Source organism: Cricetulus griseus, chromosome 7 (genome assembly GCF_003668045.3).
Source record: "Cricetulus griseus strain 17A/GY chromosome 7, alternate assembly CriGri-PICRH-1.0, whole genome shotgun sequence".
Classification (NCBI taxonomy): Eukaryota; Metazoa; Chordata; class Mammalia; order Rodentia; family Cricetidae; genus Cricetulus; species Cricetulus griseus.
Genome location: NC_048600.1, coordinates 26708926 through 26852311, shown reverse-complemented (window position 1 = coordinate 26852311; position 143386 = coordinate 26708926). Strand labels below are relative to the sequence as shown.

The 143386-nt window shown below is 48.7% G+C and overlaps 1 protein-coding gene across 2 annotated transcripts; it reads left to right on the top strand.

Moving 5' to 3' along the window:
- Positions 1–25552: 25552 nt before the first annotated feature.
- Hpcal1 (hippocalcin like 1) lies at positions 25553–130402 on the top strand. Of its 2 annotated transcripts, XM_027424682.2 has the most exons (5): positions 25553–25685; positions 106722–106811; positions 124872–125273; positions 126988–127093; positions 129558–130402. In XM_027424682.2, the coding sequence occupies exons 3-5, from the start codon at positions 124896–124898 to the stop codon at positions 129653–129655; spliced, it is 582 nt and encodes a 193-aa protein (XP_027280483.1). In that variant the 5' UTR covers positions 25553–25685; positions 106722–106811; positions 124872–124895; the 3' UTR covers positions 129656–130402. The 2 variants fall into 2 exon arrangements, with proteins under 2 accessions (XP_027280483.1, XP_035303379.1); XM_035447488.1 differs by lacking the exon at positions 106722–106811 and having other exon boundaries at positions 25567–25685.
- Positions 130403–143386: the final 12984 nt, after the last annotated feature.

Below are 143386 nucleotides of genomic sequence, written 5' to 3'. Positions count from 1 at the left end.
TACAACACCACCCTGGATACCAGGAGCCCAAAGGGAACCAAATAGTAGATGTTTTCTCCTGCTTCCCACTGCCTGAACCTTGCCCCATCCCCAGCACCTGTATCTATCTCCAACCCCATACCTGAGCAGGTGAGGGGCTTCCTAAGTTGGATGAGCAAAGGGCACTGCCTTGATGCAGTGACATGCTGGAAACAGTCACATGTTCCCCGGGCTCCCAATGTCCCTGGGCACTCAGGTGGGCACACAGGCACTGAGGGTGAATTCAGACAGGAGGATCTATGTAAGGAACACCAGGCTTGGAGCATGGGCCTGGTGCAGGAGCTGGCAAAAGACTTGGGTGCCAGGTGGGTAGCAGCCACAGGCAAGCCTTTGCTTTTTCCTTTGCCTCCATCTGCCCAGACCCAGGATTCAGGCTTCCTGGGATACCTCACCTGGGTTCCCAAGGCTTCTGTCAGGAGGCTGTCCACAGACTGAGCCCAGGATGTTGTTTAGCTCCACCTGGAAAATAGGACAAGGGTGTTAGCCAAGGCCCCTGAGCTGTGCCAACTGGCACCGTGAAGCACCACCCCTCCTCACAAGGCCAACACAGGAACCTTATCTGGCTAGTCCTGCCCGGATCTTACAAACCTGGCAGGTCAGGGTACAAGCGTGAGTGTTCGGCACGCATGTTGGTACACACGCACGCCCTGCTTCTGCTTACATCAGAACTCCTTACCAACTTCAGAAATGAGGAAGAGCTGAAGACCTACAGGTGGCTGGTTGGCTCCTGCCTCTGTGGAGAGCCTGTCTCTAAGAATGGGCTGGAAAGGGGCAGGAGGGACAGGCTTCCAGGCCTCAGAGATGGGGAGGCTCTCTAGAGCCTCAAGTGCCAGCCCTACATTGTGGTTGTGTTCTGGGGCCTGTGGTCTCCGAAGGCTGTGGTTAGACTCTGTACTGGGTGAGAGGCCTGGACTGTTCACCTCAGTGGGTACATGCTATTCAGGCACATATCCTAAGCAAGCATGCAAGTATTTGATATGTTGTTCCCCAACTAAATTTCCATAAGGGTGAGATCAAATTATAAAACGTAGCTAGGATATTTCCTTCCAGTGGATCACACCTCACCCCCCACTCCCACCCTGCCTCCATTTTCCTTGTATTACCTGGATACAAATACCATCAGTAGGAGGAGGACCCTGAGTCCAATTGACTTTCATGAACTCATGCTTCCCCTACCCTGGGTGTCCTCTGGGGCCTGCATTCTGTCCAGGACCTCTCCAGGTGAAGAGCCCTGGGGTGGAGCTTAGAAGGGCACAGAGGGATCAGCCTGATGGCCATATGGTACTCCGACTTCCGAAGCAGGAGACAGAGACATGGCAAGAATATGAACAGGTGAGGCCTGGCCAGCTTCTTCAGGGCTCTGGTGATCAGTCCCTGGTTGCCACCTGTATCTCTGTGAGGGTGCATGTGCCTACTGTGGGCTGTGAGTGCCTCTAGGGATGGCTCAGACAGGCACAGGATACCCAGCCTTTGTCTTCCCACCATGGAGTCCTACAGCACGAAAGCTAACACAAGGACTGTGATGATGATGGTAGCAGAACTTTTTACAACAGCTCAGGTGAAGCCAGCAGATAACTCCCAGTGAGTGCTGGTCGAGCAAGCATGAGTCCCTAACTTCGATCCCTGGCACCCCCATAAAAAGTGGGGTGTGACTGAGCTGTGATCTTAATGTGACAGAGATGGAGAACAGTGGCTCTTTAGAACTCACTGCAATACCTCTGGTCCCAGAGAGAAACCTCATCTCAAAACAAAACCTGAGATGAGGCCAACAAAGTGGTTCAATGGGTAAGAGCACTTGCTGCCAAGTCTGATGACATGAGTTCAGTCCCTGGGGTCCACACGTTAGAAGGAGAGAACCAATTCCCACATTGTCCTCTGACTTCCACATGTACATTGTGGCACACGTACACACACACACACACACACACACACACACACACACACACACACGAAGGGGGATAAGTAAGTATATAAATAAATAAATAAATAAATAAATAAATAAATAAATAAATAAATGTGATAATTTTCCTCTGAGACTGGACAGCTGTGGATGGGCACCCAAGGTTGACCTTTAGCTCCTCATGCATCCTCATAGCCCCACCCCCAACACGCCTCCCCTCTGCACCCTCCCCTGCTGGTGCACAGCAGAGAACACCACCACCGGCTCTGCCTTCTCTCCTTCCTTCACTATTTCCCCAAGACTCAGTTTTTCCAAACGCCCTTGTGGCCTCACCATCCTTTTGTCACTCCTGTAGTGGTGGTTGGGTTAAATTTTTTTTTTTTCTAACTTCCTTCTACTCTTTCCAGTTGATTCAACTTTCCATGCTCCAGGCCAAATTACACACAAGCCACTCCCCCTCAATCACCAGGCTTCTACTGCTGACTTTTTTTTTCTTTGTGGAGGTGGCACCTGCAGGCGACCCTGGGAAGGAGAGGAAAGCTGGGAGGAGGGGCCTGGAACAGCATCTAGCCAGGCAGGGTTTCTCCTGCCTGCCCCATGCAGTAGGACACTGAGGGCTGTGACTGTCTCTCCTACACACACACACACACACACACACACACACACACACACACACACACAGCCCCTGGCCCCACCTATCCCTTGCTTTGCAGAGAAGCCCACAGTTGGAGTGGGTGCCTCCATTCCACTGGCATGGGTGAATTATGTGCCCTCAAATCCACAGGTTTAAGTCTAGTTCTCAAATTCTTAGGGTATGACTGAATTGAAGACAGTCTCTGAAGGTCATATGGGTGGGTCCCAACCATGGGACCCAAGTCTTTATCAGTAGACTAGGGGACAGACACACCAAGCAAGGAGATACAGCAATGAGGCAGCCGCCTGCAAGACAAGGAGAGAGGGCTCAGCAAACATCAATCCTGATTTCACCTTGACCTCAAATATGCCTCCAGGACTTGGAGACAATAAGCTTGCATTGTTTAAGCCACCTGGTCTGGGGCCCCTTGTCACAGCAACCGGCCTAGACCCAGCTACTCTTTTGGGCTCACCCCCTGTCTATGGTGACTTGTCAACTCCCTAGAGGATTCCAGAGCCACCTGAGGGTTCACTGGGCTGCATGAGGCCCCACAGACTCTGACAAGACCCTTGTGTTTGCTTCTCTAAGCTGGCCCTTCCCATCATGCCTGTGTAATTGGGCTGCCACGGTCAACTGTGTCTTTTCTCTCTCTCTTTTAATTTTATGTGCTTTGGTGTTTTGCCATGGGTGTTGGATCCTCTGGAACTGGAGTTATAGACAGCTGTGAGCTGCCATGTGGGTGCTGGGAGCTGGGAATTGAACCTGGGTCCTCTAGAAAAGCAGTCAGTGTTCTTAACCCCTGAGTCATCTCTCCAACCCCTGTGCCTCTCTTCTTGTCGGTTGATTCTGCTCCTAAATTGCTGATGTGAATTGTGATTGTTAGTGTGCTATGCACTAAATGTGAATCTGTTCCACAAATGTAAAAGCAGTCACCTCTATGGATGCTAAACTAACTGCTTTGAAAGTCAGTCCTGAATTGTGAATTTTTCCTCGTGTTTGTTGAGTTCCACATGGTGTGAAGCTAGTCCCCAGGGTCCTGCCCAGTTAGTCTCTCCCTCTTGGAATCCATACTGTGCTGTAGATCTCCCCCAGGCTGAATCAAGACTGTCAGAATAGGGCTTGGGGGTGGGTGTGTGGCTCAGTTGATAAAGTGCTTGTGGTGTGAGCGTAGGACCTGAGTTCAAATCCCCAGTACTCATATAAAAGGCAATTGCAGCAGTGTGTGCCTGTAATCATAGCTCCGGGGAGGCAGAAGCAGAAGGATCCCTGGGGCTTGCTGGCAAATTTGCCCAGTTGAGTCAGTGATCGCCAGGCTCACTGAGAGTCCGACCCTGTCTCAAAAAATTAGGTGGGGTATGAGTGATGAAGACACATAGCATTGACTTCTGGTTATGTACACACATGTACACACAAGTGTGCATACATATATACATGCAGGCAAACACACACAAACACACACACACAGACTAGTAGAATATGATATGAAACTGGGTCTTCCAAGGCTAGGACATAATGGGTTGATGGCTGCTGCCTGGTCCTTTTGGGCTGTTTACTCTGGAGTTCAGCTCTTTGTAGAGGCCTTATAAGGAAGAGCTACGGTGTTCTTGAGCCATTTCCCTGTGGATCCCTCAGCTCCAGCAATTACCCCCCCCCACCATCATCTGAGCGGTCTCACCTGAGCAGACTGGTGTGGTCCGGTTGCTCCCAAGTTCCTGACCACAGCTGCTGGGAGAGAATAAATGATGACTGTTGTAGAAAAGCACTAAGCAGCGATGCGATCCACGGAGTTGGGGGAGAGTGGCTCTCTCAGTAGAAGCAATAGTCAGCTTGTTTCATAGATGCTTTCCAGCTCTCACTGCCCCCTGAAGAAATGGAAATCAGAAGATGTGAGTGCCACCCCAGCCAGAGTTCACACCCACCAGCATCTGAACTAAACAAACAGTCACAGCTACATCAAAACCGGAGTGATGAATGGGCTTAATGTATGTCTTATTTAAATGAGATTCTGGCTGGGCATGGTGGTGTGGCTGCAGGTACAGAGCCAGGTGGGCAGATGTGCACCAGACCAGCTGGTGTACATGGTGAGTTACAGGCCAGCCTGGTGTACATGGTGAGTTATAGGCCAGCCTGGTGGGCACGGTGAGTTACAGGTCAGTTAGGGCTACATCGGGAGACCCTGTCTCAAAAAAAGAAATCTTTAAAATCATTTTGTTAAACAACCTAGCATCAGTCCAGAAATCTTGGGGAAAGAGTGTTTCTCTGGGATTCTAAAACTACAAGTAGATGTTCTTTTGTCCAGAAACCTGAAAGGTTGCCGTATCAAACAAACTTCACAACATGTAAATGGTGTCCCATCGAGTGGTTTTACCCAGAAAGGCTATCATAGAGGCCTACTTTAGGCACAAAACAAAAAGGCGTTGAAGTGTAAGTCCAGCAAAGTAGACAAGGTAAGAAAGTCCCTGGCTGGAGAGGTTTTCTGCCTTGGCCGTGCTCCCACCTGCCTCTTGGGTGCTGCCCAGTGCTGGAGAAGATCTGTGGGTTTCTGTTCTGTGTTTGTATGAATGGCTGGTAGCTCCTCCCCCAAGCCTGCTTCCTTTCTGCTCTCCTGAGAGACTAGAGGCTGATCCTTATGGATACTGGCTAAGCCAGGCCCCTTGACATTGTCTGTACTTGAGGAAGTTGTATGAACCTGGCCAGTGAGATAATCACACACCTGATCTTGCCCAGTGGATGGAAGTTCCCAGCCAACCAACTAACCAAGGTACCTTAATTGGGACCTGAAGAAGAGGCAGGGGCAGGGTAGGAGGAGAGCTGGGACCAGGCATTTCAATCAGAAAGAGTCCTGAAGCTGGGGGACTCTTGGAGGCAAGGGCAGTCCATGTGGACCCTTTGTTGGAGTAGCTGGTGGAGATGGGCTTCAGGCAAAGGCACGAAAACCATTGATTGGTGGCTGTACATGCCTTTAATCCCAGCACTTGGGAGGCAGAGGCAGGCAGATCTCTGAGTTCCAGGCTAGCCTGGTCTACAGCAAATTCCAGAATAGGTTCCAAAGCAATACAGAAAAACCCTATCTCCAAAAAACCAAAAAACAAACAAACAAAAACCCCCAAAAATTATTGAGTTTTGGACGGGGCAAGTGGTTCAAGAGCACACTGAAATGGGTTACTGAGGGCTAACAAGTTTATTTGAAGAATTATTAACACATGGGCAAATAGAGAGGCAAAAACATGGCTTGGGTTCTGAAGAGAGTTTAGGTCCTTGTATAGAAGCATAGCAGGACAGGCAGCATGGTGGTGTCTCTGAGAGAACCAGAGACCAAGCTGCAGAAGGAGAGGTCTCTGCTCATCCCTCTGAGGATGAGGTCTAATTCAGGAACCTGCAGCCAGGCTCTCTGAGTTCCAGATAGGAGACAAAGAAGGTGGCTAGCAGGATGTGTGGCGCCAATACCCACTTTGATGTAGACTGGCTTCCCAGGTGAGAAATCCTGTCTGTGTTAGCTAGGAACTCACAGACAATCTCTTAATAGGGTGCCTGTCAGTACCTGAGAGAAGAGACCCAAGCAGAGGCTGGATTGTTAAACAGGTCACATCTCTACAAACAGAAGGTTGGAGGGGCTTAGGCAACAGGCAGCATGATGCCCAGTGACCTGAGAGTTGGCCTAGATGGTTTCCAGGGCTAGGAGTAGCCCTGCCTGCTGCTGTGTCCAAGAGGCTGGCAGTGGCCATGCAAGCAGATAGAGGCAGGGGGTCTGGGGCTGGATGTGGGTAGGTACTATGGGAGGATGGAAAAAGACATCATGAACTAGGAACCAGCTGAGTCCCGACTCTGGGCTTTCAGACTCAGGTGGTGCTCACTGTCAACCCAGGAACCACAAGAAGGAATCCAGAAAGGACAACTGGGGGCTGTGGCGATATGAATGAGAAGTGATCCCCACAGGCTCATGCATTTGAAAACTCGGTCCCTGGTTGCTGTTTAGGAGACAATGGATGTTTTATAACATGGAGGCTTACTGGAAGATCAGGTCACTGGGGAGTGGGCTTTGAGAGGTCATAGCCAAGTATAGTTCCAGTTCTCTCTCTCTCTCTCTCTCTCTCTCTCTCTCTCTCTCTCTCTCTCCCTCCCCCCTCTCTCTCTCTCTCTCTCCCTGTCTGTCTGCCTGTCTGTCTCTGTCTCTGTGTCTCTCTGCTTTCTACATATACTTGAAGGCATACTCTCTCAGCTTCCTGTGCTGGCCTTCCCTGCCATTATATACTCTCCCATTGGAACCATAAACCCAAATAAACTCTTTATTCCCTAAGTTGCTTTTGGTTGAACTGCAAGTGACTGGGGGACCTGAGAGGTGATTTATTGGAGCAACAGAAAAGCAAATAACACAGAAGAATATGTAGCTGAGAAATACCTGCTGGGTGTTGAGATGAAAGTTTGAGCCCTTCATGAGGAGCTGGGTGCAGACCACAGCTATACTGAGGAAGCTGAGGCCCGTGAGAGATCACAGCAACTATAGGCTGTAGGCAGCACCTCAACAGATCTGGGGCATCTTCCTTCTGCCCGCCATCTTAGCAACCACTGACTGCTCCCCACTGCCCAGACCTCCATCAGCCCTTACCCGATGCCCCACATCTGCTGCCAAAGAGGATGACAACAGACACGGTGGACCCCTGGCTGCCTCTGCCGCATCACACTGAAATATTAATGAGAAATGCTAGCATTGCTGAGGAAGGAAGATGATTTAGGTTTCAGATTCCTGAGAATCAGGAAGAGGGTGAGGGAACTGCCCAAGGCCCAGGCTTTAGCAGAAACACAGTCCATGCTCCTGCGGGGAGACCAGGTTGTGGGAAGTGAAACAATTTTTTCTTTTGTTTCTACATCACAAAGAGACTCCTCTGACCAGAACGAGGTGTGCAAAGGAGACCAGAGGATTTCAGAGTCAGGAAGACATTAAATTCACATTAAAGAAGATGAGAAAGCAGGTGGACGGGAGGAGGGCGTGGAGTCATAGGGCAGCCCCAGACAGACTGTGTGAGCATCACATGCCGAGTCTGGCGTGCTAGGAAGTGGGCTGCATGGTGAGGTCATGAGGACAGCCTTAGAGAAGAGTTCCAGTGAGACCAATGGACTGGTGGGTGTGACAGATGAGCCACTGGCTGGGTGAAGAGAAGGAGAGTGGGTCGGTGTGATGGCTCAGTGGGTCAAGGCAGTTGCCACCAAGCCTGATGATCTGAGTTTAATCGCCAGGACCTACATGGTGTAAGGTGACCTGTGATTCCACAAGTTGTTCTCTGAGCTCCATATGGGCACCATGGTACATGTGCATGTGCACACAAAGATATACGTGCATACCCATGAAAGAAATAAATATAAAAAGCTTAAATTTTGTTTATAAGAAGAAGAGAGCTTAATCTTGGGCAGGGAGTTCTGAGTTGAGACACGGGAGGACCTGGTGCCCAGGTTGGGTGGTTGGCCCATGGCGGAAGAGCTAGTTAGTTGCTAATGGATGGAGGTTACGTGGACAAGAAGAGGAGGTGGGAGGCCGGAGAAACCACAGCACTGGCTGGGCATCCACATAGATATTTACCACAGGATGGGGTAGGATGTGGGTGGGAGAAGAGTATGAGAAAGGAAGCAAATCACATCTTCACAGATGTGCCCATCTGGGGGGTCTTACAAGGTTGAAATGAGAGATTAGTCAGCAATTAGTTGCTTAGCAACAAAGACCCTCCACTCCATGGTATCCCAGCAAGTTGCCTGACCCCAGCTTTTCTCCCCTGATCCAGCAAGCCCAGGGCTCCTAGGACTGCCTGCTTCCATCACTGCTCCTACTCAGAACCTCCAGCATGTAGAAGCACACCAATATCCTAGCCCAGCATTTGGGGTACAGGGACAGAGGGATACAGGGACAGTGGGGAATAGGGATAGTGGGGTACAGGGACAGTGGAATATAGGGACAGTGGGGTACAGGGACAGTGGGGTACAGAGATAATAGGGTACAGGGACAGTGGGGTACAGGGACAGTGGAATACAAGAACAGTAGAATACAGGGACAGTGGGGTACAAGCTCGAGAGCATCTGAATCCAGCTCAATGTTAGTAAACATGTGGCCTTGTGCCATCTCCTCTTGCAGTGGAGATAGGCACAGGACTCTTGGCAGGGCTGGAGCAGCACATGCATGTACCTGTGCAGTGTTTGCATGTTACCTGTTATAATTTCTGCAGTCCTCAGACTTCCCCACATACTAGTTCCCTCCTTCCCTCCCAGTTGCCTGGCCTTTCTCTCAGAAAGTCCTTTTGGTACCTCTTCTCCCTTCAGTAGCCACTGCCATTGCTTAACCATCTCTGTTAGGCTGGTGGCAGGAAGACTGTCCTTTCCTGCATACTCCCATCAGGCCAGCTGTGCCTTGCTCTTGGACTCACACTGGATAAGCTGTGTCCCTCCACCCCAACCCAGTTTAACACACCATACCCTCTAAAAGAACAGCCATGACCCATGGCCCTCTGGGATGGGGGACTTTCTATTTCCTTCTGGAAGACTCATCTTCCAAAACACCCCAAAACCTCCCTAATTGTCCAATCCCTGTCACAATGGTTTAGGAATTTTGAGACAGGGTCTTGCTATATAGCTTTGGCTGGCCTGGAATTCACTCTGTAGACCAGGCTGGCCTCAAACTCCTAGAGATCTCCCTATGTCTGCCCCACCCCATAGTGCTGAGATCAAAGGCATGTGCCACCACACCCAGCCACTGATCTACAATTCTTTTTCTTCCCATTAACTAGAATTCTTGATGAGCAACCCTGTGAGGCGTTCCAGGTGGGCCACTGTCTTAGTTTTTTTTTTTTTTTTTTTTTTTTGAGAAAGGGCTCTTTTGGCTCATAGTTAAAGAAACAGTTCATCATGGACGTCATAGCAGCATGAAGTTGAGGCAGCTGGTCACATGGCATCCACAATCAGGAAGTAAAAGGGATGAATTTGTCCTACTGCCCAGCTTCCTGTCTCCAAGTTACACAGTCCAGGACCGTAGTTAGGGCGTGGGGGAAGAGAGAGAGAGGGAGGGAGGGAGGGAGGCAGGGAGGGAGGAAGGGAGGGAAGGAGGGAAGGAGGGAAGGAGGGAAGGAGGGAAGGAGGAAGAGGAAATACCCTTTTATGAAACCAAGCTGTATCAGAATTTCCTACGCCATGTCACAGCTCAGGCATTTGTTGTCTGGGCCTCACAGTGAGTGTAGATGAGGGGGGAAGAAAAACCTTAAAGGCTCTCAGCTTCCATCTGGTGGGATCTGAGTCAAGGCAGGGATCTCTGAGCAGAAGAGAATGCCAGTCAGCCAGCCAGCCAGCCAGTCAGTCAGAAGATTGCTCAGGGTTCAAGTGATTCTGCCTGGCCTGGTGTGGAAGTGGCAAGGCTGGCCTTTCTAAGAACTAAGCCCTGAGATACAGAATTGGGGAACTGTCATCACCGCAGGGAGGAAAAGACTTGGTGACATGCACAGTGCCATCAAAGACTGACCATAGGAAGGCCACATGTCCTGTACTCACCTCTGGTTCAAACCATGGGCCCTTTCCTGTTCCCAGTCTCCTCTCTATCTGGGTGAGGCGACTGACACTCCCGTGGCGTGCCTGCTTTGTCACAAGTGGGCGAGGATGCTAGGTTGAACACAAAGCAGCACTGTGTCCCCTGGCAGGCACTGATGGACCCATGCAGCCAGCTGAAAACCAGTTCAGTTCTATGGGAGCCTGTATCCAGAAGATACGTTGGAAGGTTCTATAAGGAGCTATGTGGCCCTGTCACCTGAGCTCCCTACCAGCCACCACAGAGATGACAGAGTCACTTGGATGACCTGGATAAGCCCAAATTTAAAAATTCCCTCCCCAGGTCAAATAGCATCCTGATTTGGGGTTTGAGAAATAAGGTCCAATGACATTGCTTCTTAAGTGTCCACTATTCTGCCTGAGACACATCAACACAGGCATTTGTTCCCTCTCCACCAGGTCCATGAGAATGAAGTCCACACAATTGCACCTGCTGCAGGAAGTCCCATGAACTAGACAGGTCCTGCAGCTAGGGGAGGAAGCATTCTCCATGGCTTGGTCTATCCAGCAGAGGGGCAGCAGGCACAGTCCTTCAGAATGTGAGAGAGCATGGAGCCTGCAGACATAGTCAGAAGGGCTCGCACTGACTGACTGCTTTTAGATGTCGAAACCCAGGGCTGGATCAGAATCAGGTAGATCTCTGTGAGTCTGAGGCCAGCCTGGTCTACATAGTGAGTGACGGCAAGGCTAGCTGGGCCACATAGTGAGACTGTCTCAAAATAACAAAAACAGATATAAATCCGAGACTCAGAGAGACTGTGCAATGTGCCTGAAGCTCCACAGCACTGAGCAGGTCCCTGGGAGATCAAGGCTGAGGGGTATGGCTATGATTGAGGGATGACATCTTAGAAACATCAGGAGCCAAACCTGGAGAAGGCACTTGGGCCTGGGGTGCTGTGGTTGTGAAACGGAAAGTCAGAAGGAAACTGTCTCCGCTGAGTCGCCCTGGCCCATGGCTGACACGGGGCAAGAGAAAGGTGGCCACCCAGGCTTCAGAAGCCACTCAGCCCTCTGTTCTCCTCACCCCAGCAACCTGTGGATCCAACCATCAAGAGATGCTGCCTTGACATTTCTCAACTCTAACTCAGTGTAAAAGCCCATGCTGAGGAAAGTCTTGAGATATAAGCAGAAACTGGTCAACAGTTTATTCAGTGACCCTGTGTCTTGTATACTGGGACTTAGTATCTCCAGGTGGCCTCATGTGGACATGAAATCCCCTGGACAGGTTTAGTGTGGCTGTGGATTGACAATAGCATCTGAACAGAACTGGGGATTAAGGGCTTTCTATGGAGTGGTGGCCTTTGGCATGGGGGCTTCTGTTTCTTGTTCATAGTGAAAGGTGTTTTTTGAATAATCTACTGAGCACACATTTTTTTGCAGCCTCAGGCTCTGTCCAGTGGGTCTGGGCATGATGCTGGCTGTGGGAGAACTAAAGGGGTTTCATGGGAGGAGGGGAGAATGGAAGGGGGGCTCATCGAAGAGGATGCAGTGTGCAAAAGGCCAGAAGGCAGACACAGCAGGCATCTGACCTGCAGGAAGGTGTGGGAGAATGAGAGAAAGCATCCCATGATGCCTTGACTGAGAGAAATCATTCAGTTCGTTCACTAAAAGCACGTTTCCATGGTTTTCAGTATCTTCCCGGTTACACAATTATCACCTCAACAAATTTTAGGACATTTCATCAACCCCAAAAGAAACTCTACATTTTGGAGCTACTCTGGTTCCCTCTAAACCCAGCAACTCCTGCCCCAGCTTTAGAAAACCAGGGCTCTGTTACAACAGTGAAGAAATTAGAGGTTGGTTCTTTGCAGATTCTAACCCTGTCTCAACAATGTTGACCCAGATAGTACCAAGGCTTGGACCTCATTGAAAAAGCCTACCTAGTGCCATCTTCCTTTCTTGTCCTCCCTCCCTCCCTCCCTCCCTCCCTGCCTCCCTGCCTCCCTGCCTCCCTGCCTCCCTCCTCCTCCCTCCCTCCCCTCCCTCCCTCCCTTTTTCCTTCCTTCCCCTAGCTCTTTCTTTAAGACAGGTTCTTGGCCCTGGCTGGCCTCAGACTTACTATGTAGATCAGGCTGGCCTCAAACTGCCTGCCATCCTCCTTCCTCAGCCCTGCAAAGTGCTAGGATTACAGGTGGAAGTCATCATGACTATCTCCTGATGCTGTACAGGCGGAAGTCACCATACTCATCATCGTGGCTGCCTCCTGACCCTCTCTTTTAAGCACACACACTACCCCAGTTGAACATCCCTGATTCAAATGTTTGGGACCAGAACTGTTCTGGGTTTGGGAACATTTTCTCAGATTAGGGGAAAATCTGAAAAATTTGTATAATAATATATGAATTAATTAATTTGGAATATAGCTTGGATTTGGAACATGTTTTTAATCCCAACACTTGAGAGGCAGAGGCAGAGGCAGGTGGACCTTTGAGTTCAAGGCCAGCCTGCTTCCAAGTGAGTTCCAAGACATCCAGGGTTACATAGAGAAACCCTATCTTGAAAACCAAACAACAGAAAATTAGAGAGAGAGAGAGAGAGAGAGAGAGAGAGAGAGAGAGAGAGAGAGAGAGAGCGTTCATTTTTTTTTACACCTGATATATGTAGCCTGAAGGTAATTTTACCCAGTATTGTTAGTGAGCTGTGTTTTGACTTCATTTGCCCTGCATACAGCAGGCATCAGTGTGGAATCTTCCAGTGTGGCATTGTATTGGTAAACCAAGCTTTTGAATTTTGGAGCATTTGACCTTTTTTACTTTTGGATTAAGGATAGTCAACCTATATTTTATTTTACTTTTTGCATTTTATTTCTTTCTGGAATTATTTTTATTATTTTACATCTTATGTGTATAGGTGTTTTGCCTGTATGTCTGTCTTTTCAACAGATGCATGCAATGGCCTCAGAGGCCAGAAGAGGGTGTGAGATCCCCTGGGACTTAGAGTTACAGATGATTGCGAGTCCCTATGTAGTTTCTGTCTGAGTATTGAACCCAGGTCCTCTGGAAGAGTAGCCGGTGCTCTTAACCTCTGAGCTGTCTCTCAAGCCCATCATTTTACTATCATTTACTTATTTGTTTTTGTATTTTTATATTTATTTATTTTGTATGTATGAATGTGTACCATCTGAGTGCCTGAGAGTTACAGATAGCTGTGAGCTACTGTGTGGATGCTGGGAACTGAACCCAAGTACCCTGTAAGAGCAACAAGTGATCTTAATCACTGAGCCATCTCTCCAACTCTGTGTGTGTGTGTGTGTGTGTATCTGTGTGTCTATGTATGGGTATCCATGTGAGAGCAGGTGCCCTCAAAGGCCAGAAGAGGGCATCATATCTTCTAAGGTGGAGTTCCAGGCTCCTTGGAGCTGCCCACCATGGGTGCTGGGAATGAAACTCTAGTCCTCTGCAAGTGCATCAGTGCTCTTAAGTGGTGATCATCTCTGCAGCCCTTCAATCTGTATTGTATTTCACCACACTCACACTGGACTGTGTCTGAGATACTTAGTTCCTACTACTTGGGACAGGATCCTGTGTTTATTTTGAGCTGCAAAGATTCTAGTTAAAGGGTCATTCATTTTTCATCCTTTTTTTGCAGGAAGACCTAGCCATTCTCTCCCCAACCCTCCTCCTCCTCCTCTCTCTCTCTCTCTCTCTCTCTCTCTCTCTCTCTCTCTCTCTCTCTGTTTCTGTCTTTGTCTCTCTCTCTCTCCCTGGCTGGCCTGAAACTGGCTATGTAGGCCACACTTATAGAGATCTACCTGCTTCAGCCTGGGATTAAAGTATGTGGTCCATGCCCTGCACTTACTATCTCTTCAGGAGGAAGGTAAAGCCCTTTCTCTTTTTTCTTCTTCTAGTTGGTTATTCCTTATTGGATATAAATGCCAGAGATTTTATAGCCCTTCTGAGTCATGGCATGACTTTGTAAATAAAACCACACCTTTCAGAGAAACAAGAGACAAAAGACTGGGTTCCTGCCATCTAGAGGTAACATTTTAATCTTGGGTTTCCTACTTGTTGTTGTTGTTGTTGTTGTTGTTGTTGTTATTCAAATCAACTTCCTTGTAGTATAACAGACAGAAAATGAAATATAATCCATTTGGGTGTGTTTTTCTGCATGTATGTGCATGCGTACATGTGCCTGTGCACATGTATGTGTAAAGGCCAAAGGTCAACTACAGTGTTGCTCCTCAGGAGCCATCCATCTTGTTGAGAACAGATCTGTTACTGACCTGGAGCTCACCAATTACTTTAGACTGGCTGGCTGTCCAGCAAACCCTGGAGATGTACCTGTGTTTGCCTCCCTAGCCATGGGATTACAGGCACATATCACTGTGCCTGGCTTTTTATGTGGGGTCTGGAGATCAAACTCAGGTCTATATGTGTGTGCTATGTGCTGGCTAGTTTTATGTCAACTTGACACCAGCTAGACTATTTTGAGAAGAAGGAACTTCAATTGAGAAAATGTCCCCAGAAGATTGGCCTGTGGGCAAGCCTGTGGGTGGTGCTATTCTCTAGGCTGGTGGTCCTGGAAACTACAAGAAAGCAGGCTAAGCAAGCCACGAGGAGCAAGCCAGTAAGGAGCACTCTTCCATGGCTTCTTCTCCAGTTCCTGTTGCTGGAGTTTCTCGCAGATGTTTTGCCCCAAATAAGCACTCAAAGACTAATATTAATTATTAAACTATTGGCTGATGGCTAGGGCTTCTTATTGGCTAGCTCTGTCTTAATTATTAACCCATAACTACTAATCTATGTGTTTGTACATGACCTTATCTTACTGGAGAACACCTGGCACATCCTATCCTCCCGGTCCCTACATGGCATCCCTTTTCCACACCTCTCTGCCTACCTTTCCCAGAATTCTCCTTGTCTCCTAGTCCTTCCTATCTTCCTGCCTCTATTGGCCCAACAGGGTTTTATTCATCAACCAATAAGAGAAACATATATACAGAAGGACACCTCTTATCAAGTTCCTATTTCAAGGTTCCTGCCCAATTGAGTTCATGCCCTGATTTCCCTCAGGGATGGACTGTGATGTGGAAGTGAAACCAAAGCAAACCCCTTCCCCCTCAAGTTGCTGTTGGTTATGACATTTCACCACAGGAGTCAAAACCATGACTGCCACACACTGCAAGAGACTTACCCGTTGAACCATCTCTCCAACTCTGAAAAGCACCCATTTCAAGTGTTCAGTTTAATGAAGCTTGTCAGATGCTCATTTCCATTTAGCCAGTGTCTCAAGACACAGAATGTCTCCAACACGCCCCAAAGTTCCTAGAATCCTTTGCCATCAGTCACTACTCCCATGCAGCCAAACAGCCATCAGTCTACTTTCTGTCTTAGATTCATTCCAACATGAACTACTTGTAAAAGATTGTATAATATTTTATGAAGTATGTATTCATACACACACACACACACACATACACAATGTGTGTGTGTGTGTGTGTGTGTGTGTGTGTGTGTGTGTGTGTGTGTGTGTGTGTGCATGTATGTACACATATATGAGTACAGATGCCTGCAGAGTCCAAAAGAGAACATCAGATCCCTGGGAGCCTGAGTTATAGGCAGTTGTGAAATGCCCACTGTGGGTGGTACTGGGAGCTGAACTCGGGTCCTCTGCAAGAACAGTATATACTTTTAACTGTGGAATCATCTTTCCCAGCCCTATTTCTGAGCTACCTGAGGAAGAACTAGATGGCTACCTTGCTGAAGTCAACATCTTTCAGATTCATTATTTGCAGCTGACTATTAAAGAGCTGAATGGAGACATTGTCTACACAATTTGGCTTCTAAGCATATGTGGCATTTTCTTAAATCCCCACGTTTTCTTGGAACATCTTTGATTCTCCAACCCCCACCTCCTCATCCCCCATGCTTTAAGTCAGTTCCCCGAGAAGCAGATCTGGAGTGACATTCCCAGACAGGAAGGTGTGTTAGAGACACTAGTGTGTTAGGAGACACAGACTGGACAGCTACAACAGACTCTGCCCACCCCACAGGGGGTCTCATGCTGGAGTGACCTTCAGAGTTGCTCTGGGAAGGAATCGGGACCTTAGTATTCCCAAATTAACCTGTCTCCGGATATAGGCTATCCTGGACATAGGTGGACTTTAGGCTAGGTAGCCTTTTCCACTAGAAGACAGTTCCCAAGGAAGAGCCAAGAGCTGTCAGTCACCAAAGTACACAGCAGCTGAGAAAGAGAGTGTTGTGGCTGTGGTAGGAATCCAAGGGTTCATCATAGCAGCCGTGACACAGTATGTGCTGTCAAGTGTCCTCAGGGATCATTTAGATGTGTGGGAGCCATGTGCACCCATCAGCCATCATTCCCCACTGTGCTCCACACCTGCCCCTGGCAACCAGGCATCTGCCATGAGTGAGTCTGGATTTGTGAGTCATACCCCTTTGCTGTGTACCTTGGGGAGAAAGCCCAATGGGGGAGATGCATGGCTTTCCATGGGTCAGAGGTCTGTTCTGGGGAACAGGGTCTTGTCATCAAAGCCTTCCTCTGTGCCTTCTGTGTGCTCTTTCACCCACACCAGACAGGCTAGGGGTTCTGATTATTTCTTTTTCCCTCATTTGTCTAATAAGCCGGTATCAGTCAGGTCTAAGTGTCTCTAGCTGTCATTTCGGACATGTTTCCCATGTCTTGGTTCTTTCTTATTTGAAGCATCATGTATGGTGCCTTCCCTGGCCCTAATTAAAACCTGTGACATTTCACTTCCTTCTGAGTCACATTCCTCCATCCACTGTGTCTAAGATTCTGCCTGGCTTTCCCTACTCTGCCAGAGGTTCAGTGTTGCCCAGTGGGGTGGTTTGAAAGAAAATGACCCCCAAAGGGAGTGGCGCTATTAGGAGGTGTGGCCTTGTTGGGGTAGGTGTGGACTTGTTGGAGGAAATGTGTCACTGCAGAGATGGACTTTGAGGTCTCGAATATGCTCAAGATACTGCCCAGTGTCTCAGTCCACTTCCTGTTGCCTTCTGACCATGTCTGCCTGCCCACCACCAAGCTCCCGCAATGATGATAATGAACTAAACCCCTGAACTGTAAGCCACCCAAGTGAAATGTTTTCTTTTACCAGAGTTGCCTTGGTCATGGTGTCTCTTCATAGAACTAGAAACCCTAACTAAGATACTCAGCATGTAGCCTTACAGGGGTGCCTCCAACCAATGGTGTCACCTCTGCCTAGTTAGAGGGATGGCTCCCCAGTAATTACTGACCCTGGAACACTGACATTCATATGACCTGAGTATGGCCCCACACCCAAATCCAGACTTAAAAATAAAGGAATGCTCAAGGGAAAGTATTCACTTTAAGGATTATTTATTTTATGCATAAGTATGTGTGCCTGAGTGTATATATGCATACCACACGCATGTGGGATCCCATTGTGGCGGGCAGGCATGGTGGCAGAAACAAGAAGTCAGCAGATCACATTTTCATCCAGGAGCAGGAAGTGGGGGAAGGGGGAGAGAACAGAGAGAGTGGTGAAGCTATCAACTCTGAAATCTGCCTCAATGATGTGCTTCCTCCAGCAAGTCTTCTCCTCCCACAGGTTCCATAGCCTCCCCAAAGGTTGCTACCAATTGGGGATCAGAGCCTAGAGGGGGCAGTTCTTATTCAGACAACCACAGGTACTTTCACTACATTTGTAGAGAAGTGAAGATACTTTATATCATGATGTACAAAGATAAATAGGACCAAATTTCAGGTTTGTGTACAAAGATAAATAGGACCAAGTTTCAGGTTTGCCGAGGCTCCTTCACATTCCTCTGACTGATCTGAACTGCCAGCTCTAGGAGTCTGTGGTTTCCGTGTCACTGTCTTCATTTCAACACTAGTTCCTTGGGGGTTGCAGTGACATTCTGGCCCTGGGCCATGGGGCTTCTGCAATTTTGACAGGTTCTCTAACTAGAAGCACAAATGCTGGGCTGGGCTCTAAATCTCTCTTGGATTTGACCAAATGACTCTTCCAATTCATAACTCTTATTACAGCACAGGGCATATATACCCTTGCCCAGGGGCCATCCCATGCCTGTACCGGCAGGGGGAAATCCCACCATACTATTGCTTGCTTTGCCTTTTCTGGCCACAGATGAAGCTGAGAATCGTGTGTTTATTGGCCATTTGTAGTTTTGTTTTCTTCTGTGAAATCCATCTTTTGTTCATAAGAGCCTTTCAAGTCATGTCCTGTGACTCTTGTGACAGTGGAACCCCACGGACCAAGTGAGGCAGGGGAAAATCCACTTAGATGTCTACCTCCCACTTACCATTTATTATTTATGATTTGAAGTAAATGTCTTCCTCTTTAATGTTTCCAGTTTATTCATTCACATAGCACACAGTTCAGTAGGTTTTTGTGGATGTACAATGTATGAATCACCACCTGATTTCAAGAAGAAACACTGTATCCACCAGCTGCCACTCTCCTCTCCCCTTTCCAATCCTGCAAGAAGGAACCTCTGTCAGTCTCTGTGGGTTGTCTTTTCTGGGAACTATGTAGAGATGGACTGTACAGGTCATGGCTTTTCAAATCTGGCTCCTTTCACTTGGCCAGACGGCTTCAAGGTTCAGAATCCCACAGCAAGCAGCAGCAGCCCATCACTCCTTTTCTTTGGTCAATTGATCCTTTCTTTGTAGACAACACTTGGTTAACACTTTCATTAGCAGATTGATTTGGTTGTTTCTAGTGAGTCCTCTTCTGGATTGTACACATTCCCTTATTTCTGGTCCTGTAGAGCAGCAGTTCTCAATCTGTCTTCAAAAATATTTACATTACGATTCATAACAATAACAAAATTACAATCATCAAGTAGCAATGGAAATAATTTTAGGTTTGGGGTAACTGTATTAAGGGCTCTCAGCATTAGGAACATTGAGAACCCCTGATCTACAAAACCCTATCCCCCAATGGACATGATGGGTCATATTGTGACCTGTATGCTTAATTTTTTCAACTGTCAAACTGTTCTCCACAACCAACATTGATTGGATTCTTGTTGGCAATGGCTTCCAGTCTCTAGTGCCCAGGCCCTCATCTTTATGGTCCAAGCTATACCAGGAGGTGTAGAGAATTTGCCTTTATATTCTCTGACATTTTAAAATTTTAAATTCTATTATTATTATTATTATTATTATTATTATTATTATTATTATTAGTTTGTGTTTTGGTTTTCTTTTGAGAGAAGTCTCCTATAGTCCAGGCTGGCCTCAAACTCCTTATGTAGCCAATGATGACATTGAACTCCTGATTCCTGCCTCCACCTCCTGGGTGTGGGACCACAGTTTGTGATACTGAGTGTTGTGGAATATTAGTTGAAGATGTGTTACATTCATTTATGCTGTGGAACATTTGTTTAATGATGCAAAGATGTGTTGCATCCTTTTATGTTGCATTTGTTTAACTCTGTGAAGCTGTGTTAGTTTGCCTGTCTGAAACACCTGATTGATCTAATGAAGACCCTATGGTCAATAACTAGGCAGGAGAGGGATAGGTGGAGCTTCCGGGCAGGGAGAATAAATAATAGGAGAAATCTAGGCTAGAGGACCAAGAGAAGGAGAGGGGGGAAAAGAGTGCGAGGGGCCAGCCACCCAGCCACACAGCCAGCCAGAGTAAGAAAGGAAAGAAAGGTATATAGAATAGAAAAAGGTAAAAGCCCGGAAGTAAAACACAGGATAAGAAAAGCTGGCTAGAAACAAGCCAAGCTAAGGCTGGGCATTCATAAGTAAGAATGCATCTCTGTGTATTTATTTGGGGGCTGAGTGGTAGGCCCCCATAGAGCAAAGAGAAAAAAAAAACTGAGTCCAGCTTCTCCTTGAGCCTCTGATTTATGTTTCCCAGATGTGCCATGGTGGCAACACTTTTCATTTGCTTATTGGTCATTTATATAAAAAGAAATCATTCTTCAAACCAAAGTCATGAACACTTTACTTAAAGTTTTCTAAGAGTTTTATCGGTCATTGATCCAGTTTGAGTTACTTTTTGTATAGGATATGAGGTAGGGGCCTGAATTTATTCTTTATCTGTTTGTTTGCTAGATTTATTTTTGAGACAGGTCTCATGTAGCCCAGGCTTGCCTTGAACTTGCTGTGTAACTGAGGATGACCTTGAACTTCTGGTCTACCTGCTTCTCTCGAGTGCAGGAATTACAGGGATATGCCACCATATATATATATTATATATATATATATATATATATATATATAGAGAGAGAGAGAGAGAGAGAGAGAGAGAGAGAGAGAGAGACTTCCAGGTGCCCCAGCAGCATTTGTTGAAAACACTATTCTTTCTCCCACTGAATTATCTTTATATTCTTGACAAAAACCACGGGACAATCTGTGAGGGTTTGTTTATTTCTGGACTCTCAGTTTTATTCTGTCCATCCAGATGGTGGTTTTGACCCCAGGACCATACCGTCTTGATTACTGTAGCTTTGTAGTGATGATGTTGCTCTTCCATATGGAAACTAGAAAGCACATTCACCGCTTGCCTGGGAGGAATACATGAGAAGCCGTTCTTAAAATGCAGTCTCTGGACCCGCAGCACCAGCATCAACTAGAGCAGTGCTTCTCAACTTGTGGGCTGCCACCCCACGAGGGTCTCATATCAGATACCCTGCTTATCAGATACTTACATTATGACTCATAACAGTAGCAAAATTACAGTTATGAAGTAGCAAGGAAAGTCATTATATGATTGGGGAGGGGTCACCCCAACATGAGGAACTGTATTAAAGGGTTGCAGTTAGGAAGGGTGAGAACCACTGCTCTAGACACTTGTCAGAAATTCACTTTCTCAGGCAGCGCCCCAGGCTTGCTTCATTAAAAACTCTGGGCCCAAGGCCCAGCAGTCGACTTCCTAACAGATGCCATTCTATCAGGCTCTCAAGGGATTCTGCTGGGTGCTAAGGCCTGGAATTCACTGCATTGTATCTGCACTGTCTTGATGTCTACTGGGACAAACACAAACACATACGGTTATTGACTGAACACCGGGGTTGCAGTCAATGCAAACACACTCAATTTCAAAGTTAATGCGGAAAGAGAATTAAGAAACCTCATTCATGATTTCACATTGATTTTCACGTACATACCAGATTAAGTAAAATGCACCATTAAAATTGATTTCAGGTTCTGGGGAGATTGGCTCAGTGTGTAATGCAATTACCAGACAAGCTTTGTGTCCTGAATTCACATCCCTAGAACCCACGTGCCTGAGTTTGCTTTCTCTGTTGCTGTGATAAAATATTCTGACCAAAGGCAACGTGTTACAGTCCATCACGAGGGAAGCCAGGGAAGGAACTCAAACAGGAGCTTGAAGTAGAAACTGTGCCTTCCATAGAGACACAGTGCTTGCTGGATCAATCTCTGGCTCACTGGTATGTGGTAGTGAACACCTATAATCCCAGTGCTCAGGAAGCAAAGGCAGGCAGATCTCTGTGAGTTCAAGGCCAGCCTGTCCCACAAAAAGAATTCCAAACCAGCTAGGATTCCACAGTGAGCTCTTCTCTCAAAAACCAAACAAAAAAAACAGGGGGAGGTCTCTCAAAAAACAAAAAAACAACAACAAAAAAACCAAAACCAAACAAACAAACAAAAAACGGGGTGTGAGTGCTTGCTGGGAAGATGGCTCAGTGGTTAAGAGCACTGGCTACTCCTGCAGAAGACCAAGGTTTCATTCCCAATACCTATATAGTGGCTCACACCTGTCTATCCTACGTAGAGGCTCACACCTGTCTATGACTCCAGTTCCTAAGGATCTGATGACACCTTCTTCTGACCTCCAAGGAGCACCTGGCATGCACATGGTGCACAGACGGAGATGCAGTCAAAACACCCACACACATAAAATAATTTTTAAAAAAGAAAAAAAGAAACCAAAAAACAAAAACCCCTGATCCCTGTGTGAGGTGAGCACCAAGGTCTCAGGGCACCAGTAGCTCAGTTTCCCAGAATACAGACTACACTGAGAACAAAGCTGGAATGGCAGACAGTCGTTCCTAGTTTACACTGGTTTGGAACAGTGGTCAGAGCCATTGTTTGTATTTGACTTTGGAGTTTAACTTCTCTAGGAGGGATCTACAGTCTCACAGAACCTGGGCTAGCTCTCATTCTTTTTCAGACAAGGGAAAGACATTCATGTACTGCACAGAGCTCAGGCTGGGGCTTCTGATTTCTGTGGGTGGAACCTGACAGGCTGTGGACCCTCCCTCTGTTCAGCTGTGCAAATCCTTCTGTAACAGACCTGTAACCCAGCTTGGTGACTGTGGAGTGAGTCCTCCAGGATCAACATTTACTGTGACTCAAGTACACTTCACAGTTCATAAACTCATTTCCCACTCCTTAGTGTGTTTGAACCTACCTGCCTCCCATGGAACCTACTTGATGGCAGAGTACTCTACAAGAGAAGCTCAGAGCAGTCAGTCTTGTCCTGTGTAGCCAGGACCAGCCTCAGGCCTCCTGAGTGACGCGTTGCTTTTCTATATACGTGCTACATTGTCCAGTTCTGATGGAGAAGGGAGGGGATGAAGGAGGAGGACATAGGGACTGGAGGAAGAGAACAATAAAGATGAGAGGAGTGGACATGTCGTTTCCTGCACACCTACCATGCGGTAGGCCCTGTGTATACATCAACTGTTTAAAAATCATTAATATCCACATTTAGGAATTAAGAAATGGAGGGGGGCAGGATGCCACAGTGGGTAAAGGAGGTTTCTGCTAAACTTGATGATTTGAGTTGAAACCCTGGAACCCACATGGCGAGATGAAAGAACTGACTCCAGCAAGCTGTCCTCTGACCTCCACACACGTCATGGCACATGTATACGCACATAGACATACACAAATAAGTAAGTGTAAAAAACAAACAAACAAAAAACCCCAAGAAACAAAAGGATGCCAGAAACCTGGATTCTGGATCAGTTGGAGTGAATGTTCCAGGCCTGTCAAAGTGGGGGTGGGGAGATGGTGGATAAGAAGATGTAAGGGAGGGTATCAATTATGTCAGCTTGAAGTCCTGGAAGTCCCACTCTCTCTATCCTGGTACCTCAGCATTCAGGTAGGTCAGAGGAGTCTCAAAGATGCAGGGGTGAGACTTCCTTAACGCCATGATCAGGGTTCTGGGACCCTAGTCTCAAGACCAAGGAGGGATGGCAGGTGTAGACCAAACTGGACAAGTGCTGGGATTAAAGGTGGGCACCACTATGCATAGCTACACTCAAATTTCTTCTTCTTTTCTTTCTTTCTTTCTTTCTCTCTCTCTCTCTCTCTCTCTCTCTCTCTCTCTCTCTCTCTCTCTTTCTTTTTTGAGACAGGGTTTCTCTGTATAATAGCCCTGGCTGTCCTGCACCTTGCTTTGTAGACCAGGCTGGCCTCGAACTCACAGAGATCCGCCTGCCTCTGCCTCCTGAGTGCTGGGATCAAAGGCATAGGTCACCACCACCCAGCTACACTCATGACCCTTAAAGTACTATATATGTTAGTTTTATTTAATTTTAAAATTAAATTTATTCTCTCTCTCTCTCTCTCTCTCTCTCTCTCTCTCTCTCTCTGTGTGTGTGTGTGTGTGTGTGTGTGTGTGTGTGTGTGTGTCTGGGCATCCAAGAAAGCAGTAACTCCCAGAGCCTCTCACAGCCAAGTAGGTCCATATGACTAATTCTGGACCATGAGTGTGGGCAGAGATGACTCGGCCAGACTATTTCCAGGCTTGGCCCCTGAAAGGCCTCCCTGAAGTACCACTGCTGCTCTCTTGGCTTTCTCTTAATGGATGCTGAGAGCCTGTGGTAGCCTGAGGGTCTGCTGACCTCACTGGATAGAAGCTAACAGGTTTTTGGATGCCTGAACTCCCCCCCCCCCTTCCAGGCTGAACTGCAACCTGGGAGTGGATAAAGGATCACAGTACAAAGCAACGTGCCTTAGCCGACTGGATCTCTGAAGTCCTCTGTCTCAGTCACCTACTCCCTAGGGCGGCTGCTGAGGGCCTCTTACCTGTAACCCTACACACCTGTGTAGTAGTGTGCTACGGAAAGAGACAGAATGGCCTTGGATAGGGTCTTTACTGAGAAGGAAGTCATCATGGCCCGAGAGACCAGGACTAGCCCCCTAACATCGATTGGACAGGTGTCCTGTAGCCCTCATAGCCATCATTCCCTGGGCTCTTCTGGGTTTAGTTTTGCCATTCTGCACCAGAGGAAGGGAGGAATGGAGGAGGCCCTGGGGCTGCCCTCCACCCTCGGAGCTGCTCTACTACCGGCTCCCCTGGCAGCCTCCTGTGTAGTAGGAGTTCACTCACATGTTTTTGTGGAGGAGGATTTGAAGGAGGGATTTGAGTTTTTCCCTAGAGACGCCAGAGAGACAGTTTCGTCTCTGCACAACAGGCTCGCCCAGCTCCTCATATAAGCTGTTTCTGTGGTTACCTGTCTTCTGGGATGTTTGCAGTGGGTGGGCATGGCAGGTGCGATCTGCCAGGGTATGCTGGGAGTTGAAGGAAGAGCTACTGTGTTTCTCCCTGGCACCTAGGCCAGCTGTCCCTGGTATGGGAGATGTCAACCAAGCCCCCCTCCTCACCAGGAAACTGAAAACACACTGAATGTGAGGGAGGAGGGAAAGACCCAAGGAGGTCCTGGCCCTCCTCGTTGTCCGTTTTATAGGTGGGGAAACCGAGGCTGAGGGAATCTAAGGGTTTTCTTGGCATGATGGCTGGATGAGTTGGGAAAAGTAACTACAACGGTCCGGTCTTCCTGCCTTCAGGTCAGGCTTTTCCCTTTAACGAGGCGCGGGAAGATGGGTGATAGGTGCACAAGAGACTGGCGTGGAGAGGGAGGGAGGAGGGCCTGGCAAGAGGCCCAGAAGGTGCTGGGGTGCCTAGGGCGACTCAGGCCTCTTTTCTACTTCCCTGGCCACCAGGGCCGCACTTCCTGCCAAGAACTGCGGGGGCGGGGGGCGCTGGAGTAAAGCCGGCCCCTCCGGGCGCCGCCTCTCGGTCTCTCCCACACCCGCAGGCCAGAGGCCAAGGGTGAGGGAGGTGGGACCAGTGCTCGGTCCCTCCCCCGCCCCAGAGTCCCGTGGGACTTGACATCCAGCGGGGAATCTGCGAGTAGTCTGGGTGATAAGAGCCTGGGGTCGCGCACAGAGGGTCCAGCAGTGGGTGTGGCACAGGATGGGGGCGTGGTCGGTCTGCAGCCGGGGCGGGGCTAAGACTGGGGGCGTGGTTGCGGCGGGGCGGGTCCTTAGGAAACTTGAGTGTCCGCCCCCCCCCCCCGCGTGCGCCCCCGCCCAGCCTCCGCCTCCGGGTCCCGCCTTCCAGTCCCTTCCTTCCCGGGCTGGCGGCGACTGCGGGTGGTGGACCTGCGGAGCGGCGGTCGCCCACACCTCGCTCCCTCCTCAGCCGGCGGATCCTTTTGTCTCTCCGAGCGGCGAAGGTCGCAGGGCCGGCGCGGCGGCTGCGGGCGCACGGACGCCCGCGCTCCTAATCACTTCCTCGGCCTCAGCCGCCGCTGAACTTGGGCTCGAGAAGCCGGCGGACCGCGTCCAGTGCCGGAGCCGGTAGGAAAGGGGCGACTGAGGGGCTGTGTGGAGGGAGAGTGTGCACACCGGCTCGCTGCCACCCGGCTGTGTGAGTGCGCCGGTGTGTGCGCACAGGTGCTGATGGTGCCTGTTTCTCTACGTGGTGGACTTGCTGCTGGCCGCGAATGGTGGCGTGGCTCTAGAATGGCGTGTCCTCGTGGGGATCTGTGTGCTTGGTGGGATGTGCACTTTTCAGACTGCGTTTGTGGAATTGTGTGTAGAGGTGCATTTGTCGGTGGGGACTAGTGCCGAGAGAGTGTGGAGGGGGAGCTTCTGTGCGCAGCGTGGGGGTGGCGGGGTGGGCGTGGGCGGTCTGGCCCCGCAAACTGAGCCCCCGGTTGGTGTCGCTCGCCCGGCGCAGTGCGTAGCTCAGGAACATGATTGGTAAGGCTAGGACCCGACGGGCGCAGTGCCTGCCTCGTGGGCAGCGGGCATTGATTCCCCCCTCCTCCAGCCCCGGGCAGGTCCACAGGGTCCACGTGGGACACTAGTGAGCTTCTAAGAGGGGTGGGGACCCGCGCAGTGGTGATCAGCTCTGGGACAGTGGGAAAGACCAACCCAGCCCTGGCCTCGCCGTTACTCACCCTCAGACCTCAGCCAGACACTCCACCTTCTTGGGTCCATGGGTCGCAGTTTGCGTCTCTATCTTATGGGGACGGTCCCTCTGGAGCTGTCTTGATGGAGCGGGAACGCATTCTGTGCAGTTCTTGACCCAGAGCCTTGCACACAGTAGGTGCCCTTCACTGGATTCTCATCTCTTTAACAAGAAATCTGTTTTGCCTATATTGTGGATGGCGCGCTCATTTCCTCCTTCCTGGCTCTAACTTCACAGCGAAAGCTTGGAGATTCGAGAAAGTTTAGGCGACTGGGTGCGTTGTTTCCTCTCCGCACCTCGCAGGACTGCGTTGTGTGGCGCGGCCTTCGCCTTCGGGGGTGTGGGAGCCTGCGGTGCGCAGTGCCAGCCCGGAAAGCTTCCGAATCTGCAAAGGGTTCTGAAAGGCTGCGACAGCCCTTTTGTTCAACAAGTGCTTGGTGGAATTCCAGTCGCTGTCCAGACACGAAGTCTGGGGTTCCTGGAGCCTTCCTCCCGGCCTGGTCATTCAGGAGGCCACCCTCTGTTCTCCTAGCCACTAGAGTCCACTCAGAGGAGGGTGTTTGCCAGGACTACAAACCCTATTAGACACCGCTCCCTACCCCCCAAGCCCTACCTGACTCTGCTCCCATGCAGTCAGCCTGATGCAGGAGACCGAGGTCTGCTTGGAGCCCTTCTTTCCAGTTCCACCCATATATATATATATATATATATATATATATATTTTTTTTTTTTTTTTTTTTTTTTTTTTTTTTTTTTAGAAAAAAATATGTATGAGAAATAGTACTGAAACCTCTGGGCTGTTCACTCAGCCTATGGCATGTCAGCATTTGCTGTGCACCAGCCAGAGGGGTGTGTGGGGCTGCTGCTGGCTCTGCCAAGTTCCTTGATGGCTTCCCTTTTCTGCCTTGTTCTTCCCAGGACCCTTCCCCGTTTAAAAACAACCGTTAGGCATGGGAGGAACAGAGCCTTTTCGTGCCAGGGACTCTCAGAATGGAGGTCTGGTGGGGACTGGGCTGGGGATGCATGCCACCTGCCTGCCTTTGTATGGGATGTGTTCCAGAGTCTGGCATGCTCTTTGGTGCTCTCGACTTGTGCTCTGTCAGATGCTGGAAGATCTTGCAGGTGTTGAGACGCAGGAGCAGAAACCTCTGATTTGGCTCTAGAGCCCTGAGGTTTTTGGGATGATGGCCATCTTGGGATGTCATAAGATGATTTGTCATCCTGATTCGATGTCAGGGACTCACTTTAGAAAGCCACTTGTTTTGAGTCTATCAAATGATTTTATATCCTAAAGAGAAAAAGGCTTTTGATTGGAACCTGACCTCCCCCAGATCAGATTTAATAATCATTTTTAAAAAAATCAGTTTGGCTTTCGCAGCTCAAAAGACAGACCCAAAAGCTGTCTTGTTTTGTTTTGCTTTCCTAGTTAAAGCCAGCCTTTTGTCTCAAGCAAACCAGTATTTTGGCCTTCGATCTATTTCTGTTTCACTTTTGAAAGCGCCTGTAATTATGGAGCTCTTGAGGTTTTATTGGATAATGTGCCAATGGGAAGGCCCAGGGGCTGTGCCTCTCCCTGTCTCGGGATGTAGTGGCACTGCCTAGCCTCAGCCACTCCTTTGAGCCCTACTTTTACATTGTTTCCTAGGTGGAACACAGCTGTCAATGTGTCATGACAGGGCCAGGAGCCATGACTTTGAGAATGGAAGTCTGGCAGGATGTTGTTGGCTTGTGGAGAGTTCAGAGCAGGTGGACAGCCCAGATGAACAGGGGTTTGCCCAAACTCTGGCCATATAGTTACTCAACCAACAGTGTGCAGAGAGAGAGAGAGAGAGACAGAGAGAGAGAGAGAGTGCTTCAGGGAATTGTTTTAGACTTTAGCTCAGTCCTTCTCTCTGACCACAAGGCTGTGCAGAATTAGAAATTCCCACAGAAGGAAAAGGAATGGGCCTGGGACCCCTTGCTAGGCTAGCTCCATCCTTACCTACAGAGATGGTTTCTTCTGTTAGGTGGTGGGCCTGCAGCTCTTTGCCTTTGGAGCTCAGAACTCAGGGTCGTGAGGGCTGCCTTCCACATCCAGTTCCACACAGGGTAGGCAGCAGGGTGCATTCCGTGTCTTCCTCTCAAACTTCTGAGACTTTGTATTGTCCTTTATAAATGGCAAGACTCTGAGTTTACCTACAACCCAGCGATAATCCCAGGCCCTCCCTGGGAGCCCCAGTGTTTACTTGGGATTGAAGGTTAAATTATTTGACAACTGGGTTCTTTATCTAGGTTAGGATCCAGTTTGTATTAGGTCCTCTTGCATTCCACCAAGTCCCAAACCATGCTTGTTTGGTCTGGGAGAATGCTTTCAATTTATGAGTTGCTGGCCCAGGCTTGATGGGGGATTATGTATGCTTTTTGAGTGTTTGTCAGGATCTGATGTCACTGTGCTGGGAAGGGAGGGCCAGGTTGGAGGTAGGATGAGCCGACACTTGCAGATTTTAATTGTGTTCCGCTTTGGGGCTCCCCACTCAAATCTACAGCCTTTTGGGGCTTCTTTGGGAGTGTTCGTGTATCTGTAAATCTCACAATTCTTGTGGCTAGCTCTTTTTGGGTTGGGTTCTTAATCTGTGGAGGATGTAATTACATATGGAGATACCAGGATGGGTTGAGGGGCTAATTCCTTAGTGCCCCTTGCTGTATGTAGGAGAAGAATGACATTCATTTCAAAACCACTTTCTAGTGGGGCAGGTTGTAATATATAACTTCAGGTAATCAATATAGTTTGACAGGTGGGCATTTCTTTGGTGTTAATGAGCAATGTATGAGTCTAAAGAAACACACACACACACACACACACACACACACACACACACACACACACACACACGAGAGCCTTACCTTGACCATGTTGGTTCAAATAAAAAATGAATTTCCAAGTCAAAGCTTTACACCTCAGCATTTATGAACCATGACTAACTGGACACTCCCTTCTCCCAGGCTCTCCAGGCTCACCCTCTCCTGCCAGCCTGAGGACAGGAGACTGTGCTTCTTAAAGATCTCTTCCTTTACCTTAATGACCCTAGTGCACCCCCGACACTTCTAACCTAGTTGCTCTGCTTACCTGGTACTGTGTTTGTTTCTTTGTGGTGTTTTAGGTACAGCCTAAGTTGGCAAGCAGCCAGGAGCCTGGGGGTGGAGGTACGGGTTCAGCTCTACCTGTCCTCATTCCACAGTCTTCTCCAGGAACCAGCAATGGGTCTCTGACTAGGAAAACTCAAGACTGGTAACCACACCATGGTGAAGATTCCCATGATCCCAAAGAAAGGAAGAAAGGGAGTGAGATTGTAGCTTTATGGTAGATCACTTGCCCTACATGCATAAGGGTCTAGGCTCAACTCCCTGTACTGGCCATTAAATTTAAAATGAAAGCAGGCCTGGGTTGAGGGGTGGAGGGTGACTCAACTTGTATAGCCTCTATGGATTTTACTTCGATATCCTTGGGTCTTCTTTGAAATAGTTCCTTGCACTAAGCCTGCCTCAGCCAAGGAAGAGTCCTTCAGTAAGAGTAGTATAGGCTGTGCATCTGCTGGATCCCCCAAATTGGTAGGTGACACATACTTATGTCACCCTCTTGGCTTCCAGGGGAAATGCCCTCTAAGTGGGAGAGGAGTAGAGAGTAGAGGGGCTTGGTGATTCCTAACTTCTCTCTCTCTCCTCTAGAATTCCTCCAAAATTCTGTAACTACAAGATTCCTACCTTTGTAATAATATACTGCAACTCAGATAAAGTTATGCCCATTTTAAGTATACAGTTCAATGGTTTTTCTATCGATCTACAGTTACATAACCATTACCATCATCTGGTAGAGTCTCCCTGCATCTTTTCTGAACGATGCTTCACCCTCATGTGCTGTCACTCCCTGGCCCAAGCTGCATCCCAGGCAGCCACTTGAGATCAGATTCTCATGAGTTACCTTTTCTCCCTCCTTCTTCTTCCTAGGTTTGACTCAAGGGGTCTCTTCCCTGGAGTCATTTTGGAATCTTCCAGGTAGAACTGATTTTTTTGCCTCCATGTTGAGACGGAGGGAACTGGGCACTTGTCCATCTCACTCCCACATGGTGAGCTCTCTTATTGGTTTTCCCTGGCCTATACCTGGCATAGCACTGGTACCCAAGGTATTCTCAGGATATGATCTGAACTGATTAGAGTTGTTTTCATCATAGTTCTTTTATCTAAGTATCCATTGTCTAGTAGAGCAAGGACCCAGCAGAGCACTGGAATTTGGGGGACAGGGTATGTGTGCTTCAGATGATATGGGGGCCTTGCTACTGTTATCTTATTTCATGAAGAACCTGAGAAGCAAATGACATCAAACTTGTCTTTTAGAGATAAAAGCTGAGGAGCCTAAGACTATCTATATACTGAAAGCCAAAGACCCAAACTAAGCCAGGCCTTTTGCCCTGCTTTGGTTGTTACTATGTGCTTGGTATGACCTTACCTGGACAGATGTTTAATTTTTCTTGTACAAGACTTGTCATCACTTCCTGAGCCAGGGTAGCACCTTTCAGGGCAAGAGTGGTACATGATATGTCTCCATTTGCTTCCATGTCTGGTCCAGCTGGCAGAAGTAGCTAGATTATGGAAATAAGTGGTGAGGGTGGGCATCCTTGGGGAGGGAGTGGTTGAGTGTTGAGGTGTGCTATGAAGCTTTGACATTTCAGCAGGAATGCTGTCCTTGCACTATGGGTACAAAGGACCCTAGTGGAGGAAGGTATCCTGCTTGACTGCATGTGTCAGCAGAGGCAGGAAGTGGCACACACACCCTATGCAGGCAGTAGTCAGACCTCAGGCCCCCAGACATACCATCAGGTCCCAGGTTGCTTGTCTCCCAGTGATATAGTTAGTTTTCCTGGTAGACAATGAGGATGGCTTGTTTTCTTCCATTTGCAAAATAGCTTGGGAGAAGCCAGGGACCTGTGGCCTGGCCATGGTGTGTGCTCTCTGATGTATTGTCTGGGAGAGTTCTTCAGAGGGAAGGTGGCAAGTCTGTGGCCACTGTCGCTGGTTAAGCCTCCTTGGATGGCAGCACCCCTGTGCCATTCATTAGATATTCCTTTCCAAATTCAGACTGACCTGGGTGCGTGTGAAGGCTGCTGGAAGGGACCCGGGAAGGGTCTGGCTTTGGATTTTGGAAGACTACCATTTTGGGTCTTCTTGGTCTCATGACTTCTGAGAACCCCTTGTCGGGTTTCCCATTGCATCAACAGGGACCCTAGTATTGGGGGCTTCCAAGATTACTCAGCAGGTTGTTTTCCCACACTCAGTGAGGCTGGGCTCCCTGCTCCCTTGCCCTGGAATGCTTGGAAAGCAAGAGTGTGCTGCATTTGGGTGCTGGTGTGTTTTCAGGCTGACAGGATTGCTGGGAGTGTTCACAGTCAGCCCCAGAGCAATGCTCGCTCGCTCCAGAATGGTAGCATGCTCATCCTCCAAAGGGGGAATGCCCAGTGCTCTGTTTTCTCTCTGCAAAGGGATCTTCCTGGACACAGTCCTCTCCCCGTCACTCCCACCCTCTCCATTTGCTACCCTGTAATCCACTTTCAGAGGGAACTGAGAACCTCTTTAAAATCAATCATTTTTAGCACCATGTAGTTTTTTTTTTTTTTCCTGTTTATAATGGTGGTGGTGGGGGTGTTAATAGATGCTGTTTAGGGGCTGGAGAGATGGCTCAGCAGTTGGGACCACTGACTACTCATCCGGAGGATCCAGTTCAACTAGCTCCTACATGGCAGCTAACAACTGTCTGACACCCTCACACATACATGCAGGCAAAACACCAATGAACATAAAATAAATAAATAAAAATAGATGCTGTCCAGTCTGGAGTCCAAGCAGGGTTTCCCACACAACCCTTGCCCAAGTATAGCTGGGCAGGATATACTTAAAAACCCTTCCACAGGGCCTGCCTGGGTACTGTGCTTGGTGGCACAGCCTGGACAGTGGCAGAGCTATGGCTTCCAGGCATGGTATGTGATCTGTGGCTGCTGCCTTGGCCTCTTCAGTTAGTGAAGTTAGAAACAAGCCTGTCTGGGAGACACCCATGTCAGAACTCTGGCCTCTCTGGAGGATGCCACTGCCTTCATCCTGGAGGCGTGGATGAAGGATTGCTACTCTTGCTATCATCTGTTCCTGATGCCGTTCTATCGATGAATATAAAATAGTGTGACCTGATGAGCCCCTTACCCCACTGACAGGTGAGAACTCGTAGTTTGGGGATGTTAGTGAGAATGGGCCAGATGAAATAAAGCATAAGAAAGGAAGAAATTCAGGGCCTCTCAGCCAGGGCACCCTGCAATATAAGGGACTCCCTGTAGCCAGTAGCTCCCTCTCATACATAGTTTGTCTTGGGGAAGTTACTAGCTCTCTAGGAAAACCATGTCACCGGGGTCACCATCATCACTATCATCACCACCAGTCCTCACTATCACTGCTGATAGTCGTTACCACCACCTGTTGTCATCATCGAAACCACCATTATCATCATTACCATCACACAGTCATCACCATTATTATCTTTGCTGTCATCACCACTGCCATTATCCTCATTGTGGTCACCATCATTAACACCACCACTATCACCGCCATCACCTAGTCTCAGCACTGATTCAGTCTTTGGTCCATATTCATGCTTTGTGACATAATGGCCCATAGTGATTAGTTTTAGTTATGAGGGACCTTGCACAGGATGACTCTAGACATAGATAACTCGAATGGAAGAGGTGTGGTAGAGTGTGATACTGAAAGTGGCTCCAGGAGAATTACTGATCTGGAAGCTTCTGGAAAAAACTCATTCATTCTTTCAGGCCGGTGTTCTTATCTGGGCTGTGGTGTTCTGCCCCTCCAGAGAGATGAGCTGTACTGTTTGGGCATTGTTTGCCCACCCTTCCCAAGGCAGTGGGCGCCTCTGAAGCTAGAACCCTGTAAGTTTCTACTGGTTGACACTCCCTTACTGGCATAGAGCCAGGAGCACAATGGATGCCCAGATGTGTGCTGGAACAGCCCCCACTCGCTCATCTATAGGATGGTGATTGCATTGAATTATTTAAAATCTTCACAGTTTGCCGGAGGGGTTTGGTCTGCAGGCTTGTGTGGCCAGGCCAGTGCACTAGTGGCATTTCCTATGCATGTCGCTGATTGGGCATTTGTTAAAACTGTGACACAGTGGTCTGGGAGCCACGGAGACTTTATGGGTTGCTGGGATGACCCCTGTCCTGCTGATGTCTGGCTTTGACTTGGCATAGGAAGGCTTACTCTCTAGATTTCATCCTCCTCGTTTGTCAAATGGGTTTTATGGCTGGATAACTTCCAAATCCTCTGTCAACTCCACAGTTCAGAAAAGAAAAAAAAGGTTTAAAAAACATAAACTTGTGTGGTAAGACATATCCAATGAAGAACATACTGAGAAATTTTTGTTGTTTTGTTTTTGTTTTTCGAGACAGGGTTTCTCTTTGTAGCTTTTGGAGCCTGTCCTGGAACTCACTCTGTAGACCAGGCTGGCCTTGAACTCAGAGAGATCCGCCTGCCTCTGCCTCCTGAGTGCTGGGATTAAAGGTCTGCACCATCACTGCCAGGAGAGAACATTTATGTAGCTAGACTGACTGCAAAAAGAAAGAAAGGAAGGAAGGAAGGAAGGAAGGAAGGAAGGAAGGACTTCTTAGAAAACGCAGCCACCTTGGCAACTGCTGTGTTGAGAGGCGAGGAGGCTCTGCAGAAAGTGATACTAGGAGGGGACCCAAGAGTTGGGGCATAGACAAAACAGAAGCACAAGTAGGGGGTGTTGAAGCCCCGTAGCTGAGCTCTGGGGCTTTCACCTGCCAGTGCTGCCATTTAGCCTTTGTTCTTAACTCCCTGTCAGGTGGGATAACAAGGCAGGGCTCCTGGGAAGGAGACAGCCTTGCCCACAGTGGGAGGCCTGCAGAAGTTTGCAGCTACGCTCAGCCTTGGGCTCTGGACTCAGGGCCTTATTTAGAAGCTGTGTACTGTTCCCACTGGGTGCTCTAACAAGGAGAGCCATTGGCAAGGATGCAGTCTTCCTCATTTTAATGACGGTTTCGTACTTGGGAGGTTCTATGCTGATTATCTAGAGTCTGGGAGCTGGTGGTTCTTATTTCGATTAATTGTAAATTAGGGAGATGTCAGCTTTATGAAATATTGCACAGGACAAGTAATCATACTATTTTTCAGACCAAAGTTTATTTAGTGAAGCAAAACTCTGACCAGATTTTGCTTCAAATTGGTCTTGTGAGACAACCCCTAAGAATTCTTTTAAAATTAGTGCATAGTCGGATAGTGGGAGTTAGTTCCTGGGGTTGAACATTGGGAGTTTAAGCATTTCCTAAGTATGGGGTTGGGAACCAAAATATGCAATTATACAGACAACTTCATTTTACTTACGTTTGAGAGGGAAAAGTCAGAGGAGGCTCATGGGAAGGGAGAGACTCAACTGAGAACAGGCATCGAGTATGGCTGAGTGATTTCTTCTCCCTGCTCTGTTGAGTCTCTGCGCATTTTAAGTTTTCCAATGGGCATCTAAGACTTTTGTAATTAGAAAGAAGAACAGGCTGGAGAGATGCTCAGTGGTTAAGAACACCAATTTGAATTCTGTACCCAGCACCCACGTGGTGCCTCCCAACCATTTGTAACTTCAGTTCCAGGAGATCCAATGCCCTCTTTCGACCTCCACAGGCACAGACAAACATGCAGGTAAACATTCACTCACATAAAATAAATAAATCTAGAAAAAGAAGGAAGGGAAGGGAATGGAGGGGAGATGAGGGGAAGGAAGGAAGGGAAGGGAATGAAGGAAAGGTGCCAGGTGTTGTGGTCCATGCTTGTAATTCCATCTCTTAGGTGGAGGCAGGAGGGTCAGTGGTTCAAGACCAGCTTCAGAGACAGTGCGTTTGAGGACAAACTGAGCCTTATCTAAAATCAAAAAACAAAAACATCACCACCACCACCAATGGAGGGGGGGGAGAAAGAGGAAGGAAGGAAGGAAGGAAGGAATGAAGGAAGGAAGGAAGGAAAGAAGGAAGGAAGGAAGGAAAGAAGGAAGGAAGGAAGGAAGGAAGGAAGGAAGGAAGGAAGGAAGGAAGGAAGGGTTAGTTTTTTAAGGATCCCTGAGGCAGTAGCCCTTGCTCATCTCATCCATAGCATACTCTCTTTAATTTGTTTACCCAACTTCCTCCTTATCCCCAGACTGTCTGGAACCCACAACTTCCATACTGTGGCTGTGTGAATGAATGGAAATATATCTGAAATACACCATTAGAATTTGTTAACTCAATCTAAACTCAATGTGGACTAAAATGCATTAGCTGGAAGTAAGGGGAAATGTCCAGAGTCCTCCAAGAAATTCGCCTTGTCACTCTGGCCGAGTGCAATTTGTTCCCAACCCACAGTGCACTCCTGCTTTGTTTGTTTGGATTTGGGCATTCTCTTGTCTCCTGATCTAAGGAAGGCTTCCAGCTCCTGATGCTTTCACATGGAGTATTAACTTAAAAATAAAAGCTTATTTATTTTGTTTGTGCATGTGTGTCTGTGCATGTGTGTAGGTGCATGTGTGCATATGTGTGTGTGTGTGTGTGTGTGTGTGTGTGTGTGTGTGTCTGTGAATGTGTGTGTGTGTATTGTGTGTGTCTGTGAATGTGTGTGTGTGTGTGTGTGTGTGTGTGTATGTGTGTGTGTGTGTGTGTGTGTGTGTGTGTGCATGTGTGTGTGTATGTGCATTTCTGGAGGTCAGAGGACAACTTGCCAGGGCCATTTCTTTCCTTCTATCATGTGGATTCAAGGCATCAAACTCAGGTTGTTGGACCTGACAGCAGGTACCTTTATGTGCTGAGACATCTTAACAGCCTCACTTGGGGTAGTTTGAAGCCCTGGTGCCCAATCCAGTTAGCATTTTTATTGTTCTTACTTCTTCAGGTACCATCTCCCATCTGTCTGTCAATCTGGCTGGCTGATGTGTCCAGTTTCCCTTTTGAGACTAACCTTTTGTGTTCTTGTCCGGCCATTCCCTCATGACCTGGAGGTGGGATCTGCTTCGTTTTCTTCTTTGACTCAGGTGTTGCAGGCTGATGCTGACTGATGTGGGACCATCTCAACCTTAGATTGGGTCAGGCAAGACTTTTAATGGCATCCCTCCAAAGGCTGTTGTTCCCTGATGTTTTTCAGCAGTTCAGTCTGCCAGAGTCAGGCTAGTGAATCAGCATTGGAACCCTAAGAAGATGAGGCAGCCATAAGATTGGCTAATGTAAAGATTAATTTTGGGGTGAATGAGGGAGAGAGGTGTTGGGAGCTGGGCTGCCTCTAGGCAAGTAGCATTGCTGAGGCATGTGAGGAACCCGGGGTTTCCTGTACTCCCTCCTCAGTAGCTGCTTATTGTTTTGTTTGTTTGTTTGTTTGTTTTTTAGATTAGATGTAATTTGAAGCACAGTTTTATGACCTATTCTCTGTATTTATGATATGGAGAGAGAACATTGCAGTTGTCAGCTATATTCCATTGTGCCTGGTGGTATATAACTTCACGACCTTCACTGTAAGGAACCAAATTAAAAAAAAAAAAAGATAGAAAGAACACACACACAAAAAAACAGGGCTCCATAGTTTTCAGAAATTGCCCTTCCTGATGCTGTGTCCTCTGGCAATTCTAGCACCAAGGCAGGAAGTCTGCTTGCCCATCACTGAAGACAGGTATGTTACTATGGAGACCAGGTATGTCACTGTGGTTTCCTGGGTACCCCAGTCATCCTAGAAATGGAATAAGCCCCACCTTAGGAATGTGTGTGAATGAACTTTCTCTACATAGAGGTGAGCTCTTTATTTTACTCGCAGAGTGATTTATGATGTCATTTTGTTCTCAGCTCTCTCTTCTGCTTTTAATTATGGATAGCCCTCCTCTCCTTCCCCTGCCAGAAACAAATGTGCTGAGACCATCTATTAAATACAGCAACCAACCTTGAAACCTTTTACTAAAGCTAGGAAGCTTGTTTAGCAAGAAGGATGAGGTCCCTGTAGAACTCAGCCAATGAGTTCGACCACTGTGGGTTGTGTGCCCAGCCTTGACCCAGGGCCCAGGACACCTTTGGAACTGGGCTGCTGAGTCTGTTATGGCCACAGTCCCTATGTTCTCAATGCTCTGTCACTAAATATCTGAGAGGATAGACTTAAAAGGCCAGGCGTGGTGGCACACACCTTTAAACCTAGCACCTGGGAGGCAGAAATGGTGGATTTCTGTGAGTTCAAGGCCAGCCTAGTCTACATAGTGAGTTTTAGGCCAGCCAGAGCTTCATGGTGACAACCTGTCTCCAAAAAGCAAACAAAAAATCTTGGAAGATAGAGAGGGGCCAGCAGATGGCTTAACCAGTAAGGACAATTGCTGCCAACCTTGACAACCTGATTTTTCATCCCTGGGCTTGCATGGGGGAGGAGAGAACCCACTCCCAAAACCTGTTTCCGATCTCTACAAGTGATAAAAATAAATAAATGTAATAGAGGAGAGGTTTATTTGGGTTCACTATTTCAGAGGTTTGTGTGACTGTTCACTTGGCCTCTCGGTGTGACATAGGAAGTATTGTGGTTGATGGGAAACAAAGGAAGAAAAAGATGCCAGGGTCCCATTGTTCCTTTCTAGGGCATGCCCTTGATGACCCAACTTCGATCCAGGAAGCCCTACCTCTTGAGGGGTTCACCAAAGCCTTCAGTAGTGTCCTGATTGGGTTTTGTCAACCCCACCCAAACCTAGACAAGGCTGGAAAGAGGGACTCTTTACTGAGAAAACACCTCTGTCAGATTAGCCTGTATGCATGTCTGTGGGTGCCTTTTCTCGATTAGTGATTAGTGGGCATGTCCCACAGTGGGCAGTGCCATCTCTGGGCCAATGATCTTGGGTTGTATAAGGAAGCAAACTGAGCAGACCATAATGAGAAAACCAGGAAGCAGCCTTCCTCCATGACCTGCGCTTCAGTTCTGGCCTCCAGGTTCCAAGCCTGACTTCCCTCAGTATTGGAGTGTGGTTGTAGAGCTCTAAGATGAAATAAACCCTTTCCTTCTCAAGTTGCTTTATGTCAAGTTGCTGGTATTTTATATCAGCAATAGGAACCCTAGTTAATGGGTACCAGGCTAGTGGGGCATTGATGTGACCAACCTCACTTGGTGTTTTGGGGAGGATTTGGGTTGGAAAGGCCATTGAATGCTCAAATCTTAACAGGCCATTCTCTGGGAGCTTGTAAGATAGAAATATTGAGAGCAATTAGATGATGCAGGTCTGGCTTGTTCAGAGGGAAGTAAAGACTATCAGGGTTGTGTTAGTCATATTTTGAGTTAAGAATCTGTGGTTCTGGTCAGCTGGGGCTGAAGGATTGGCTGTGATTAATGAGACCAGAATCACTCAAGTGAAACCTTTGCATAGCTGACACAATAAATACTGGTCATGTGGGGCTGAAGAATGAGTCGTGGTTAATAAAAGACCGGCATCATTGAGGAGAAATCTTCTGGGAAGTACTTCCTTCTGGTCGCCATGTAGAAAGCTGTAGTTCAGATGGGCCAAAGCTGTGCCTCATGCTTGTAGAAGAGTCTTCCAGGTGGTGCTGGTTTTGAAGGCATGAAGGGGTCATTGAGAAAAGCTGAGGCTTGGCGCTGTGGGAGGCCAGGGGAGGCCATTGGTGCAGGTGCAGCCTCAGTTGCAGTGGGGACCCTAGCATTTTGAAGATGCTAGTCCCATGGGAGGACCACCAAAGGACAGTAGCAGGTGTAGAGTGGAGCCAGCCTGAGCCTGATACGTGTTCTGTGGTTGGCAGAGTCAAAGACGTGGAACTACACAAGCCTAGAAGATCATGAGTGAGTCCCAGATGTCTGATAGTGAACAGTTTTGGACTTTGGTTTTGCTTTGATTTGAATGTAACTGTGCCCTGGTTTTTTCCCTCTTGGAGTAAGAAATTATTTAACTTGTTTTTATTTTACAGGAACTCTCAGACTTTGAACTTTGGAAGAGACTTTGGGTGTTTTGAGGAGACCAAACTTTTAAAGTATTGGAAATTTAAAGACTGGGACTTTTAAAGTTATGCTATTTTTATATTATATTAATAGGCCATCTTGGGGACAAATGGGAAAGGAAAGGTTGTAGTTATAGTGATGTGTTTGTGTGTCATGTTGACATGGTTGTCCTGGTTGTTTTGTTTTCATCTTGATACAAACCTGGGCATAGCTGGGAAGAGGGACTCTTAATTGAGAAAATACCTCTGTAAGAGTGGCCTGTAGGCCAGGTGTGGTGAAACACAACTTTGATCCCAAACTTGGGAGGCAGAGACTGGCAGATCTCTGTGAGTTGGAGGCTAGCCTGATCTCCAAATAAGCTCCAGGGTAACCAGGGACACATAAATGAGACCCTGTTTTGTTTTGTTTAAAAAAAAAAAAAAAAAAAGAATTGACCTACAAGCAAGTCTATGGGTGGTGGCATTTTCTTGATTACTGATTGATGTGGGATGGCCCAGGTTACTGGGTGAGGCCTCCTCTGGACAAGCGGTCCTGGATTGTATAATAAAGCAGGCTGAGCAAACACCTGCTTCAGTTCCTGCCTCCAGTTTCTGCCTTGGCTTCCATTGATGATGGGCTGTGACCTGTAAGCTAAAATAAACCCTTTCCTCCCCAATTTGTTTTGATCTGGGTGTTTAACCACAGCAATAGAAGCCTAAGACAAGTAGATGGGCCTTTGGGGGTACTTAGTCCAAGCCATCATAGCCACGGGCTTTATGAAGATGATAGGCTCTTGGTTCCCTGCTGAGCTGTGGGTGGGAACTTTCCCTGTCACTGTGGGGAGAGCCAGCATATGCTTTACCGGGATGACCCAGCAGCTGTGTGGTGGGGTCTTTTGTGAGTCATAGGCGTCCCCTGTTTATTATCTGTCTGCTTGCTTATGGTTATTTCACATACTCGACAGTTCATGCCTACCCTGGGGAGCCCCATATCTTTCCACAATATGGATTCTTGGAGTTGAACTCAGGCTGTTAGGTTTTACCCATGGAACCATCTCACCCCAACCCCTTATCCCAATCAGGATTCCTAAAGGCAAACCAGAAGCTGAAAGTCTAAAAGCTGTAGACCGACGGCTCTTGCAATGGCCAGATCTCTTCAAACGCTGGCGTTTCCCTTCCTCCTTTCATCCCAGCTGGGCTTTTGCATCCTCCAGTCCATGGGATCAGCATCCTTGGCCTCTCTGCTGGAATCTGAGATGGGTACCTCTTCTTCATGTGGTTTGGGGAATCGGAGCGCTATCCTGGCTCCTTGCAGATGGCCTCCTGACTCATGTCTGGTCATGGGTGGTGATCTTGAGGGGCTGTGTCCATGGCAAGCATGGAGGACAAGAAATGACTTCTTCCTGCCCCTCCCCCCCATCTTCTGTTAGGAAAAGGACCACGCATGATATTCGTACATTGTATTCTGGAGGTGGAAGATGGAGGATTGAAAGTCTCCATAGCAAAAGAAAGAAAGAAAGGAGGGGGGAGAATGAGTTAAGGTGCAACTCATATACCTCAAAAGCCATTGTTAAAAATGTACAATTCTGTGGGACCGGAGAGATGGCTCAGCAGCTAAGAGCACTTGTTGCTCTTACAGCGGACCTGAGTTTGAGTGCCAGCGCCTACATGGTGTCTCACAACCATCTGTAACTCTCAGGCACTCATGTGGTACACACTGAAACACAAAATAAATTGTAACTTTTTTTAAATGCACAATTCTGTCATTTTTAGTATTCACACAGAGTTGAACACAAACTGATACTGTCTGATTTCACCACATGTCCATCACCCCAAGAAAGAAATCTCATAGGCCTTAGCAGTCACTCCCCAGTTTCTCTTGCCCTAGGCCTGCAAAACACACCACGTATGTTTTGTTTCTGTGGACATTGTAGGTAAACAGAACCATCAAACTATATAATATCACCTCCTTTCTCTCCCCCTCCCTTTGGTTTATCTGTTGATGAACATTTGAGTTGTTTTCACTTTGGGTCACTTTGAATACTATTGCTGGGGATATTTGCTTGCAAGTCTCTGTGTGGACATAGGTTTCATTTCTCCTAGGCATGCAGCGAAATTCAGTTTCATAGAGTGTGGTCCAGGAAGGTGGACGGAAGGTGATCTTTGGGGTCATTGGCTGCCTGGAAGCTTCAGTATGTGGGACTGCAAGTGCAGAATGCACTTCTACACAATACTGGGAAATGGAGCCTGACCTTAGCCACCCACAGCCAGGGAAGCCCAGACAGTTTAGCTGGGAGACGTTCAAGGCCAGTTGAAAGGGCTCCTGCTTCCAAAGAAAACACCCTAATCCCAAAGGCTGTCAGAGCCTCTATCTTATCCTGCCTGGAAAGCTGATATAATTTCTGGAAGTAGGGCAGCCTTTTTGTGACTATGAGACTGAAGTTCCTGGATCCAGGTCAGCAAAACAGACAAACAAACTAGGTCTTTGTTGGCCTCTTGAACTCTGACCGAGCACTGGAGCCTTGGCCCCTGTTGTTTGTAGTGTAAAATAGAGAAAACCTTTTTTTTTTTTTTTTTTGGTCTGAGCAACTGTGTTCTGATGGATCAGATGCCCAACACTGAGTGTCTCATGTCCAAGTCCCCAGATAGGTCACTGCTGCTAGGTGCATATCATGGCAGGCTTGGGAGACTTTCTGGTCCCTTCTCCCTGTTATTTCCTTCTACTTAGCAGGCTAGACTTTATTGGTCACCAGGATGAGGGGTTCCCCCAGACGGACATAAAGGACGTTGATAATTACCATATCACTGCTCAGTGCTTTAGTACATGCTGTTCCTTCTGCTGGGAGCACCTCTGCTGGGAGCATTGTTCCCCTCCACCTATCTGCACGTGGCAGTTAGCCACTCCTCCTTCAAGTGCTGTGTTGAGGAATGGCTCAATAGGCAAGTTCATTCCTCAGGGACCTGAGTTTGAATCCCCAACAAAGCCAGGCATGGTTTCTAACCCCAGTGCTGGAGGTGGGGGCAGAGACAGGGGGATCTCAGGATCTAGCTGGCTGCCAGGTTCAGTGAGAGACCCTGACTTGAGAGAATAAGGCCAAGTGTAAAGGAACAGGACTCTAGACCTCTCTAGCCTCTGCATGAATGGGTGTGTGTATCAAACACACCACACATGCAGATGCACATGCACACAGATACAAATTTAACAAACACCAACACCAACGACAATGTCATCTTCTTCTTCCTGGGGTGCCCTGTGTAGCTTGTAATCAACATGGTGGAGTGGCATTTTCTAAAGAAACTGGCTTTCTTTCCAGTTGATGGAATCCCCAAAGAGCAGGGTCCAAGCAGGCCTTGTTCTTTTCTCTGCATCCAGTCTTGCCTGGGCCTCCATTCGGCCCCTGGGGTGGATGGAGCTGAGGCAGAGAGAGGGAGGCTGAGACTTCTGAAGATGTTGGTGTGTCAGGTGCACACACACACACACATACAGAGAGAGAGAGAGACAGAGACAGACAAACACAGACAGACAGACAGACAGACACATACACACACACACACAACACACACACACACACACACACACACACAACTGTTACCGTGTGCCTATATCCCGAAGTGCCTTGCTTTAGCAGTCATGAGCTACAGCAGGAGTGGTGGAGTCCATTGTCTGAGCTTCGTGTGCACTAGCCTGGGCAATGGTTGGTACCTGTTTTGTCACACAGCTAGGAGTACTTTACTCCTTCCAGGCCCTTGGCTCACACCAGTGGAAAAGTGTTCTCTTAGAGCTTCACTGTGGCTCCTTCAGAGATGCCTTGGGTGTTGGCTCCTGTCTTCTTATCCTTCATTTCTTAGTAGGATCGAAGAACATGGTATAAAGGATGGGTTTCAAGAATGGGCTTCTGCTCTCTGGGGAAAGATGCCTGCCACCAAGCCTGATGGCCTGAGTTCAAACCCCAGGACCCACATGGTGGAGGCAGAGAACTGACTCCTGCAAGTTGTCACCTGAACTCCAGAAGTGTGCCATAGCATGCAAGCAAGCACACAATGCAATAAATAACACATGCAAAAAAAAAAAATCATATAGATATCCCCCAAAGGGTGAACTTCAGCAAACTAATGGCCTTGTCATCTCAGGAAGAGGAAAGAATATTGAACAAAATGAACAAATCAGGGAAGAAACTGAGTTGTGCAGCGCTGCCTTTGAAAAGGACCAACCAGCTACATCTCACTGGTTTGGGGGACCTCTGTGCTGTGGATTCACCAGCCCTGTCTTTAGGGGTGAAACCTAAAGGTGTTGTTATGTAAAACCCAATCGGAATAAAATTAAATGCAAATACTGATTCATTGTAATGTTAATTTTGAGCCCTGGATCAATCAGAGGCTGTGGAAATGCCAAAGTTGTTAAGGCTGTGGTTGCCATGGTGACCACACTGCATTGAGAGGGGGCCCTGTTGCCAGGCCTTCTGGGGGATTGCTGTCTGCTGACCTCTGTGGGACAGTGCGGGCCTCTGTGGTTTGGCCCCAGGGTCCTGAGAGCTTGTGAACATGATTTCAAGACTCAGTGCATCTAGGACTTCCTGTGGGTTTCCTTGGGAGAGAAAATCACCTTTCTGCCTCAGTTTCCTTGCAGTTTGAGTACCAGTAGCTATCAAACACTTATTTAAGAATTTCTGCATCTATTGGTTCTGAATGTGCCCCCTAAAGTTCTCAGCTCAGATGAGGGCAGGTACAGACCCTGACATCCTGTCCAGCTACCTTTGATGACAGTGGAAGTGTTTCTGTTCTGTGGTCCAAGGGAAGATCTCTACCAGAGGTGGCTGGGTCTCTGGCCTTTGACTCCGGGTGCCTCTTTGCCTCTTGCCAACATGAGGACCTAAGTTTGATTTCCATAACCCATGTAAAAAAGCTGGACATGATGGCATGTGCTTCAGCCCCAGCACTGGGGAGGCTGAGACAGGTCGACCCTCTGGCCTTGATAGCAAGCCAGCTTAGCCACTTGTTGAGTGCGGGCCACAACAGACCCTGTCTCACAAAACAAACTAGCCGGTACCTGAGGAATGACTCCCGGGGTTGACCTCTGACCCCTCCACATGCACAATGAGTACATGCACACACATGTGCACATGCACGCTCGTGAATGCACACATGGCACACACAAAAATATTGGGGTCCAGAATGTAACTTGTCTGTATTTCCTGGGCTTCGTAGTGGCCCTGTCAGAGTAGGTATGGGGTCCCAGGCTTTGGAAGGCAGCTATGTCTGCTGCTGTATTGCTTTATCTGCCACTATATCACCACCGCACATGGCCCCCTAGTCTTCCTGCCCTTAGGGACTTTTCCCAGCACCCACTTCTGCAGTAGCTGTTTAAAGTGAGTCTGTGGAGATGATCACTTTATTGTCACATAGATGGTTTTGCATGGAAGAGTGGGAGACCCAGGACTGTCCTGGTGTGTTTGAGTGTGTGGGTTTGCTGTGGCTTCCTGCCACGGCCTGTGACTTTAAGATGCAAGGCACACAGCTGCAAGCACATATTAAACACCTGCCTGGGGTGCACCTGGCTCCCAGCCTTTATCAGAGTCCTGCTTTATCTGGCTCAACTGGGGCTAATTAGTGCCACTGCTGGCTGGCTTTGGGTCCACTTACTGGTTGTGTGAAACTGGCCTGGCTTTTCCCCATGCTCTGCAATGGCACTTGGGAAATGAAGCAGCTGTTGGGGACTTTTAAATTATGTGGGAAATAGACTGTTGTACTGACATCTAACCTATACAGTCTCTGAACCATTGTCTGCAGTGCAGCTGTCTTTCAGGGCCTTGGTAGTATAGGATGTGAGGTCCCCCACACACGGTGGCTAGAGTCCATTTCAGGGCCCACATGAGACTATATCTGGACAGAATAAAACTGGGAGGTTACAGGTTCCACTGTCAGATTTGCTCCCAGTCAAAGTTAATTAACAAAGCTGTTTTTCCTTTGAGTTTCTCCTCCCAGTAGGTGTGGGAGTGGGGTCTTCCTACCCAAAGGCAATGGCCAAGAGACTGTGAACTGATGTGCCCAGCTTGCCTGGTGTAAGGTGGGAGGTGGCTTCAGTATGTATTAAAGGAGACTGGCCCTTGGGTTGTGACAGTAGATAGAAGGACCCTGTGGTGGGTCCTGCATTGAAAAAATCTTGATGGTCCCTCTTTGGAGGTGGGATTAGGGATAAGGTTGGGAATTAGCCACCTGGGTTTATGCTGGCCTGCCTTCATCCATATTGGTACCCTGATCTTACCCCTCACCTGTGAAGGTAGGGGTACTGGCTGGTTTTATATCAATTTGACACAAGTTAAAGTTACCCGAGGGGAGGGAGCCTCAGTTGAGGAAATGCCTCCATAAGATCAGGCCATAGGCAAGCCTGTAGGGCATTTTATCAACTAGTGATTGATGTGGGAGGGCCCAGCCCACTGTGGGTGGTGTCACCATGGGCTGGTAGTCCTGGGTTCTGTAAAAAGGCAGGCTGAGCTAGCCATGAGGACCAAGCAAGTAAGCAGTACCCCTCCATGGTCTCTGCATCAGCTCCTACCTCCTGGTTCCTGGTTCCCGCCCTGCTCAAGTTCCTGTCCTGACTTCTTTAGATGATGAACAGTGAAGTAGAAGCATAAGCTGAATAAAACCCTTTCCTCCCCGAGTTTCTTTGGTCACGGTGTTTCATGACAGCAGCGGTAGCCTTGACTAAGACAGTAGGTGAGGCCATCCTGGCCAGAACTTCAGAGGGTAATAGAAAGCCTAGTTGAAACTCACCTCCTGCCTGCCCTCCTACTGAGTACTAGCACTGAAGGAAGGTCTACTCAACCTTTTGTTTTTCTCTCTCTACAGCCTCAGCAAGGAAATACTCTTTGTGATTTCTCCCTTTTGGGCAGAATTTAGACCGTGCACCCCCGCCCCCCCAACCCTGTGGTTATAATTGGCCAGTACTTGCTAACAGATGCCTGAGGCTCCTAGCATGGGCGGCTGGCCATCACAGCCTCTCCTCCCATGTCCACTCTGTATCCCAAGGAGTTGGACAACTGCCATTCGCCAGATATACACCCCTCCCTTCCAGCCCCCAGCTTTTGGTCAGGCTTAATTCATGCCCCTCTTCAAAGAGAAAGTGCCTCTGCCTGGGTGGCTCCCTCCATGAAGCTGTGGCTCCTATACTGTAGTGGGAGGCAGGGAGGGAGAGAAGGAGGTAGGGGAGGTAGGGGAGGTAGGGAGGTAGGGAGGTACAAGGACCTCTTTGCAGCAGTAACCCATTCTGTGGCCTCCCTGTGACCTCATGCTCTGTCCCATGTACAGCACCCTTGGAATCTAGCCTCACCTGCCATTCTTATGAGGGGCAGCTGGGCAGCCATAGCTGAGCTGGAGGAATGCTTTGAGATGTTCAGCTGGAGCTAAATCATCCCAAATGTACATTCCCCTGCGCTTAGTCCTGCTAGGGCAGAATTGGCAGTGTAATTCCTGGGGTCACTGGCTGTCTGGGGTGACCTGTGGGAGGGCCAGGTCCTTCTCTCTGTTCCTGCAGAGTGAAGAGTGTTGGAGTTGGACCTTTCTCCTTTGCTTCTTGAATTCCCAGTTGAGATCTGCCTTTGAGCCTCCATTTCCCCATGTGTGTGTCCTATATCCTTGCTTAGATTGTTGTGGGGAACTCTGTGAGCTTTTTCTTGTCATGTTCATGTGAGTTCCTAACATGTGAGTTTCAGTAACAATAGAGAGGGCTTGATTTAAAAAAAAAATTATTTTTAAGCCCAGGACAGGAGCCAGTTTGTGAGAGTCATGTGTGGGTGTCAGTAGCCTTACCTTCAGCAGGACTTGAGCTTGGCCAAGAGCCCTGGCTTATTCCTGTGGAGAATGGAGTTATTTAGAGCCAAACTGTGGGGGGCTTAATTCTCCAGGAGCACTTGCTGCAGACGGTGCTAACATTAATGACTTACTATATATGTCTTCACAAGTGGGTGATTTACGACTAACGCCAGACCCATAACTTTTCATTGCCCGAAGCTCCATTTATAATGGCCCGTTAGAATTCGGAAGTGTGAAGGACTTGAGCTGGGGTCATTTCTGTCCATGATGGGGTTCTGGAACTGAACTGATGTGGGAGGAGCTGGTCCTATGGGACACTGAGGGGACATTCCTCTTCAGGAATGGTCCACAGTGGGCAGGTGATGGCCAGAAGCCTAGTTAATGGGAAAGAACACAGAGGCCCGGGAGGTTAACCAATTTGTCCAGGTTAACAGCTCCCGGGTGACAGGACTGTGATGCCTGCATCCCTCAGTCTGGAACAGTGCTTCATGCAGGGCAGTTGTGATGTTTGTTTTCCAGCGTGATGTCTTGTTTCATGTGCCAGTTTGACTGGGCTAAGGTAGATAGTTGACTGTCACTTCTGTGTGGTAGTGGAAGAGAACAGCATGGAAGCCAGTAGATAGAGCAAGGGCAGTTGGATCAATAGATTCCCCAGTGTGGGTAAGTATGGTGTGGTCCCTTGAGGGTCTGAGTAGACACACTAACCAAATGTATTGGTTTGTTTTCTTACTGATTTGGCAAAATAATTTACAAAAGGGTTTGCTTGAGGGTACAATCCATCATTGTGGGGAACTCAGGACCTTGAATCGGCTGGTGACATTTCATCCCATCAGGAAGCAGAAAGAGAGATGGGTGGGGTTGGAGGCTGGGGTTCAGTTCACTTTCTGTAGTTCCGTATTTCAGCCAATGGGATGCTGTTGCTCACATTCAGGCTGGGTCTTCCCATCTCAGGGTAGCCTTTTTGGACACACCCTCATAGATACACCCAGAGTTTATAGCCAGTCTCTATGGTGATTATAAGTGCAGGGAAGCTGACGGTGAAGACTAATCTTCCCCCAGGAGGGAGCATGGACAGCATGGCTCCTCCTTTTGGACACCAAGCTCCTGGTTCTTGAGCCCTTGTATTCGGGTAGTATCCCCACTAATTGGTTCCCCTGAGCTCCAGCTTGCAGGCAGCAGGTTGTGGGACCTCTCAGCTTCTATAGCCATGAGGACTAGTCCCTCATCATACAGGGCCTGTATCTTCTAGGCCCTGAATCCTTTGAGAGCCCTCACCATCATGGCAGGATTTGGGTTACTTTCCTACCTGGACGTTCTCTATTCAGGATGATTGGTCATGGGGTAGGGAAGTGTTTTTGGGGACCTAATTATGGAAATTAAGTGGCTTCCTATAGTACTGGGGCTTAGGACTTTGGCATGTGGATTTTGGGGGAGCATAGTTCAGCCTATTACACATGGAAGTGATAGTTTGCCTAAATAAGCAGTAGCCGGCATTAACCCTGAAGAAAGGAGGGTAGTTTTTCTTGGGTTTCCTTTGGATAGCAGTCTTGTTCTCTCTAGGAATTAGCACCCTACCCACCCCCTGCTGCCTGCTAAGACAGTTTTTTCCCAGCACAGGATCAGCCTGTCTCTGTTCATGGAAATGCAGAATTCCCAGGCCATGCCTGGCTTTGCCAGCCAGTAGCTGCTGGGGGCTGAGCAGTTTGCACTTTCAGTATAGATTCGAAGCCCACCACTCATGGAGAGTCTCTTCAACAGCTCCTGGAAACTTCCCTCTTCCCTGCCCCTTGCTGTCACAGCTCATTTTATTCTCTCAGGACAAGGGCTGTCCCCTCTCCCTCCTGTTGCCTCCAGCACTGTTCTCTAGCCCTGTGTGTGGCACACAGTCCTCAAAATGCTCTTTGGAGATTTGTCTGTAGACTGCAAAGTGCAGTGTCCATCCCCCCCTCCCCAACCCTGGGACTGGCTGGCATCCCTGTGCTACACTTGGGCTCCTGGCCACTTTCCCAGGAGTCCCCAGCTGCCTGCTGTTAGCTGAACCCACATCCTACCTGCCTCTGGAGCCTTGCATCTGCCCTCTGATCTTAGAGACTCTTTTTTAAAACTCTTTTACCCCATGACCCACCCCTTCAGAAGAAGGGGTGCCATCCCCAAGCACAGGACTGGATTCTCTCTTTCGTGTTCCTTGTTCCCGAGACCCTGAGGCGTCCTAGCTGGTGGGACAGAAGAGAGCAATGGGACCCTTGGGGGTAGGAGATGCGTTCTTGGGGAGGGGGCAGGGCTCTCCCTTGGAAGCAGTAGCAGCCAGGGCCCTAGGATAGCTCAGATGGAAGCAGGCCTCTTTCCAGTCTGGATGCTCTGCCTCTGTTCTGGGTGGTTCATTTGCCTCTGCTAGGGCTATAGCATGCTCCTCAGCTCCCTCCCTCCTCCTAAGGAATCTTTCTAGTCTTCTATGAACCTAGAAATGTGGCTGTGGTTATTGCACTGACTCTCAGCCCCCAGCTGAGCTGGCTGTCCCTGCTGGGCTTTGGCAGGGCTGGGGAGGGGAGCCCCGTGCCACCCAGTGCCATTCACACCATTGGATCTGCTTTGTGCATCCCTGGACTGCTGACCCCCCGAGGCTCTGCTTTCACTCAGGCTTGTGAGAGGCTCACAGAAGCTTCTGTCTTTCAGCTGCTCTGAAGAAGGGCTGCTGAGGCTGCAGAGGACCAGGGCATTCAAGTGGGCTCATTGGCTCTGTCCCTCCTGAGTGTGTGTTTTATTCCCATTCTGGGAAGGTTTAATTAGACAATCCTACCTCAAACTGGGGATGTAACTCAGCTGGTAAAAAGCTGGTCTGGCATGCCGGGAGCCCTTCATTTAACCCTTAGTACTATAGAAAGCCAGCTGTGGTAGTGCATGTCTGTAGTCACATCCCAGCACTTAGAGGTAGAGGCAGGATGACCAAGTTCAAGGTTTCCCTGGTTACATAGAGACTTCAGGGATAACCTGGGTTATACATATTCCTGTCTCTTTAAAAACAAATAAACCCTCAGCTGAAGTTCAGAGACCACTAAGCAGGACAGTCTATAGGCCTTTCTACCTGTTACTTATCTTTCTTGAAATCTGCGCCCCTTGTTTTATACCTTCCAGTGTTCCCAAGAGGTCGTAGGTCAGGCTGGGTGGCTTTGGGTCTGTGACAACCCTGAGAGCCATATGAGATATGATCAACAAGCCAAGTACTTGGTATGGGGGAAGGGCCTGCGACAGGGAGACTGGCATTTGCCCCTTGCATCGTCTCCTCACATGACCCAGGCAGAAGACACTCTGTAAAGGGGCAGGCAAGAGCCACACTCCTGCTTTGGGGCACTGGCTAGGCCTAGACCACTATCACTGACCCCTCCCCCCTTCAGCCTGTGGATAAGGGCCCAGGGCCTAAGGGGATGAACATGGCTTTGGGGAAGAGTGACACATGGGTCTGCTCTCAAGCTACAGGGAGGTGGCAGATGCTGGGAGCAGGATGCTGCCATGTTACCTGGTCACCAATAAGAAGCCTATAATGCCTGCATCACACTGACAAGACCTGAGGTAAGCTGAGCTCGATGCCAAGCGAGCAGCTTCCCCAACAGCACTGGTCTGGGAAAGGCTAGATTCAGAAGCCGTTTAGTAAGGGCCGTTTACCTTGTCACGCACTTGTCAGTACAAGGGAATGTGTCTTATCCTAAGGACAGGCGCAGGGTCACAGAACTGACATTTTGTGGATCTGATGCTTGGCCTGTTTATCAACCCCTCTGTCCTTCCTGCCTCTGAAGATGATGATGACACAGCGGTCCCCAGAGGGGAAGTGACTCTGCCGAGGTCACACTGAGCTAGGGCAGAGCACAGAGCATAGCCTCCACTATCTGCCCACTTTCCTTACCCAGCCTCCCTTTTTTCTCCTGAGAATGGACTGTTTGCTTCCGTTTAAATGTCACTAGATTAGTTCCGTGTCCACAGCCTTGTGTCTACCCAAGAGGTGTCTTACCTTCTCGAAGGCCTCTCTCTACTCTAGTGCCCTACCTGGCCCATAGTGTTTCTCAGCAAGACCATATCACACACCCCGCCCCAACTAATCTTCACTAAGCTTCTAACTAAAGGGGGTGTGGGTTAAGAATGAGGCTGGCCCTAAACCTGTTTTTTGTCTAAAGGAAAAATGAACTACTACTTAACACCTCAAGAAAGACATTATCCAGACAACTGCAGTAGGGGTCATCCCCACTGTACCAGAGAGAGAGTGGGGAGTATAACTTCTAATACAAGGAAGAGACAGTCTGGGAAGGGGAGTGAGAGAGGGGGGAATGAGGGAGAAAGACAGGCTGTGGGAGATAGGAGAGAGAGAGAGGGAGAGAGGGAGGGAGGGACAGAGAGAGAGAGGTGATCACTAGATGGGAAATGGCTGAGGGGAGACATCAGGGGTAGAGGATTTGAACCCAGTGTTGGGGGTGAGGGATGAGGAACTTGACTGAATGTCAGTGGTCATCAGGGGACTTGTTCAGCCAATTCAACAGGTTTCTTGCTATGCCTAGGCTAGCAAGCTGGAGTAGGTGGGGTAGTTTATGGCCAAGCCAATGAGTGTTCTGAGAAACCTGGTGTGGCCCAGGCTGTGCGGGAGATTGCAGAGTCACAGACTGTGGGGTTCTTTCTGGGGACACTGTTTGGGCTGGCCATGCCTGAACTTTGCTGTAAGGGGCCATCCTGCTCTTGGCTGTGGGTCTTCCCACAGCCCTCTGAGCAAAAGAATTTTCTCATTTGAAAACCAATTGATTCCTCTGGGAGGAAACTCACCACTGTAGAGGGTGGGACCGTAAATCAGGTGGACAAAAGCAACTGTAGGAACTTTCTACCTGAGCTCTCAGGGATGGAGTTTTGTGTCTCTCTGACCCCTGTTCCTGTTGGCCTAAGTTGCAGGTCAAGGGAGGTAATGGCTTCTCACATCTGCCCACACTTCTCGTCACCTGGCCACACAGCCAGAGTGGGAGCTTCCTGCATTCAACATTGTCATTGCTTGAGGCTCAGATCTAACCTCTACCCCAGCTGTGCTGCTTGAGCTGAGATTTCTTAGTGCTCACTCTCAAAGCTTGTGTTCTGGTGCTCAACCCTGGCCATTTTGGTTTTGATTTTATTTTATTTTCATTAATTTAATCTTTACATTCCAATCCCAGTTCCCGCTCTTTCCTCTCCTCCTGCTCCCCCCACTTCCCCCCTACCCCACCTCCCATCTACTTCTTGGAGAAGGTAAGGTCTCCTCTAGGAAGTCTACTAAGTCTGTCCCGTCATCTCACTGAGGCAGCATCAAGGCCCTCCCCACCTCCCCCATGCCTAGGCTGAGCAAGGTATCTCTCCATATAGAATGGGCAATTATATTTATTTTTGTGAGACAGTGTCTTACTGTGTAGCTTTGGCTATCCTGAAACTTGCTATGTAGATAGACCATTGAACTCACTGATGTTTATCTGCCTGCCTCTTCTTTGCTAGTTCTGGGATGAAAAGTATCCACTACTAGGCTCAGCCTTGGTTTTGATTTTTGAAGAAAATTTTAATTCAGTTTTCACACATAAATTTTGGTGACATTAGAAAATGTAGAAAAGCAAATTGAAAAAAAAAAAAAAAAGTCCTTTCTCCATGACCAGAGAGTTGGCTCAGCAGGTAAAGACATTTCTGTATGAGCCCTGACAATTCAAGTTTGGCCCCTGGGATGCACATGGAAGAAAGAACTATCTCCTTCACACATGTGTTTTGCTGCACACACCCCATATATATATATATATATATATATATATATATATATATTAATATATATATATACACACACACTACACATAAATACAGTTTTGGAAGTCCTCACAGCTATCCCAATACAACCCTGATTAGGTTGCTGCCATGTCTCTCTCCTTTTGTTTCTGTTTAAGGAACTCTGCTGTCTTGAAGCAGAACACACAGACCAGTGACCTCCGACCACCAAGGCTCCTGGCTATGAAGGGGTAAAACCATTTCATTCTCCTCCAGGCTCTGTGGACACCGGAACATAAGCCCAAACAACTGTGGGTGTGCTCCAGCCAAAGCCAGAGCCTACTTCCCCTTTACTCTGGTTGAGTGTACTGTGGAGACTCTTACTGTCCGCAGAGCACACTTCCTGCCTCTCTCTCGCCTTCCCCAGCAAGCCCTGTGCCCAAGGGTCTTACCCACATGGGTTTTGTCCTCTCTCCACACATGTGCAGAACCTCAAGTGAAATGCAGTGTCTGTGCGTTAGATGTTCTCGTGTGCTGCTCTTCCTGTCAGTTTGTCCCTTGCCTGGGTGGGGAGACTGCCTCCCTCTGCATCCCTATGTCCACACCCTTGTGTGGTCCCCATCCTGGTGTGGCCTGACCTTAATGTTTTGAGTCTATAGTATAAAATACAGTGGGTAATAGGATATTGCTGACACCAGGGTCTGGGGTGCCATGCTGGGTCTGCACTTATTTTTTTCTTTCATTTCTTTGCAACACTGGGGTGGAGCCCAGGACCTCATGCAGGCTGGGCAAGGCATCTCTGTTGAGCTATGCCCCCAGCTCCTCTCCTTCTCTCTGGGAGGAAGCCAAATGCCATATGAAAGACAACTCATGAAGAGGCCCTGCCTCAGGTGGACTGAGCCTGTCAGGAAGCTTGGAAGTACATCTCCACCCATGGAGGATGAGCCCATGGCTGGCATTAGAGCAAGGCTCTGACCCTGCCCCCTCCCTGCATCAGGCCTAGAGAGGCTGTGATTCCAGGGTCTCCTAAAACACTCCAAGGGCAGGTAGGTCCTCAGGAAGTCCCCAGCTCTGTCCCCACAGCAACTTGGGGGCTGCCCTCTGAGAACCATTGGCTTGCAGCTGAACGGCTTAATCTGTATTAAGGTATTGCTGACCATCCTTGGTCTCCGGGAACAGATTTACTATTTTTAGCAGTGAGTGTCAGAAATCCTGTTAGTCTACACAATGGAAGAGAGGGGTTGTTTATTGTGAAGAGTGCCTTAAAAAAATATCATGACTGTTCTTCAGGACCCCCCCCCAGGTCACCCCACTTATGTTCCAACTAGACAAAGGTAGACCAGTTGGAATTTCTGTCCAAATGCTGAAACACTATTCAGACTTTGGACCTGACTAGTTAATTATATTCCCTCCTGGGACCCTGTGGAAGTTTGAGTCTCTGATTTCGGGGCCAGAAGAGAAACTGAGCCAAGAATAGTGTAGCCTGGGCTTTCCTATGTAGGCTCATCTCTCACATATCCTTCTTCCTGCTTGCCTTACACGGCTGCTGTGATGAACTTTGGGGATATCATAGCAACATAGCGTAAGTTCTAAATGCTTGTATGTATCACCCCTTGGATGGATAGAACCCAGAACAGACAATAACAAATGTCAGTGGGGATGTGGAACAATTAGAACCCTTGTACCTTACTGGAGGGAGTGAGAAACAGTGTAGCTGCATTGAGAAGCAGTTTTGGCGGTTCCTCAAATAATTGCATGCAGAACTGACAGATGACTCCATGGTTCCACTTACAGGCATACACCCCAAGCAGTAGAAAAGCATGTGCAACAAAACCATGAATCTTCATAACAGCCTTATTCCTAATAGCCCCCAAAGTAGAAGCAGCCCAGATGTCCTTCAGCTGTTAAATGGATAAAATGTGGTAGATTCATACAGCGGAATATTACACAGCCATAAAAACGAAAGGCGACATCGACATGTGCTTCCATGTGAAGGAAACTTGAAGATATTATACTCCGTGAAAGAAGCAAGCCACAGAAGATGGCATATTGTGTTACTTAAGTGAAATTTCTAGAATAGGCAAGTCTGAAAAAACCAAAAATAGATTGTATTTTTGGGGTGGGGGAGGAGGTGCCAGAAGTAACTGCTGATCTTCTTTTTGAGGTGATAAAAAATAGTTCCTGGAATTAGATAGCTGTGATAGCATATCCTCTGTGAATCAGCTGGAAACCGTTGCAGAATTGGATAGCAGAGCTGGGTAGAGAAGCAGAATTGGATAGCAGGGCTGGGTAGAGAAGAAGTACATGCTGCATATGCACAAGGACTAGGATTCAGATTTCCACATAGAAGCAGGCAGATGACAGCACTCCCTAGGACAAGTCAGGCAACTGGACCTGTCAATGGGTGAGCTCCAAGCTCAACTCTGCCTCCATGAATAAGGTGGAGAGTGATCAAAGACACTGAATGTCAACTTTGGGTCTCCAGACATATACCACCACCACCACTAACACACACACACACACACACACACACACACAACCATACACAGGAAGAAGAGACAGCAGGGACGAAGGAACAGACCACATTGGCAGTACCACTGCAACCGTGCAAATATGAGTGGACAGTATTTTGATAGGCTATGGGGAGTCACATGAGGGAATGGAAGGTGAACTGGGGGGATGCTATCCTAGCCATGAACACATCAGGGAGGTATGGCTGTTAGTTATGCAGGGTTATAAATTAGTTTGCTTGAGCTCTTTAAACCCCACCTTTCCCACCTGTAAAGTGGGACTGTTCCCACTTTGTAGGGCTGAAGACTTCTTGGGGTGATATTGTGTATCTCCCTGTACTAGTAGGTGTCACAGAGTGGTGACTCTGATGATTGTCCTTTGCTCTGTGCTCAGCACTGGGTTGCGTACCAGATTTGCTTGAGGAAAGTGAAGCAGTGTCCAAACCTCACCTGTACCCAGAGTCAACTTGCAGAGCCCTTTGACACAGTGCACTTGGAGATGTGATCACAGAGCTTATCTCACTCCTGTGTGTCCCACTCAAGGCAGCTCAGTTGATCCGTGCTGCCTTTGCCTGATAAAGGACCAGAAAGTGGCTCCACAGCAGAGGCAGAGGCAGCCGGAGCATAGAGGCAGTGGGGCAGGGCCAGTGTTGGCTCATTGGTGTGGTGACAACAAGAAGAACAAGGGAAGGATGCTGAATACCCCCTGCATGCCTGCTTCTGGCGTCCGAGGGTGTATTAGCTTGTATAATTGTCCAGGCAACTCTAAGACATGCTGAAGCAGCCACCATGGAGTGGCGGGATGTCAGTGATGAGCTCTTTAGAAGACTGCATGGGACAGTGTGTGAAGGCACAGAGTTGAGATTCATTGTGACCTAGGGACAGGGCACTGGGTGCTAAGATCCATCATCATGCCTCCTACATGTTTGTTTTGTAGCTTGAAATCTTTACAAAGCAAAATATTTGTTTGGGGACAGAGTCTCACTATGTGGCCCTGGCTGGCCTGGAACTCACTGTGTAGAGCAGGCTGGCCTCAGGCACACAGAGATCCGCCCGCCACTGCCTCCCTAGTGCTGGGATTAAAGGGGAGTGCCACTAAACTTCCTAATGCTGTGACCCTTTAATGCAGTTCCTCATCTTGTGGTGACTGCTCCCCCCAACATAAGATTATTTTCGTTGCTACTTCATACCTGTAATTTTGCTACTGTTATGAATCATAATGTAAATACCTGATATGGAATCCCTATGTAAAGGTTGTTCGACCCATGAGGAGGGGGTCATGCCCCACAGGTTGAGAGCTGCTGGCTTAGAGGAAGCCAGGTCACACAGCAGGACTTAAGTCTGCTTGCTCACTGTGCATGGCAGAGCTTAGCAACAGGCCCAGTAGAGCAGTCCCTGGGCCTCAAGAGCCTCCTGAGGTGAATAATGGCATTGGAGGCCCTGAGGCTCTTGCCAGGTTTTAAGATGGGGGACACTGCCCTCTGTCTCATGGGGTAAGGTGTTCTTGATTAACTTTGATTAAGACATTTGGATGGTGTTTTTCTTTTCTAAAAAATGGTTTTTGTTTTCATGCGTGTGTGTGTGTGTGTGTGTGTGTGTGTGTGTGTGTGTGTGTGTGTCTGTCTGTCTGTCTGTCCTGTCTGTCTGTCTGTGTGTGTGTGTGTGTGTGTGTGTGTGTGTGTGTTGTGTGTGTGTGTGTGTGTGTGTGTCTTAGGGTAACCATTGCTGTGATGAAACACCATGATCAAAAGCAACTTGGGGAGGAAAGGGTTTGGCTTATGTATCCAAATCACAGTTCATCAAGGAAGCCAAGGTAGGAACTCAAGCAGGGCAGGAACCTGAACACAGGAGCTGATGCAGAGGCCATGGAGGGGTGCTACTTACTGGCTTGCTCCCCATGCCTTGCTCAGCCTGCTTTCTTTTCTTTCTTTTCTTTTTGGTTTTTCCAGACAGGGTTTCTAGTATAGCTTTGGAGCCTATCCTGGAACTCGCACTGGAGACCAGGCTGGCCTCGAACTCACAGAGATCCACATGCCTCTGCCTCCCTAGTGCTGGGATTAAAGGCATGTGCCACCAAAGCTCTGCTCAGCCTGCTTTCTTATAGAACCCAGGACCACCAGCCCAGGGATGACACCACCCACAATGGGCTGGGCCTTTCCCCATCAATCAGTAAGAAAATACTCTATAGGTTTGCTGCCTAAAGCTGGATCTTATGGAGGCATTTTCTCAATTGAGAGTCCTTCCTCTTATGACTCTAGCTTATGTCAAGTTGACATAAAACCAGCCAGCACATCATGTGTGTACACGTGTGTATGTGTTTCCCCAGGGTAGTTTGGGACTCTGGCCATGGAAGATGAGGCAGGACATCATAGACTCTGGGCTGGAAGCTGTGACAAGGACCTAGGCATAGTGTTTCCAGAACTTGCTAGAAGAACGTTCCAGTTATTAATGTGCTTTGCATAGTAGGTGACTCAGAATGTCCTTTACCTTAGTAGAGGGTGGACTCGGAGGTCAGCAGCAGCAGGCACTGGCATACTCCCTGGAGGCTGTATACCCCATGGATATAGGAGGATGAGGTGTGGAGGGGACTGAGCTGAGGGACACACAGTCTAGAGGAGATAGAGTGAGTCTAACACAGGCCAGGGCACTGCCCCACACTCTAACTTCTACAGTGATGGCCTTTCAAATGCTGGCTCACCTCTCAGGTCTGAGTAGAGCCCTGCAGCTTGCTGACACGCCAGGTCCTTGTCTCCCTGTCCCCAGGTTCTGTGCAGTCCCTGACCCCTGGAAAATCAGAGCTCTCCTGATCATGCCACCAATGTCACATGAGCCTTGGACTCCTCTCCTCTGGGTTAAACATCCCACGTTTTCCCCCATTGCAGAACATCTGTTCTAGATTCTAGATTCGGCATTGATGTGTAATAGATTTGGAATAAATTACATGGCATGGTCCAGCAAGCTAAGCTCTGCTTCATACACCAGGGACAGATTCTCTAGGGGTCCTGCTTCAAACAAGCTGTTCTGGGCAGTGTCTCCAACAACCCTATGGTCCAGATTTATAATGGAAGTCATGGCACAGACTTACTACTGGGTTCCCTAGGGTCCAGACGTGGCCATGATGGGGGTTGGGAGCTTTGGGAGAAGAGGGTGGTATGTTGAAGCAGAAATTCTTCCTGACACATGGACCCTCCCAAAGTCCCCTGGAGTAGAGTTGAAGGGTCCTTGATTGTAAAGCATCTCCACCGGGTGCAGCTGGAAGGGGTTGTGTAGGATCAGAAACAGTTTGTTCATTGCTGAGAAACATCGAGAACTTGGCATTGATTGAGTGAGCGCTGTGTGGGGTGGGGCCTCATGTTGGAGCCTCTACATGGTCTGGGCAGGTCTGTTCTGCCATCAGTCAAGACTGGCCAGCCTCAGCTCCTGGACACAGCCCAAACAAGACGTAGCCCTTGGCCTTCTTGGCTTAGCCAATGGGGGAGGGCATGTGTAGGTGACAAGGGCCCCAGAACAGAGTCACCAGCGTGGAGTGTGGGGAGCAGCTTCCCCGGGAAGGAGGCTCTGGACCTTTCAGGACATCACGGTGTTGACATGGGAGGAGCTCAGCTGAGTGTGTTCCAGGCACAAGGAACAACATGTGCTAGGGTGCCTGGGCCTTGGGATTAGTTAGCTCAAGGCATGCCTTAAGGGCCTTTCTGTGAGTCCATCAATCTCTGCTTAGGGTTTGTTTTGTCTCCCTCCCCAGCTTTCCGAGTGATGGGAGGTACAGTTCGTTCCTGCTGCCATGCAAAAGTCTCTGCTCCGAGGCTGGAATCCAAGGCTGTGGCCCGGGAGCGGCTTTTGCCTCTCTTCTCAGAGGTCTTCCCCACCCTCCTCTTAGAGATAGGCCATGTCATGGAAGTGAAGCTTCAGAGACGGGCTGACTTGCCTTTGAGGTCTGGCTTGAGGCTCAGTGTGGAAATTGATGCCCTGCCACTGTGGGGCAAGAGCTGCCCTACATGTAGCCACGAGTATGGGAGTTGTTCTGCTTCCTGCCCTTGGCTCCTCTGCACTCTGGAAGCCACGGAGATCACGTGTCTGAATGGAGCTAGCCATCCCGAAGCTGGTGTGATCAGCCTGGGCTGTGCTGTCTCAGTATCAAAATGACTGAGGTAGTGGTTGCTAAGCATCCCTGTGCACCTTTACTGGGGCCACACACTTCCCTGTGACCCAAGTAGTTCAGGAAGCCACCCTGGGCTGTGTGGGCTGTTAAGTTTCATTACTGGCCTGTGTGTGGCATCCGCACTTCCCCTCTGCCTGCCTGGCAGGTGTAGCTCCCCTCTGCTTTGCCCACTACAGTTTAGAAGTCTTGCTATCTTCAAAGCGGGCAGGCTGCTGAGGCCAGGGGCCCTGAGGGTGTAAATGGGCTGGGTGCTGCAACTTGAGAACACTTCAAACTGACTTCCTCAGGATGTTAACCCTTGGGCTGGGAACCCCATATAGTCAGGAGGACTGCCCTTTTGTAGTGATCAGGATAGGTGTTAATTCTCCAGTCAAAGCAAGACTAGTGGTGCATAGGGGAAAAGAAGAAGAGAAGTGGGGGGGGGGAGCAGGGGGAGGAGGGAGAGTAACTGAAGAGAGAGGAGGAGGAGGGGGAGGAGGGAGAGAAGGAGGTGGGGTTTCCTTCCTCAGAGAAGATATGGAGTTTGAGTGAGAATTGTTGTTGTTGTTGTTTTGTTTTGTTTTTTTAGAGACAGGGTTTCTCTGTGGCTTTGGAGGCTGTCCTGGAAACTAGCTCTTGTAGACCAGGCTGGCCTCAAACTCACAGAGATCCACCTGCCTCTGCCTCCCGAGTGCTGGGATTAAAGGCGTGCGCCACCAACGCCCGGCTTGAGTGAGAATTTTAAGATGTTTTATTATTTTGACTATGTGTCTCTGTGTGTGTGCCCACGTTTGTGAGTATAGTGCTTACAGAGGCCAGAGCCATTAGATTCCTCTAGAACTGGAGTTACAGGCAGTTGTGAGCTGCCTAATGGGGGTGTTAGGAGTCAAGCTGGGGTCCTCTGCAAGAGCAGTATCGCTGCAAGTAGACACCATGACCACAACAATCTTATAATGGAAAACATTTAATTGGGGCTACCTTAGAGTTTCAGAGGTTTAGTTCTTTGCTGTCATGGTGGGAAGCATGACAGCATGCAAGCAGACATGGAGTTGGAGAGGTAGCTAAGAGTTCTATATCTTGATTCTCAGGCAACAAGAAGTGAACTGTCACACTGGGCATGGCATATATGAGAACTCAAAGCCCGCCCCCACAGTGCCACACTTCTCCAACGAAAGCACACCTCCTAACAGTGCCATTCCCTATGGAGGCCATTTTCTTTCAAACCACCACAAGCAATAAGTGCTTTTAACTGCTGAACCAGCCCTGTTTTACTTTTAAATTATGTATATGTGTGTGGGGGGGTATATGCATTTGAGTGTAGTGCCTCCAGAGGCCAAAGGATATAAGATCCCTTGGAACTGGAGTTACAGGCAGCCAGTGCTCATAACTGCTGAGCTGTAGCTCTGGCTTATCAAAGTGACAGTTTTTTGTTTTTGTTTTTGTTTTTGTTTTTCGAGAACAGGGTTTCTCTGTGTAGCTTTAGAGCCTATCCTGGCACTCGCTCTGGAGACCAGGCTGGCCTTAAACTCACAGAGATCGCCTGTCTCTGCCTCCTGAGTGCTGGGATTAAAGGCATGTGCCACCAATGCCCTGCTCAAAGTGACAGTTTTAAAATTAAAAGAAGGGGAACATTTGCTCCCTTGCCATTTCATTTGTCCCTCCCCTCCCTCTTGTGCCTTCCCTGCCAGAGACTTCCCTTTCCCCAACTTAGCTCCACACAGAGAGAGGCCCAGCCTGCTCCCCATAATGCCCCTCAAGTTACTTATCTCCTTTCCTACCCTTTGGCTGAAAATGCCCGTCCTCCTGTCATGGCTTTCTTCTAGGGACAAGACAATCTGGTGGTAATTCAGAATGACACATGGAGAATTGATGGCACCGTTACTGTCCGTAAGATGGAAAGTGTGTTTTCTAGCTTTCACCATCTTTGGCCACAGACATGTGCATATGCCTATTGCTGAGACCGCAGGGTCAGACTGGAGCTGTACTGGACTAAAGTCGTAGTACAGAAGTGAACCCAGTTCTCACAAAGGGACTTTTAGATGGATATCTAGTGACATCCGAAGTCTTCCTGCTGTTCCCCAGAGGAGTGAGTTGAGAAATGTGGGGAGCGGGGGGGGGGGGTGTACTGGAGCAGGAGGTAGACTGGTCTATCTGTAGGGCTGAGCTTGTTGTTGGCTGTGCTCCTCTTCAGCACACAGTTCCTGTGCAAGGCTCTCCCCATCACCACCGCCACCATGGTCCTCTTGGAGACCTGCACTGCTCTGCTCATGGGGACAATGAGCTGGCTCTCCACAGGAAGGCTGTGTGGTATATCCTATAAGGAGGCATGGGGTATCCTATGTGGTGCATCCTGCTTGGAGATGCTCAGAATCCATTGTTTCCTAACCAGGTGACCTGTGGGGGACCAGGGCTGAACCGAAGCTTCTCTTCCCCCTTTGAAAGCTAACCCAAATGCAGACCAGGCAGGAAAGCTACGCGGATGAGTGAGTGACACTGTGAACCCTGTAGCTTTGATCTCCCAAGCCCCCATTCCTACATGGAGCATCAGGGGACATCACTTTTGATGTTGTCTCCAGCATAGCCATCTTGGGGCCAACTAAGCTGTCTGTCATGGAGGGGTAGTGGTCGCTCTGAGCTAGCACTAATTATATAATAGAGCATGGATCTCAGGCCCCACCTGAGCAGACCATTTGATGGTGAGGGAACCCAAAGTGCTACCAGGTGCCTTGGTATTAGCCCAGGGCCTATTTATTCAGGAAGTGGGAAAAGGCACACATCTGCTCAGCGGAGCAAAAGCAAGCCAAGTTCCTGAAGTCTCCCAGTCATTGTCTTGGTGGAATTGTGGAGTAGCTTCTTGGATGTCACTCTTTCAGGCCCTGAAATGGAGCCCCGTGCACAGAAATGAGAAAAGCGACCCGGGCATCCGCAGCCCCCACTGTACCATCTGGTGGCTCAGGAATCTTTTATAATCAAATGAGTAAGGAGGCTTCTCACACTGCACATTGTGTATGTGCACACTCTCTGTCTTGTTCTCTCTCACGTGTGTGCCTACACACACACACACACACACACACACACTGAAGCAACAGCCTCTGGGAATGTTTTGCTGTGTTTTGGAGGCTTTTCTACGTACCCTGGGTACAGAGATGGTATGTTTAACCAAAGCATGAGGGATAATTTGGAAATAAATTTAAGTTTGAGTCTGTGGGATATCTCACGGTATCTGCCTGTGTGACTGACAGCCAAAGCTTGTATGTAATGCCTTGGTGTTCTCAGGTCTGGATTGGAACAGGGCTGGCACCCTCCCGGCTGTCTTTGTCCCTTTTAGGGGGAGGTGGGCCAGAAGAATGGTGGGTGGCGTTCAGTAATAAGGATGGAATGGCCAGCTATACCTTACACTAGGTCAGAAGGTCCTCAGGACAAGGCGGGAGAAACATTAAACCCAGGAGGAGGTGGAAGATGTCAGACCCAAGTACTTCAGGCTCTTTGAAGCCCACAGGGCCTGTTCGGGGCTGGCCCTGGATCCCTGGGGAGGCAGCCCCTCATCTCCAAATTTGAACATGTCTGCCTGCTTCCACCTCTAACCCTAACTGGTGCCAATTCTGTCTGCTTGGCCATTTAAGCAAAAACAAATCTCCAAGGAGCTTGGAGTTGACCCGTATCAGGAGCCAGTCAGGGTGTGAACAGGCTGTACAACTGGGCAACTGGCCAGCCAGGCTAACAGCCTCAGACTGGAACCAGTAGTATGTCCTTGTGTTGGTAAATGCTAGTGTGGAAGGCCTGGGCAGGGTTTCCACCGTGACAGGAGATAAAACCAGCGCTCAGTCATCATCGTCTCTTTCCCTTCTGCTTTTCTGTTTCCATTGCAGCCCTTATCCTCCTCCCGAGACAGCCAGGCATACTCCCCTCCCTTCTCCCTCCTTCTGGTGGGTCTCAGGACCTCTTGGAGACGGGAGAGTTTAAACACGTGTTCTCTCCCTCCCTGCACCCCACCCACCTTTGGCTTGCAGAATGCTGCAAGCTGTTTTCCTCCCCAGAGGAAGACTACAGCAGTAAACACTGGGAAGTCTCCCGAATACTTCCAGAGTGCTGCCGGTGGTAGACACAGCTCAGGTGAGTTCAGCCTCATGGGTTGTGTAGGTGCCACCCAGGGAAAGGGGCGGTGTCTGTTCCTTGAGTCTGGGCACCGGACGAATATCCTTCAGGACTTGCTCATCTGTTCCTTGTCTTGTCACAGAGCTGTGTGGGGCCCCGAAGAACTTCCATGGGTAGTGGTGGAAGCGGGATTGGGGGAGGTTTTTTTCCTGAGCTGCTGAATCATAAGGATTTGGTGAGTGAAATGTGACTCTCTTTGCTTCACAGTGGTCCCCATAATATTACCCTGTACCCCAAGCTTCGGTCCCAAGTGTAGACCAAAGTGTGGTGGAGACAGTGGCAGGGAAGAGGAAATTGGGTTTAAAAACTCTGTGTCAGGATTGGAGAGATGGTTCAGCAGTTACAAGCTAGGCTCTCAACCAAAAATATAAAAACCCTATGTCCTCTGACCAACCAACCCTTCTTATGAAGTGACTCCTGTCACTCTGGGCTTCCAGGACCTGAGTTTTTTGGGGGGAGATGGAGGGTGCCATCTCCAGTGAATACCTGCTCTTTCAGGCTCCCCCAGACTCTCTGGAACCTTCTGCTGGCTCCTGTCTTCCCAGGTATAAGCACATGTCTGCTGCTGTGCCCTCCATGACATCTGGCTTCTTATCCCACCCAGGCCTCCTTTGTGGCATTAGACTCCACCAGGCATCTAGTACGGAACACGGGGACATCCACTTGACATGTAGCCCCTAGGCTCCTAATTGCCACATCTTCAGTGATTCACACAACTCAGAGCTCAGTGCAACAGTCAGGTGGCTGGGGAGGAAAGGGCAGTGTTGGGACCACCTCAGAGCCCAGCTCAGGGAAATTCTGATCAGTCACACAAGTATGTGTTCCTTCATGCTTTGTTTCAGTTATTAGACGCCTGCTGTAAACCTAGCATGTTCTGGGGATGGAAAAAGGAAGGCTAAGGATTAAGAGCCAGCGAGGCAGACTTGTAGCCAGCAATTTTATACACTCTAAAGCAGCGACATTGCGTTTCTTTTTAAAGTAATCTGGGTTTTGGCCGCCTCCCAGGAAATCGGATGTGTGTGGTGTGATGTGGCTCACGTCTGTTTGGTCTAGTAGCCCGGCTTCTTTGCCAAAAGCTCACTGTGAAGTTCCCAGCAGCTGGACCACAGAGGCACATGAAGGGCCTATCCAAATGAGAGGCAAATGAAGGAATCTGTTTCAGCGCTGATTAACTCCCGATGACAACAGCCACACCCTGGACGGACGCCTGGTCCCTCTCTAATGTTGTTCCGTTTGTGTGTCTCCTATGTATTTTGCTCTTACCGCACCCAGGAATTTTCTTGGCTCCCACGATGCCGCTGGCCATGGCAATGGGTGTTTCTGAATTTCTTCCCATTATTACTGTGTCAGAATGGAATGCAAATCTTAAAAAAGAAATTTTATCATGGTTTTTCCACTACTCTAAAACTAATAACAAGCCAGGCATGGTGACTCAAGTCTATAATTCTGGTGCTCTGGAGGCTGAGGCAGGAAGACTGGTCCTTAGTGTCGGGCCTCCCTCCTTACAAAAAGAAAAGCAGGGCCTTGGAATGTGGCTTAGCTGGTAGAGTGCTTGCCTAGCATACACAGGGCTCTGGGTTTGAACCTCTGCTCCTCATGTACCAGGCTTAGTAGCACATCCCTTAATTCCAGCACTTGGGAGGTGGTGGCAAGAGAAACAGAAGTGCAAAGTCTGTGAAAAAGAATTAGGTTGGACTTCCATTTCATGCTGTATAAAAGAACTAACTCAAAATATACCCCACACCTACATATAATAGTTAAAACTAGAACACTCTTAGGAGATAAATGATCCAAGTCTTGACCTTGAATTCTGCCATCCATTCTTAGATAGGACTTGGAAAGAAGAAACATCCAAAGAAAGCACAGGTGATGGTGTTCAAAGGGTACCATCAAGAAGGTGAAGAGAGGTCACAGAAGAGGAGAGCAGGCTGGACTTGTATCTAGGATATGCAGAGAGCTCTTACAATGCTCATACACACACACACACACACACACACACACACACACACACACAAACTTTTGTCACTGACTTTTCTCATTGCTTTGAAAAGATGTTTACAAAAGCCACTTAGAAAGGCTGGCTCAGGACCTGAGGTGTCTGGTCACATTGCTCATGCAGTCAGGAGGGGGAGAATGGGGTGGGGGTCCTGGTGTTCAGTTCACTTTCTCCCTTTTATTCAACCTAAAATCCTAGCCTTCAGAATAGTGTTGCCCAGAGTGAGGCTGGGTCTTCCTATCGCAGTAAACTCAGCCTAGAAATTCCCTCACAGGCGTGCCTTAGAAGTTGTTTTCTATGTGGTTCTAGAACCCATCAAGTTGACAATCAGTGTTAGCCATTATAGGACCTGAGAAGACATTTCTCGAAGAATATATTTATCAGGGGCCGAGAGCACATGAGTGCCCAGTCATCTGTCTTGAGAGACATTCAGTCCCAAACCACCAGGGCCCACCAGTACCCACTAAGACCCTGAGAACAAAGCCGGGCAAATGCAAGTGTAGGAGTGGATGTGGGGGCATTAGAACCCTTGTCCACTGCCAAAAGAAATGCCAAGAGAATAAAGCAATCACAAGAGATGACAGGTTGTGTGTCCCTAGAGCCAGGGACTCCACAGAGAGGATGAACATTAGTGGTTTCCTGCGGTGGTGGTTGGGGGCAAGTGGGAAATGATTAGTAATAGGTACAGGATTTCTCCTTAAAACAGATTTTATTTGGTGTGTGTGTGTGTGTGTGTGTGTGTGTGTGTGTGTGTGTGTGTGTGTGTGTATTCACTGTCATCCATACGGAGGTTAGGACAACTTGTGGGAGTTGTTTCTCTGCTTCCACCGTGTAAGTCCCTGTGGAACTAAACTCACGTTTCAGGCTCGGTATGCTAAGCACATGTACTCACTGAGCTGTCTCTCTGGGGCAGGCATCAAGTTTCTTAGGAGGGAGACTAACATGTTCTAAAATGGATTGTGGTAGTGAGCTCACACCTCCAAAGCCATTATGTCACGTACTTCGGACATGTGAACTGTGTGCTGCTGGTGTGTGTTATTCCTCGGTGGAGATGTGTGTTGGTTACACTGTGCCGTGATACAACACCAGACAAAAGCAGTTTCTGGAAGGAAGGGTTGATTTTTGGCTCTCAGTCTGAGAGGACACAGTCCCATCACCATGGGGAAGGCATGGCAGTGGGAACCTGAGGCAGCTGATCATGTTGCATCCACAGTCAGGGAGCATAGAGATGAAAGCTCAGCTTGTGGTCCCCTTTTCATTCACCCCGGGGTGCCAACTAAGTCAATGTTTTCCACCTGGGGGTTGCAACTCCTCTGTGGTCAAATGGCCTTTTCACAGAGGTCACCTAAGACCATAGAAAACACAGAAATTTACAACATGATTCATAACAGTATCCAAATTACAGTTATGAAGTAGCAATGAAAATAATTTTATGTTTGGGAGTCACCACAACATGAGGAGGGTGGCAGTGTTAGGGAGGTTGAGAACCACTGCTCTAGGTCATGGGATGGCGCAGCTCACATTCGGGGTGAGTCTTCCCCTTCAGCTAAAACTCTTTGGAAGCGCCCTCATAGACCCACGTCCAGGCATTTGTCTCCTAGACAATTCCAAACGTAGTCAAGTTGACAGTGAGACTTGACCAACACAGGCGATTGTCTAAAAACCCCAAGGACTTAGCACAGAAGCTCTGCTTCCTCTCGTGTTTCTCTTTCCTCAGCTCACACTTCAGCAGGAAGAGATTTCCCTCAGTGTCTTCCCCTGAGCCTGTCTAGGGTCTTCTTTCTTTTTTCCCAATCCTGTGGTGCCCACTCAGAAGGAACCTTGCGCCCCATACACATATCATTGCAATGTTGCTCCCCAGTCTTAGATCTCTTTAGCTTTCCTCATGGGCTGATTTCACAGTGGGGCTTGTGTCTAGATCTGAACTAATTAATTGTCCTGGAACCAGGTGACTGCATCTCCATTAGCTGTCACACTGCAGAGGCTTTGCAAGCTAGGGCAAGATCTGGGCCCATTGCTTTCTCTGCAGCTGCAGCCATCCTGGAAGTTCATTTGTGGGTATCTGAGCATTGGATGGACAGGAAAGCCCCAGCAACCACCCAGGGGAGGAACTGGAGGGGAGGAGCTTTACCTGGTACTTCCCCAGCAGGAGGGGCCTCTGGAGTCTCAGTATCTCACTGGTTCTCTGTCCAGATGTCAATCATTACAGCCTTCTGTACATTATAGCAGAAAGAAAATACTCTGCTGCCCTCCAGCCAGGGCACGCTTTAATAGTGAATCCTGTTCCTTACACGTATCTTGGATGGAATCATCGGAGTGAGTTGGGTCCTTTAGTCATTTTTGATTTGCACTGATCAATGAGAAAGCAAACTTTGAAAGGGTATATCGGCTATCTGAGAAAGTGGGTTGGGCTTTGGTAGGCCAGGGTAAACTGGGAATATCTCTCGTGCTAGCACCTACCACAGGGGGTAACACTGAGGAACACAGCTGCTAGCCTCACTGTCCTAATGGACTTAGAAGGGCCACCTCTGCCTTCTATACCCATTTCTTAATCTGTTCTTCCTCAAGTCTTCTGCCATTTGCTCCAGAGGACTCTCTGAGACTGAGGGGCTGGCTTGCACTGGACTCCTCAGGGATGGCCATGTTTCCTAAATAGACCAAGAGTGGTCTCCAGGTGGGCATTTTATTGTTGCACTCCCCACACCCCACCCCTAGCCCTGCTCTTCAACAATTTTCTAGAGTTTAAGTGAGAGCCAAAATACAATTAAAGGAAAAGAAGCGTAGCTAAATTAAGTCATAGGGCAGTACACTCAGAGGGATAGCTGCATTATGGAATCTCTAGGCCCCACAAAGTGCCCTCAGGAGTGTCTTGGAAACCCGTTCTCCTCTGTCTTCTTTGAGGATGGGAGCTGAGATGTTACATATAGCACTGGGCCTCTTGTGGAGAGTTTGTGCCCTTCCCTGGGGACATGAGTCACGACACACTCATTTACCTCTAGACTTCACAGAGAGTGGGGTGGTACTGACCTGTGGGTCTTTAGAAAAACATACTCTATCCTAGCCAGTGAGAGAATGGGTCTACAGATATTCTGGGCAGGACTGGACTGCATGTGAGGCTGTAGATCAGGGCCTCTTCTGCCCTGCTCCTCTGCTCCTCTGCAGGAGAGTGAGCCAGGGACAGATATGCTGGGAGGAGGTGTGGGGGAGGTACTGAAGAAGGGGGAGGGGAGAAGGAGGAGAAAAGAGAGGAGGATGGGAGGGGGAGAGAGGAAGAGGAGGAGGAGAAAAGGGAAGAGGGGGATGGGAGAAGAGAGGGAGGAGGAGGGAAGGAGAGAGAGAAGTAGCAGCAGTCCTAGCTACAGGGGCAGCAGCAGCCCTAACTCCAGAAGTGGGTACTTGGCCTTTCTCTACCCTTGAGAAGCAGCAGTTTGGGTCTAGACCCTTGGGTAGGGATCCTGAGATGTTTATTTTAATCTTCCCCAGCCCCTAGCCCCTACTCATTTACCTCTAGACTTCACAGGGACTATCAGGGACTGCATTGAGATTACAGGAACGCAGTACACTTGCTTAGGCACAGAGTCCTCCAGGGAACTTCCCGGACTAAAATACCTCATGCATCCTGGAGCTCTGCCGGCCTGGGTACCGTGAGACTCAGAGCCTGGTTTCTGCTCCTTGGTAGAGCCTGTCTACATCCTGCCTCCTTCCCTCCTTCCTGCCCTTCCTCTGTGGAGGAAACGCACATTGCTCCCATACCATGTCAGCATGGCCTCGGTGTGCCATCCAACTGTCAATGGGCTCAAAGCTAACTAGTCACCAGCACCTAGGAAATGTTAACTGTCTCCCACTCATTCATTCACTCACTCACTCATTCAATTCTTTAGACTCCAGCAACAACCCTATGAGGTAGGTGTATCTTCCCTATTTTGAACATAAAGTGAAGCCCAGCAAGGTTAAGCTACCTGCCACACAGCTCCTAAGCTACTACCTCACCCCTACACAGAAGAGGAGACAGGACCCATGTGTAGGGCCCTTAAGTTTAGGACCAAAATGTTAGGGGCCCCAAGGAGGTTGATATTGTATGGAAAGAGCCCACAGAGACAGGCCTTAAGCTTAAAGGTCCAAGGAGGTGGCTGTGAAATGAGTCTTGAAGACACCAGCAAGAAGGAAACCTTGACGGAGGCTGGAGTATGTGTCCAAGAGACTGCTCGGAGCTGGGCACCAGTGGGCGTCACACACACTGTCCGCTCTATAAGGTGTGACTTCCCCGGTTTACCACTGAGGGCCCGAGGCTCAGGGGTAGGAAATACCCATCCTGGTATGAAAGCAGGATTTGCACCCAGGGCTGCCTGTCTTCTTCATGGCACTGTGTCTTCCCACCCCCACCCCAGCCCCACCCCACCCCACTCCCACCAGTCTGGAGCTTTGTAGCTGGAAACTGTCCCTCAGCATTGGTGGTGCAAAGCCACTGAAGGCCAAGTACTAGGGAGCCCTCCCCTGTGTGGGGCCCAGGTCTCCTCAGCCTCTGTCCATCCTCTTGGCTCTAAACCTACTTTTGTCCTGGGATTTCCCACACCTTAGCTTCACAGGCTCCACCCCATCCCACAGCATTGAAATTCAAACCCTTCCTAGCCTCGGTACCCCAAAGCCTAACTGCATGTCCATATCTGAGAAAGAAAAGCAAAACAGTGGTGTGTTTTCCAGAAATGGTGACACACTCCTATAGTTCCAGTTACTTAGGAGGCTGAGGCAGGAGGATTATTTGAGATCATCCTGAGCAATGTAGAAACCAGTCTCAATCAGTTGGTCAGTTAATCATGGTGGCAGAGAAGAGCCTATGCTGTGCAGTCTAAGATTAATGCCCTTGTCTTCAGGGTCAAGGTGGAATGGGAGGGGAGACCAAGACCTGGACAGCATTTACAGGTGACAGCCACCTGGCCAAGTTCCCAAGCCCCTGGTTTTGCTCTTTCTCATGTTTGTATTTCCCAATGTTTCCTTTTCTTGTACCTTTTTCTGCTTGGGAGCTGTGTGACATGTGGCCCGTGTGTCATCTGGCCAGATGCTGCCGAGCAGCCTGGAAGGAAGCTGAAGGGGAGGACCCCCAAGGTGGAGCACCCCCAGAATCCTCTCTGGTTCAGGCATCTGTGATGACGTGTCTTTTAAAGCATGCTAGAAAGAGCAGAGATTGCTTCATATCTTTATTAGATCACCCAGCGAGAAGCCAGTGTTCTCCTAAACATCACGATGCTGATGCTTCCTTCCCTCTTGCTCTCCACGTCTCCTCCCCACTCCCTCTAGGTGTTCCCAGAACAATGTTATTTACCCCGTTTGTTTTCTCCACCTGCTGTTTAGAGAAGAAAATCGAGAGATCGTGTTTTCCCTCCCCCCTCATCCCATTCCCAGCCTCGCTAACAATAAGACTACCTTCCTACAAAACAGCAGCCTTCTCTGCAGAAAAAGGTGCATCTTGGCAGGAGAGGGAGATTGTGAAGGAGCAGCTGGGAGGGCTGGAAGGTGTAGGAGAAAGCTGTTCACTTGTGCCGGACGCTGGCTGTGGTCTAGGGCCCCTGTTGCTCCTGGACCAACTCTCAAAGATACTGAAGCTTCACCTTGGCTGGAGGCTCCTTTGAAGTTTTCACCTGACCCACCTTGTGTGCCTTGAGGTGTAGCATCCTGGGAAGGGGCCTCCTTTCTCCTTACAGGAGAAGTAGCTGCTGGAAATGTGGAGAGTTTGCAGGCCCTGTTTCTAGCCCGAAACATGGCCACTGTTGCTGCCATGGCTGAATGCCTCTGGCCCCACCTTGGTCAGAAAATGGGTGTGTAGTACCAGCAGGGTGTTGAGACAGCCCTGTTTCTTAATGGAGAACAGGGTTGGCAGTGAAACAGGCTATCCTTGGAATTCCCTAGTAACAATGTAGTGGTCTCGGAGTGGAAAGCTGTGTGCAGGTGGCATGGGGAGGTGGGAAGAGCGCAGTACTCTCTGGATATGTGATTGGCAGGACTGGGTGGGTCCTTCAGGCAGGCAGTTCTTTAGTAGAGACTGAGAAGGTGAAAAGGCTTTGTTCCCAAAGGAAGTGTCTTTTGGTACCTGGCTCATGGCCTCTCTCTCCATTTCTCCCATGTATCTATATGCATTCTTTACTGCCTTTGGCATACTCACCAGTAGTATGGGCTAACAGACACCCTCATGACGCCAGGCTTTGCACTGAGGTGGTAGGTGCCTCACTACAGGGGCATGCCATGGGTAGATGTATGTCCTGCCACCATGGAGCCTACCCAGCCTGCCAGCTAGTGGCCTCTATGTTAGACAACTCCTCAGGACCAGCAAAGCCGACAGTGTGTGGGGGACTGCCCCAGGCATGGCACACTGGCACAGCATGGTGGTTCATGACTTTCCACAGGCCCTTAATGGCTAGTCAGTGCACAGGGAGACTTTGGTGAATGACTCTGAACAGGGCCTAGCCAGGGCGATGGTGGATCTAAGATGGAAACCAACTGACTTTCACTTTGGGTCTACCATACAGAGAAGAAGCAAGCCATCAAAGCATAAAACCCATTCCTTCTTTCCTTCCCTACTTGTTTTTGTCTTTTTTTTTTCCCTTGACAAGATCTCATGTAGCCCAGGCTGGCTTTGAATTCTCTGTGTAGCTAAGGATGGCCTTGAACTCCTGACCCACCTCTTGAGTGCTAGGAGTAGACATGGACCAGCACACCTGGTTTAGGTGGTGCTGCGGGATGAACCTTGAACATTCTCCCAACTGAGCTACACTCCCCTTGCCTTTTCCTAGAATTTCAATTTATGATCCTAATGGCCTTCAAATAATTGGGAGAAAGGAATTCCAGAGAAGGATCTGGAATATTCCATCATCAGACCGGACCCATCCTGCCTTCAAACTGGAGTGAATGAGTCTTGGAGTTAATGTTGGGATTAGGCAGGGGAGGACCCATGACAAGTGTGGGACAAGTACTCCAGGCCATTAGCCAGGAAATCTGGGGACAAGAGGAATTCAGCAAGCAGAACCTTGGATATGGGAGTTCCGGTTCCCCAAGAGGCCAACCCTCAAGTGCCTTAGTGTCCTTTTCTATGGACACACACAGGGTAGTGAAGGGCCAGAGAAGGAGAGAATGGGGGTGGGGTGGGTGTAAGGATTCAGGCATTATGCTGACCTGTCCCTGTCACCTGGCAGAATGCACTCAGGCAGTTCCTTGGTCAGCCCAGGGTTCCATGAGTACTAGTCTGCACACAGGTGCAAAGGACCCCTTTAAAAGACAGCCCTCCTCTCCTCTCTTTCTGCTCTCTTCTCTTTTTGCTCTTCTCCAGCTGTCTTCCTGCTCTCTCTTCCCGCTGTTTCCCTGGGGCAGACCAGACTTTTCCTGTGTCCCTCTTCTCTTCTGTCCTCTCTCTGTATCTCTGCCTCTTTTCTTTTTCCTTCCTCCTCCCTCCCCTTTCTAATAAAACTCCCTTAAGCTCTATCTGCCTGGCGTGTTTGTCCCCTGCCTTGGTCACCCTCGCCTGCCTGCCTGCCATGGAATCTGTCAAGGTTCCCCACCCAAGGTCCCCCTTCCAGCTTTATCATAAGGGCGGGGGCTTTCCACTATGCCCTTGACCTTGGAACTTACTAGTCTTGCAGCTTTCCTTTGTTGGGGGAGTTGATCATGGTGGGGGAGCCTGCTCTGTGTCCAGCCCTGAACTTCTGCAACTATTGCTGTGCAACCTGAGTGGGAACTATCAGGCCCTATGCTAGTCTGCAGGGATAAGCAAGCTTTGCCCTTGTATGATGATGGTTTCTTTACAGCAGGCTATGAACCCAGGCTCTGAAGCTTGCCTGATCTCTGTTAATCAGAAACACCAAGGGGTGAGGTGGTTTGAGCCTGGGCTTGGCCTTACAGCAGCAATCTGTATCAGAGAGCATGAGTCAGATGACTCCTGAGCAGGGAGGGGCTTCAGGGCCAACTGCATGATGGGGAAATCTAAAGCTCAAAGAGGGAAACTGGTTTTCCCAGAGTCACACAGCCCTTCTGTGGTTGTTTTTGTTTGTTTGTTAGTTTTGTTTTGGTGGATATTTTGGTTTTGGTTTTGTATTTTTAATTCTAACAGTGTTTCTAAAATGTGCTTCAGTTTGTCAGGTCTTTTACTTTTCCAGATGTAATATTGAGAGTGACTGAGGTGTGAGCCCTCTGTGGTCTTGGGACATCATGACAAGGAAAGTGTTTATGACTTGGAGAGATCTGTAGATGGATGAGTGAACAGGAATCTTGGGGTTAGCCTCTAGCACCACTACTTCAGCTACCTTGATAACTTTGAGATTCCATCAGCCTTGCTTAGGAGCTTCTGGAATGGGCTCCTCGGGAACTGTATTAACACATTGCCACCCACACCCCCCCTAATGTGGCTTTCCATGCAGAGCAGCAGAATGCTTTCGGGGCTGGGTGCTGGGGAATAGTGTGTTGGGGGGCAGAATGTGAGGAAGTCGGGTGCTGGAGAGTAGGGTGGAAAGTTAATCCTCCCAGACCTACCTATGAAGTGTCCTGATTGGAGCCAGAATCTTCATTTAAAAAAAAAAAAGTTTATTTTTGCTGAGTGTGGTAGTGTACACCTTTAAGCTCAGCACTCCTGAGGTCAGCCTGGTCTACAAAGCAAGTTCTAAGGAAGCCAAGTTTACACAGAGAAACCCTGTCTCAAAAAGCAAAAACAAAAACAATATATATTACTATTATTTTTTAAATTATGAGTATATGTGGGGGGGTACAGTGTCCTCAGAGGCCAGAAGAAAATGTCAGGCCCCCTGGAGCTTACACAGTTGTGAGCTCCCCAGTAAGGATACTGGGAATTGAACTTGGGTTCTCTTGAAGAGTAGTGTCCACTCTCAGCCACTGAGCCATCCCTCCAGCCCTGAGGATCTTCATTTGAAAGGAGCTCAGGTCAGTTCTGAGGTCAGCCACAGCCTGGACACCTTTGGCCAGGTCCAAGGACTTGTTTACTCTCCATGCTGCCCCTCAGGGCTATAGCTAATGAATTCCTACTTCTGGACCTTGATCCTCTTGCCTGTTAAACAAGGTGTCATCCCCTTCCTGCTTGCTGACTGTTGGGGTCACCTAAAGTGTATGGAGCATATAGCCCTAAAGGCTGGCTCCCTGTGTGCGCTGAGTGAGTGGTATCTATCCTGGGCTTGTGAAGTGATGGGCAGGGCCAGGTCATTCAGGGTACCAGGATGTGGGAAAGTTTCCTGGGGAAGATACCAGGCCAGGGCCACGGGGTGGGCCCTCTGGAGGACTGATGGATTTGGGGAGAAAGGAGGAGACTGTGTTCATTAGAGCCTCAAGGCCACCCAGAGATGAATGCTCTGCCCTTGTTGGGAACAGGCTTCCAGCAGCTAAGATGAGGAGGACATGGAGCCCAAGGACTGTATCCTGCTTGGGTGCATCCTGGCAGGTGTGGGAACTGGGCCTGGGACTCACAGGCTTGCTCCCTGCCAGGATGACATTCTGAGCATGAAGGAGTGGCTCAGGGTTTGTACATAGGGATTAGGGCAACACCCTCCTGCCCTCCTGGGTGTTCCTGGGATGCTAGGGAAGGGAGGGGATGGTGTGGCCCAGGTGCTGGAATGCTATGGTCCAGAGGTAGAGGCTAGAGGTCGTGGGCTTGTTCATTAGGCTGATGGGTAAGTTCTAGGGGGAAAAATGCCCAGTGAGACTGAGTGCTAGTGAGACTCCTCCCCCTGATGTCCCCTCTCCCCCATACCCCCTTCACCTAAGAGGCTCTTCTCCTACTCACACTCTCCTTGGAGAGGGATCAAGCCCCCAGCACCCATTATTACCTGCAGCCAGCTCTTTATTGTCTGTAATGTCACCCAGGTGCCACCAGGTAGGCATCATATGGCTTGATTCTGCTGAATGCAACTTGAAAAAGCCGCCAAGTCCCAGTTGCAGGGTGGCAGGGATTCATTTGGGTCTTAGCCTTCCATGTGGCTGCCCTACCATGCTGAATTCTGGAACTCTGTCAGCCAGCTTGTCTACACAGGAAAGAATGAGCAAGAATGGGCTCTCTGGCCCCAATCTGGTATGGGATCCTCAGATAGTAGGGCTCCTGATCATGTCAGTAGGTCCTGGGTGGGATGGGCTTGTCTTGAGCCCCATTGAATAGGATAGGGCTGGCAGAGTGGGAGGGGTTAGATATCTGCTGTTTGAACAGGAAGGAAGCATGGAACCAGGTGAAGGCCTTACAGTCTTCTCCAAGCGTGGCTCTTTCTGGAGACTGAATCAATCCAGAGTGGTTGCCCTTTTACTGTCTGGTGGGTATGGTTCTCTTCAGCCACTGTGTTTGCCTTCTGCTCCTAGCTGCTGACTAACCTAAATTCTAACAGTAGCTAACCCACCATCCTCACCTAGACTTACCACTGTCGGCTGAGGGGACCCTTTTGTGCTCTCTTCATGAGTGAGGTTCAAGAAGATAGCTCATACGGTGTGCACGGTTGGTCCAGCAGCTGGGTCAGGATCTCTGCATTCTGAATTCATTTCCTCTCCCTGGCCCTGTGTATGTCTTCACTTGCTGGACATGTTCTATGTCCTGCGTCCTGCAAGCCTCTCAGACTCAGGCTAGACCTACATGTAGACCAGGATAGACATCATGTCACAAGCACTTATTACCTGGGTCTAGAAAGAGACTCACAGTTAGCTATAGGATGCGGTTGTTTCCAAGGCCCAGCCACTAACAGCCATCTCCCGCGGCTATGTGAGATACTACACCTGATCTTACCATGCCTGGCCCTTCGAGATCTGTCTCTCCCCACAGCCTGTTTGTCTTTGCCCCTTCCTACCTCAGCATCTCACTGTTCACTCTCAAAACCTCAGGGACAACTTAAGGTGCTCTGTACCCCATGCTCCAACAGCCCTGAGCACCTTCACCTGGTGCTGTGACAGCACTAGCTATCTTACATCTAGGGTGCCCCCAACTCCAGGATCCCACAGTTACAGGTACCCTGCATGCCAGGAGCCCCAAACATCCATAATCCCAGGCACCCTGCCTCCAGAGTGCCCACAGCTCTGTGTTCCCACAGCTTCTTGCCTCAACAGCCTAGGTGTCCCAGGCCTCATATGCCTTGAACCTCATGTCTGAACAGCCCATGGCATCCTGGTACCCACAGCCCTAGACTCCCACAGTTCCATGCCCTGAAAGCTTCAAGTGTCCTTCACTCTAGGCCTTAGCCTCCCAACAGCCCTTGTGCCCAAAGCCCTGGGTGCCCTGCATCTCATGTCCTGACAACACTGGGTATTCTGACCCCAAGTACCCACATCTCTAGGTTTATAAGAGCCCTGGATATCCTGTTCCCATGTCCCCACAGCCCTGGGATCCCTATACTACATGGTGCCCTGACTTTTTCTTGCTTCTTCACTAGACCCAGCTTGATGTGATTTTCTGACATGTCTGTCTTAGGGCAGAGCCTCAAGCTGAAGGTGCGGGGAGGGACGACAGGGGCATACACCCATGATTGGAGTGCCTGATCCAAAGTCAGGGCGGCCTTGATTTTATCTGCATCAGCCCAGGGGTTTCCTGGGCAGGGGTGGGGGGGTACACAACCGGTGCTGGGTTGGTGTGGGGTCCCTTGATGTGGAAGGACAAGGCTGTTTGATGATACTAAGAGAGGCTGTGTGAGCCACACAGTGACTGACTTGTAAGGATGACCTGGCAGAGGAACCCAGGAGAGGGTGTCCCTGAGGCTCAGGAAGGAGATATTTCTGAAGGAGAGTTCTGATTGCTTCTCTGGTATGCTCTCATCTGAAGGGAGCTAGCTGTGTCTGAATACACTGACCTCCTGACAGTTAGATAGGGAATTATAGGATGTGAGCAGCTGGCAATGGGGAAAGGCATTTTATTAGCATTTTTAAACTAAAATTTAAATATTCTTATTGTGGAAAAAAAAAGCTCATAAATATCCAAAAGAAACTTGAAAAGTAAAATATTAATAACTGCCACAATTTACATGCAGATTTAGATATAAATGTTAGACCTGGCCGAAATTGTCAGAAGTACTAGAGAAGTCCTTGAGCCCCATAGTGTCATGAGTAGTTCCCACAGAAAACTGAATTGGTGAAGGGGAGGGGCTGGTGAAAGCTGTGACAATTGTCAATGCAAACCAACCAAACAATAAGCTGAACTTTGACACTCATCTGCCCCTTCCTCCTCTTCCTCCTCCTCCTCCTCCCCCTCCTTCTCATGGTCATGCCCCCCCCCCTACATTCCTCCTCGGCCCTCTAGGCATGCCAGTTTCCTTTCCTGGAACTTTGGTCACATTCTTGGTTGGCATGCCTTCTGAGCTGTGGCCAATATTTAGTCACCCTCCTTGAAGTCTCCATCCTGTGCCAAGGGTTCCTTGGACCTTGTGGCCTTGACTGTTCATTCCTGCATAGCACAGGCTGGGCTGAAGGTCGGTGTGTGTGCATGGGGACCCTGACAGGAGCCTGTTTACTGAGCCGCTGTGCTTCCTGCACCCGCAGCTCCAAAATGACATTTCAGGAATTGAATTACCGACATTTCAGTACTTGCAGAATCCAGGAATAGATTATTTGATTATATCTGTTGGAAGTCATCCCCGCAACCGGCTTTGCTTTCTCAGCCAACAGCTAAACTGAGTGAGGAGGGGGAGACTACAGGGGAAGGCCATAATTACATGGCTCTCCCAAAAGCACATCTCTCAAGCTGGCAGCAGCTGGTGGCTTGTCCCTGGTCTGGGAAAGCCCCTGGACTCTGCTGCACCAGGCCCAGACTGATACTATGCCCCAACTGGCACAACATTACCTGGCCAGCGCATGTCACACTGCTGGGCCCACGCAAACTGAAAATGCCATTTTGATGGCAGCTGCAGCAGCCAGAGGCACCTCCCTCCTGCTCTTTGGGGCCAGGAAGAAGTGGGCCATTTTGGTGGGCCCTGTAAAATCAGTATCTGTGGCCTGATTTCCTTGATAAATCTTCCAGGGGTTGTTGGTCTCTAATTTTCCTTGGACTTAAGTTGTCTACAGAATCTATGGAGGTTCCAGGGCGCTTTTAGGCCCTGCAACAATGTCTCCCTTTGGATCTCTCTTAGCCCTGCAACAATGTCTTCTCCCTTTGGAGATTGTAGCTGGCATGAGATGGGAACATAGTTGGTGCTGCTGTGTTGAGTGGGGCACAGGCTTCCTGGCTGCTTCATAACTGGAATCCATTGAAGAATCACTCATAAACACTTGCCCTGGGTCAAGAGCAAGTTCATAAGTATCAGAAGAGTGTAACTCTCTGCCCAGGATACTCAGCACCCAGGCTGAGCCCTGGCAGGGCCTGATGCTAACTAGCCTAAGTGGGGGAATAAACTTTGTCCCTTGGAAACTGTCACCATTTGCCTATTAATCAAATAATAATTAATAGCTCCTCCAGGGGAAGCTGAAATGAGCTAAAAGGAGGCACGGACTCAACCAGGCAAGAGCTCGTTATTCAAAGAGGTCCACTTAAGAGTTTTGAGAAAGGAAGGGCCTGGCCTCATTAGGCCACCCCCTGTGTGTCCTTGAAACGTACTTCTTGACATTCTGGAAAAAAACAACTCTCATTGTGCAGGCGTCAACCAGGGCACTAATCTTCTAGAAATGACTGAGTTAGGCCTTTGGAGTGGTGGGACTCAAATACGGTGCTGGCATTTCGCCACCCTGTCTTTTGTGGAGCCCTGGGAGCTGCGTAACAAACCCAGGCCCCCTTCCTGTTTGAATCCCTCATTGTCCTCTTCCTCTCAACCCAGGAAGGAACTGCCTTCCTGGTTGTCTCACTTCAGCTTCTTCCAATCCGTTTCCTATCATTCCTGGAGCAGGTAGGGTGTCTTCATGAGGAAGGTGGGGACAGCTGTGTCACCTGCAGGTGCCTGAGGGTACATGTGTGGAAGTGACTGAGGGAGATTTGGGGAGTCAGATGTCTAGTCTGACCTTGGGTATTTTTGACTTTGTCCCCTACTGTGAGACCCTTAATTTCTCATAGTTCATCAAGGAATTCTCAACTGGGTGCAGGTAGGAAAGGTGCCGAGCCGCAGAGAGAGACAAATGTAGGGCACGTTCTGTTCTGTCTCGTGCTCACAAACCCCAGGCACCTCAGGACTGAATGGTGCCTGTGATCTAGCTTCTGGTCAAGGCTGCTCTGTGAAGTCTGGATACTCAGGACAGGTTCCAGGCAGTAAGGTGAGCACTGGCCATGACCTCTTGCAGGACCAAGGAGCCTAGCACTGTTGAAAACTCCCAGCGTGCCTTTCTGTGTTGTATGGTGCCCTGTCTTTGGGACTACCAGGTAGCAATGGTGTTGGGGAGGACTTGTGCTCAGGTTCCATCTCTATGACAGCCAGCTGGCCCTCATCTCCTGCCTCCCTCCGTTTCCTCATCTATAAAGGAAAGTGATCTATCTGAGGTTACAGAAAAGGACCTGTCACTGAGCTATGACTGTTGTGGATCCAAGGTAGACCTTGCATTGCAGGTGGGAACCAACCCACAGTAGACTCAGTAGTTGAGCGTGTGAGCAGGAGAGTGAGTGATAGAAGCAAAGCCATGAGTGGGAGGGGGGCTAGTGAATGATATGCACTAGGAGGGGCGTGGGGGGTCCTGCTCTTGTGCTGGGTAGAGTGTGAGGGTCACATGAGTCTGGATGGCTCTTCACTTGGAGGGGAAGCTGGTCTGAATGTGTTAGCATCTTGGAAGTGACTGTAGCCCTTGAACCTCGTGGATGGTTCAGCTGGAGTCCACATCTGTCTTGCAACCTTGACCCAGTTTACAGTGCTCCCCTTATCATGCCATTTACCCTGTCACCTTGTGTTTCTCTCTCCTCTGAACTCACTTCCACCTGGGCTTGGAGGCCTGGGTAGCAGCTCACTTGGTGGTTGTCCAGGAGGGGAACTTCGTGGGCTTCATAGCCCCACATCAGGTGAGGCCACATCTTAATACAGCCACCTTTTCCATGCTCTTTAAAGATGAAAGAATGCTTCCTTGGGAACCTGGTTGTCACTGTTGGCCATGGAGTGAGGTTGTGTCAGTCTCTCATCAACTAGTCCTGTTTGAGTTTTACCTCTCATCAGTCTGCCACTGGTGAGAGATAAAAACCATCACCTTCCCATGGGCTGGAGCATGGCAGGGAAGCTGCATGGTGGTGCCTTGGCTGTGGGGAGTGGAGATTGGAGAAAAACCTATGAGAAACAATCTACTGGAATCTGTCAAGTCCACCAGCACGTATTGAGCACCTGCTGCATGCACCCCTTCAGCCATTCACTCAGCACTTTTTCTGCATCAATATTGTATCCAGGGTGATAGGTTCAATGCTGGGTGAGTGTTGATCTCTCAGGGGCTCCCAGGTGGGAGGTAGGTGATTGAGCTGGGTATGAACAGGACAAGCATGCTCACTAAGGCCGAGCTCAGTAATAGGTGCCACATGCCATCCAGGAGTCCTGTATCAGCATTCTTCTGCTGTCAGGGCCAACCAAGCAGCCCCAGGTTTGTCCCTGAGAGGGGAAGTGTAAACTAAAGAATAAAATCAGGAGGACAGATTCAGCTAATACTGAAGTGCCACGGGTGTATTTTTCACCACTCTTATATACCTTAACCAAAAAGGGGAACATGGTATCATGTATAAGGAGCAAACAGACTTTTCCTCTTTTCTCCTAGGATTCAGTAACACACCTTAGATTCAACTTCTTGTTGCCTGGCTTTGAGGGTCACGAGTAACCACACCTCAGACCAGGTCAATTGTTATTTAGAATAAGACAGCCATCCTACTGTAGCCACACCTTTGACCTTTAGGTCTTATGACTTGCTGAGGACAGTTTTGAACTCTCTGCCCTTGAGCCAAGATGGAGTGTAGCCATCTTAGGGGCTTCCTTCCCACCCGACTGGATATCAGCTTGGTCTTGCATCCAAGACCACTTGGAACCACTTGTCACAGCTCTGTGATCCAGCAGCCATGGCTCCCTACCATTTCCTGACTCTATCGTGCCAGAGACCCTAAGGGAAGCAAGCCAGTGCTGGGCAGCCTTCTTCACAGGCCTCTGCCTGCCCTCGAACTGGTGCAGCACCAAGAGGTTTTGGGTGGCATGGTCGGTGACAGGTGAGGGCACAAGCCCCAGAATTGATTGGATAATCAGAAGCTGGTAATGGGTGCCTGGAAGGAGGTAGGGGCCCAACTAATTCCAGGAATGTAGTGGGCGGAGCCTAATCCCCGGACTTGGGATGAGGAGCTGATGGGGAAACTGTTCGGGCCCCAGGAGGCTCTCTGCTTCTGACACCCATGCCTCCTCTCCATGAATAAGGCATGAGGAAGGGGAGGGGCCTGTACTGCCATCATTATCGTCTGACTCCATAATAGAAAAATTAAAATTTAAAGTGATGGAAAGTGACGAGTGACAGAAACGTCCCTAGAAACTGGAGATTGTGTGCTGAGCTGCTCTCGGAGAAGATGACATCAGACACCCGTGTCCCCAGGAGTGGGTTTTTAATGTTTCAGTATTTGAAGCCAAGGACACACATGGGAGCCTTTGTTCTTTGGGTCCCTGGGAGGGGGGGTGGGGCATGCTCAGTTCTCACCACCAGCCTCTGGAAGCAGCTTCATCTCACCATGGTCCCTATGCTTTGTGATATAGGCCTCTTCAGAGGCCCTGGCCAAGCCCACTGGTGCTACCTCCAGGAATCCATGCCATCCTGTGCCAGAGGAAGCCCAGGTCATAGGAAAAACCTTTCCAATTTGTCTCTAAGGTTCTTAACCTGAATCCAATATTTTGGACCTCAGGGTCCTTGGGAACTTCGTCTCCAGTCCTGGGGTGGCTGCAGGGTTGGCATGGTGATGGATTTTGGCTACAGGATCTGGTTAGTATTATTTGTTGCTTTAGTGTTTTGAGATAGGGTCTTGCTCCATACCCAAAGCCAGCTTTAACTCTGTCCTCTGGTCTCAGTCCCAGCAGTGTTGGGAGTGCAGATGTGTGCCACTATGTCCAGGACAAGGCCTGTTTTCCCACATGGGCTCTAGGAAAATTTAGAATCTAGCCAAATCCTAGTCCCCACCCACTCCCAGGAGCTCAGAGCAACCTGGCTGGGCCTGCCCAGTTCCCCAGGGCAACCACTTGTCTTCCGCTGGCCTGCTGGGCTCCAAATGCTACAGGCTGTGTCCTGAAGCGTGTTCCAAGTCCTTCCCCCTGAGTCAAGCTGAGTCCTCAGGTCAGTGGGGCAGAATGCCAGAGCCCCAGGGACAACGAGCTGCACAAAACACTTACTTTAATTAGAAGAATTATGTAAAACAGATCAGAAAGTTGGCAAAAATATAGGACAAAAAAAAGTCACTGAGGGCCACCTCCTGACCCAGCCACTCATTTGCCCCACCCTCTGGTGTGACTGTTTGCTTTTCTTACAGTATTGGCATGCACACTGGAGAGGCCACGTGTGGTCAGCTTTCTCCAGAAGTCTGAGGATTATGGGAGAGGCATGCTGGTTTTTGCCAGGATAAGATGCAGCCAGTCCTCCTAGATGGAGGCAGTGGGTGGGCTCTCATCTGCAGACACTGGTGTAGTGAGTTCACAAATATTAAATGTTGGAGTTGTTCAGAGTGGGGTGCGGAGAGAGAAGAATAGCTCAGGTGGCTTCTTGTGAGGGGCAGTTGTGAAGTCCAGAGAGTTGTTGGGCAGACAGACATCTGGCCCTGTTGGCACGGAGACTGTTCCTAACCACCTCCTTCCTGGCAGCCTGCCCCCTCTTGATATTGGCTCTTACCAGTCTATAACCTGCACCCCCAGGTAGACTTTGAAGTTCTGTGAGGTGTCTAGGACTTCGCCACACAGAGTGGAGCTGCTGGATTGAAGGATGGAGAGGGAAAGGAGCCATGTGGTGGAGGGTTCCACCTGCCATGGAAGGTCCAACAGAGTTCTGGGACTGGAGGTGCTAATCCCTCCTTCCCAATGAGCTCTTTATGATGAAGAATATTGAAAATAAGGGGGGGTAGAGGAAGGGGGAGGGGAAGAAAGGAGGTCCTTATTCTAGCTAATGACTGAGGCATCTGCTCTATCCAAGGTCTCTCCAGTGTGGGTACTTACCTGTGACATCATCCCTTATCTTTTGCCTGCCTTTTTATCTAGCAACATTGTAACCCTCCAGAGAATTCACTAGACAAGAAGAGTTAGCCTCGTTCTCTCCTGTCTTCCACGCCTCTGCTCCCTCAGGAGGCTGGAGTGGATTTGAGGGTACTTAGTAGCTTCTCTCACAGGCCAGAGCTGTGGAGTGGCTGGCATCTGAGAATGAGGAAGGCAGAGGGCGTGTGTACAGCCTTCACTCCCATCTCATGCCCTTTGAGATACTGGAGGCAATGAACACAGTTAGGGAAGGACACTGATGATACAATGGCATTTTTTGTGGTGTGGCTGTTGGAACAGATAAAACACGGAAGTGGAAATCAGCCCTGGATGTGAACCCCAGATCTTCCTCTTAGCAGCTGCCTGACCTTGGGCAAGTTATTCACTTTCTAGACTTTACTTTCTTCATAGGACTGGACAGGGTCACCCCCTACCACTGAGTCAGAGAGACAGCAGGCCAAAGTCACTCTATATAGAGCTTCTGCACACAGAGGCACCAAACAGGGGCTGGCTCCTTGGTCTGCCTTGTTTTGTTTCTTGGGAAAAAGATGAGAGAATCAGTTGGAAAACTAGCAATTAATAAAATAATTCAGGAGAGTAATTGGGAAGGTAATAAATATTCATATTTGCTAAACCACTTGTTAGCATAAATTTAAAAGGTTCCATTCTCCTGCTAAAATTGTGTTGGGTGGTTACAGAGCTGGGTACATTTGTCAAAACTAAATGAATTTTAGTTCATTCACCTAAAAAAAGATGAGTTTTATTGTAGGTAAATTATACCTTAAACTTGATTTTTAAAAAAAGAAAACTGTCGGGCGGTGGTGGCGCAGGTGGATCTCTCTGAGTTCGAGACAAGCCTGGTCTACAAGAGCTAGTTCCAGGACAGCCTCCAAAGCTGCAGAGAAACCCTGTCTCAAAAAACCAAAAAAAAAAAAGAAAAAGAAAAAAAGAAAAAAGAAAAGGAAAGAAAGAAAGAAAGAAAGAAAGAAAGAAAGAAAGAAAGAAAACTTCTTAGCTAGGTATAGTGGTGCATGCCTGTAATCCTAGCAGTGAGGAGACAGAGGCAGGAAGATGGTAAATTCTAGGGTGGAATTAGTCCTACTCTCAAAAACAAACAAATACCCAAACAAATAACAAAATCCCCTTTAATGCAGGCAAAGTGCATGGAAATGACTAAGTCTAATATTAAGGAGAAGTATATTTGATCTAAATGAAGAAAAAAATGTCTAATTTTTTAAAGATTTTTTTCTTTGTGTGTTCATGTGTGTCTGTGTGTGGGAACAGGTGTACCACACATGAGTGCAGATGTCCTTGGAGGTCAGAGGCCTCAGATCCTCTAGAGCTGAAGTTATAGGCACCTGTTGGCTACCCAGCATGGGTTCCAGAAGCCAAAGTAGGGCTCTCTGCTAGAGCAATTGGAGTTCTTAACCACTGAGCCACCTCTCTAGCCTTCACATCTAAATATTTTGCTAGTGCTTTCCCTTGTAATAGTTCAAAATGCCTTTGGGTGGTGGTGGTGCATGCCTTTAGCAGCAGCACTTGGGAGGCAAAGACTAACAGATCTCTGAGTTTGAGTTCAAGGCCAGCCTACTCAAAAAGCAAGTTCCAGGACAGCCAGAGCTACACAGAGAAACCCAATCTCAAAAAAAAAAAAAAATTTACTTCCCTCACTGCAAGGTTAATCCCAGGCCCCATGGCCTCTGTCTCTTTAATTCCATAGCACGTACATTTCTCTTAATGTTTACCATGCTCAGAAAACACACACACACACACACACACACACACACACACACACACACACACAGAGAGAGAGAGAGAGAGAGAGAGAGAGAGAGAGAGAGAGAAACCTGTTTAACTTAAACAAGTTATCAACTGTGTGTTTCTGTTTTATTAAAAGTATCCTTTGTGGCCCAGTTTTGTAGAATTGGCAGTGTTCCTACCCTGGGGATGTACTTACTGTAATTTATTTAACCCACACCCTACTGTTCACAATTTAGGCTATACCCTTCTAGAAGTTTCTTCCAAGGAGGTGGTGAGAGGTACTGGCTATGGGCTGTGCTGCACCATCACAAATGGTGGCTGGAGGGTGGCTAAGTAGAGCTACAGCAAGGATGCAACTGACCCTATTTGCCAGCCCTGTGGGGACACGTTAATGTCCCTCTCCATTGGCCTTGTGTTTAGACATGGTTCTCATGGCCTAGCGTTTGTTTCCCAGCTGTGTAGACACCCTGGCACAATTAGCAAGCAGGCCACCTGCTAGTGTCCCAGTATTGCAGCAACACAGTCGTGAGACCCAGGGCTCCTTCTGTCTTTTTACGTATTCTGAGCCACCTTGCATGATTTTTTCACCCTCTAGGCTGGCCGTACATCAACCATCAAGTCTACTCTAGCTTCTACCTTCCTGGTGGTCTCCTCTATCCTTTTCCACCCTTGTAACACAGTATTTCCAGAAGATTCCTGGAAAAGCCTCAGCTCAGAGGAGGCCCAGAGTGTAGGTGAGTCACTGTGACCTCCACACTCGTGGCCTGCGTTTACCTTTCCTATTTCCTGGTCATGGCTGAGCAACCCCAGGGCCAATGTGGCAAGCCATAAGAATGGCCATTTGGCCATGGGAACTCACTAGCCTGAGGATTTGCCAGTCTATAGGGAAAAGTAAGCTTGGCGTGATGATCACAGCTAGCTGCTGAGTGGGGGCAGGAGAAGAAACTGAGGTCACAGCTGGAAGGAAGTCAAGATGTGGACTTTGTGCTGAGCACAGTCAGTCTGCAATGGTAATTGACAGACCTGTGACCTGGAGGGCAGGATGGTACTGGGGCAGCAGGGGGCTGTTTCAGGATTCTGGCTCTGGGCGGTTTGGATCATGCCAGGATGCTGAGTATGGAATCCTGCTCCGTGGGCATTCTCTGGTATGTTTCAGTGTGGGTGTGCTGTTTGGGACATTCAGAGGGAGCTGTAAAGGGATTTCTGTGTCTCAGCAGTGCACATTTAAAAGCCTCAGGGCTTCAGAGAGACCTAGCTGTGACCTTAGTCCTCCTATCCCTTCAAAGAAAGCTGAAAATTATAACTCAATGATATAGCACTTGCCTAGCATGTGTGAGGTCCTAGGTTCGATACCCAGTATCAAAACATCACATCATCACCATCATAGTAATAAATACACAGGCTGGAGAGATGGCTCAGTGGTTAAGAACACTGGCTGCCTGGCTGTTCTTCCAGAGGACCTGAGTTCAATTGCCAGCACCCACATGACAGCTCACAACAGTCTGTAACTCCAGTTCGAGGGGATCCAGCACCCTCACACAGAGTATATACAGGCAAAACATCAGTGCACAAAGAGAACTTTTTTTGAGAGAGAGGGGGTCTCATTATGTATCCCTGGCTGTCCTTGAACTTGCTCTGTAGACCAGGCAAGTGCTGGAGCTAAAGGCACGAGCCACCATACCCGGCCTTGTAAACAGGACTTCAGATGGCAAGTTCCAGAAGTGTTCGTACTTGGACATGACTCGGTCCATCCATTTCTGTCGAAGACCACCCCTTAATGTTCCTCTGAAGAACCATCAGAGCAGTAGATACCACCCTGATTCTCCCCAGGGAGCTTCATGGAGACTGCTGTGTGAAGGCAGGAGCAACCGTGACATCTCCCAGTGACCACTGCCTCCTCCTCCTCCTCCTCCTCCTCCTCCTCCTTCTCCTCTTCCTTCCCCTCCTCCTCCCCATTCTCTCATCACATCCCTTGTTTGTCACAAACATTGTGAAGATGAGCAAAATGTGACACATGAGAGTTACTTTGGAGAGAAAGGATTTATAACACACTGTCCCTGTCCCCAGAAGGTAGGCCTCTGCTGCTGCTGGTGAGACCCTTGAGGCTTGACAGACTTTGGGGACACAACAGACGGGGCTCCCTTCTGGGCTGTGGATGAAATAAGCCATGACTGGTCTTTCCTCAGTGGCAGCCGTGCAGAGCTCAGCTGACGAGTCCAGTCCTCAAGTGAGTCCAGCAGCCCCACATCAAAGGCCGTAAGGAGTGGGATGACCTGCCTCACTGCTGGACACCCATCCGTGGGAGCCAGGTGGCTTTGCCTGAACCACATCAGCAGTTTCAGCCTCCACCTTTACAGCCTGGTGCCACTTATCAGATTGGCCCAGGATGGGAGGCAGGGGAGCTATTAAAATTCCAGAAGCATCGGTGGGTTGAGAAGATGAGACAGGAAGGAGAGGGAACGTCATAGGGCTCAGGGCAGACGTGGATCTGGGCTCTTCTAAACATGTAGTCGCTTGTTCACAAACTGACAGGACAAAGAAAAATGAAATCGTGCTAGAGACGTGAGGGGACACTCAGAACCAACTCTCATTCTCAGCAAAGCTGCACAGGATGCCTATGGCCCTGAGCAGGGAGCAGGAGCCCCTGGTACCACACCCCCCACCCCCGAACAGGCATGACCTCCTCATTGCGAGGGTGGACCTGCTGGCCCAAGTCTACCTGGAAGTTTAGTCAGGAGGGATGCTTAACTCAGCAAAGCCCTGTGCATTTTTTCTCAAAATGCCCCTGTCCCAAAGAGCTGTGAATCAAGCTGGCTGTGAGTCTACCTGCTCTGCCCATTTGACACTGTGACTGTAGCTTAAAAACTCCAGCAGTCATTCAGCAAGCCAGGCACTGGCTTGGCTGGCATTGGAGACATCTGGGGCCCATGCTCTGTGGGTGGGGAGAAGACAAGTGGGCAGATGGGTGGAAAAGCCATGCGTGTGTCCTGAGAAGTCACCGGCTTGAGTTCTGGAGTGAACAGGAGGGACCTGCTGGGATAGGGCAGTGAGGGAGCTTTGTTCTTTTTGGTCTATGAAGTGAAGAACTCCTGGACTTTTCATCTAGTGCTTCTGGGGCAAGCCTGTAGGCACTGGGCCAGAAGCTACCGGCTATGGTCTGTTCTGGCCCAGGGAGCTGAGTGCTGGCCACAGCCACTCAGTGACTGCTTTGTGTCACAAGCCCCAGCCTCCCCAGGGGGAGCAGCCTCCTGGTTAGGTGGAACATTTCCTGGAAAGTTTCAGCGAGGACTGCACCCCACGGCCACCTCCCCCATGTTAATATTCCCTTGCTGACTCTTATTCCAGGACTCTGTGTGTTACCTGCTCTGGGAAGCTGTCCTTGACCCTGGGTTAAGGTGGGACTCCCTCTGTGGCTTGTGTCACTCAGAACCTCCTGAGGCTAGCGCTGCACGATGAACTCCTTGAAAGCAGGGATCACTCTAGTTACCTGCTGAATCCCAGACACTTAGAACAGAGCCTAACACATGCTAGGAGCCCAGTTAAATGTGATGTGAATAAGGGAAAGAAAGGGCAAATACCATCATCCTGATGGACATCAAATATGGTGAGGTCTGTGATTAGGTCCCCAGGTCACTGCTTATGTGGGGCAGAGGCAGTCCCCAAGGCCTGGTGAGAGAAAAAAGAGGCCCTCCATGCTGGTTCTGCTGAGCTGTCCAGGAGACCCCTGTGGTAGCATTTCTAGAATATACATGGACCTGATGCACTGTTGGGTGCCATCTGAGACTCTGAAAGAATCCCACGAGGACTGAACAGCAGGTGGCCTATCCAGGTCCTCCCCCCTCCTTCTTCCCAATGAGAAACTTCTGATTCTCCTTTCTCAGACCTGGCTTACTCTGTGGAGACAACTGGCTAGGACCCTCATCCTTGCAGAGGTGACAGTTCTGTCTCGTGGTTGGCTAGATGGAGACTGCACTCATGTGTTAGGCGGGAGTTAAGGGACCAAATTTTTGGCCCATCCTTCCCTGAACAACTTGGGGGTGTCCCGATGTCCTCATTGCCACCAAGGTATAGTGTCATTCCAGTCCCCAGATAGACTGGTCTACAGTACGGATTGGTCCTGGGGTTGAATGTGATCAAAGTGCTCTGTGTGAATGTGTATCATGTCACACCAGGACCCATTATGCTGTACAGTTAATATGCATCAGGAAGAGTGTGAAGTGATACTTTTACAACTTGATTTTTTTTTTTTTAAGGATTGGTGCTGTGTGATGTAGCAGTATGATATAGTATGATGTAGCAGTAAGTTAAGGATAAATAGATAAAGCAATGAGCTACCACCGTATACCTGCTAGAATGGCCAGAGTCCAAACCTTTCTGTAAGGCAGCTGGCAGTAAGAGCTAAATACATTCTTACTCTATGATCCAATAGTCACCTTCACCTTTGTTGTTACCCAAATGGCTCCTAATGAATGCCCACAGAAGACTTACACATGAGGACCCCACTCCCAGCTGCTAGGACCTAAGTTGACTTTTTCAGCCACGTGATCCCCTGTAACCTGCCAAAGCTGCAGGGCCAAACACCCATACACTAAGTTTCTATAACTGTGACCAGAGTAAACTGTTTGTAAACTGCTTATCTCAGGTGTCTTTTGTTGGAAAGTTGACTCATACATACCTTTGCTACTAGAGTCTACAAACACTCGGAAGGCATACCAGAGGGACAGTGGGTTGTGGGAGCTACTCATGTCCCCACATCTCAGCTGCAACACTGTTGATGTTTTGGCCTTTGTAGTTCTTAGGGTGGTGTGAGCTGCTGTATGTATGTAGCCCATTCTGCATCCCCTTTGACCCTCACCACGAGATGCCCCCAGACAACCTCCAGAACCCCCTTCCCATTTGTGAGAACAAACAAAAGCCCTCACCCATTACCACACTTCCCTCTGAGAGACATGAAGTCACTTCCACTGAGAACTGCTAAAATTAAAGTATGTATGCATAGTTTATCCATATGTACACACATTTCCGCCCACGAGTATGTATACACATACACACATACACATGCCTTTTCAATGGTAGCTCCGGATTGGCATGTTTGCTTTATATGTAAAACCAGTTTCCTGAGATTTGCCCCAACCTGTTAGACACATTTCTTAGTCACACATGGATTGCAGACAACCATGGACCTCCACTCTTGAAGGCGGGGCTGTCTGGAAGATCATTCCCTTCAGTTACACACTTGTAAGTCATTTCTCACACAAGGAGTGGGCATGAGGCTGCATGCGAGCTAGTGTGGCTCCTGCAAAAGACCCCTTGTGGAAGCTTAGGGACAGAGAGACAGTATAGTCCTCCTTATGATTCAGGATAGGTGAAGCCCCCCAGCCCTAGGGGAAGCCCAGTTCCCTATGAAGTGTCTTCAAATACCCTCCCCACTTCACTGGGAGGCAGAACTCCAACTTGTTCTGGACAGGTGAAGGTGGGGCCTTCAGACTTAGTTGCATTTGCTCTTTCTGTGCCTGGGGGTGTGCTGGGTGCCAGGGCCCTGTCCTCTGCAATAGTACCTTGCCAGCAGGGCTACAGTTGCTAGCCCCAGGCACTTGAGATGTTACCAGTGTTGCCAGTGGCAGAGTAAGGTGAGGGGAAAGTGAACCTCATGGTACAGTAGGAATGGGGTAGGGTGACAGGAGCTTGGGGCCTCCCTGGAGGGAACCTCAAGACTGATTTGAGAATAGTTCATTGGGGAGTTAGGACATGTTCTGGGCAGAGGGAATAGTCCGGAGGTTGGCACAAAGAAAACCTCAAGTCTGTCAGCCAGGGTTAAGGCTGGGAGGTCTACTGTGAGCCTGAGAGCATGGACTGTCTTGTGAATGATCTCTTCTCTCCAGCACCTGTTGGTTCTCCTGGGGTCCTGACCCACGGCTGCTAGTGGTGCATGGCTGCTGCTGTGATTGCCAGGGGTGACTCCAGAACCCTGGCACCTCCTACTGGTGGCCTCAGCTCTGTGTGTTTATGGGTTTGGGAGCTGCTAAAATTAAAATATGTATGCATAGTTTATCCATATGTGCACACATTTCCGCCCACATGGGGGTGTGAACACACACACACACACACACACACACACACACACACACACACACACACACCTTTTTAATTGGATTGGCATGTTTGCTTTATACCCAGAACCAGTTACTGAGGTTTGCCCCAACGTATAAGCTCCAGGCTTCTTTCCCTGGTGGGGGCTATTGTGTACCCTCAGCAGGCTCGGGATACAATGTTTCCAGGGAGCTGGCCTGTGGCTTGAGGCCTGCCTGAATTGGGACTATATTAGCTGAGCTGGGCTGTTTTAATTTGTTGGTGCTGAATGCACACAGTGTGGACAGATCCTGGGGAGCTGTCAAGATGGCGTTGTCCAAATCCATGTCTACCCACGCCCGAATGGCTGAGTGGTGTCACTAACAGGACTCCCATGCCTTTGGGGTGCCCATGGTAAGGCAGCTTTTGCAGGAATGTGGAGGCTGCTCATTTGTGGGGAATGAATAATTTATTTCTGTTTTCGCATGACTTATCCCTTCATCGCAGCCCAGCATCCTGCAGGCTCCTGATTAAGGGGCTTCGGCAGCCTTAATCCCCCGTCTTTGTGATGTGTTTCCACGCGATTGCTTCACAGGCTACATTTCAGGAGCATCTTTGCTTTGGCTCTCTCTCTCTCTCTCTCTCTCTCTCTCTCTCTCTCTCTCTCTCTCTCTCTCTCTGTCCCTCCTTCACCTACCCAGAGACTTCAACCCCAATGATTCATCAGTGCTCTGCCTCACAGGTAGGCTGTGTCCAGTGTTTGCATGTGACAAGCTGAAAGGTGCCTATGGCCACACTCACCCCAGATAATCTGATTGTCACTTGGACCAGCCTTAGTCCCTGCCTCACCTGACTCTTCTGAGGTCCCTCTGGCATAGACCCTGGCATATGCCATTCATCCATTCATCCATTCATGCCCAGTTTACCATATTGATCCTCTTTGAAGTCCATCACTCAAGAATCCACCATAACTCCCAATTGCTGAAGACAGTCTGAATTCTAATATTCAAAACCATTCATAACTAGCCTGGTTCCACCTTTTGAGTTGCTTGCTGGTTCATCATTCAGAGTTTAGGGATGGTCTTCCCTGTCCAAGAGGCATTTGGGAACTTGTGGTCCCAGGAGCAAGATCCCACCCTCTGACTGCTCAACTCTGGGACAAGATCATGAGCACACAGGTGGCTGGCAGGCAGGGCTGGTAGACAGTCTGGCCCTGGGTGGGAAATGAGGGAACCATGTGTTCGTGTTCGTGTGAATGCACCTGACACAGTGGTTCTCTATGCTGTGCACAGCGGGATGCTACTCCCAGCCTTTTGCATGAATGCCCATAGGTTGAGAGAGTGTTTCTGTGTGGATTCATCACCTCATGTGGTCTCATGGCTACCTGGGGAAAAGAAGGAAGCAGCTCCAGAGGGACAGTGACTGTCCAGGGCCACCAAGTGACATGTCAGAGTCCAGGATCAGCATGCTTTACATTCCTTCCATGTTGAAGGGTCTGCCCCCAACGCATTCCTGGTAATCTGAGAATCTGGGGTAGACTCAGGATAGCCACTCTAAGGACACTATGGCCATTGTGCTCCCAAGCAGGCCATAATGATAATTTGTTCCAAACTGAATACCAACTCTCCTCTCCTCCAATTTCACTACTAATAAAGCTGTTGGAATGTCTAACAGTGGCACTCGCAGAGAACTGCAGTCATGGCTTATACGACAGGTGACCACTGAGTGACCACAGGTGATGTCAACGTGTGCATTTAGAAAAGGTACTTGTTCGGGTCTGAACCTTTGTGTTGCTATCCAGCAAATGGAAGCATTTGCCTCTCCCAGGAGTTTTGCTTGGTCATGCTGCCATACCTGGCCACTCCCAGGTATATGGCCTGGCCACACCTGACCATCTAGTCCCACAGGGCCACTCCTGGTCATATACCTGGATTTAGGGCCAGGACTCTTTCCTCTTGGGATCCTCTGCACAAATGCAAAATGGCATTTTCTTTGCCCTACCCACAGAAGCCTTGGCTAACTGTGTTCATAGATGTCATGGTCCCACAGTGGAAGGAAGGGCAAGCTTCTTTTCCTTCCCTTCCTCATGAGACACTAGGCCCTGGAGATTGTCTGAGATGTCCCCTCAGCTGCAAAGGTCTGGTTCAGTCCCCAACTGAGATGGGAGAGTGTGGCTTCCTGTAGACATCTCTCCACAAAGCAATTTATTATAATAAGTCAGCTGAGACTCAACGCATGTGAGCTTTTGTGTCTGGCTTCTTCATTCACAATTGCCTGTGTGGCTGGGTGTCACCAAGGGCCATTCTGATAGCTTTTGTAGTACTCCATTGTGCAAGGATGCTACAATTTCCTTCCTGGTGAGGTGTATGTAGCTGGACATTTGGATAGCTTACAGGTTGGTGACAGCACATGCTCTCGGGTGCATGGATAACCATCTGTTTCAGTGCACAAAGTTAGACCCCTGCATCAAGAAGAACGAGCATAGTCTATTGCCTTTAGCAGATCCTCAGCCTTTCACAGCAGACATAGATGGCAGGCTTCATGGTCTGTTTGCTTGTTTGTTTTTTTGAGACAAGGTCTCAGGTATCCCATGATGGCCTCAGACACTGTATAGTTGAGGATGACCTTAAAAGTCTGCTTCCCCTGCCTCCACATCCTGAGAACTGGGAGGTATATAGCTGTGCCTCGGTGCTAGGGATTAAACCCAGCACTTCATGAATGCCAGACAAGCACTCTACCAGCTCAGTCACACTGGTGGTGGGAGTGCAAGTAGGAGCCATGGTTAGGCACTGCATAGGCTTTGGAGTTGGAAATCTCTATGGGCCAATTTCCAGTGCTCCCAGACCAAGGCACTGGCCAGAACTCTGCCTGGCTCAGGGTTGGGTTCAGCTCTCAGCTTAACCCAGCTGTCCTTCCAGCCCCTCCCCCATCTGTGAGGTGGCAGCCTGAGTAGTCTTATCTAGATTTGGCTGCTATTATGTGCCGTGGAGTACAAGCTGACGACATCTGAGAGATCTGTGGTCTCCTCTATGACTCCATTGCTTTATTATTTATTATTAACATTGCTATTGCTTTTTGTTTGTTTGACAGAGTCTTGCAATAAAGCTCAGACTGAGGCAGGAACTATATAGCTCAGGCTATACTGTATAGCACAGGCTAGCCTGGAACTTACAACCCTCTCACCGTAGCTTCCCTACCATAGGGCCACAGGTGTTCACCATCATCCCCTGCTGTAATTCAGTTTCTTGAACTGTGAAATGAGAGAAATGCCTCTACTGAGAGAGGTCATTGTCCAAATAGTATCTGAGGGTATTCTGTAATTCACTCTGCTTATTACCTGGGGACTGTGGTTGGATGAGTCATCTCAAAGCCACAGTCACTCAGGAGTCGTCATAATCCCAAACCATCCATCTTGGGCTTCAGAGCCCACAATATTTTTTTTTCCTCCCTAAGGGACTTTGCTTCCTAATTAAGTTGAGCTTCAGAATATATTAAGACAATTTGTCATCTCTTGAGCACACATCCGGTCTGTGGAAGCGGGCGAGAGAGGCCATTTCCGGGTTCCCTGCAGGTCTTGGAGGTAGCATGATACAGTGCCTGGGAAGGACTTGTCTGGGGGCTAGGGAGAGACTTCTTCAGACTTCTAGGTCTGGGCCATCAAGAGGCTCCTGCCACAGAAACAACCAAAGACTTCAAACACTCTTAGGCTACAACTGCAGCTCTGTGGATGCAGCTGCGATGGTGGCTGTGCTGAGAACTCCTCACCTGGAACCTCTTATGGACCATGTATCCTGAGGACTGGCCCTCCATAGCACCCCCAGATCCTGGAGCACCCCTTGAATGAGGAGAACCCCCAAGAGCTTGTGTCTAACAGCCTGCCTGGCATCAGGTGATATTGGAGTGAACCTACTGGGCTATACACTTTCAAAAATGAGGAGGTGACCCTGGACCTAGTGCACATGCTAGGGGCCCAGTGGTGTCGGGGTTCCCTGAGGTACCGTGCTAGCTCAGCCTGAGGTACATTCTTTAGGACTGTATCCTGGATATTCTCATCATAAGCTAGATTGACACCTGCTCTTCATTTCCTATCTGTGAGGGGTGATGATGCAGCACTGGGAAGCCCTGACATTTGTCTCCTTGTTCCTATAACTCTGCTCTTTGTCCTTTTTCCTCGCGTGTAAAAAGGTAGAAAGACATTGGCTTAGATTCCTCTTTTGGTTTTGGTGGGTGTCTTAGTTAGGGTCTCCATTGCTATGATGAAACGCCATGACCAGAAAGAACCAACTTGGGGAGGAAAGGGTTTATTTGGCTTATACTTCCATATTGCTGTTCATCATTAAAGGAAGTCAGGACAGGAGCTCAAAACAGGGCAGGGACCTGGAGGCAGGAGCTGAATCAGAGGCCATGGAGGGATGCTGCTGATTGGCTTGCTCCTCATTGCTTCCCCTGTTTTCTTATAGAACTCAGAACCACCAACCCAGGGGTGACACCACCTACAATGGGCTGCCGCCCCCCTCCTTCCAGATAACTCTAGCTTGTGTCAAGTTGACATAAAACTAGTCAGTGCAGCTGGGTGTTGGTGGTGCACACCTTTAATCCCAGCACTCGGGAGGCAGAGGCAGGAGGATCTCTGTGAGTTCGAGGCCAGCCTGGTCTACAGAGCCAGTGCCAGGATAGGTTCCAAAGCTACACAGAGAAACCCTGTCTCAAAAAACAACAAAAACAAAACCAAAAACTAGCCAGCACAGGGTTCAGAGATACAGTTCATATATTCTAAAATTTTCCATGTTTTATACATAATACAAAGTAAATGTAATGTATATAATTCAGTTGGTGATGGTCTTTTCACAAGCATGTCCAAACATCTCCATAGTTGTTTTTATAATGTTTTCATCACTCTACAGGCAACCTAATACTTCTAAGTAAGCCTTTATCCCCCAGCTCTGAGAACCACCAATGTGGGCTGCAGAGATGGCTTGATGGGTAAAGGCACTTGCCACCACATCTGAATTCCATCCCTGGAACCCACATGGTAGAAGGAGAGAACCAACTCCCAAAAGTTGTCCTCTTGACTTCCATACATACACACACATGCTACCCAAAAAAAATAAATAAATTTTTAAAGAGAAAAGATAGTCTTTCATGCCAAATGGTTTTGATGTCCTTGTTAAATTGTATATGTGGCATCACTTGATTGGCTTCAGAGGCTCAGGGATGGAACCTTAGGCCTTGCTCGTGCTAGGCAGGTGATCTGTCCCTGGACTGAATCTATAGCCCCAAGTGTATGCATTTATTTCTGGACTCTTGATTCCATTTAATTGCTGTGTATCTTTCCATGGGAGATATGGGTAGATGGCTCAGACAGCTTGCTGTGCAAGTGTAAGGACCAGAGTTCAGATCCCAGAATCCGTATCAAATGTCAGATGTGCGTGGTGGTGTGGAAGGAGATTTCTGCTGCCAGGTCCCGCCCCCTTCAGTCCCAAATAAACACACTGAGGCTTATATTAGTTATAAATTGTTTGGCCGATGGCTCAGGCTTCTTAATGGCTAGCTCTCTCTTAATTGTTAACCCATTTCTATTAAACTATGTATTGCCACAAGGCTGTGGCTTACCCATAATGCTCTAGCATGTTACTCCTTTGGCGGCTACATGGTATCTCTCTGTCTCCTCTCTGCCTTCGTCGCGTTCTATGTATTCTCCTAGTCTGGTAGCCCCACCTATACTTCCTGCCTGGCTACTGGCCAATCAGCATTTATTCACCAGCCAATAAGAAAAACATATGCACAGCATTCATGAGGACATCTCCCATCATGGTGGCTTAGGTGTCCAGTGCTCTGAAGGCCCAGATGGGATCCTTGGGATAAGCTGGCTACCCAGAGTAGCTGTATCAGTGAACTCTGTGTCCAGTGAAGCCCTTACCTCATTGAATAAAATGGAAATCAATAAAAGAAGGCTCCTGACATCAACCTTAGGCCTCTACACACACAAAACACACATATGAACATACTCTACACATACAAAATACAAAGAAAACTGGGAGGTATGAGCTCTAATACTTCTTTTCTACAACTATTTTTGTCTACTTTGCAATTCCATTATGAATTTTAAATTAAATTCATTAAACTAGGGGTCTGCCGACAGGAATTGTCTTAAGTCTGTGGACCAGTTGGGAGAGCGGCCAGCTTAACATTATCTTCTGGTTTGTAAACAGAGAATGTTCACAGAGTTATTTAGAACTTCCTTGATAACTTTTAACAATATTTTTCTTCTCTGGGTCTAGTGCTGCATGCCCATAATCCCAGATCTTTGGAGGCTGAAGCCGAGGATAGCTGTGAGTTTATGGTCAGTCTGAACTGCATAGCAGGTCCTAGGCTAGTGTGGGCTATATAGCAGAACTTGGTTTTTTGTTTGTTTGGTTTTTGTTTTTTAATAAGATAAAATAAACAAGCCGGGCAGTGGTGGTGTATGCCTTTGATCCCAGTATTCAGGAGGCAGAGGCAGGTGGATCTCTGTGAGTTGGAGGCCAGCCTGGTCTACAGAGTGAGTTCCTGGACAGCCAGGACTGTTACACAGAGAACCCCCGTCTTGAAAAATCAAAAATAAAATAAAAAACACAGCAGAACAATGTCTTGCTATTTCCAGAGCAGGAATTTTGAAGTTTTTATTGAGTATTTTCTTCTTAGTATTTTTTTGAATGCCATTGTTTGGAATGATTTATTCTAATTATTATTGTCATTATTTTCATAATTTGATTTTTGAATTGCAAATTTCTACACACAGTTATTTTTAATCTATTGATCTTGCCTGTAGCAGCCTTCTTGAAAAAAATGTTGCAATGGATTCATCAGGAGTGCTAATTACCAAATAATAGCCTCAGAAAATGGAAGTGGTGTGCCTTTTCCATTCTCATAATAGATATCTTTCATATTTGCATTTTTTTTCTTGCTTTATCACCCTGCTTAGAACCATATGATTTGGATAGATACGCCTGGGGAGATGGCTCAGTGGTTAAAGCACGAGGAAGAGTTTGTATTATCAGAACCCAGGTAAATGCCAAGCAGGTGTGGTGGGCCACTTGTAATGCCACCAAGCAGAATGTAGAGAGAGACAGAGCAAGCTGGCTAGCAAGGCTGGCTAGACAGGTGAGCTCGGGATTCAAGTCAGAGACCCTGCCTCGAGAAATAAGATAATGATAGAGGAAGACTCAGGACATCAGCCTTGGGCCTCCCTCCACACATGTGCACTCGTACATGCAAACACATACGGTATCATGTGCACATGAAGAAAAAGAAATGTGGAGAGAACAAATAGGCATTGTTATCTGAGTCTGCATCCCAAGAGGCTTGCCACGACTAATCGTAATGTTAGCTGTGGGTTTTCTTTTCGTAGACGGCCTTCATCAGATTGCAGGGTTTGCCTTTCATCATCATATATTCACATATAATGTTTTCATTGTGTAAGGGTGTTGGCTGTTGCCAAGTGCTTCTTGTAGATCTGTCTGGGTGAGCATGTGACTTTTGGTTGTTATCGATATGATATACTTCATCAGATTATGTAGAGGTGCTTCAGGCAGCCTTCGTTGGTGTGGCACCGAGCACATACTAGATGTTCGTAATGAGAATAGCTCAGGAATTTCATTCTCCCTTGAAGTCTGTCTCCAGCTCTGTGTCACTGTAGTACCGACCTCTTTTAATGTGTTGGGAAGTGCACACACACCCCCTCTTTTTCTGTCTTCTGAGGAATTAGTGAAGAACTGCAGATCTCTGCAGAGTTCTGCCGTGAAGCCATCTGGGTGTGGACTTTTCACTGGGGGAAATTTTCTCATTGCTTATTCAACCTCTTCATTATTCGAGTCCGTTTGTGCCTTTTTTTTTCTTCTTGACAAATTATATTAGTTACTTTTCTCATGAATGTGACCAAATGCCTGACCAGAAGTGACTCAAGAAAGGACAGGCTTATCTGGGCTCGCTGTTTGAGGGGTTACAGTCCATCATCGCTGGGAAGGGGTGTCAGCAAGAGTGTCGGGAGCTTGCTCACATCTGGACAGATCAAGAAGCAGCCCGCTGAGTGGGAAGAGGCTCCCGCCTACCACCTCATAAGGCCCGCCCCCAGCAAGAAAGACCACACCCCTAAAACGCTACAACCTCCCAAACAGGACACCAGCTTGGACCAGCCTATGTGGAAGGAGGGAGGGGAGAGATTGTACTGTCAGAATACTCCTATCATCAAAACATAATACAGGTCTTGCTTTGTAGCTTGAGTTGGCCAGATTCACAGCCCTATCCCTTAAGTGCTGGGATGACAAGCCTTCCCTTGCCCTTCTGGAGTTGGCATCATTGCGTTCTTCCTATGTGCAGAGCTTTCTTTTTCTCTCCTTTTCTTTCTTTCTTTCTTTTTTTTTTTGTGTACTAACTCACATAATTTTAACAAAAACTTAACAAAGTAGGACGTGTCATTATTGTGACAAGAAGAAGTGGAGTAATAGGTTGGGGTCACCCACCAGGAACAAGCTCTGATCTGAGCTGGTCAGAGGGCCATTTGGCTCTCTGCCTGTCCCCTTCTCCAGCTATCCTAGATCTATAGACACAGACACATGGGTCAGGCTTGGCCACAACCCACCGTAAGTCTGACAAGCACAAAATGCTGGGCTCCCACAGAAAAGGGGAAGTGTGGGCTCCGGTGCAGCAGCCCTGCCTTGCCTTGCTGTGCCTCCTTTGTACTGGCTCTGCCCAAAGCTCCTTCCGGCCTGGATGCCTATGCATCCTTGGAGCAGCAAGACCTTCATCCAGGCTCTGTGTGACTCACCCATCTCTCCTCAACAATCTGTAAGACAATCGCAGACAGAAATCAGGATCCAGACATAGCTCCACATAATTATTCCCGCCTAACGACTTCAGCTCCTTGAGTCTGTCTCCAGCAATGACTGCAATCTCTCTCTGCCACTGGAAAACGGGTAGCCAGGGAGCCCCTGCGGCTGAATGATAGGGCAGCGAAGACATTTGCAATTCAAGTTAATGGAGTATTCCCAATTGGCTTTGAGGGTCTCTGGAATGGAGGACTCTCCTGCAAGGAGATGCATGGTGTCAGAGCTGGCAGGAAGGGATGGGGGTGGCGGGTCTTCCTCCAGGGATCCATCTCACTTCCCTAGTCATGTTATCATGTTAGTTACAGTGTTAACAGAAGACACACAGTGGAACACACTGCGACTTTAAAAGTTCCGTTATCTTGTAGAGACCTTTGTTCAGGTACAGTCAGATCCTTGACTTCCCCCAGCAAAGAATTTCAGGGCTCATAGGCCAGTGAGTCTGGCCTGTTGTGTAGATTCTACCTCAAATAAGGTGGAAGGCCAGGGCCAACACCTATGTTTGTTCTCTGATCGCTTCATGTGCATTGTGGCACACACTGGTGCCCATATTCACACACATGAATGTGTATACCTATGTACATATGCTAAATAAATAAGTTACAAGGGTAAATGCTCAAGGAAGAACAAAACGCCCACAGGAGCATCCACTCCTTATCTTTGAGTAGTCTTCTGTCTGATTTTGGTGGCCCTTTACATCTTTATTTTTTATTATCTATCTATCTATCTATCTATCTATCTATCTATCTATCTATCATCTAACTATCTGTCATTTGTTGGTTTTTCCAGACAGGGTTTCTCTGTATAGTTCTGGCTATCCTGGAATTCACTCTGTAGACCAGGCTGGCCTGGAGCTCACAGCAATCCACCTGCCTCTGCCTCCCAAGTTCTGGGTTTAAAGGCACATGCCACCACTGCCTGGCCAAAACTACATCTTTAAATGGATGTTATGGAACTGAATGTGGCCCTGAGGTACAGAATTACAGCCTGACAAGGTCACAGAGGTCACTTAGACAGTTAGGATGTTTCATTGTAAACAACACTTAGAAATCTTGTTTGTGAGGTTTCCAGAAACTGTTTCAAGAGGAGCCAGGCTGTGCTCCTGGGTCCTACACACTCAGGCCCTAGGCATGGTTCATTGCTATGTTGAAGAAATAGCCTCTGTCTGTTGATACCCTCCGCAGTGAAGGTTCTCTGTTCTTGAATTCTTGGTTCCCAGCAGGGCAGAGGCTTCAGCTGGACTCCTAGTGAAGTCCAGCTATCCCTTCCCACCACTCCATAGCCTTCCCTTTCACGGAGAACCTGACAGTGGCTGAGGTCCCAGGATGTGCCCATTGTGTGCTCAAGATCATTCAGCAGCTGGACCAAGCTTAAAATAAGAATTTCCCCTGGGCCTGTCCCAGACCCAGCAGGTTCCCTTTAAGCCTGGGAACCTCTCTAGGGGATAGGGATGGCTGATACAAAGCACTTTCTTGGCCTGGTGGGGTGGTGGTAGCACACGCCTTTAATCCCAGCACTTGGGAGGCAGAGGCAGGGGAATCTCAGTGAGTTCAAGGCCAACCTGGTCTACAGAGCAAGTTCCAGGACTGTTACACAGAGAAACCCTGTTTTGAAAAGCAAAACAAAACAAAAAACAAAGTGTTTTCTTGGATGGGGAGTAGTCCCCTGTAGTGACCTGGGATTGATGAGTGGTCCCTTGGTGGTCATATAAAGCTGCTCCCAGAAAACTGGCGATGGTGGGCTGTTGTAACTGAACAGCCAAGGCCCCTGCAGCTGGTTGAGGGCCAAGGCGCTCTAGAGCCATGCTCCTCTGTTAGACCCCCGGAAAACTCAGGTATCCCGGGTCCCAGGCCATGACCTCGGTCACCCCAATCACCAGGCGGATTCGAGAGCTTGCTGCAAACTGCATGAGGCTTTATTGTTTTTTTTTTGTTTTGTTTTTTTTTAACGAGCTAACTCCATGTTAGCTCGGGTCTTTCACCCACCTGCCATGGTGGATGGCTAGCAAAGACAACTCCTAGGGGCTCCTGAGAGATCTTGTAGGACAGCGTAAGGGGAGTGTCTAGGAGTACGCACAGGCTCACGATTGGTGTGCCTCCAGGCTTGGAGGGCTTGCCCTGTGTTGATTGGTCAGCTGGTTGTTATGGCCCATAGTCCCTCCCAGGGTGGTTGCTATACTCTGTGCTCATTGCTGTGTGCAATGTCCGTAAAGTACACCCAGGGTCGTAAAGCATAGTGCCACCAGCTAACTTCTGATTGGTTCCTTGTCACGAGGCAGGCATCTGACTTTCTAGTGTCTAGGACAAGGTCAGACAAGCACGTGTTCGGCTGTTATGGCTGCCGAAAGGGGAGCTGGTCCCTTCATCTCAACCTTCCTGAAGTGGTCACCGTTTAACACAGGTCCTCATGTTGTGCCGACCCAACCATGAAATCATTTTGTTGCTACTTCATGACTGTAATTTTGCTACTGTTATGAATCATAATGTAAACATTTGATATGCAGGATATTTGATATGTGCAACCCTGCGAAAGGGTCAACATCCCTTAACCCCAGGGGTCATGACCCATAGGTTGAGAACAACTGCTCTAGAGGAACAGAACTGATAGAATGAATATATATCACAAGGAGGGCTTCTTAGACTGGCCTACACAATAGGACAGTGTAGTCCAACAATGGCTGCTATATGCTGAGAACTGTACGTGGTCAGCACACAAAGCTGGTAGCAGTCTCAGTCTGGTGCTGAAGGTGTGGAGCTGCTGGTCTTCAGTGTATGTCAGAAGGCCAAAAACACGGGCTCTGAAAAATGAAGGTGTAGGCAGCATGAGAGCCAGAGTACACGCACTCAACAGCAAGAGAGAAGACAGGCATAAGCAGCCCTTGTATCTGTGCTGCCCACTCTCGGGGAGGGTCTTAGCCCCTTGAGTCAGTCTTCAAGGAAATACACTTACAGATTCACCCACCCAAAGGTGTGTGTGTGTTTTTACCCCAGATCCAATCAAGTTGATGGCCAAGATTAGCCAACACAGACACTCATATTGCGTGTCTTGGAAGCTGAGAGGGGGAGACATCCCACACATAGTCACACCCCTAAAAAGAGGTGGGGTACTTGCCCATTGCATCCTGTAGTAACTTTTTAAAACAATTTATTTCTTTCTTGTTTTTCAAGACAGGGTTTCTCTGTGTAGCTTTGGAGCCTATCCTGGCACTTGCTCTGGAGACCAGGCTGACCTTGAACTCACAGAGATCTGCCTGCTTCTGCCTCCCAAGTGCTGGGATTAAAGAATTAAAACAATTTGGGGGGGGGGGTTGAGACGGGTTTCTCTCTGGCTTTGGAGGCTGTCCTGGAACTAGCTCTTGTGCCTCTGCCTCCTGGAACAATTTTTTAAGATTCATTTTTAAAGTGTGTGTGGGGGCACACAACAGGGTGCAGGTGCCTGTGGGGACCGGAAGAGAGCATCAGATCTCCTTGGAGCAGGTGTTACAGGCGTATGGGTGCTGGGAACAGAACCCAGGTCCTCCACTAGAGCAGTGCCACTGTTAACCACTGAGCCCTCTCTCCAGCCTGAATTTAAACTTTTTAGGTTACTATATAGAGTATTTGGTTTTCTCAAAGTGGGCTCCTCAAGGTCACCATCATACATATGTGCCATTGTGCGTTGTTTTCATTTGTTCCCCTTCCCCTTTGCCCTCCCTCTGCCTCCTGCCCCCTCCAGCTGGTTCCCTTCCTTCCCTTGCTAAGAGCCTTCTGCTTTCATGTCATGTACATCCTGTACCCTACTTCTCCCCTCCCTGGATCCTTTCCCTTCTTGGGCTCCCCTTCTAGTTTCATCTCTCTCACACACACACACCTTTCTGAGTCTGGCTCATTTCCCTTAACAGTGAGTTCCAGTTCTTTCCATTTTTGTGCAAGTATCATGATTTCCTTTTCTTTCTGGTTGTGTAAACTCATGTCATTGTATACCCTGTGATCTCTTAAAGTTCCTCCTTGGTTGGCTGGGGGTGGCAGTGGTGGTGGTGGTGGCGGCGGTGGCACACACCTTTAATCCAACACTCCAAAGGCAGAGACAGGCAGATCCCTGTGAGTTCAAGACCAGCCTGGTCTACAGAGTGAGTTCCAGGACAGCCTCCAAAGCTACAGAGAAACCCTGTCTCAAAAAAACAAAAACAAAATTCCCCTTTGGTTAACAATGGTGAATGCAGAAAGGTGGGGCCTGGGCTGCAGATTTGCATTTTGGGTGTTCCACTTGACCAAAAATGACTTGGGCATGTCCCAGAGACTCCGCCTCATAGGTAAACCCCTTAGAATATGACTCTTGGCTGAGGTTGTGGGGAAGGCAAGATGAGGAAATCAGTGACTGACTGTATACCTGCCTGGTAAGTTCTGCAGCCAACATGCTGTGTGTTCTGGCGATCTTCCACGGGGTTCCCCTCTTTTCTGCCATCTGCCTGGGTCTTGACCTCCTGAGTGTCAGATCAGGACTCTTGGAACCTACTGAATCTGGGGTTTTTGAAACACCTTGAGAAAATTTGGACAAGGTGAAGCACAGGGGATGCTGAGGTCAAGGGAATCAGTCTATATACAGTATAGAAGACATGTTTCCACGTGCGCCAGTGAACCCAGAATACATGGCTCAAAGTGTGTCCTGGGTGACAGCAATGATCATAATGGGACAGATGTCCCATTCTGACGTAGGGTGTGGACCAGATGGGCCCAGAGGATGTCTCTGTGTCTCCCTCTGTTTTTCTGTGAACCTAGGACTACCCTAGAATAAAATCCATTGAAAATGCCTATGAGGACTGGACAGATGGCTCAGTGCTTAAAGCACTGTCCTTTGAGAGGACCTAAGTTCAGTTCCCGCCATGTTGGGAGGTTCACAACTACACATAACTCTGGCTCTAGGGGAAAATCTGATGCCCTCTAGTGGCCTCCACATGCACCTGCACCAAAGTGCATATAACCACGCTAATGTGCACACATCTGGGGTGGGGAAGGGTGTGGTTTTTCTGGTCCAGATCTTGAATTTTAGGGCCAAGTCTTAAGTCAGGGCTATTCCTTTATAAAGTGCTGAGTATTAGGCACCTGCTGTAAACAGCTTCAGGGTGTGCATTGATACAAGGAAATGAAGCCGATGTGTTCCTGACTGTGTGGTGTCCAATCAACCAGGCTGGATGGGAGGAGGGCAGACACACAATCCCCGTCCCCACCCCATCTGCAAAACAAGGGGAGCCCCGAGTCCTCCTACAGGGAGCACATAGGAATGTGACTATTGCTGCAGATGGAGGGATCATGCACCAGAAGGGAAAACTGAGATCAGGCTACATAGCCTAGGAAGAGAAGCCATGCTCGGGTGACAGGTGATGGGACTTTCCAGGTCCCATCCTGGCTGCCCCTTGGCTACTGAATCAATCAGCAGCCCCCTAAGCTTATTTTCCCCTCAAGGGAATGGATGCAACACTGGGCCTTTAGTCTTTCTACAGGGGGTTTGGGTTGCCAGGTATCCTGAAAGGTAGAGTGACTCTTGATGCAGACGGGGTGTTTCCTTTCCTGGGATGGTGAGGGCTTGTGTGCTGTCTGAGTCAGGATGCATTGGTTTTTGTTTTTTTATTTAATGTGCACTGCTGTTTTGCCTGCATGTATGTCTATGTGAGGGTGTCAGATTTTGGAGTTGTGAGCTGCCAAGAAGGTGCTGGGAATTAAACCCTAGTCCTCCGGAAGAGCAGCCAGTGCTCTTGACTGCTGAGCCATCTCTCCAGCCCCTGGATGTATTTTTATTCAATGTATACATTAGAATATCTTCTGTGTGCCCTGGCTAAGACAGGCCTGGCTGGGGCCATCAGGGCTTTGAGGAGACGGTCTAGGGTATAAGCCCAGGTAGGGGCCAGACATGGATATTCCTTAAACCTACCAAACCCATCCTGGGTGTTCCACCAGACCTCCTAATGACCAGAAGGGACAGAGAGCCAGGCACAACACACACAGCTGCATCTCTGATGGGCCAGGGTCACCCAGTTGGATTATAATTAACATTTTGAGCCAGGTTTGTGTCCTGAAGTGCCATGGCCATGACTGGTGCCTATACTGGCTTTGTGATAATGAAACCCCAGCCGAGGGGGATCAGCATCTCAGAGGTTTCTGTTAATGGGAGATCATAGAAATTGTAGACACACCCCAGCTGTGCTTGGGTGCAAGTGGAGGGAACACGTGGATTCATCTAGATGCCAGCGTCCCATGTGACCTGTGTTCTTCTCTTCCAGGGGCATGGTCTAGCAGCCCAGCCAAGCCTGTGCATCAGCCCTCCCAGCAGTTCTGACCCTTGCTCTGCCTTGGCCTCTGCTTGGCCTTAGGTAAGTCACTCTGAGGCCAGTGGGCTGCAGATTATTAGGGTTGTGGGTAGGAGGGTTAGCTTTTGTAGAAACTGTATGGGGACAGTCTACCCAGTGCTCTTAGGGGACAGGTCAGGAAACTGAGGCTGGGAGATCAGAAGAACCCTTATGGGTTCTAGGTGCCAAACCTCTCTTCTTGGTCTCTCTGAGAGCATCATGTGTGCCTGTGTGCTTGTCCAGAGAGCAGAGTTGGGAACTCAGTATAAAAGCAGGGAATGGAGAACAGAGCCATCTCTCTCCTGAGGTTCCTTTTATCTTCTCTTCCCTTTGTACCCCACAGTGTAGGGGGTGGGAGGGGGTGTCTGTGTACCTTAAAATTGTCCCCAGAATAAGCCAGACCTTAGCCATGAGGCCAACACCACCACCTTTGTTTTGAGAGGTCATGTGTGTCAGGGTTCTTGCAGATGTGGAGGCAGACAGATGTCAAATGGTACTTCCATCTGTGGCTCTCTGGTGGATGTAGCACCCCAGAAACATAGGCCATCAGCTCCCAGCAGACCTGGGTGAGGCTGGGTTCCTTCTCCCCAGACTTCCCAGCTCCCATAGCATTCATACAAGGATTGGCAGGGAACAGGGTGTCCTCGGGACTTCCTGTGGGTGGGGTAACTTTTCCTGCCTTCATCTTCCAGAGGGAGAGGATGTCTCCTACTGCCTACCCTTCACTCTTCCACATTCCCTGTACACTCTCTCCGAAGGAGATACGCAAAAAGGGGCCTTTGCCTTGGGAAGGAGGGTCTTCGGGTCCCCTCAATAGAAGATAGACATAATGGCATATGGAGGGCACTGCTGGGGCTAAAGAGAGAGAAGCAGTTGACTGAGTACCACCTGCATACATGCTCCCAGCCCCAGGGTCTTTGACTCCAGATGCCACAAGTACATAGGGGCATGGCAGGATCCTGCCAAGCCTGGGAACTAATGTCTGGAGGCTGGGGCAGACAAGGAGGTCAGATGAATGGACGTTAGAGACCTTGGGGTCTCTTCTCATCCTGGGGCCCCTGGTTGCTTTGGTGTACAGAGAATGAGTCTCTGGAAGCCACACACACCCCTGCACTAAATGAGGAGGGTCCGGGTCAGGCAGTTTTTTTCTAATGTGATGTCTGAACTTTGCCAGGGTGTCAGAGATCAAGGCATGCCCAATGGGAAGACCCCTCTCCCCCCAGGATGGTTACCTCCTCCATTCCCACCCTGTGGAGGAAAGGCCTATACAGCAAGCCTTGGTCACAGCCTCCAGTAGCTACCAACCTTGACAAGCAGTGTGCACACACTCCCCATATATTGAGAGTATGCTCTGTCCCCAGTAAGCTTGCATGCTGTGGATTTCAATGGCAAAGGAAAGCAGAATAAAGTGTGGGCCCCCCTTTTTTTCCCCATTTTAATATGGGGAAAAAATAAAGTTGGAAAGAGAGTTAGGGCAAGAAGGCTGCGTGTTGAGGCTTCCCTTTTGGATAAAGTACTCCACGAAGGCCTCAGGACATGTGACTGGGGAAAAAGACTGGAGGAGGTTTGGGAGCAAAGGCCCTATGGAAGTAGTGGGAATGGGAGACCTGTGTGGCTGGAGAGGATGAGAAAATGGGTCAGACAGGTGAGACAACAGTGTGAGTCGCAGACTCAATGAGAGGACATCGGGTACAGCCTACAGCTCAAAGCTCACCAAGGACCAAATGACAGCTCTGGACTTTGTAGATAGTCACCTCTGCTTACAGGTTTCAAAGATCAGCGTTGCTCATAGAGGCCTGTTTGGCTGGCAGCAGCATCTAGAACACTGTTTCTCAGCCTGTGGGTCTCGACCTCCCCCTTGGAGTTGTATGTCTGATACCCTGCATATCGGATATTTTATATTACGATTCATAACAGTAGCAGACAGAGAGTTATGTCCTAGCAGTGAAAATAATGTTATGGCTGGGGGGTCACTACAGCATGAGGAACTGTATTAAAGGGTCACAGCATTAGGAAGGTTGAGAAATGTTGCTCTAGAAGATTCTAGGTTAATGACTGGAGACTGGGTTTGCCGTAGGAGAGAGCAACTAGGCTGACCCCCTCTGCGATGATCCCTACCTTGGGATGACCAGTTCAAAGGTGCTAGGTGGCATCTCAGACCACCCTGGCCTTCCTGGAGTGGCCTCCTTCCAAGGGGACCCACATGGTAACAGGGTATGGTATAGAGAAGGGAAATCTTGCCTGTGTTGGAAGTCAAGGCTTATTGTTAGGACAATGACTTGGCAGCATCAGTTTGTGTGGGTGTCCTCTCCAACCTTACTGGGGAAGGTCGTGCCTGCAGAGTAGTGTTGGTGATTGTGAGAACACAGTGCACTTTGGCCCTTTTGTCCACCGTGGACTTCTCAGGGGGATGGGAACCGCTGTCCTCACCCGCTACTGGGCACCCCCTGTCCTTTCTTGGGTACCTGCTTTAGAATAGGTTCACTGTGAGCTGATGCCCTGGGCCAGCAGTAAGCAAGGCCAGCCTGGGTCTTGGCCAGTTGGAGAACAATTTAACGGCCAGTCACCTGGGTTCAGTGACCCTAATAGGATGGAACAAGGTGCACTATGGCAGAACTGTATGTAGGAAGGCTGGATTCTCCCAGCCACATCTGAGCCAGCTCAGACACCTCCCTCCTACATCTTGACCTCTCCAGGTGGGGTCCACATCAGTGCTTTCCCCCACCCCCGCTCACCCTGGGCACATGTCCCTGAGTTCCCGAGACAGCCCAGGTTTCACATTTCTCTCTAGTTCATCTTTTGAATGGTCTTGCACTTCTGCAGCCCAGTGTGGCCATTTTAAGGATTGAAACACTGAGAACACAGGAGCCACTTAAATGTTTGCCTGGTGGCAATGGCTGGGGTCTCCAGGGAGCCCACCCTTTGGCAAGAGTTACGACTATGGCTCAGAAAGGATGGGCAGGGGGTACAGCTCAGTTGGTAGAGTGTTTGCAGAGCATGCATGAGGCATGCATGAAGCTCTGCATTCCATCCCTAGCATGAACCGGCTCAGACCTGTAATCCTAGTACACAGAAGGATTAGAAATTCAAGATCATCCTCCATAGCATGTTGGAAGCCTGTCTGGGAAAAGTGAGATCCTGATACAAAGAAGAGGCAGGGGTTGGGGCTGGACTGGACCAAACGTGAGTGACAGGAACAAAAGCATAGGTGGGTAAGGACTGTGTTTGTGGGCCACACAGCCACCATTCCTTGCTGGGTCTTCTGAGGCTGAAAGGAGTGCCCAGGCAGCTTGCTCCCTCCCTCCCTGACTTCCTTCCTCCACAGTGAAACAATTACTGTGGCCTTCCTGTGTTTGGTTGTATGTTAATTGGTCATGAGATCAGTCCCAGCTGTGCCCTGGGGAACTGGAACCCAGCCTTGTACCCTGGTGGCAGGGTAGGATGGGACAGTTGGTTCATCTTGAAACTTAATCTATGTGCCCTCACCCTCTGTCCACCATCTGCCTGGACACAGTGACCAGGCAGAACAGGCCTAGGCCCCATGCAGAAAGGAGCGGGCCCAGGACTCTCCTGTGCAACCAACAGCGAGCATCTTACTCAGCTGTGCGTTCCCCTTGCTTTGCTCTGAGGTTTCACGTAGTAGGTAGAGATATTCAGTTAATGCCTGTCACTGGGGCTTCATAGTCAGGTTCAAGCATGGTTCCGAGGCTCCATGCAGAACCTGTGGCTTCTGACCCTGTGGTATCTGAATGGGGCGGGGGCATAGACAGACATGACTGCTCCTGGATATGGTTGGTGAGGGAGAAGGTTTAGAGAAGACAGACAGAGATAGAGACATCTGGGAGATTCCAGAGTGAGCATGACCCCGAGTTGGGCCATGTGGGGAGAGGAGAGCCAGACCAGAGACCAAGAAAGAGGTAAAGGGTAAACCAAAATGGCTGCATTAAATTGGGAAGGGCGGCCCAGACTCTGGGCTGAAGAAGTTTAGTTTAGGCATACAGGGTATGCCAGCCAGAAGGGCCCTGTAATAGGTAGGGACTGTAGGATGCTAGAAGAACCTGGTGGCCAGGTCTGCTTTGATATGTTAAGTAGGTTCCTCTGCTGGGGGAGGTGGGGGAATGAGGGGGTGTCCCCAACTATATCAAGACTTAGAATGGCCAAAGGTGGCTTTTCTAATTCCTCATAAACAAGTTCCCAACTGGACTAATGCCTATGGCTGCCAGGGCCCCTGAGGGGCTGCAAGCACATCTTATACCCCACCTAGGGTTGTGTGCAAGCATGGGAGGGAGGGATGATGTTTTAATGGACATGACTTACTGATTTTATTTCTTCCCAAAGACATTAGACATGAGTCAAATACCTCCTGAGGTGATTCCCTGGAGGTTTTCTTCCAAGTCTGAAAAAAAAAAAAAAAAAAAAAAAAAAAAGGTTGTGAAGCAGGTGGGGAGCTATGCTTGCCCTGCCTCCATCTATATGCTCCTTTGGAGACCACCTATCACAGGGTCCCTTGGCCTGAGGACAGAACCATGTGCTAGCACATAGCCGCGACATTTAAGGTGGTATTTCTCTTTGTTAGCATCTGCCCAGGGCGTATTATTAGGATGTGGTCAAAGCCTACTCGGTTGGGGCACATGAATTGAGATTGCGCCAGTTCTCTGGGGAGCCATGATGGGGAATCTAGACATCACTCAGGCAGGAGCCTGGGGGAGATGGAGCCTTCTGCTATCCACTAGGAGCAGTGAACCTGCCAGACAGGAGGGCGAGAGAGGGACATTCATGTCTAGAAGGGAAACAGATTTCTCAGGTACCTTAGAAACCTGGCCTGTGGACAGGATGCATTTTAGAGCTGGGATCTAGCTGCTCAGGGACCAAATTGTCCAGAAACCTTTGCAGGGAAGTAAGAGTGTCAGGGAGGCCCTCCTACACATTTCTGAGGCTGTCGATGATCAGGGTACCTGGGCTAGTGCAGGTATTTAAACCCATCGTCACAAACGTCTCTACATCTCAGGCCTTACCTTGTAGCTTCAGGGTTTTCTTCTTGTTTTTTCACCCAGTCTGTGTAAACTTGAACCAACCTTCAAGAAATGAATCTGAATGCCTTGGGTTTGATGGTATTTATTTCCTCTTTCTTTCCCTCTCTTCCTCTCCTCCTCATGCCCCTCATTCATTTATCCATCTTTTTATATTGTTCTGTACTGTTCTAGACCCTTACGTGTTGTCCTATGCCAGTTCTGTTACCATTGTACCATAGTACTGTGGATTGTGAGTCATTCGTTGTCCCCCTTAGCTAGCGTGCCTGGAGTGGTGACAGGCCCAGAGCAGAAACAAAGACTTTTGGTCCCAAAACCTGCATCTACAAGCTCTTGAAACTTAACTGCTAATCGGGCTCCTGTACCTCAGGATTCTGACCCCGTGAGCTTCTCCCCATCCCCCCACCCCACCCCCCAGTATCAGCACCCAGGTAACACATTTCCATGCACTCAGTGTTATAGCCACTTGCCTCTGAGCACACCGAGGCTCCTCTGAGAATTCCTTTCCTGTCTCCATCAGTCAGCATTTCCCCATCATCTGCTCAAGATTAGGGTCATTCCCCTTGCACATCTTCAGGCCAAGTCCATGAATGCTTGGTAACAATATAACCAGCAGTGGAAGGAGTAGATGAATGAGCGAACGAATGGCTCATATGTAAGAATAGCGCCCCCTCACCCAGGGGAGAAATTCTCCTCAGCTCTGGGGACTCCTCCTAACAGCTGTTTCTCCTGGGCTGTCACAGGGGCCAGGAGGGATGGGAGCCTTTGGGTAGTCGGTGAGGCAACACATTACTGTGTTAGGGGAGGGTGTGCGTGCTCGAATGTGTGTGCATGCATGTGTGTGGCATCAAATGTCAGTTGCAGACTGAGGGTCCCCACCCCTCACGATAGGGACCTATTCCCAAACAGTAGGCATGGGCTTCCCAGCGCACACCCTGACATTAGTGAAGGGGCCTTCCTCCTCCTGAAACCCCACCCCTGGGTCAAGCAAGCCCTTGATGCTTGGGCCCTGTGCTAGATCTTCCCTTTGCCAGTGTGAGTCTCTGCAGTCCCTGCCCTGCTGTTTGCCTGACTGTCACTTCCTTCCTTCCTTCCTGTCATTTCCTCTTTGAAGTACACAAGTTAGAACCAATGGCCCCACCCCAGGGATGTGTCCTGATCACTGTGACCCCTGGCTCTCTGCCAGCACAGGATGAAGTTTTTAATGCCACTGCACCAGAGTGACCAGGCCTATAGCTCCCTGCCTCACACTGCTCAGTACTCTGACAGAGCTCACTGAGCGAGCCTGGGATCTTTCATGGTAAAAGCCCAGCCAATTCCACCACCATGGATTTGCCTGGTGTTTCAGTTTGTCTTCGTCTCCTTGTAGCTTCTACTTCCCCTCCTGTCATAGAAACAGTGATGCTGTAAACTCAATATGCAGGGACCTTCGCTCTCAGTTTACAGCTGGGAAGACTGGAGTCAGAGAAGTCGAGCCAGCCAGGAGCATATGGCTATAAGGGAAGGCTGCTAGCAGGGACTGATCCAGGGACCAAAGGCCACATGCCCCACTGTGGCCTGGCACAATGAACCACAGCCCCTTTTTTCGAGAGCTGTGGAGCAATGAGAAGTAGTCTGCCCTACTGGATGCTAGACCTGGCTCAGCACCCTAGGGTCACTGCTAGGCACCTCCCAAGAGTGTTGGGTGCTGGCCACTGGCCAGGGCAGCCTGAGTCACTGGTTATACAGAGCCAGTCCTGGAAAGCCTGTTCCATTCCCTCGTCCACTGGGGAAAGGCTCTTTTTGGCGTCTGAGCGTAGCTGATATGAACTGTTATCCCAGCCAATGAGGAATCCATGTGTGAGTCATAGTCCACAGCCAGTCCAGGAGCCCCAAAGATCCTGCCGTACCAAGCCTGGGGCTGGTATGCCAACCTGAGCCTGGGTGCTGGGCAGCAAGGCAGAAAGGCATCTGCTGGCTCCATTCCCCCAGAACTGACAGCACAAGGCTTCCATCTGCAGAGGGGCTGGTGAGAGGTCTCTGTCCATCTTCAGCTTGCAGTGACATCTTACACACCCTACAAAAGAACACACAAGGCATGCTATGCTCCTCTAATCTCAGTGGACTGAGGAAGGTCTCGAGTTCAAACCTGGCCTGGGCTGTATAGAAAGACTGTTGCAAGAAAAGAGGGGGAGGGAGATGGGGAGGATAGGCTGGGGTTGGGGCTGTTGGTAGCCATGGCTTTGCCTAAGTTTCATCCCTTACCACTGACAAAATGGATGTGGTGGTGCATGGCCATAATCCCAGCCCTTGGCAAATAGAGGCAGGAGGATTGGGAGCTCAAGGTCCAGTTCAAGTCTAGCCTGATACATGAGACCCTGTCTCAAAAACAAGAATGGGGGGAGGTGTTAATTCACAGAGTTTGCACTCAGTCCCCAAGAGTAAGACTGTTTATGTGTCTGTGGCTTACCCTTGAGCTTGTACTTGTAGTTGAGCACTGATGGGATCCTGAGTTTGTGACTAGCTAATTCTCTGAGAGTTTTATAAAGCTGGCCATTAGGTGAGGAAAGTTGGGGGCCTTCCGTGTCTGTCCAGCTCTCCCCATTGCCAGTTCCTGATCCGACTGGGTTGGTTATCTTCTTGGTCATGCTCCATGTTAGTTGGCCAGACCTCTGTCCCCATGGGATACTGTCACTTCCTCATATGACTGCTGTTAAATGCTGTAGGACACTATGCTCTCCCTAGGTCTGGCCCTACACTCATTCACACACTGTTCTTTCCTTCCCCTCCCCCACTGCAGGGAACTCAGTATCCGTATGTCCCTCTGGTCCCACACAGAAGCAGAGGCCTGTAAAAATTCTAATGATGCTTACTGTGGCAGTCCAGCCACCACCCAGAGCATCTTTGGTGATAATGACCTCATGGGACAAGCTAGAGACCTTACTTGGGACCCTAGAGCTAGTTCACTGTCCAATAGAAGGGACATCCCCAACTGACTAGTGAGCAGCCTTCTAGTGTGATACATTCCTGAGTGTCTACCCCTGTGCCAGTGATTGGAGGCTTCTAGAAGATCAAACCAGATATGCCCTTTTGTAACTTTGCAGTGGAAGAAGTCACATTGCTGTCCTTGTCCCTCACATTCCTTCCTGTGTCCCTAATCCTGGAGGTCACACGTGTTAGAGTCTTTGGGCAGCAGGAGGGTTTGGGTGAGTCCTGTCGTCATGCTCTGTGACACCGCACTGTAGGATGGAGACAGCAGGAGCTTGATCCAAGGGAGGGTCTTTCTGGTCAGCTAGTCTAGACAAAATACTGAATAGTAATCTCTAGGTTCAGAGAGCCCTGACTCAAAAACATAAGGTGAAGCTGAAGGAAGGGAAAAACAAAAAACAGTGAGATATCCAAAAATCATCCCTGGGGCTGGAGAGATGGCTCCGTGATTAACAACAAGTTCTGCTCTTGCAGAGAATCTGAGTTCAGTTCCTAACACTTGTATCCCATAGCAAGCTGCCTGTAACTCTAGCTCCAAGGCTCTGACTTCCTCTCCTGGCCTCTCTGAGGGTGTGGCACACATGTGAATAGAAATAAAACAATTTTTTTTTAAGATTTATTTATTATGTATACAGTGTTCTGCCTACAGTATGCCTGCTGGCCAGAAGAGGGCACCAGGTCTCATTACAGATGGTTGTGAGCCACCATGTAGTTGCTGGGAATTGAACTCAGGACCTCTGGAAGAACAGTCAGTGCTCTTAACCTCTGAGCCATCTCTCCAGCACCCAAAACAATTATTTTTATAAAGAAAAAAAAAACACATCCTGATTTTAACCTCTATGCTCTGCACATGACAAAGGGCAAGTGTGTGTGTGTGTGTGTGTGTGTACATGCACACATACATACCTATGTGCATGAATCCTAGAGGTTTCCCCAAGAGGAAGCACCGATGCTGAAGCAATGATTCTCTGATACAGAGAAGGGCCTCGTGATAGAAAAACTGTGCATGCAAAGGCCCTGGGGCTGAAACATGCTTACCAGGGCCTAAGGGGGAAAACACCAAGCAAATGACATCCTAAAAGTCGAGGTCCTAAGAGAAGGTGGAAAGTCCATCAGGGTGCTGAGGACAGTGATTGTGGGGTGTGGAAAACCTGTCCCCCAAGGAGTGAGGGGATGTTTGTGTCTGAACAGTCTGCGGTAGGTGATTAGAAGCCTCCTGGGTGACTGGAGTGGGTGTGACCCACATGAGCCATGTTTGGTATGGAGAGCCACCCATACGGTCCCTCTTCCTGTTATAGGGGCAGTTTCCTCTTGGGGGTTTCCTTTTCTTTTTCTCCACCTCTTCTGGTTCCCTAACTCATTGGGAGCCCTTCAGCCTTGGGAGAGTGCAGGGGGAGGAAGTGGAGAGGTGTAGGGTGTGGCTTCCCATGGAGCCTTGCCAGCTGTCCTCTTTCTCTTTTTAACAGTACATGTTTGCTCAACTATTTATGTATCAATTTGTGTGTGATGAGCAGGTGTCTATATAGGAAAGGACAACTTATAGGATTCTGTTCTCTCCTTCCACCATGAAGGTTCCTCAGGGCTGGTAGCTGGTGCTTTTACCAAAGGAGCCATCTTATCTTGCCCACCTGGCCTCCCTTTTTCTTACAGTCACTGGGGCTTTGGGAGAGTTGGGAGTGTGAGCTCCTGGGGAATGACCCGGGAGTCAGGAAGATTTTGCAGCTGGAGCCACTCCAGCTGAGACCCTGCTTTTTGGTTCAGATGGCAGGCTGAGTTTGCGTCTGGGTACCCACAACACCCTAGCCCTGCCTCCTCTAGATCTCACTGGGGGTTGGCTGTTGTCACTCAGAAGAGGAGGGAACCTCTCTTACTGTCTCCCTGGCTGGGGTCAGACCTCAGGTGCCTTACAGCTGGCTCCCCAAAGAGGTCCAAGCTAACCCTGCAAGATAGGGAAATGATGAGGACTGAGAGATAAACACAGGACACCGTAGGTCGCTAATGGGTGGGAAAAGAATCCCTGTCTGGTGGCAGTACCTCTAGAGTCGTCGGTACCGTAACTTGGCACTGCCCAGTACTGTCCACCAGAAGTATGGTGACAGCTACATGCATATGTAATATGGGATTTTCCTATAATCACATGGAAAGAGAAACAGGGATGAGCAATGTCCACAACCTGTTTGATTTAACCCAATATATTCCAAACAGGCCCAAATCCTCTATATTGTACGCTATAGGCCTGCATGGGTTTAGACCAGTGGTTCTAAACCTTCCTAATGCTACAACCCTTTAATACAGTTCCTCATGCCGTGGTGACACCCCCCACCACCACCACCATAAAATTACAGTCATGAAGTAACAATGTTTGTAATTTTGCTACTGTTTTGAGTCATAATGTAAATATCTGATATGCAGGATGGTCTTAGGTGACCACTGTAAATGGGTCATTCAACCTGAGGTCATGAACCATCTGTTGAGAACCACTGGTTTAGACCTGCTATGCTGTCTTGCCTAGCTTAGAGATGGAAACGGGTGTTAGCTAAAACCTAAGGACTCTGTTAGTCTGTGCCCTCTAGTGTCCGTCCGGCCTCAGTGCAGCTTGTGTGGCTTTAGGAGCATCTCCAGTTACACTTCTGAGGGCAGCCAATGGCCCCTCTGTAGAGAATATACTAAAGCAGACCCCACAGGCTGCTTGAGTCTCACCTGCATATCTGGAGGAAAGCGGGATGTGGGTCCAGGTTGTTTGGAAATGCAGTCACCCTCAAGACAGGGTCTCAGTGGCAGAAGGAACATTCATCTATGTATCACTCTAAAGAAAAGCATAGTTGAGGCTTTTTCCACCTACTGCCTTCTGTTCCACCTGACACAGGTTCTCCACGAGCCAAGCCCCGATGACCTCTTAAAGTTCAAATTCACAGAAGTTCACTCGGCCTCTTCCCGAGTCCAGGACTTCATCAGGATTTGGTACCCAGTCTTCTACCGTCTTCCTCCAATGGCTGTATAGCAGCCCTCGAACTTTGGAGGCCTGACTGATGGGAGCATTTTCCACAGTGAAATGAAGTGCCACTCATGTTTCCAGCCAGCACTGAGCTGCAGTTGGTGGGGCATTTGAGCACTGGATTCCCAAGGGCCTCTGAGCAATCAACAGAACTGTGCTGTTAGCAAGGCTTTTTACCTGTTGTACTGCAATCAACAGAACTGTGCTGTTAGCAAGGCTTTTTACCTGTTATACCACAATCAACAGAACTAGGCTGTTAGCAAGGCTTTTTGCCTACCGCTCCAAACTTGGGTTAAATATTTTCATACAGCCCCCTAACTACCTGTTTACTTTTTCTTGCCTTCACAATTCAGTGTGTCAAGGACAATAAGAACAGAACAGAGACCCAGGAGAGGGTGTAGGAGCTGTTAGCTCTCTCCCCCAATTCCCATTACCATGAAGTCAATGTAGGACTCCATATTCTCAATGTTTCAAGAAGGCTGCTGTCTGTCTGACCTAAGCCTTGATAGATGAAGTGTTTTAAGTAGGAGTTGGCTGTGCTCTTCCCGGGGACCCTCCTTCCTCACCCCCTGAAAGATGAAAGCAGGGTTGTCTGATCAATGAAGCCTGGGTTTGTCTAATGGCCAGGGCTAGGTGGTTGTTTCTTCTGGGGAGCATGCACAGTGACTTTCTGTCCCTGCAAAGGGGTTTGTGTTTTGTCAGGTTGTTTTCCCAGACAGCTGAACATCAATAAGGCTGGCTCAGTTGCTTAATGAGTAACAGAAGGGTCATGAGGCGTGCGGCACCAAGCCCATCTTACATCCTTTGCTGCTGCCGCCTGAGTGCCTCCAAGAGAGCTAAAATGAGGTCTTTTGTATTAAATATTTCATCCAGGTCTTTGTTAGGTGCCTGTGAATGAATGCCGGGAAGCAAGTGTGAAGCTGCCAGCACTCATGGGCTCCACTTAGCAGTTTCATGGGAGTGAGCATTAGGAGGCCATCTTGTGACATAGCTGTGACAGCCACTCTACTGGCCAGGAGCTTTGGTGGACACCAGCTAAGTGCACTTGGAAACTCACTGCCACTCAGGATGTTAGCAGGGAAGGGGCCTAGGACTGAGTAGAGCCCGGAGGATGGAGCCCAGTCCTAGGCACAGCACACCTGACCATGGTCTGCCTGCCTTGTTGCAGACAAGCACCTGCCCCCACTGGATCTGTCTTTCTCAGGGGGACGGTTCTGCTGATGCCTAGCTGAGCCAAGTGAGACCCCTTCCCAGTCCTCCCTGGAGCTTCTACCATCCTGTCTGGCCTTCAGTTTTGACTCGAAATGCCATCTTCCTAGGTAAACCACCTACTTCTCCTGCCTAGGAATGTGCCACGGGAGCCCAGGGCACTGGAGAGTAGGGACTACAACCCAATGTGATTCCAGATTCTATACCACAAGAGCCCAAGAGGTTGGAAAATGCTGATTCAAGGCCCTGCCCACCTGTTGGAGTAGAGTATGGGTTTCTCTAGAGAGTTATCCCTTCCCCAACTGATGATCTATCCCTGCCGCCCAAGCTAGGGAGGAGCCTGGGTGGGGGTGGGGCTCTCTGCTGCCAGCTTTTTTACCCTCTCCTGGTGCTTCAGCTATCCTGCTCTATGACTGTTGTTCCTCTGTCCCGAGTCTATGTACAGAATCCTCCTCGCCTTTGGAGATAGAAGGGATGTCACTGTTACTAACCACACTGAGTGAGGGTCCCTATGGCTCAGGCTGGCTGACTGCTGGACATCCCTCCAGGGCTGGGGCTTCATCTAGTGCCCCTCTTCACTGAAGTTTCAGAAAAGGGCCAGTCCTACCCTCTCTCCCTCCTTATACCACACTGTTTATGCCATTGGTCCTAGGTTCTTAAGATGGCCAGACTTGTTTCTGTTGGCACCACCCTTTCTTTGAAGGAGTTTAGATTTAAGAACAGAACTTAAAGCTCTTGCTTTTCTCAGAGCTAGGTCCCTTTTCTACATCCCGTGGACCCTCGTAGCTTCGGGGATAACCTTGATGTGTGGTTTGGAGGCTCCTGAGTGGTCTCACTCCTCACTTTGATGTTTGAGCCTTGGTCTTTGCATCCAAAGCAGGGTCACTTGGGCTCTACTGGGATGCAACCTTTGTCAAAGACCTTCCTGCTTCCAAATTAGCAAAACCTGAGAGCAAGTGTGTGTGTGTGTGTGTGTGTGTGTGTTGTGTGTGTGTTGTGTGTACTACAGCCACAACAGCAAGAGTGTCCCAAACCAACAAAAAGCACAATTCTACCAAGCAGTCTGACACCAGGGAGAAGGCAAAGGGTAGGCAGAGGCACAGCGCTGCAGTCAGAAACCACTGCCTCTGGAATACTTGGGAAGGAGCCGGAAAAGCAAGCATGTCCTGCAGCAAACACCAAGGCTCTCTGCACAGTAGCTTCCTCTCTGCAGACATCCGCAGAGCAGGCAAGAGGAGTTTGGCATTTTGGTAGCATCTGTAGGATGATAAATCACAGACACAACAGCAATGTGTGTTCAGCGAGGTGAGCGGATGCTGAGTGCGTGAGCTGGAAACCAAGGGGCTGTGGCAAGGCTGTAGGGTGCAGGGTAGCTGATGGGGAAGACGAGCCACAGGCACAGGGCAGGCTGTGGCAGCAGTGCAGCTGTTACCACATTGGCCACTCTGGGACTGTCCTACCTACACAATCCTGCAGCCAGGAGTCCAGTCCTGGAGTTCTGCAGCTCTCTGGAGATCAGTCTCCTGTAAGCAGGGTGTATCTGACACAGGAAGTTTCTAAGTGGACCCCAGTCCAGAGACACATTGTTGCAAGTCTCCCCGTGAGCACTGTTGTGTTGTTGAGGACCCTGTACAGTTCCACTGTGTCTAGGACCTTCTGTCCCCAACATTAGTATTTGAGCAGGAGCCCGGTCCCCCAGCTCAGTCCAACCCCAATTCCTGGCCTCTCACCTCCTATGACCCCAACCTCTGCCCTGATCTCTGGGTCCCACTGCCCACCTTGTTTCACACAGTTGTGTCTCCAGCCTAAGGGCCTACTGAGGGCCCTGCGTTGACAGTGACATCCTAGAAGCCACCCTCCTGGGCCCCTTCTTCCGGATATTCCAGTTCCCTTCTGCCTCCCTCTGTCCCTTCCCCACCCATATGGACCCAGACATTTTTAGACCTCTGCCTCCACCCAGTAAGTGCCCCATTCTTATCCCCATTCCATGTTCCAGTGTGGCTTCAGTTTTATGGCTGTCTTGCTAATTGAGTTTCCAAAATGAATTACCTGCAATAAAACTAGGGCATTCCTGTCTCTTCCCAAAGAATCCCACCATGCTGTTATCCCAAGTCGTAGTGTGAATCAGAGCACTGGGCAGTGGCCTCTGGAGAGCAACCAGCTCCTCACATGTATGCTCCTCCTAGGTCTGCTGTGACCCCTCAGTGACCAGCAGTCACATTGTCCTCTTAGGGTAGAGTCTCTGCAGCTGGAGAAGTCAGCCTCATGGGCCCCTGTTCGGAGCTGGATGAAGCTTCTGGGCACACTTCCAGCCAGCACAGGCCATGGACCTGTAGGTGAAGCAGAAAGAGGGGGCGGTGAACCTTGAGGGCTGTGAAATGGGAGCTAAGCATAGAAAGAGAGGATCTGACAGTTAGCCAGCACAGGGAGTGACTCCAGAGGATCTGTGCCTCTTTATGAGGATCCTCCAGCACCCTATTTCTGCTTTTTTTTTGGTTTTTTGAGACAAGGTTTCTGTGTAGCTTTGGTTGTCCTGGAACTCGCTCTGTACCTGTACACCAGGCTGGCTTTGAATTCACAGAGGTCTGCCTGCCTCTGTCTTCCGAGTGCTGAGATTAAAGGTGTGAGCCACCACCTTGGTGCTGTTTCCACCTCTTGTTCCCTGTCTTCCCTCATTCTGGAGCCCCATCCAGACAGGGCTGAGCCGCGATTGTCCTGTTCCATCAATTTGGAGGTTCTCAGACTTGCTACCCCAATCAAGGAAGAGAGGCTGGGCTACTGTGATTTGTGTTTGAGGAGAAGATATAAACTAAGGGGGTAGGCTGGAGAGATGGCTCTTGCAGATGACCCCAGTTCAGTTTCCAACACCCGCATGGTGGCTCACAGCTTCTGTAACTCCAGTTCCAGGGGATCCGGCCTCCTATTTGGACCCCACAGGTACCAAGCACACACACCATGTGTTATACAAGTACAACTCTCATACACATCAAATAAATATTCTTAAAACATTGAAGAAAAAAAGAGCAAAGGAAAATGTGGACACAGTTCAGCATCTTAAAGTTACAGATAGAGCCAGGCACGGTGACACACACCTATGACCGCCAGAGAATGGAGGCAGGAGGGTGAGGAGTGTAAGGGCCATCCTCATCTACATCGTGAGTTTGGGCAAGCCTGGGCTACATGAGAGCCTATATCAGAAAACATCAATAAACAACATTACACAGGAGAAGACAACAGAAAGCCCTACAAGGTGCCTGTCCATCCAGCCATCTCTCCTCTTCAGCCACCATTCCCATTTCTAGTAAGTTCTTTCAGAGGAGGCCTCCACACACAGACACATCTGACTTTGTTGCTTTCACTAACAGCGGACTCTTTACAGGCTCTTGTGCATGACCTCTTTCCATTTGTAGTTTTGATACGTCCTAAATCACCCGTTATTGGAAATCCACCACCACTGATGTAATAAACCAATCAAATCAAATTATTAAATCCAGGTTTGATGAACAGAGCAAAGCAACTCCTGGGTGACCCTTGGGAAGGCAGGGGAAGAGTCACACCGCATATATGGTGGCCAGATCTTAAGTAGCCTATAGGCGTGGTCTTGAGCAGCTCTGGGGAGGGTCTAACTCTTGGCAGGAAGATATGACATATGGAAGTTCTGATAAGTGGATGTTTGATTCTGGGCAGTTTGATCCTGTGGTAGTGGCTAACCTTTATTGGTGGCACCTGAGAGTGGGGTTTCTCTCTCCCCCACACCTTGTTGTTTGAAACTGGGTCTCAAATAGCCCAGGCTGGCCTTGAACTCCTGATCCTCCTACCCTCCAGTTCTGGAATTACAGGTGTGTGCCATCAGTCCAGTTCACTTGCTGATTACTTCTTATCAAAACACTACAGACATTTGAATTGCTTGTTGTTAGGGGCACCATTATTTGTATAGGTGGGGATGTGTTTAGATAAGTCTGTGTGTGTTTTCAAAGGCACAGTCAAGGTGCCATATGTCTGTGTTGGATGACGGACTTTAAAGGTTTCATAGTCATATATATACATAAAATAAAACATGTATCTAGAGATCTTACAATCTGGGAGGGAGGTGATGAAGAAAGAGGGCGGGATGTGGCGAGCAATATTGAAGTTCAGGTCTCATCTTCCTTAACAGGATCCAGCACGTATTGTTTGGAATTCTTAAGCCTTGAAGCAGTTCAGAGTGGTTTCTTCTGGGACTTGGGTAGAGGACACCTACCCACCCTCATTCTTCTCTGTGCCTCAAAAACTGACTGAGCCATAGGCATGTGTTACTGTCAAAGTAAGAAAATAAAACTGAGGTAGTGAAGTGAGAACAGTATTAATGTCCAATGGCAGATTACCCCAGGATTTCACACATGGGCCTCCTGGGAGACCGTGAGTAGGATGTGCTTTCCAGTGGCACGCCATCCTGGATTTCCTGGGAGCCTGTTTTAGCTGTTAACACTCAGATCAATGTTCACTGATGGATGCTAACTCTGGATCCTCCCGGCCAGAGCTGTATCTCAGAGGGATAATTAGGAGTGGGGACTCTCTACAGTTTTCCAGGTGCCACTCTCCAGGGATAAAAGCAGCATGATGTTTTCTGGTGACCTTTTCTAGTCAATTGTGTGCAGGAGACATTGGGGGCGTAGGAGGACCTAAAGCCTCCGTCCTGCCAAAATGCTTCAAAAGCTTTATTAAGAATATTGGTGGCGCACACCTTTAATCCCAGCACTCGGGAGGCAGAGGCAGGCGGATCTCTGTGAGTTCCAGGCCAGCCTGGTCTACAGAGCAAGTGCCAGGATAGGCTCCAAAGCTACACAGAGAGTCCCCATGACATCCTACTCTACCCAGATATACCAAGAAATCTGGGTACAAATGGGGTTGATAACAATCATTGTTTATAAAATTAGGCAAGTTGATAAATGAAATAAAATTTCCAAAGGTGCCGGGCATTGGTAGCACACACCTTTAATCCCAGCACTCTGGAGGCAGAGGCAGGTGGATCTCTGTGAGTTTGAGACCAGCCTGGTCTACAAGAGCTAGTTCCAGGACAGCCTCCAAAGCCACAGAGAAACCCTGTCTCGAAAAACAAAAAAACAAACAAACAAACAAAAAAATCCAAAGGCTAGAGCCATGCACCTGCTCTAAGTCATCGTTAACCACTCCCTGAGTCCATTCAAGATGACTGTAGGTCTGTCTATAAATTTAACCAAGCTATGTTAGATGGGACAACATGAACCGCCACCATCCAACCTGCCCAAGTATCATTTACTATGTGGCATCAGCAAGCGTACCTATGATATGAAGCACGTGCCCACATGTGCAGGCACACACACGGTACCCCAAGAGAAAAACGTACCTGTCCAGCGGCTGGAGAGATGGCTCAGAGGTTAAGAGCACTGGCTGCTCTTCCAGAGGTCCTGAGTTCAATTCCCAGCCACCACATGGTGGCTCACAACCATCCCTTATGAGATCTGGTGCCCTATTCTGGTGTGCAGAGATATACATGGAAGCAGAATGTTGTATACATAATAAATAAATAAAATCTTTAAAAAAAAGTACCTGTTCAGAACAAAGGTCTGAGTCGGGTCCCTGTGGCCCTGTTGCCCCAAACTGATAGCTGAAAGATTTGTCTTACTCCATAGGATGTTCTGTCTTCTCAAGTGTTCTGGTGTTCCCTATGTTGTGTAAAACCATTCTTACCAGAGACATCCAAAACATGCTAAAAGTCAGAGTTTGCACAGTTGTGGTCTTGAGTTCCTCCAGCCCATGGCATTGGATACACAGGCAACATTACTTAGCCAGCTTGGTGGTGGGATGTGATAGGAAGCTGGGCTTTGGGTCCGAGATGTCCACAGCTGACCTTGTGTCTTACAGGGTTAGTCTCCACTGCCAGATACCATGGGCAAGCAGAACAGCAAGCTGCGGCCTGAGGTGCTACAGGACCTGCGGGAACACACGGAGTTCACCGACCACGAGCTGCAGGAGTGGTACAAGGGCTTCCTCAAGGACTGTCCCACCGGCCACCTGACAGTGGATGAATTCAAGAAGATCTACGCCAACTTCTTCCCCTACGGTGATGCCTCCAAGTTCGCCGAGCACGTCTTCCGCACCTTTGACACCAACAGCGATGGCACCATCGACTTCCGGGAGTTCATCATCGCACTGAGCGTGACCTCTCGGGGCAAGCTGGAACAGAAGCTCAAGTGGGCCTTCAGCATGTATGACCTGGACGGCAACGGCTACATCAGCCGCAGCGAGATGCTAGAGATAGTGCAGGTACCAGCACTCAGCAGGGGTGGCTGGAGCACAGGGAGACAGCATCCTCATGCCCAGCCCTGTACCGTGATCGCCAAGACACCAGAGCTCACTCCTCAGCCCACTTGCTACCACATACACTAAAGAACTGCAGGTCCCTGCAGAGAATAACGATAAAAGCCAAACTATTCATCAATCGATTGCTAAGCTCATCCATCAGCCCCGCCCCCATCCTATAAAAACAGGTTATTTTCTGCTTTTAATGAGATCGGAGTCTCAGGTGATTGCTTAAGAATTATCAGAGTAAGAAGTGGGGAAATGAATTAGTAGGTAAGAGCACTTGATGTCCAAGCATGAGGCCCTCAAGTTCAGATCCCAGCACCCATGTAAATGCCAGGAGTGGGTGAGCATGGCTGTAACCCTAGAACTAGGGGACAGGTGGGCTAGTCCTGTCCGAGAAGTTTGCTGACAAAATGGCCTAATAAAATTGCAAGCTCCAGGTTCAGTCGAAGACAGAAGGGAATGAGGTAGGCACCAGTGTTCCTCTCTGGCGTCTGCATGGGTGTTGTTGCACACACGTGTAGCTTATACACGGCTTAGCTGTCTCTGTGGGTCCGGGCCTCCTGTAGAAATCAGAATGACACCATCGTTGTAATCTAAAAAAGCAGCGTGCGAGAGAAAGACACCATGTGACAGGGTTCAAGCAGAGGGGTTTTTTATTAGGGAAAGGGGTCAAAAAAGGAGAAAAAGAAGTGGGGAGACCAGCCTCTGGAGACAGGAGCAGCAGGAGAGAGGAGAAAGGAGAGAGGGGGAGCAGAAGAGAGGGGAAGAGAAAGAAAAGGATGGGAGGTGGGCAGGGCCCTTTTAAAAGGGAACACAGTGTATGTGCACAGGTGGTGCTCTTAGTGGCTGCGGCTAAGGGTGTATCCTGTCAGAACCCTAAGGACAGGCCAGTACAGATGCCTGAATACTAGGATCAGTAATGGCTGAGACAGTGGGCAGTCCTGCATGGGAACAACGCTCATACGTCCCCTGCATCCTTCCTCTTCATGCTTTAAATCATCTCTATGTTTGGGTCAGTGAGATGGCTCTGTGGGGAAAGGTGCTTACTGCCAAGCCTGACAGCCTGAGTTTGATTTCTACAACCCACATAGCAGGAGAAGAGAACCACCTCCCACAAATTGCCCTCTGACCTCCACACAAGATACCCCCCCACACACACAAATATTGAATAAATAAAGGAATAAACAAACAGATGTTGCATGCCATGCTTGACCCAGCAGCTGCAGGTGTTAGTAATATATTGTGTTATTTGGGAATAAGAAAAAGTCTATACCTCCAGTAATATTTCTTTTTCTAGAATATTTCCCATCTGCAGTTGGTTGAATCTGCAGATTCAGGACCCCACAGGTAGGCAGGTCTTACTGTATCTGCCCCTGCGACCTCCCCCCTCAGCATTCCTAGCCCCCCCCAAATCCTTTACACCTTTCAGACACTATCCCCACCCACTCCCAGCCATGAGTCTGTTACTCTACCATCCCAGCGGAGCTCTTAAATATCACCTAACTTTTTCCAGCTCCCTTTGCCCACATCTCATCTGCGAAATTTGTTCTGATAAGAGAAGGGCTCTGACACAGATAGGGAGCACTCTGCCCTGTCTGCTTCCTGGTGGGCTAAGGTAGAACCATCACACATCCTCTGTCCTCTGAGCACACTCATGAATGCTACTTTGCAGGCCATCTACAAGATGGTGTCCTCTGTGATGAAAATGCCTGAAGATGAGTCCACACCGGAGAAACGAACGGACAAGATCTTCAGGCAGATGGACACAAACAATGATGGTAGGACATGGGGGGAGAGGGGATGTTTGTGTGGAACTGTTGATAGCACAGATGTGTTTGGGATATGCACTCTGCAGCCCTGGCCCTGCCCCTTCCTCTCCCACCTGATTCAGCTATGCTGAAGGAAGACTGGAATTCAGGGTCAGGGACACCTACCCTGCACCCTGTGCCCTCCCTATGGCTTTAGGACCATGGGCATGTCACTACCCCCTCTGAGCTGTAGACTTCATCCATGTTGTCTTGGTTAGGGTCACTATTGCTGTGATGAAACGCCATGACCAAAAGCAACGTGGAGAGAAAAGGCTATATTTGGCTTACACTTCCATATAGCAGATCATCAAAGGATTCAAGACAGGAACCTGGAGACAGGAGCTGATGCAGAGACCATGGAGCGAGGCTGCTTACTGGCTTGCTCCTCATGGCTTGTTCAGCCTGCTTTCTTATAGAACCCAGGACCAGCAGCCCGGGGTGGCTCCACCCACAATAGGCTGGGCCCTCCCCCCCCCCATCACTAATTAAGAAAATGACCTACTGGCCAGGCATGGTGGTGCATGCCTTTCATCCCAGCATTTAGAAGGCAGAGACAATCGGATCTGAGTTTGAGACCAGGCTGGTCTATAAAGTGAGTTCCAGGACAGCCAGGGCTATTACACAGAGAAACTCCAGACTCGAAAAATCAAAAAAAGAAAATGTCCTACAAAGTTGCATACAGACATATCTTATCGAGGCACTTTCTCAACTGAGGCTCCCTCCTCTCTGATAACCATAGCTTGTGTCAAGTTGACATGAAACTAGCCAGCCCACATATTAACGGCGATAGTGGTTTTACTATTTTCACAGGTATTTTTAGGGAGGGAAGGCAAGTATACTGTTGGCCTGAGAGGTGAGAAGTAAGAGGACTGAATCAAAGGGCTTTTGAGTCATGGGATCCTGAGAAGCTGGCCAGGCTTCTCTTGCCATCACCCTGAGATGTGAGGCGCTCCACATACTTATGGCAGTCAGGCATGGAAGCCTCATCTGTCTGTGGCCATTGTACCCAGGACTCTGAGGTTCTACCATGGCTGCAAAACGGCAGGTCTCAGGTGGAGGACAGGTGGTGAGAGGTTCATGAAGGTATTCCCTATGTCCTCCTTTGCCTCAAATGTGAGTTTCTTGCAGGACCCCAGCAAGGGTGAGGTAGCCTCGTGCCATGACTTGATTCTGCCTGTCTGTCTGTGACTTTGTAGAGCCAAGACTGATTGGCTTTTGTTCCACCAAGAAATGCACCATTAAGGGGGAAAAAGGCTCCCTGGGTTGTGCTGAGATTAAATGTACGCTAATGCACAAGAAAGTGCCGTGAGGAGCCTCAAGTGCTGTGCGCAGGTGAGCTAAGGACGGAGCTCAGCAGGACACGAGGTTCTCGTGGAACTGTAGACAACAAAAAGCTTTCCAGACAGCAAGGAAGTGCCTTTCAAAACATGTTCACACACAAAGCAAGACAGCCTCTTGCCTGGTGCTGCCTTTGGGCCGACTTCAAAAGCATTCTTCGCTCTCGTGTGTGTCATGACTCCAAAGCTTTGATTCCAGCGCACTACGTTGAGGCTTGGCCATTTCCCAGGCTTGGCTTTCTTCTCCATGAAATGGGGAGAAACCCACTTGCACAGGTATGAGGCTAAAGCAGCTCCATGCCGATGGCACACTAATAAAATCTGTGGCTATTGTTTCTGATTGTCAAGACCAGGAGCCTTGCCAGCATCAGAGGGTGGTGGACTGCGTACCCATTGTACACATCACAGTTGTTTTGCCACTGAGGCCACTGGACAGAGAAATCGTCCCTGGAAGCCAGTGGCCAGTTGCTAGTGCTCAAGGGAGGAGGTAGGGCTACAGAGAAGCTGGGTCCAGACAGGAGGACAGCAAAGGTGGGCGGGGATACAACTGTCATCCTCTGGAGCTCTGCAGGAGGAGGCACTGTGATGATTAGCTTTAACTGCTAACTAGACCCACCTCAGATGTCTTTTTTTTTTTTTATTTAAGATTATTTATTTTAGCCTGACAGTGGCTTTAGCTTGGTAACAGAAATGGAACTTGACCATCTCCCCAGCTGCCCCAGTGCATGATGACTCTCCAGGCCTCTGGGTGGGGCTGGCAGCTTACTTCAGACCCAGAGTTCGTTACTAAACCCAATGACTTGAGTTTGATCCCCAGGACTGACATTTTCGTGGTGCAAGCAGAACCAACTCTTGCAAGTTGTCCCCTGAGCACGTGTGCCTCAATGTGACACGTGGGCCCACACACATACACACGGTAAATAAATGTGTGTATTCATATGTGAAAAGGAGTTGTAAATTCACCAAAAGTAAACAGAAAGTAGATATTGTCCATTTTCCAGAAGGTTCCAGACTGTGACCAGTGGTCCCGTCCCTCTTAGAAGTCTCCCTTCTTATTAGCACTGACTAATGCTTTTTCTCCCACTTTTGTCCTTCAGGCAAGCTGTCCCTGGAAGAATTCATCAAAGGTGCCAAGAGTGACCCGTCCATTGTCCGGTTGCTGCAGTGCGACCCCAGCAGCGCTAGCCAGTTCTAAGGGGGAATGGGCTTTGGGACAGTTGCAAAGAAACACAGGCTTGTCCTGCCATCTTCAGCTTTGCTTGCAAAAGTGGATTCCTCCGTGATCTCTGGTCTCTCCTGCTCTCCTGGGATCTAGTCCAGGCAGCACACCACACCCGCCTGGCCTAGCTGACGCGGCTCTCCCCTCTACCTGATCAGTTCGATGTCCTTCCCCTTCAATTCAGGCCGGTTTCTTCCAAGGGTTCAAGTGGGGTTCCTCCCTGCCCACAGAGGAACCATCAAGGCTACCAGGCAGGACATTTCAGCATCTATGATCCCAGGTGACTTTGTGGACTGGGTGGGGAATGAAGAAGATGGAGAGTAGACAGGCAAGCCTTTCCAGTGCATGGCTCCACCCCCTTGTTCATTTTCTCTGACCAAAGCCGCTTGCACGTATATTCCGTGGTCTCCTTTTACTCTATGAGTTATGTGTACGGTGAAGTGGACTGTAACGTTTAAGCCCTCTATTTAATGCCACTGCCTTTGAAGCATGGTCCCCTGTGGCCTGTGATTCTCCCCCTGCCGCCCCAAGTCTGGCTGTGCTGTGGTATTTATGCATTCTTGATTTGCCTGATTCCACAGGAGATACATGCATGCCCAGGACTATGGACATCTGCCCTCCGTGCTGCGAATACAGATGTTTGTGTGTGCTCCATCCTCCCTCTTGATTGGTCTGGCATATTAAAGTGATCAAATAAACAAACCAAGGCCTGTGAGTTTCCTACTTTGCTGTGAACATCCTGTCTGTGATTTTGCCCCTGTCCAATCTTTAGCAAAAGTTGGTCCTTGGCATCCAGCTGGTGTTGGTAAACGCAGCCTCTGGGGTACCCTTGTTGTCACCACTGTGTCTGCACATCTTCTATGCCTGTTCTGCAATATCTGCCTAATGCCAAGAAAGACTTGTGAAAATAAAGGATGACTGTTCTTGGCAGGGCTGACTGTGACGGGCTGCCTCCCTCTCCCCCTCCGTGATTTAATCATCAAGGTAGCGGAGAAGCCACATCCAAGAGAACAGGTTCAGTTTAGCAACATTGACACTCCTGTAAGGAGGCAGACCAGGGTTCTCAGCCTCTTCTGGTACCATGCCCATGTCTGGTTCCTGAAGGTGCCCCTGCCATGGGGATGTTTGCCTCTTGTGCCCAGATGTCATTGAGAGCCAGTCGCTGCTTCCTTCCGTGTCCCCCACCGTCTTAGCTGGGATTTCTATTGCTGTGATGGAACACCATGGCTGAGTGCAGCTTGGGGAGGAAAGGGTTTATTTCGCTCACTCCTCCACATCACAGTTCATCAGCAAAAGCAGTGAGGGCTGGGACTCAAGCAAGAGTAGTATGTGTTCTTAATTGCTGTGGCATCTCACCATCCCAACTTGCCAAGGACCATTTCCAAGGGGTAGCCCTTCATTAGTCAAGAAAGTGCCCCACGGACTTGCCTACAGGACAGTCTGATGGGGCATTTCCTCACAAGTTTTTGTTTGTTTTAAGACAGGGTCTCACTGTATGTTTGGGTGGCCTGGAGGTCAATGTGTAGATGAAGCCGGCCTCAGACTCACAGATCTACCAGTAGAGGTATATTTTCAATTAGGGCTCCCTCCACCCAACAAAATTGACTCCTTATCAACTTGACAGAAATATATCACTATTAAGCTATACATTTTCCTTTTTTATACCCAAGATCTTATATGTCTTTTATCAGTACCACAATATAAAACACAAACATTTCAAAGTCCCAATCATCTTTCAAAACTTTAAATATCCAAGCTCTCTTTAAAAATCGTATCTCTCTCTCTCTCTCCTTCCCTCTCTCTCTCTCTCTCTCGGTTTTTTTTTTCAAGACAAGGTGTCCTGCAACTCACTTTGTAGACCAGGCTGGCCTCCAACTCACAGAGATCTGCCTGCCTCTGCCTCCCAAGTGCTAGGATTAAAAGCCTGCGCCACCAACGCCCAGCTACTATCAGTTCTTGTATACATCAAAAACCAGTTAAATACTTTCTCACTCAAGAGGGAAGAACAGGCCAAGTGGTGGTGGTGGTGGCGGCGGCGGCGGCGGCGGCGGCGGCCGGCGCGGCGGCGGCTGGCGGCGGCTGCGGCGGCGGCGCACGCCTTTAATCCCAGCACTCCTTTAATCCCAGCACTCCGGAGGCAGAGGTAGATGGATCTCTGTGAGTTCGAAGCCAGCCTGTTCTAAAGAGTGAGTTCCAGGACAGCCTACAAAGCTACAGAGAAACCCTGTCTCAAAAAACAGAAAAAGAAAAGGAAAAAAAAAAAAAAAAAGAGGAAAGAACAGTCACAAGCAAATCAAAGTCCCAGTCCAGGGCTGGAGAGATGACTCAGAAGTTAAGAGCACTTGCTACTCTTCCAGAGGTCCTGAGTTCAATTCCCAACAACCACCTGGTGGCTCACAACCATCTATAATGAGATCTGGTGCCCTCTTCTGGCCTGAAGGCATACATGCAGGCAGAATAATCTTTTAAAACAAAGAAACAAACAAAATACCAAGTCCACAAGTGTAAATACCTCAATATCTAACATCTGGAACTTACAATCTTCTGGTCTCTAAAGGGCTTAAGCAGCTCCAATTTTGAGTCCACAGCACACAGACAGCTTCTCCCATGGGCTCAGTCTGGGTCCACCCTGCATCTGCCACTGTCCTTGACAGATATCGTATGATCCACCATGTATCCCCAATGTGCTGGGATAGCCACTGCAATGATTTTTACCAATGACCTCCTGGTCTCTCTTCAGGGACTCCAACGCTACCACATGGTGTCAAGCCTCAGTTTCTCTCTATGGCACCTTTGACCCTGCAGCTTCATGCAGCCCAGAGCACTACCAGGTGAAAAACACATAACCAAGTTTGGCTGCCAGCATGAGATACAGCTGGACCGACACTGGACATCTGCATCCTGACCCTAAGCAAACACTTCCCCAGCCGAGTTCACCTCCGCAATGCTGGCCTCTCCTAAATCATGGCCAGCATTGCTGAGCAGCATTGTCCCAGCAAGCAGAAGTTTGCATCAGTGGTGTGGCCTCTTTCTTATGAGTCATAGCTGGCTCTGCAATCACCGCTCACCAGAGCCGTAGGTTCTGAGTACAAAGTAGCATCACATGAATGGCCTGGGAGAGTCTTTGCTTCCCTCTGGAACCTCACAAGCCAGGCCTTATTCTGTCCACCACACTCCCACGGAACTCCCATTAAGCTCTGAACTAGCCCCAAATTCCAAACACTTTCACTTTCACAATCATCCCCCAACAACTGTAGTCAGGTCTGCCATAGCAATACCCTATTTTCTGTTCTAGTTTGCAGTCTGTTGCTGTGAAAACATCATGACCAAAAGCAGCTCTGGAAGGAAAGGGTGTATTTCTTTTTCTTTTTCTTTTTCTTTTTCTTTTTTTTTTTTCTTTTTTTTTTTTTTTTTTTTTGGTTTTTCAGACAGGGTTTCTCTGTGGCTTTGGAGGCTGTCCTGGAACTAGCTCTTGTAGACTAGGCTGGTCTCAAACTCACAGAGATCTGCCTGCCTCTGCCTCCCAAGTGCTGGGATTAAAGGCGTGCGCCATCACCGCCCGGCTTATTGTTTTTTTGTTTTTGTTTTTTTTTTTTTTTTTTTTTTCAAGAGAGGGTTTCTCTGTATAGCTTTGGAGCCTGTCCTGGAATTCTCTCTGTAGACCAGGCTGGCCTCAAACTCACAGAGATCTGCCGGCCTCTGGATCCTGAGCACTGGGATTAAAGGTGTGTGCCACCAATGCTAGCCAGTTTATTTCTTCTTATGTTTTATAATCCATCATGTAGGGAATTAAGAGCAGGAACCTGGAGGCAGAGCCCTTGAAGGAGAGCTCTTTACTGGCTTGCTCCTTTTGCTTTCTTATACCACCCTTGGAAAACCAGCCTAGGGATGGCACTGCCCACAGTGGGCTGAGCACTGCCACGTCAAGCATAAATCAAAAGTATGCCCATAGACAGACCTACAGACCTGATGGAAGTGGTTTTTTCAATTGAGGTCCCCTCTTCCCAGATGACTCAAGCTTGTGCCAAGTTGACCATAAAACAAAACAAAACCCAAAACAAAAACAAACAAACAAAACCCCATAATGAACATGATGGATGAGAAAGAGGAATGGATGTTGGGTATCTGTTACCCACTAGGTAAGTGGGTATCTGTTGATTTGCTAAATGGCTATGTGTAGCAGATGCAGTAAAGGTGATGGTGGACACTAGAAGACCCTGATATTTTCATCCCTGTCATTCAGAGACCCAGAACAAACAATGTGATTGCAGTACAAGCCTGAAGCCAAGTGGACGCCAGTGTCCATCACAAGATGAAGGGCAGATTCTACACACATACACACACACACACACACACACACACACACCACAGTGTAGCGATTTATGCCTATTCACAGTACTCCAGAACCTAAGACAGGAGGATTGCCATTAGTTAGAGGCCAGGCTAGTCCTATAAGTAGCAGGCCAGCCAAGGCTACTTATTTGCTGACTCCATGAGTAAGACCTTATTGAGGGGAGGAGGGAACCAAGCAGAGGACACAGGTTTCATACAGCTTCTTGGGTACAAATATAGAGGATGTGCATCCTAGGAGACCCTGCCCCCTCAGGGAGTCAGCCTGCTGCCACCTAGGGGAATGAGGGAAGTAGCCCCAAAAGGTGATGGATGGCCACATGGCAAGAAGCCCAGCTCACCAGAGAGGAAGACCCAGAATGAGTCTTGAACTTCTATCCAAGACACCTGCACAGCAGGGATCCCCTGCCAGGCTCTTCCACCTGGGAGCAGACTCTTGTGGGGTGGGAGGAGCCACCTCAGAAAGGCCTCTTGGTCCTGCACTCTCAACCTCTGTTGCTCTGTGCAGGCATCTCGGGAGGGATACAGTTCTAGTGGTTGCTGAATGAAAAGGAATGGACATGACTGGTCCTAGGTAGAATGGAGGAGGGTCACTGTAGATAAAAGGGAGACATGGCCAGAGGCAGGAACATCTGGAAGAGTGGGAGTGGACATGACCCTGAGGGGGAGGGTAACAGAGAGGGGAGAGAGGGGAACTAGGTGCATCAACCAGCCAGGAGGCCCAAAGAGAGTAGACGGGGAAAACAAAAGACAAAACAAACAGGTAACCAAAATGGTTGGAGTATACAGGGAAGGACAGCTGGGGAGTCGGCAGTCCAGCCCCTGGGCTGGAGAAGTTTAGGGTAAGGGGCAGGGTATGCCAGCTAGGAGGGCCCTGTAACAAATAGTAGACACTGAGGGATAGTGGGAGAAGCTGGCAGCCAGGCTGGCTTTAATATGTTAAATAGGTGCCTCAGTCATTTGTCCCGGGTTTGAAGCCTAACAGTTGTGTGGCAAACTTTACACTCCTTACCAAGCAAGGCTTCTGGAGGCCTGACTCAAAAGCACCACAGTACAAATAAGATCTTCACTTTTCTGTGAGACCCAGGCGCATGTCAGATGACTGTAGATGAGTCATGTGGCTTGGGCAAGGCCGCTATCCTCCATGGGAGCTGTGTGTCCTGAGAGCTGAAGTGCTGAGCAGCCCACTGTGACGTCCTGGGGCAGATGAGGTGCCCGGAGACAGGACCCACCCTCGGGCTCTCAGAAGCAGGGCTGAAGTGGTTTGCCAGGCCCATCTCCACAACAGCCTGGCTTCTGCAGGGATGTGGCTATGAGGAGAGGGTCAGGTACTGGGGATGGTGATGGGTGGTAGGCCAGATCTGCATGAACAGATCCCGTTGCCTCCACGTTGTGTGGTCACAGGGATCCCTTAGGAAGCCACAGCTGCAGCCTTTATGCACTAAAGGGACAGGCAAAGGGATAGCAAAACAGGCTGGAGAGGACCCGCTGGTCTATCCCTGAAGGTGCTACAGCCTGAGGTAGAGTTGAGAGTTGGGGACTCTGCAAAGCAGCCCTAGTCGGCCCTAGTCACAGAACAAGTTGGCCTGGAGCCTTTCAGAGTGGAGCTTTGTCCCTAGCTGCCTACCTACACCTTAAACACTAGGTGCTGCTGCCCCCTGGTGGCTGTGACTGGGAGGACCGCCACACGCTGCACAGCTAAGCAGGGAACCTGGTCCTGGAGGCCAGCTATCAACTCTTCCCATGCCCCTTGACTGATGGGGATGTTACAGCCCATGGGAGCACCTGATTTGCAGTAGGCCTCACAATACCCAGAAGCCAGGGCTAGGATTCTGGCGCTCAAGACTCAGAAGCCTTGTCAAACTGCCAGGTTAAATGAGATAAGCCACAAATACTATTCTTGAATAGGTTCCAGGCAGTATCTTAGGTTTTACTTGCTAAGTATGGCCTCCCTGCCTGTAAATCCAGAGCTGAACAGACAAGAGTTTCAAAGGCAAGCTACACTACAGCCACCCAGGGCTTAGCATAGGGCCGCCTCGTAGAGGCACACTCCTGCCCAGCGTCGTATGCCTTCTCCCAAGAGAGTACCTTAGTTGTCAATCATAGAGACCCAGCAGGCTCCACCTTAGAAACATGTAGGTCAGCTGGGCAGTGGTGGCACATGCCTCTGATCCAAGTACTCAGGAGACAGAGGCAGGAGGATCTCTGAGTTTGAGGCCAGCCTGGTCTACACAAAAGTTCCAGGACATCCAGGGCCACATAGGGAAATCCTGTCAAGAAAATTTAAAAAAAAAAAAAAAAAGGAGAGAGACAGGCTCTTGGGGAAGCCTCTTATCCCACCAGAAGTAAGGCCACCCCTCCTCCCAACCAGGACCCACCCAACATAAACAACCCCATCTCTCCTGTCACATTATCCCTACCCACACCTCTTTGGGAAGCCTCCTACCCCACCAGAGACTAGACCAGCTCCCTGAAAAACAGACAGAAGCCTCCTATTCCACCAGAAGCCAGGCCAGAATCCTGAACCCCTGACCAGATCAGAGGCCAGGCATACATCCAGAATTCCAGCCCCAAATTTGGGCAGCAACCCCCTGCTGGACCAGATGTCCATCCAGGCCATCAGAAATCCAGCCCCAAACTCAGGCAGAGATTCTTTAAGTCAACCACAGAACGTTGCAGCCAGAAGACAAGAGAGGAAACAGAAACCAGTGAAGAAAACATTCATTCAACAAAGACAAATCCAGAAATCAGCACCTAGGCCTATAATCAATTCCAAATCCAGATACCTAAATATTAGTGCAAGAACACAGTAACAGCCACAACAATATGTCATCAGAGCCCAGCAAGCCCTGAGTATTCCAATACAGCTGAAATCACAATAAAATGACCTTAAAACCAAATTCACAAAAATGACAGAGGTCTGTAAAGAGGAATAACTCCCCTAGAGAAATTGAAGGAAAGACAATTAAAAAATTGGAGGAAATCAATAAACCCCTCAAAGAATCTCAAGAAAAGACAGACGAAGAAAACAAAACCATTCAAGACTTGAAAATGGAAATACAAGCAATAAAGAACACACAAACCATGGAAATTCTTGAAATGGAAAATCTAGGTAAGTGAACTAGGAACTACAGATGCAAGCATCACCAACAGAATACAAGAGATGGAAGAGAGAATCTCAGAGAATGTCAGCCATTGAAGACACGGTAAAAGAAATAGAAACATTGGTCAAAGGAAATATTAAACCTAAAAACAAAACATCCAGAATCTGGGACACTATGAAAAGACCAAACATAAGAATAATAGGAATGGAAGAAGGAAAAGAATCCTAGCTCAAAGGCCCAGAAGCTATTTTTAACAAAATCATAGAAGAAATTTTCCTAACCTAAAAAAGGACATATCTATAAAGGTACAAGATGCTTACAGAACACCAAATACACTGGACAAGACAGACCCCTCACCACATAATAATTAAAACATGAAACATGCATAATAAAACACTAAACACACAAAACAAAGAAAGAATATTAAAAGCTGTGTAGGTGGCGCATACCTTTAATCCCAGTACTCAGGAGGCAGAAGCAGGAGGATCTCTGTGAGTTCGAAGCTAGCCTGGTCTACAAAGTGAGTTCCAGGACAGGCTCCAAAACAATACAGAAACCCTGTCTTGAAAAACAAAAAGCTGTAAGAGACAAATAACATGTATAACATGTATTAAGGCAGATATATATTAGAATTACATCCAAGGCTTTGCAGACTCTGCTGTTCCCTGTAGCCTCTTGCTTCAGCCATGGTCAACCCCACTGTGTTCATCATCTCATTAGATGCTGAAAAAACCTTTGACAAGAACCAATATCCCTTCATGATAAAAGTCTTGCAAAGGTCAGGGATAAAAGAGGCATACCTAGGTACAATAAAGGCAATATACAGCAAGCCAACAGCCAACATCAAATTAAATGGAAAGAAACTCAAAGTGATTCCATTAAAATCAGGAACATGACGAGGCTGCCTATCTATTAACATAGCACTTGAATGTCCAGTTAGAGCAAGAAGACAACAAAAGGCTTTCTGCTGTTTCCCTGGGACAAGCAGGGCTTTTCCTGTCTACCTCTTCTTTTCTGTCCTCTGTCTGTCTCTGTGTATCTTTACCTCTTTTCTCTTTCATTTCCCCTTTCCTCCCCTTTCTAATAAAACTTCTCACTTAAAGAAAAAACAACAAAGCCGGGCGTTGGTGGCACACGCCTTTAATCCCAGCACTTGGGAGGCAGAGGCAGGCGGATCTCTGTGAGTTTGAGACCAGCCTGTCTACAAGAGCTAGTTCCAGGACAGCCTCCAAAGCTACAGAGAAACCCTGTCTCAAAAATACCAAAAAAAAAAGAAAAAAAGAAAGAAAGAAAGAAAGAAAGAAAGAAAGAAAGAAAGAAAGAACAACAAAAGGAGATGGGGGATAGGAATTGGAAAGGAAGAAGTCAAAGTATCTCTATTTGCATATGATATGATAGTCTACATAATTGACCCCAAACGTTATACCAGGAAACTCTTACAGCTGATAAACACCTTCAGTGAAGTGGCTGGACACAAGATTAACTCAATAAATCAGTAGCCCTCCTATATACAAATGACAAATGTACTAAAAAAAAAATCAGGGAAACAACACCCTTCACGATAAGCCATAAGCAATATAAACATCTTGGTGTAACTCTAACCAAGCAAGTCAGAGACCTGTATGACAAGAACTTTAATTTTTTGAAAAAGAAATTGAAGAACAGAAGATGGAAAAATCTGCCATGTTCATGGATTGGTAGCATTATCATAGTAAAAATGGCTATATTATCCGAAGCAATCTACAGATTCAATGAAACCCCCCCTTAAAACATCAACACAATTCTTTACAGACATTGAAAACACAATACTTAACTTCATATGGAAAAACAATCCTGTACTTCTGGAGGTATCACCATCCCTGATTTTGAAGCTCTGCTACAGAGCTATAAATAAAAACAAAAACATGCTTGAACTTTTTAACATCTGATGACCCTATGAATGTAATCAATGTGGTAAAAGCCTTTTCTCGTCATAGTCATCTTCAAAGGCATAAGATATCACATACTGGAGAGAAACCATATGAACGTGATGAGTGTGGTAAAGCCTTTTCTTGTCATAATACCCTTCAAATTCATAAAAGAACACATACTGGAGAGAACCCCCCCCCAAAAAAAACAGATGGATCAATGGACTAGAACTGAAGAACCACCCATAAATCCCCACACCTCTGGGCACCTAACTTTCCACAAAGAAGCCAGAATTATGCAATGGAAAAATGAGCACCTTCAACAAATGGTGCTGGTCTAACTGGATAGATGTCTGCATGTAGAAGAACACAAATAGATCCATATCTATCACCCTGCACAGAACTCAAGTCCAAATGTATCAAAGACCTCAACACAAAACAGATACACTGAACCTGATAGAAAAGAAGTGGGGAATAGCCTTGAAGGCATTGGCACAGGAGACAACTTTGAGAACAGAACACCAATAGCACAGACACTGAGATCAACAATTAATAAACGGGACCTCAAAGAGCACCATCAATAGAACAAAATGGCAGCCTACAGAATGAGGAAAGATCTTCACCAACCCCACATCTGACAGAGGACTAATTTCCAAAATATATAAAGAACTCTGGGCCGGGCGTTGGTGGCACATGCCTTTAATCCCAGCACTCAGGAGGCAGAGGCAGGCAGATCTCTGTGAGTTCGAGGCTAGCCTGGTCTCCAGAGCGAGTTGCCAGGATAGGCTCCAAAGCTACACAGAGAAACCCTGTCTGGGGGGGCGGGGAACTCTGGATCTAAACAGAATTCTCAACAGAAGAATCTCAAATGGCCCAGTAACAGTTAAAGAAAAGTTCAACATCCTTAACCATCAGGGATCTGCAAATCAAAATGACTCTGAGATTCCATCTTACACCTGTCAGCATGGCTAAGATCAAAACCACAAGTGACAGCTCATGCTGAAGAGGATATGGAGCAAAGAGAACACTTCTCCATTGCCAGCAGGAGTGCAAACTTGTACAGCCACTTTGGAACTCAATACGGAGGTTCCTCAAAAAATTGGGAATTGATCTACTTCAAAACCCAGTTATACCACTCCTGGGCATACACACAAAGGATGATCCACCATACCACAAAGACACTTGCTCAATTATGTTCACAGCAGCTTTATTCATACTAGCTAAAACATGGAAACAGCCTGCATATCCCCCTCAACTGAAGAATGGAAAAAGAAAATGTGATATTTATACAATGGACTATTACTCAGTTGTTAAAAAACAATGACAGTAAGAAATTTGCAGGGCTGGAGAAATGGCTCAGAGGTTAAGAGCACTGACTGTTCTTCCAGAGGTCCTGAGTTCAATTCCTAGCAACCACATGGTGGCTCACAACCACCTTGAATGAGATCTGGTGTCCTCTGCTGGCATGCAGGCAGAAGACTGTATACATAATAAATAAATAAAGTCTAAAAAAAAAGAATGAATTAAAAAAAAAGAAATTTGCAGAGGGCTGGGTGTTGGTGACACATGCCTTTAATCCCAGCACTTGGGAGGCAGAGGCAGGTGGATCTCTGTGAGTTTGAAGCCAGCCTGGTCTAAAGAGTTCCAGGACAGCCTCCAAAACCACAGAGAAACCCTGTCTCAAAAAACAAAAACAAAAAAGAAATTTGCAGATAAATGGATGGAACTAGAAAAAAAAAAAGTCATCCTGAGTGAGGTAACGCAGACCCCAAAAGACAAACATAGTATGTAGTCACTTATAAATGGATATTAGCTATAAAGTAACCATGCTGCAGTCCACAGACCCAGAAAAGGTAGGTAACAAGGAGGACTCAAGGAGGGAATGCTTGGATCTCCCTGGTAAGGGGAACTAGAATAGAAATTGTGGATGGGCTCGGGGTGGGTGGGATGGGAGCATGAGGATCAAGGGGCAAGGAGGGAATGGAGAGGAGATACTGGAAGCTACAACTGGAAAAGAGGGGCATTTGGGGGCAATGCAGAAACCCAGTGCAAGGGAAACTCCCAGGAATCTACAAAGACTCCTAGCATTAGTGGAAAGGGTGACTGTACTGGCCATCTCCTATGACTAGGCAAGACTTCCAGTGGAGGGATTGGGACACCAACCCAGCCACATAACCTTAGACCTACAGTCTGTCCTGCCTACGGGATGTGCTGGGGTCAGGGTGGCTCAGATTGTGGGAGTGGCCAACCAATAACTAGTCCAGCCTGAGACTCATGCCCCGAGAGTGAGCCCACCCCTGATACTGCCTAGAGTGCCAAGATTCAGAGACTGATGTCCCAGAGACCTAGGATAGAACCAAACAGGACTGGGGGTGGGGGAAGGCAGTGTAATGATGCCTAACGATATTCTGCTATATTCATAGATTGGTGCCCAGACCAATAGTCAGAGAGGCTTCATTTAACAACTGACAGAAACAGATGTAGGCCCACAGGCAAACAGTGGCAGAGCTCAGGGAATCCTGCATAAGGGAGGAGAAAAGACAACCAGGGAGCCTGAATGAAGCTGACCTAGGCCCTGTGCATATGTTACAGTTGTGTAGCTGGATCTTCTTGTGAGACTCCTAACAGTGGTAGCAGAGGCTGTCACTGACTCTTTTGATCACTTTTGGGACCATATTCCTCATACTGGGTTGCCTAGTCTAGCGTTAATACAAGAGAAGATGCTTAGTCTTACTGCAACTTAATATATCGTGTTTGGTTGATATCTATGAGAGGCCTGCCCTTTTCTGAATAGAAGCAGAGGGGGAGTGAATGGGAGGGGGACAGAGGGGAAGTGGGGGAGGGATTGATAGAAGAGGGTGGGGAAACTCCAGTCAGGATATAAATAAATAAGGAAGGAAGGAAGGAAGGAAGGAAGGAAGGAAGGAAGGAAGGAAGGGAGAAAGAAAGACAGACAGTATCTTTTTTTTTTTTTTTTTGGAGACAGGGTTTCTCTGTAGCTTTTGGAGGCAGTCCTGGAACTAGCTCTTGTAGACCAGGCTGGTCTCCAACTCACAGAGATCTGCCTGCCTCTGCCTCCCGAATGCTGGGATTAAAGGCATGCGCCACCAACGCCCGGCTGATAGACAGTATCTTAAAGTTTCTATTGCTGTGAAGAAACACCATGCCCTTAAAACAAGTTGGAGAGGACAGGGTTTATTTGGCTTATACTTCAACATTGCTGTTTCATCACTGAAGTCAGGATAGGAACTCAAGCAGTACAGGAACCTGGAGGCAGGAGCTAACACAGAGGCCATGGAGGAGTACTACTTACTAGCTTTCTCCCAATGGCTTGCTCAGCCTGTTTTCTTTTTCTTTCTTCCTATCTTCCTTCCTTCCTTCCTTCCTTCCTTCCTTCCTTCCTTCCTTCCTTCCTTCCTTCCTTCCTTTTCTTTCTTTCTTTCTTTCTTTCTTTCTTTCTTTCTTTCTTTCTTTCTTTCTTTCGTATAGTTTTCTGTCTGCATGTATCCCTGAAGGCCAGAAGAGAGCATCAGATCTCATTACAGATGGTTGTGAGCCACCATGTGGTTGCTGGGAATTGAACTCAGGACCTCTGGAAGACCAGCTAGTGTTCTTACACTGAGCCATCTCTCCAGCCCCCAAGCCTGCTTCCCTATAGAACCCAGGACCACCAGTCTAGGGGTGGCTCCACCCACCACGTGCTCGGCCCTCCTCCATTGATTACTAATTGAGAAGATGCCTTACAGCTGGATCTCAAGGCAGCATTTCCTCAGCTGAGGCTCCCTCCTCTCTGAAGGCTCTAGCTTTTGTCAAGTTGACACACAACCAAGTACAGATAGACAGACTTTAGGCCAGGTGAACAAGTCTGGCTACCCTCAAGCAAGCAGTGAATTTGGCTAAAACCCTTCTTTCACTAATAGCAACACTTCTCCCACTAAGAGGTGGTGGGGCTAGAGATGTCCTAGTTATTAGCTTTTCTGTTGCTGTAATAAAACACTGGCCAAAAGCTGTAGTCAGGGTTTCTTTCTCACCTGGTCCCACAGCCGTTTAGCCCCCAAATAAACATGAAGAGAGTTATATTAAGTGTAAACTGTTTGGCCGATGGCTCAGGCTTCTTACTGGCCAGCTCTCTTAATTATTAACCCATAACTACTAATTTATGTATTTCTACATGGTCTTATCTTACCTGAGAACGTCCAGCGTCCTGTCTTCCCAACAGCTACATGGAGTCTCTCCCTGGCAGCCTCCTTCTTTCTCTCCTCTACCCAGAATCCTCCTATCTGGTAGTCCTGCCTATTCTTCCTGCCTGGTTACTGGCTAATCCATGTTTTATTCATCAACCAATT

What these genes read in the sequence shown, in the direction of transcription:
- Hpcal1 (XM_027424682.2), top strand. Translation starts at nt 124,896, where the DNA reads ATGGGCAAGCAGAACAGCAAGCTGCGGCCTGAGGTGCTACAGGACCTG. An exon ending in AGATGCTAGAGATAGTGCAG is followed by an intron (nt 125,274 to 126,987) that starts GTACCAGCACTC and finishes GCTACTTTGCAG; the next exon opens with GCCATCTACAAGATGGTGTC. An exon ending in GATGGACACAAACAATGATG is followed by an intron (nt 127,094 to 129,557) that starts GTAGGACATGGG and finishes TTTGTCCTTCAG; the next exon opens with GCAAGCTGTCCCTGGAAGAA.